This window comes from Parus major, chromosome 2, assembly GCF_001522545.3.
Source record: "Parus major isolate Abel chromosome 2, Parus_major1.1, whole genome shotgun sequence".
Taxonomy (NCBI): Eukaryota; Metazoa; Chordata; class Aves; order Passeriformes; family Paridae; genus Parus; species Parus major.
In genome coordinates, this window is record NC_031769.1 from 31,354,224 (window position 1) to 31,459,455 (window position 105,232).

A 105,232-nucleotide genomic window follows, 5' to 3' on the forward strand; every position below is an offset into this window, starting at 1 on the left:
CTGTTCCTTCACTGTGTGGAGAAGCAGTGCAAAGCCAAGTTGTATAACTTGGGTTTGTAGTAGCTAATTTGATATTTTTAGACATTCAGGTGTAAAGTTTGGTCCTTAAATTACAGGGCTTTAATTCTAGCTTAATCCAGATGAAATTATTTCATGAGGTCATAAATGAAAGGGTGACTGGATTAAGCAGTATCAAGAAAACATTTAAAGCATAGATACAATTTCAATGACTTTTAGGCATATATTTCACCTACTGTGTGTATTTAGTTGCTGTCTTGAACAAAGGCTAAGTGAAGCAGAAGTTTCCCTGACCTTAGGCCTTATGCTTCCAACCCAGGTAATTACATTGAAACGACTGGGCTTCCATTATAACACCTGTCAACCAGAAACCAAGGCAGCAAAATCTGACCAAGCAGCTGTAACACTCATTCAAACTTCTACATGTGGCAATGGCATGTTCAATTGGCCCCCTTTTACAAGGGGATTTTGGTGAAGAACTTCTTTGCTCTGTGCCACCTCAGACCTGGCAGTCCTGAAAAGGCCCTGTATAGCCAAGTTCCAAGATCTACACTCTCCCCTGCCTTCTTGTGCAGGGTGTCCTGCATCCCTCATGGATGACAGTGCTTCCCTTGGGAAGTGCTTCCCTTTCCAAGGAAAAAGAAAGGACCAATCTGCTGGTGTTTTTCCGACAATACTAAGACTTTAATTTCTCCAATGTAAGCATGAGGCAACACAACAGAAGCATGAGATGACACAATGGAGGATTCATCTGGCACTTGAGGTGATGTAACCATGCCTCTGCTGGACTGCTTAAGAAGGGCAGGTCCCAGCACTGTGTTTCAAACATAGGCTGTGTATTCCAGTGGTGTACCTGGGCTATGGGGTCCTGTCGTTCCTTCCAGCCGTTCCCAATCGGAACGACAGGGTCCTTGCTACACTGTGCCCTTGGAAAGCTGTGAGTACCGGCTGGATTTGGCACAACTGGTGAGAAAAACAAAGAAAGGCTGTGGCAGCGCATGGCAAAGGAGGTAAATGGAGACCTGGCTCTGGGTAATTACAAGGTAGGATCCAAAAAAGTCATCACTCAATGCAGTAGATTGGCTCAATAGAACTAGAGAATCACAGAACCAATTTGGTTGGAAAAGATGTTTGAGATCATAAAGTTCAGCTTATGACCAAACACCACCATGTCAATTAGACCATGATGCTAGGTACCACATCCAGACTTTCCTTAAACACCTTCTGGGATGGTGACTCCACCACCTTCCTGAGCAGCCCACTCCAATGCCGAATCACTCTTTTTGTGAAGAAATTCTTCCTGATTTCCAACCTAAACCTCCAATGGTGCAGTTTAAGACTGTATCCCCTCCTGTCACTGGTTGCCTGGAAGAAGAGGCCAGCCCTCATCTGGAGACTACAGCCTCCTTTCAGGCACTTGTAGAGAGCAATAAGTGGCAATTCCCCTGAGTTTCCTTTTCTCCAGGCTAAACAACCCCAGCTCCTTTAGCTTTTCCTCACAGGACTTGTGTGCAAGACCCTTCCCCAGCTTCATTGCCCTTTTCTGGACAAGCTCCAGCACCTCCATGTCCTTCCTGAGTTGAAGGGCTCAGAACTGAACACAGGACTCGAGGTGTGCCCTCGCCAGTGCTGAGTATAGGGGACAATCACTGCCCTGGTCCTGCTGGCCACACCATTGTTGATACAGGCCAGGATGCCACTGGCCTTCTTGGCCACCTGGGCACACCCTGGCTCTTGTTCAGCTTCTGTCAACCAGCACCCCAAGGTCCTTTTCTGCTGGGCCACTTTCCAACCACTCTGCCCCCAATTTATAAGAACTTCATGCCCAAGATTTCCTCTTTCTTAGACAGTTTGGCCAGGACTTTCTTGCCCTAATTTAGGTGCAAAAAACTTTATCAAATATCTAATGCTTCAACTTTGCTAGTGAATAGTGACTACAACCACTCTCAGGCACTGAAGCTCATATTCACATTATTAAAGTATCTCACTTTCCAAACTAGATTGTATGCTCACAAGCCACATCTTAGGAGTGGCTATGGATTGGTCTTGACCCCCAAAGCATGCCCAAAAGTTGTTTTGGAGAGTGATATTTGTATTAGCCTGAATAGGGACACATACATTCTGGTAACACAGAGATGTCTGCCAGCCTCCCTTCACCAGTAGATACAGCCTACCATTGATTCATTTCACTCATTTTCTTTCCCTCAGTATTTAAATCTCTCCTTCTCCCAAGCAATACTGGCCTCTCCCTTTAGTGAGTGAACAGGAATACAACTGCCATCTGTAGAAATTATCTCTTCTTGTCAGATGTACCTGTGGTCCCTGACACCCATCTACCATGACATCCACAAGAGGCTGGTGGTGCTGACAATGACTGATTCTTCATGTAGTTCTTGGACCAAACCTCTCCCTGTCCCTGAGGCCTCTCTTCCAAACAGCTCCACAGTCACTCCCTGTCCTTTGCTGCCTCCATCCACACGAAGTTCAAACCAAACACCTCCCTCTCTCTTCTCCATCGTGTACCAGCCATGACCCTTACCTCCTGAGGTGGCACTGGTCTTTGCACTGGTAGTCAGGTCCAGCACTGGAATCAAGCTCCTGCAGAGGTGTCATTGGCATCCTGGAGACAGTACAGCTTTCCTTTCACTGTTTTTTGGGTGTGCTGCAGTAGCACTGCCTTCAAGGGACACTGCATCATCCACTGAGACAGACAAGCCACAGCCGGATTGTCCACCAGAAAACGTGGATCCAATAAAGGAAGGTCTTTGGCATCCAAAACAGGGGATAGGCACAGAAACCACACTGCAGGAGATAGATCCAAAGAACTGAGTGACTGAGTGCTCCTAAAGCTGAAAGGAGATATTAGAAGGCATAGTAGCAAGGATGCATTCAAGAGGTGATTCTCACAGAACAGAGTTCAGAAGAGGGTGCAGAGCAAATTTTTAGCCACTCAAGAGTATCAATCCTACTCACTACAGCTGTGGTGAGAAAGACAGTGTGTCCTGACAGGAAACATGTGCAATATAAAGACATACAGACACATATCTGCAGCTGATTGAGGTTATTGCTTTTGAGACAGTTACTCCTTTTTGACTGTAGTGAAAAAGGGAAACTTGAGTGTAAGAGAAGTGAAAGAAAATATCTGAGAATCCCTCTTCCATACAAGTACAGACACATTCCAATTTTCACTTGGCCTCTCTTGCCAAGCTATCACATTTCTCTGTTGTCACATCCTCGGGTGCCAGACAATACATTCAAAGGTGGGTGATGTTTCACCAGAATGATGTGATGCTTTCCCCGGAGTGACACATCTTCCTTTGGCAAATGAGTGAACTCCAAATGCAAGGAATGCAGTCCTTGAGTCACTAGGAAGAAGACTGTCCATTCACTGTTGTCTGCCTCTGGGCAATGAATACAGGCCACTTCCAAACAATTAGAAATGTGGTTTTCTTTTCCCTGGGGAGGTTTCTGTTTCAATTCTCAGACCTGTGTCCCTGCCCACGGAGGTGCTGGGAGAGCAGCATCTGCCACCTCAGCAAGCAGCCCCTGTACATGAACTAAAAGCCAAACTGCCTGCATTTATTTCAGTGTAATGACACTGCTAGAAAACTGAGCTACAAACAAGAAGTGGATTTTTTCTGCTGGTCTCAGGGATGGATGGGTCTGAAGAAACAATTGCCTCTGTCTCATAGAGATGGTCCTACCAGCTTGCATAGCCTTACTGGGGAAGATGAGGAGGTAGGGAGAGAGGGCTGAATAAAAATGTTGTTGCTGACTTTAGGCTACAGCCCCATCTTTTGCAAGCTCTGTAATTCCACAATGCAAAAATAAAGGGCAGGTGAATTTTCTTTCCCACTTCATATCACTTCCTAAATGATTTAGGAGAGGCTGAATTATTTGACCTACCAAGAAAATTCAATTTTGTGGAACTCTTTAGCAAATCTGGGCATCTCCTGACCTTGTCTCTCTCCCTCTTCCCTTTAATTTTCTTTTGATTCTTTTCTTTTCCCTCCACTCTTTTTCTATATCCTAATTCTGCTTTTCCACCCACTCCTTTTCTATATCTGAATTCTGCCTCAGCTGTACTCTTTTTTATTGAAAAATTAGAAATTTTTTTCAGCTCTCATCACCTCATTTATTTTTTTTTTCATTATTTTGCCATTCTCTGCTGTCCAGTAAAATACTCTGAAACTTGTGGAACCAATACTGAGGCCTTTTGTTTCATACTCAGGTGCTGTGCAAGGTATCTGGGAACTTTTTGTTCTAATGGAGCATGGGATCAATTTTGAAGTAGGATCAAGATGCTAAATGTCTTATCCAATCAAGTTTCACACACCTGCAAGGATGGAGATTCAGCAACCTCTGGGCACTTGACCAGTCCCACTGTATAACACTTTTCTGGCTAGAAAATTTGTTTCATGGTTAGGAAGCACTTTCCTACTTGAACAATACATTTCTATTCAAGGCTAGATTAGTCCCATCAGTTTGTTGGCACCCTCTCTGGTAGTTACACTGCTAATAAGAAGCAGTCTTGGTCCCCTCTGAGGCTTTCTTTCACCAGACTAAACACAGTATCCACTTCCTACTTCCTTTCCAGCACAAAGCCCTCCATCCCTCTGACCACTATTGGCACCCTTCAGTTAAAGTTCATGTTTGAAAGTTCATTGCTCTATGTTTGACATAGAGCAATCAGAAGCATATGCAAAATTGAAGTGAAATCTCACAAATGTCTTTGAATTAGAGCAGTAAGATTCTCCCTTTTCTGCTGGATGTATCTCACCAGACTGCTCTAAGTTCACCCTAGCAGCACACCTGCCACAGACACCAGCATCCATCCCTTCCACAGTTGTTTCCTTACAGCATACTTGCTGCCATTACAGCACCAGCTCATGAGATCCTTCCTCACTATCTGCTTATTAACACTCAGCAGTGCTCTGTCTCTTTTTGCCAGCTCCCTGCACACCTAATCCGTGTTTCTCCCTGCTCCCTCCTCACTCCATCCCACAAGATTCCATGAAGAGGTTTAACTGAAATTCCCAGGATGGAAACATGTTTCCTTTGTGTAGAAAATAGTTTCTCAATGAGTGTATTGGGGTGACACTATCCAACATTGCAAAGTCATGTTTCATTTTATCCACCTCCCAACCTCAACTTGCCTTTCATTCAACATTTTCCTGAGAGCTTTGCGTACTATTGCAGCCAACCACTTAAGACTGCCTGGGTCACCTCCTCTCTCCACATTTTTAACTAAAGGGTCTGAGTTTGCTTTTCTTCCTATGTGTGTTATGGTCCTTACCTAAGAGGTCTGAAACTAGGAATACTTGCTACCAGACCTGTGCTTCCATGTACCAGTCCCTGTCAAATTCAGAGGCACACTTTGCCCCACAATAATCCAGGAGTTTTCTAGAAAAAAAAAATTATACATTCTCTGCATCTTGAACAACAGAAGTGTCAGAAGGATAATCACAGAACCACAGAATCAGCTGAGTTGGAAGGGACCCACAGGGCACACTGAGTTCAAATCCTGGCCCTGCACAGCACCATCCTCAAGAATCACACCATGTGCCCATGAGTATTGTTCAAACACTCCTTGAGCTCTGTCAGATTGATGTTGTGACCACTTCCCTGGGGAGCTGTTCCAATGCCCAACCACCCACCGGGAGAAGAACATTTTCCTGATAGCCAGTCTAAACCTCCCCTTACACAACTTCAGGCCATTCCTTGTTGCTGGTCACCACAGAGAAGAGACCAGCATCTGTCCCTCCTCTTCCCCTCAGGAGGAAGTAGTAACTGCAATGAGGTCTCCCCTCAGTCTCCTCTCCAGGCTGAGCAGACCAAGTGACCTCAGCTGCTCCTTGTACGGCTTCCCACTGAGGCCCTTCACCATCTTTGCTGCCCTTCTTTGGGTACCCCTCTGAGAGTTTTCTTACATTCTGGCACCCAAAACTGCCCCCAGCACTCGAGGTGAGGCTGTCCCAGCTCAGAGCAGAGCAGGACAATCCCCTCCCTTGCCTGGCTGGCCATGCTGGGCCTGATATCCTCCAGGACAGAGTTGGCCCTCCTGGCTGCCAGGGCACTGCTGAATCATGTTTATCTTGCCATCAACCAGGACCCTCAGGTCCCTTTATACAGCACTGCTCTCCATCTTCCCCTTTCCAACATCCAGGGTTGCCCCATCGCAGGTGCAGAATGCAGCACTTTCCCTTGTTGCACTTCATGTGGTTGGTGATTGCCCAGGCCTCTCATTTGTTGAGGTCTCTGCAGGGCCTCTCTGCCTTTGAAACTCCTCTCAGTTTTGTATCATCTGTGAACTTGCAATCCTGCATCCATGTCATAAATGCAGACATTGCACAAGGCCAAGGATGGGGCCCAGTGGAACTCCACTAGTGACAGGGCCCCAGTCTAATGTCACCCCATTCCCTACAACCCTTTGTGCCCAACCCATGAGCCAGCTCCTCACCCATTGCGACTTGTATTTATCCGGCTGGACATTTTGTCCAGAAGGATACTTTGAGAAACAGTATGGAAAGATTTACTGAATCCCAAAAGAATGACATCAACTGGCTTCCTTTGATCACCTAGGTGTGTTTCCTTATCATAAGGAAATCAGGCTTGATAAGAAGATCTTTCCTCTCATGAAGCTGCACTGGCTGTGACTGATAATGAAATGGTTAAAATCCAAATTTACTTATAATTATCCCAAAATTGCACAACAGTTGGCACTGTGTTCCATAGCTGTGAAGGCAGGAATTTCTTCAACTATATTTCTATTGTAAGAGCTTATCTGTTAGGTTATGGAGACCCAAAATGCTGTCATAACCCTGCAGTTTCATTTCTGGAGTTACTAGCTGGAAAAACAATGATGAGAAGACATGAAATCATGAATGAGGAGTTAACCACCAATAGGAAAGATTTCAATTTCCTTCTAAACCCTTTCTTTGCTGAGACATGTCTGATTATCCATGTTGTGTTATCCTTTTCAATTCCCAGCAACATAATTACCAGCACTGCTTTTACAATACCCATAACTAAAGTTTTGCAATATGGGAAATGTCAACAAGGTGCATTTTGTTGGCATCCCCTAGTTTTATTAAACACTCCTTGAAGGGGCAAAACTTTATCCTGTAATATTTAAAGAATCTCCATGTAGAAATAGATTCTTAAACAAGATCTAATGTGATATTCCACATTTAAACAGGTTTACTTTCCAAGTTCAAGTAGAGTTGTGAATGAAATCCCTGATCATCTGCTCAAAATATACTACAAGCATCCTAATTCTGAAATTCATCCTAGCAATTTAAATTAGATCCAACTCTTTCATCTGTTTAGTCCTTTACAAAACCTTTATTAAAAAACACTTAAACATCACATTAGAAAAACTGCTAACAACAATAACCTCAACTTCTGTTGCAGCTCAATAGTAACAACACTTAGCTTAAAAGCTAAATTTTGTGGGTACTGCTATTTGTTTCGGGAAAAAAAAAATCTATACTGCATGAATTGTCAAAAATTAGATCTATCAGTACTAAACTGACAGTAATAAATAGAATGCAAAAGACCGGAAAGTTGGACATCAGCAGAAAGAAATGACGCAAACCATGCATATGTGAATGGTTATTTGTAATGGGAATGAACTACATTATTTATGTAAAACAGATTATTTACTATGCCTAAACATGTTGTTACATGCCAGGATATTGCATGGTTTTTTCTCCTGGTGCTCTATTGCAGTCTGTATTAGTCTTGTGAAGTTCTCATTTATTTTCAGGAAACATTTAACATATTCCTGCCATGTTGCATAAAATTCTGCCTGAGAGGAAGGCAATTACATCTGCCAGCTCCTTGTGTGCTGAATTTAAAGGCTCCAAACAGCATTCCTTAAAAAAGCTCTGTTGAAGGACAAAGGCCCAGCAGCCATCCCCATCTGTCCCACTGCTGTGCGGCCCCACAGCCACCAGCAGTGTCACAGGCTGGCTTGGAAACATGGGCCCAAGTACCTGTTTGCCATTCTTCCACACCTGAGAGAACCCTGGGAAAGGAGCTGGGGAAATCAATAATGCAAACAGGGATGCTTCTAGAGTCAGGAACAATTCCAGACCATGTGAAGTGCCCGAGGCCCTCCTCTGTCTCCTTAGAGACAAACACTAAAACTTACCTTGGAGAGCATCCCTCTGCCAGAGCTTCCCCACCGCAGAGAGGAGCACGATCACTGTGCTCACCATCCCACAGCAGCGAGAAGAGTTCCTTCCCCTCAATTTGAGCCTGTAAAATACCATGTGGATTTTTCAGCAGCTTCTCTGATAATCAGCCTGAGGAAGCTTGAGCCCAAGGAGTGGGAATGCTCTCCTCTCCCAGAGGAACCACCTGTGGCACGGGGTCATTCCTGTTACTCATTATAGTTGACACACCGTACAGCTCACTATACCACAGTGCTGCACAATGTTGCCTGTAGCGGAGGTATCAGACATAGCTGAAGAAATCATGCTCCTTTTTTGCATCAGGAAGAGGGCAGCTGTGTCACTGAGGACAACATTACAGACGTCAGGAGCTGTGGTTCAGAAAGTCTGGCCCTGTGGCTTCTGAATCATTTGCTCCTGTGGCAGCACTTGGTGCCAGCCCTGTGGCAACGCCGGCAGCCCCTTGCCCTGAACATTTTTGGCTGAGGTGTAACATGATCACTGAGCTCCAGAGCAACAGACATCATGAGCCAATGGTGGTGATCACTTAGACATCACCAAATATCTATTCAATTTGTAAATAGCCACCTCATTAAATATGCCCCATTTCAGCACCAAAAAAAAACCATTCTAGATTCTCATTCCTAATTCACTTTGTGGTCAAGACAAAAAATCTGAGCAGCTATCATAGCTTTCCCATAATCTGGACATGCCAGGGGGCACTCCTAATTTTTAGAGCATTCACAGATAAAAAGACATATTTTATATTTCATGTAAATAACTTATGATTTACTAAAAGCATTCCAGATTACTGAAGGGAAGAAAATGAAGGTGATGAAAACTCTTGCTGATACTTCATCTGCAAGGCTGCAGAAGAGCCTTGGCTTGCAGTAGTGTAAGGATGCTTTTCATGTGACCTTGTTCTTCCAGATAAACTCTTGGTGAGAATGACAGGCTCCAAATGCTGAAGCAAGAAGCAAAAGTGAAAAATACAATAGGAAAGAGCAGAAAGTAGACTAAGTATGTGCACAAGCTGCTCTGAAGGACTTCACCGGTGCTTTATCAGGAAAAACGTATTCTCTGAGACTATCTGAGGAAATTATATTCCATGGTTTTTCTCAGTCTAAGTGAAAGCATAAACTGTCTATACTTTGCAATGTGATGCTGTTTTAACACTGAAAGGAAGTCTATCACATGCAATACTACAATAAGGAACATCCTAGGCAAAAGGAGATTTTGGGGAAAACACATTTGATGAAGCTGAACCTAGGTGCAGGTGAGGGGGGTTGAGGATACAAAAAATATACGTAACAGTAGGGAACTAAGAGCAAACTTCAGAGCTATCAAGGGACTGTGGGATTACAGGTTCCCTCACATGTCAGAGGGATCTATTCAGGGAAAGGCCTTTACTGAACAAATTAGAAGTGTTAAAACCTTTTTTTCAAATTAAAAGACATAATCTATTTCAAAATCTTTAACAATAAGTCTCACTTCTGGCAAGTGGCCACAGAAAATATATTTCAAAATAAAAAGCTTGTTACTACAGAAAACTTGTGACTTCACTTTGGAATTATGAAATATCATGATTCCATCATGTACTTTGAAACATTTAATCTTCACATTATAAGAAGAGTTACTTCAGGCTACATCAAAATTACTAGTGCTTAAGGGACCAACTTGAAGGGAGAAGTGGCAGAACAGGCAGAGTGACTTTGTCCCCTGGCAAAGAAGTGTCCTGCGTCAACGGCAAAGGATTTCAAATAGATGTCATCTAATATTTGCAACTAGTAATTCCTCCTTTTCTGATATCATCTGACTTACTTTCCTCCCTATGGTATCTTAAAAAAATAGTGTATTTCTTACTATGCTAGCCTTGGTTTTGATGGTACTACTTTTAAAAGAGTTTCCTCAAAGCCTGATGAGAAGGAGCTCAGGCTCAGAAGAGAGTGAACAAACTAAACAAATTCTAGGAGGGATGGTAGAAGCCATTTCCCACATTGTCTATCTTTCCTTTTACATGTAAGACAGTGCCAGTTTCATAATGAATTTAATTGAAATGCTGCCATTGAGTTCACTCTCTTACAGTAATTTTACATTGTCTTTGAGAAAGTTTTAAAACAACTTTTCCTTGATGTGACACTGATCTTGCTCTTCTGAGAAGCAGATATTTTTGTTATCCCTGTGACTGATTCCCTGAAATGATTTACAAAAATTTTCTCAGTAGGGACACAATAGGGAAGATATGAAACATGGAACAAAAAGTAATGGAATTCCAGAAATGTTAAAGAAGCATTCCAACCATTTTTTCATCATCATCATCATAAGCCAGGAAAGTCAGCTTTGTTTTCCTGACTGTTCTCAGGCTTTTTATTCTGCAGATGTTCTCTGTAGACCCAAGAGAACTGGGAGCTGTGGATAAACCAAAAGTCCAACACATCAATGCTCCTTTCAAACACTCTGTTTCCAGGGAAAAAAAATGAATCATGAAATTTCATGAGCTCATGAAATTTGCTGTCTAAACAGGTCTCGCGACCCCATCACATAGGAGAAAAAATTGACAGCTGTCAACTTACCCATCAGTTGGCAAAGCATGCACTGACAGTGGTCATGCTACTGCATGAATCTCTTCATTCTTTCATCAGGCAAGTGAAGTTCTACCAAAATCAATGGAGTTACAACAGTTTAAAACATGTGCAATGGCTTTCCGAGGGCAAGAGGGTAGAGCTGACCAAAAAGACGAGTCAGGGACTAATAATAGCAATAATAACAACAACAACAACAATAATAATAATAGTAATAACAATAACAATTTGTTCTAAAAATTGTCTGGAGTTGAAAGTAGGTGAGGAGACAAAATTCCTCATTAATTCAAATTGACTTTTGCTACTGACTTTGTTTGTCAATAAAACGTGGTGACCACATCAATGTCTTAAAACTTTCTCCTTTTTTAATCTGTTTTCAAGAGTGTACACTGCTCTGGAGGTGTGAGAGGTGAAATTTATTTTGAGAGGAGGTATAACATTTTCTATGCTCAACACAAAACCACAGTGATTTTTATTAATTTGTTATTGATACTCTCCCAGGGGTCAGGCATTGCAGCTTGTTCCAGCATACTGACACAAGTGTTCAGGCAGGCAGTGAGTCACTCAGATCACAGACAGGATCCTAGTGAAAACTATTCAATTCCTTTGATGTCTTATTTTCCAGCTAGATCCCTCCCCAGTCTGACATAACGGCTCAAACACCAGTGCTGACACACATGGGAAGTGGTGAGAAAAAGGGACTAGCGGCGGAAGTCAGCATACAGACTGGCAGTGATACTCTTTTTTGGTAGCATCCTTCTCACATTTGTACCCATTTGGTAGCATGTCCCCATTTCCCAGGACTTAGCAGGGTTCATTGAAAGAGCTTTAAACTAAATTTGTATAATAAATAAGCCCGGGGGCAGTGCACTAATGTTTGATTCTATGTTTCTCTATCAGCTTGTAACAGTTGTGGAACTACATGCTAAATGTTATGCAGAAAGCAGCAGATTTCACTAAATAGTTGTGTGGTACCCAGGCTAAATGGAAGATTTAATGTGCAGTTGGTAACAGCACCGAGTCTCCATGGAGCATCTTCTATATGACTTTTAAAAAAAAATAGTGGAATGCTGAATTTTAGAAAGCAGTAGTTTTGCAAAATGTATAAAGTATGTAGCATCCCGCAAGAAAAATTGCATAGACTATTGCAAGCAGATAATGAAAACAGTGTGAAATTAAACACAAAAGTTTAATTTATCCTTTCTTAAAATGCCTGTAATTCTGTCCAAGGCCTATGCTCTCTGCTCATGTTTGCCAATTGTTCCTGTATTCACAGGGAATAAAGACAATATCCCTTGTTGCTTTCACATAGGCACGTTTTGAAAGTCTAGGCACTTTCAAAATACTAACAAGTCCAGACAAAGAGTATCAGAAAAAAGTAGACCATAGAGATCTCAATATTTGAGTATTTGTGAGTAACAACGAAAATCTATGTAAGAGCAGCAGGGAGTGATGGTTGATGATGCCGAGCTAAAGTACAAAGGGAGATTCCCAAGAAGTTCCCTCTCCACACCAAAACTGCCATTGTCACACGTGGCTGCAGCCGTAGAGAAGGGCCGGGTGTGGCGTCAGCTGCAGGGAAGAGCTGGGGGAAGTTTTGGGGGAATGGTTTCATTTCAGAGCAGTTTAGCTTGACTGCTTCTGGTTTTTATTTTTAACTTCTGGTCTCACACGTAATTTTAACATCAGCAGGGGAATGAGTACAGTCTGAGTACTGAGTACAGTCTGCATTTTTGATGTGCAATACCAGGGGACTTCACAGTGAGGAGCACCTGACCAGAGCAGGCAGAGCTGCGGTGTTCCCCTGCCAGGCACACACAGACCCCCTGACAAGAAAAGGGTATGTGAGAGCTGGTGTGTTGCACAAGAAGCTCTTGCACCTGTACAAAGGAAACTCCAGGGAGAGGAGCTTTTTCCCCTCAGGAAGCAGGTACGACTCCCAGGTAGTCAGAACCCTTTGCCAGGGAGGACCTGCCACCCAATCCTCCTCCGTTTCATCACAGGAACCAGCTCTTCCTTCCAAGAAGCAGCCCATGGAGGAAGTGAGGCCTTCACCTCCGCCCAGGCTTACTCAACAGCTCTGGGGTCAGGGTGTCCCTGGAAATCACTTTCTATTTCTGCCCGATGTCTGAATATTTTGTACTACATACTTGAGCAAACTTCCCTTGGAATCCAGGTCAGCACACTGAGGTGGCACACAGGCTCCTGATACTCTCTTTCTGACAAAAAAAAATGGTTCACTTTAAGAGGAGGGATAAAAAAACCTTTTGGCCAATATTCTTCCTAGGAGCTGGGAGACTTTCCTGTAAAGGAGTAAATCTGGGTTCATAATCCGTTTAAATAAGGAAGGGATATGATTCAACATCTCCCACATCCTGGTTGAGCAATCTAAACAAAAAAGCATCAGACCATTAACTGGCCATCTGAAGGAAAAGCTTTGTTGGACCAAGACCACTCAGATCCTCTGGTGATGGACCAAAGTCTTCATAGCTAACCTGGCCCCCAGGACACTTTTGGTTCAAGAACAGCAGTGTGAGAAGAGTGAATATTACAGATCCAGCACAGCCTATTAATCCTATTATAGTGTGCTAGCATGCAATTCAAAAGGGCTCCTGCTATGGTAAGTATGTTCCCTTTCACATATTCAGTTTAGAATGATTAAGAAGTTTGCTAGAACTCACCCAGAAAGGAAGAAAGACTCAAATCCCACAGTGTGAAAGGCACTTTCTGAGTAGTGATACTCAGTTTTCTCAACAAAATGGTATGACCAAAGTGGCAAACTCCACAGCAGCTTCACTGTGTCACTACAGGATCCTTGAGTTAGAAAACCTTTATGAAAGCGCACAACACTTATTGAAGATGCATTCTGCATTTTGGTTTTCTAGTTTGCATCTGCTAAGAGCAACTTCCAGCACACATAAAGTGCCACTGAAAAGTTATTTCCCAAAATGAGCATACTGAAGCCCTGCATCTCATTCCAACAGTGGAGTTACTTATACTCCACACCAGTACTTTTACCACTGATACCACCCACCTTCTGTTCTCACTACAGAAAGAAACTGCTGCTTTCCAGGAAAAAGCATAAAAATTTTGTTACATGACTTGGCTTTTGTATAGGTAATTTACAAAGTTACAGAAAGGCAATCACCAGGAAAAGCAGAATGAGAATGCAAGAGAATGCATGGCTAAATGTCAAACCAAGCAAGACAACAGTCTGATAATGAGATTATGGACACAAAAACATTGGGCTTGGACAAGGGTAAACATAGTTAGATTTACAGATGTCTCATGGAATGACACATAAGCTTTTATTTAAGAGTGAAATAGATCCTCTTTACTGAGGTGAGCTAGACTTGGTATGCATTCATGAGTGGGATTATAAGCATTGACACCCTTCAGTTTCCTTTGGCATTGGGCAAGTTCCTTGGAGGGAAAACCCCACTTTTGAATGCTTTGTAAAACACAATCTACATCTAATGTTCCAGGTTAATGGTACATTAAATGTAAACACATGTCAAAATAGCAAACACTAAAGATAAATACTTACACTATTCAGTACCTCCCATACACTCAGGCTCCTCAATGTGTTCTCTTTTCAGCTCTGTCATCTTCTCTGGTGACTGAAATACCTTACTCTTCTTCATTATATAACTTCTTTGAATTTTCATCTTTCATGCTTAGAAAGCAAGCTCAATGGGAACTGAGAAGTTCCTTAAACACAAGTGGAACTTACAGTCAATTAATTTTTAAAAACAGACAGAGATTTCTCTTGAAGTACAGACCTACAATAATTCAAAACACAATGCTGACAAAATGGTGTCCCTGTCAAAACTGTGTGCCATCATTGTGAGTGATGCTCACAAAACAAGCCAGACTCCAGCATGCTGCTTGTGAAAGACCCAAAGCTGCTAGCATTTCTAACTTGTCCAGCTCTCTGCTCCAGTGTCTCATGCAGCCCTAAAAGGGGGCACCACCCACCCCATCAGGCACACTGAGTTGTGACAGAGACAGAGCAATAGCTACCTTCCTTCCATCAGAAAAGTTCATCAAATTGCTTCCTAATGTCATTTATCAGCACAGCCATGGCTGGAAATTGTTCCTAGTACAAATCTAGTTTCACTGCCAGGTGTCACAATATTCACATTCCAGCATTAAAATGCCTGCAGTCATTTTGACTTGAAGAACATTTAGCATTAGACTTGTTTTGTAGCATTCAGATACTCCCCAATAACCCTTATATTTAGGACCTCTTTCAACTAGGGACTGTATGGCTGGAAGCTGTCTGCTGTAAGTTGACTAGAAAAGACCATAGCAGTATTTATCTTCTTGAAATTAAGCAGATAAAGATGAAAACCGGGACATGATTTAAAGGTAAGTACAAATTTTTACTCTAAACATCTGATTTAGCTTAAGGCAAGGAAATCCATGGTATTTGCATATGATGCACTCAAGAAAAAAAAAATCAAATCTTACTACACATCTTAGTCTTGTTTAAAAATGATGCAAGTCTTCCTTTAGGAAAGAAAAATGCACAATCCCCAGAGCTTTTCACCAAAAAATCCCCAAACAACTTTGCAGTTACCTGGCAAACAACCAACAGAGAAGCAAAGAACTTGCCAAGACACAAAAGTGATGGGTCGCTAGTCAAGTGCACCAGGCTCTCTGGTGACATGCAGCTTGTCAAAGCAATGTTTGCTTATGAGAAACATGAACGCAGGGCATTACTGACCTGTTCAACCTGTTCGCTTCCAATACAGCACAGGGCAGCTTGGTTTAACGTTACAAAGAACTCTGACACTCTTTACAAGATCTGTAGGAATTCAAGTTCCCTCATTACAAGCTTTGAGGAATTCTACCAAAAATATGTCAGGGAACCAGACACCAGCTTTTCTCCTCATTCAAAATATTTGGAAGTTTTTTGCGTGATTTTTAAGTGATTGTCATGATCCTACTTCTGACAGTTGGCATTTTCTTCCACACACAATCTAACACTTACATAGAAGAACACCACATTTTCAGTTGTATTTCTTCTCTTACTAACAACAGTACTATTTTAAGTCATAATCCCCAAATTACTGGTTTTCTTACTACTGTAAAATAGTGGAGATTATTAGAAAGAAAAAGACAGTCAAACCAAACTCACAGATCGGAGCGAAACTTACTGCAACCCTGGTAATTCTACTTCATTGAATGACTTTATTTTTCCATCTAGGAACGACATTTATGTTGACTCACAACACTTGGCAAGCAAGGTCCCCTGCTGCTGCCAATGGCACTGGATTTTGCCCTGGCAAAATCCACATGGTAGGGCTCCTTGTAGACATGCCTGATATCTGACAGAAGAGGCAAGACAAGCTTTGACCATGACAGCTCTGCAGTTTGTTGAACTCTTCAGTGGCAAGAGCATTTCCAGGTTGGTGTCACCCACCTCTCCTGAAAACAGGCTCCTCCTTGCAAATCTCCCAGGCTACCAAGAGCAAAGGTGGCACAAGTTTGCCCCCAGGCAGAGCAGCTCTAGAAGAAGGAGAATCTTTTCTAGAATGGGTCAGTGAGTTGCACATTGATCCTAATAGAAACCACACATGGGGTCATCCTGGATTTGCTATAAATAGACAGGAATAATTTTCATGCATGACAGCCGGATAGATTTTTTACAATGTTCAGAAATGATCCCTCTGTTCCTACAGAAATGTGCTCATGTCACAGACAGAAGAAAAAGTTGGTTAAACACTAAGAATTTCTGAAATCCCACCTTAGAAAGGATGCAGCCATCTTGTTGACAGTATAAATGAAAAGAAAAAGAAAAAATTTGTACAGCGAAATGAAGTGCAATAGAAATAAAAGGATGCAGGAACAGTAATCTGCAGTATTACAAAGATGACATGCAGGAAAGAAATTCCTTGGCATCCAGAGACTATGAGTTGGAGTCTCAGTACTAATACTCCTACATTTTAAGTACCAGGCAGATCTCCTGATCTGTAGGTAACTCATGAGCGAGTGCTGTTTGTTTGGGGCTTACTGAATTTTGAACAACGTGACAACTGATGAGTCAGTGTAATTCAGTGTAGTACAGTACAGACTAATTAGTAATACAGTAATACAGCTCTTTAAGCCCTCCCAAAAATTTAACCGTTATTATTGATAGATCAGTGCAAAAGTATTTCTTCTGTGTACAGTACCAATTAAATAAGTGATCTTCCATAAGAAACTGTCCAAACTAATAGAAGTATTCTAATGCTATTGTGCAAATTCCAGTTCCTTTTTCCTTTGAATGCTACGCTTTGTCCTAGATTATCAAATGGAGTTTCTAAGCCATTAATTAGCACCTTTCACTGGAGCATGTAAGTATACTTTGTAATCCTGAAAAGTCACATGGACATTCATATAAAAAAGTAAACAAAACCCCAAAATGAGAAAACAGTAACTGAAGGCTTAGATACTTTTAGATTGAGGATCAGTTGAAACTTTCTTTTCTTTCGCTCTGCAGATGCAACTACAGACAGCAGCAGGACTATATAACAGTGATCAGCACAAAAATGTTCTCTGAAATTTTCTAAGGAACAGAGACTTTCATGACACAATGAGAATATGACAACTCAAAAAGTAAATTTACAAAATTAAGAATTACACATCTACAGACAAGACTAAATTACAGAATGCTTGCTGAAAAGATATTATTAAGGAAACACAGCCTTCTACCAAGTTTCCATCATTTTAAGAATAGTATTTTCACTGGGTTTAGGTAAAGGAAAAGTTTGACTGTCTGCAGGGACCAGCCTATGAGTCGCCTGGCAGCGGAAGGAAATCCCTGAGACATGTACATCCATGTGCTATCGCAAGTGGAAAAAGAAGTAGGCAGGAGTTCCCTCCCTCATGTATCTGCCTCTGATGGTTCTCCAAAAGCAAATACCAGGCTTTGAGCTCATCTGGCCTGGCTATTTTAATCCCTTAGCACATTTCAGTTGGATCTTTTCATTGATAAAAGCCAAACGTACTGTTAGTGGCCTGCTTTCTTCTATACCTAACACCGCAGACCCGACATTACAGCAGATACTGCTTTGGTGATGTCTCCCCTGCTGCACTCAGGGACTTAGGCAGAGACGGATTGCTGCTGTTGAAAACTGCTGTCACACTTGCATTCCAGCTCTAATATCTCTCACCTGGGCAAAATTACCACAGTTGCTTTTCTGTTACTGGCAGAGAGAGACATTAAATAAAAAACAGTAGTAACCCTGCTTCTTTCCTGAGGTTCTCTTTTCAGGCTGTTCTTAGAAAATGAAGTAGAAGTGTCTGGGGTATTTTTCAGTTTCTGTATTGTCTCTAACACTTCAACACTTCTCTTATTCCCCACATTTTGTTCTCTCCACTCTGTACCCTTCTGTTAGTAGTTTCCAATGCAGACTCTGGTCTTCCATTTGTGAGAAAACTAAACCAATTTCAAATTTAAAAAAAATTAAAATGCAGTTTGGCCAAAATCAGTTCAAGACATTCCACAAATTCAATGTCAGCATGCCTTACACAGTTTGACTCTGACAGCCTGCATTCTACAAGATTGATCTCAACAGGCACACTTGCCCTGGGTGAAGAGTCCCCCTGAAAGGTTAAAATTCCTGCAACAGCTACCAGGTAGGCAGAAAGAGATAAGGCAGCAGATAACAGGGAACTTTGTGGCATTTCTTGCAGCCACCCTCCCATAGGAGCTGGCTTTGGTCCATTTAAAGCATTTGATATATTTAATCCTATCCACACGTAGTTCACTCAGAAAGAGGCAACTTGTGACTTGTACTACCCAGCACCTAAACAGGGGAGTTTAGTTTCACATATACAAACAATAAAAATAGCTAAAATATAAAGATACATCATACAAAATCCATAAATCATTCAACCACATTAAAATATTAAGATACACGGAAGTATATAGCATATATGGAGTACGTGTGTATATACGTAGGTAGGCATGGATGACTTCCAGGAGTTTCCGTGGGGCTGGAGTTGGCAGGTTCGGAGGAAGCCGGACCGGGGGGGCTGCAGCCCCGGCCGGGACCCCGCGGGGCAGGTGAGCCGGCGGTGGCTGCGGGAGGAAGCTCGGCCCTCAAGGAGTTACGGAGCACGATTACTTCATGTTCCCACCGGCCGCTTTCGGCTGCCCCCCCCGGCCCGTTTCACAATCCCGGCTCTCGAGCAGCCCTGTCAAGCCGGGCGCGCTCCGTGAGCACACACCCCCCGTGTTCTCATGCCGGATTTTCCCAGGCCATGAATAATCTCGAAGCCCCCTCAATAAATACACGTTCAGGGATGCCCGGAGCTCATTCAACCCGCCAGCCACGCCGACGAGAAGGGGCCGGGGCCGGAGCAGAGAAGAAGCCGCACCATGAAGTTTTCCCGGGACTGTGGCTGCGACCGTGCCCGCCCCGGCCGCCGCCGGCCGCCCGCCCTCGGCGCCGCGCTGCTGCTGCCGCTGCTGCTGGTGCTGCTGGTGCCGCGGGCCGCCGCCGCCCCGCTGCCCAACGCAGACTCCTCGGGGGACGCCGAGCTGGAGGAGGTGGCGAAGCGGCGGGCGGCGCTGCCCGGCAGCCTGGAGCAGGCGCGGCTGCTGCACGCCCGGGCGGCAGAGCTGCGGGACGAGGTGGGTACGGCCGCACCGCGGGCTCGCACACGCTCACACGCCCGGCCCGGTGCGAACAAACCTCTCCGTGTCTCTCCCCAGATGTGCGAGAAGTTTACCGTCTGCCAGAACAGCATGGAAATGCTCCTCCACAACAACCTCAACCTCCCCAAGGTGACGGAGGAAGATGGGTGTCTGCTCGCCGGCTTTAATGAGGCAAGGAACCGCACTCCTTTGAGTTTAATCCTGTATACCTGGGGCAGGTTTTGCCTCCCCAAAAGAACTGTGGAAGTTGACCTAAAGATTTGTGTCGGCTCTAGCCGGACCTCCACACTCTATAAGCATCATCTGCTAACCTGCACACAGCACTGATATCAAGGCATTTTGAACTCTTAAGTGACTTTCTCACCTTTCTCTCATTTCAGGATAAATGCTTGAGAAAAATCTCCAGTGGGCTTTATACATTTCAGATATACCTCAAATACATACAAGAAACTTTTATTAGTGAAAACCAAAATGTTGAATCGCTATCCCATACTACAGGGCACCTGGCACGTACCCTAAGAGAGATGGTGAGTTGGTTTTAAATTCACTCTGATAATTTTTGTGTCTTAATACTGATGTGAAGTCAGTAATAGAAGATGCCATGTGAAATAGAGGATGCTATGTTTCAGTTCCTCGAAAAAACAGGTGACGGTTCCTTATGCTCAGATCTTACCCTTATGACTTAAGAGGTTTTACAAAGTTTTACTTTCCTTTCTTAAAGAAACAACTCTTCCTCCTACTTTATATTGTTACTTATAATTTCCAACCAACTAAATACATCATTGTTTTAAGAACAAATATATTAAACTGACTGATAGAAACAAGATTTTTCAGGGAGCTTCCTTCTAATTGAGGAACTATAATTCAGCCCATGCTAATGTTGGAACCCATTGAGAAGTAGAAGTCAGCAACTTTTCTTAAAAGCCCACATTAAAAAGAAAAAAAAAAAGCCAAGCATATTTTTACAATATTATTTATCTTTAAAACTCTCCAAACCAAACTTTTAAGCCATGGTTAGTATGGTAAATTAACATTGTATGGTATATTGAGATATTGCTGTCAATATACCTACTGAAAAACATATATTTTGCTTGTAAAAAATCATGTTTTGGAGAGCTTTGAAATATCACACTTCAAAAAACTCAATTCCTGTAGTTCTTGTTCATTTTAATAATCCTTAATACAAACACTTCCTTTTGTCTTTGGGGAAACCATTTGCCTGATTAAAAATCACCCAGGTAAGGACTGCAGAAGTCTTGGGGCATTATTTCCTTCCAGGCAATTTTCAGCATGTGAAAAGCCTATTGTGCATTGTGTGTTTGCCATACCTTTCCTAAGTTATTTACTTATGCCCATCATTCTTTATGTGAAAGGAAGCTGAACTGCTTTTTTTTCACACTGTGCTAGCTGAGAATAATAGTCCTGTCATAAGACAGCAACTGAGTACTGGCTTCCAGCTTGATACACAAGTTTGCAGAAAGTTTGCTTCACAACTGAGAGAGACTGGGTTCTTTGGGTTGGGTTTGGGGCTTTGCATTTTACTTTTTTTTTTTTTTTGACCAAGGTAATTAAAACAGGCAGTTTAAACACAGTGATCAAAAGCAAAATCTGCACTTGTAGAAACTATGGAGTTTTTGAGAAAAAGCCTTGATCTTCAGGTTGGAAGTTTTTCTTTGAGAGAGAAAAATCTGCTAAGGCAAAGCCAGAATCTATCACTTGTGGTTAAATAGATCCACCAGCATGATACCCGTCTAGATATCCAGATACAGACTTTACCACAGCACAACAAGGAACTGGGCATACCAGGAAAAGGGGCTGTGATCAGAACAGACTCCCAAGTAGCCTGGATAGGAAGAATATTTCTCTCTTATATTTCACAAAAAAAGATGTTCCACAAGGTTTGCATCTTTTGTCACTAGTTAAAGGGTAGGAGAGGTCCTAAACACAGGATTAAGCAGATGCCTGCTAGAACTTTGGACTCTAAGTGACCTAAAACAGCTCCATGATTTGAGTGTCTAACTCCCATTTTCAGAAGTCCCACTTCCTGGGACAAGTTCTTCAAAGGCCTTTAGGTACTGGGTGCATAGGGATGTGAGTCAGCATTAGATAAATAACTTTTACTCATCTTATAGTTATGCTCTCACATATCAGTGGAAGTTGGTGGCACTTAGTCTCACATGTGACTAAATGCCTGGAAAGTAAGAATTAAGCAGCTAAACAAGTTTGACATCTTTGGAACCTTGTTAATCTGCTACAAAATGTGAGAGAATGTCAGCCAATTAACTTATGACTCAGGATGGAGCAGGACAGGTTAGGACAAACCATGATCAGCTCCTCCCTACCTAACCAGCCACGTGATTGCTAGAGCAGGAGGGGTGTATTGATCTGCTCAGAGCCTGTCGGACCTCGATACCAGAGGCTGCATCCAAACCAGAACAAACAGTATAGCCCAGAAATTCCTACACAGCAATCATAGCAGGCATCAGCGTTCCTCACACCTCTCCACAGAAACAGGGCTGGAGGAAAGCACAGGTGCCAGGGAGGGCTGCTGTCTGCAGTGCAGAGAGTGAATATGCAGCAGGTTGGGAACATACAAACTGATGCTCTCCAACCAGCTCAGTGAGTGTTTTAACCAAGGCCCTCCCAAATACTGTCTTTTTCACAGCTGATCAATCCCAAAGAAGTGATCATCCCCGATGCAGCTACCCAGGAATCCCTCCACACAAAGCTCAAGTCCATTAAGGCCTGGACAGAGAAAATCACCATCCATCTCATCCTCCGAGATTTTACTTCATTTATGGAGAAGACAGTGAGGGCCGTGCGCTATTTGAAAAACACCAGGAGTTTCAGTGTTTGAATGTTTTAGTTCAGGCACAATCCTTTTGTTACAAATCTGTCAGGTGGCAGATAACAGTGTTGTTCTGTTTTAAGAACTAAAAATAGTAACAGTGGTTTGCATCTACATACATTCCCATTTCCTTCTAGGAACTTATTTATTGTATTTAAAATATTTATTAGTTTCTAATATTTCTTATTTATATTTTTAATATTTAGAAATAATTTAAATTATGTATTTTATTTCCTTTCTAATGGTACTATTCAGATACGCTTATTTAATATGTATTCATAAAAAATTCAGAACCCAGAAAAATTGTTGTTTAACTTATGTTTTTATACATTTAAGAGATGGTATTTATGACCTTTTTATATTTTTTAGGACAAATAAAAGCAAATTTCTATAAAAAGCTTGTATAATCTCTTTGAACTTTAAATAAGACTAAAGCACTCTAATATATCCAGGTTTTAATACCTGTAATTATCAGAATAACCACTGTCAAGAACTTCTCTGTATAATTAGGCCAGTTCTCTACATAGCACATATGTACACACATACAGACAATTTGGTTACCATATAAGTCTTAAAATGGGATATGAAGGAACCAGATTGCACTAAAAACGGCACTTAAGAATGAACAAGATAAACCATCAATGATCCTGAGAAACAAATGGACAAGTGCCTTATAGTTAATAAGGAGCACCCAATAAAATTGTTTGTAAGGATCTTTTTACAAGTTATATAGTCTCTCTTAAACAAATAAAGTGGTGAGACAACCACATTAACCACTTTGACATGAATACTCTCCTCTGATTAGTTTTATTGCTGTCATCCAGGGGAATTTTCCAAGTGTGGTAAAACATTTCTGGCCCCTACCCCAAGAAGTAGAAAAAAAAAATTAGGTTATTTCCTTAAGCAATATAAATCAACACATTGCTTCTGAGCAATGCAGCAACATGCATTTGTCTTTTATAATTTATATTTCACTAGTATGGACAAGCCACATACCATGAATGCATATTCTTGAATACTTGTGTGGAAAAAGAACAAGCAAACCAAACAGAACGGGACTTAAGCCTGAGTACCAAACAACTGAAACTTTCCTAGGCTGCATCATCTGCAGCACTGTAGCTGTGGAGGTACCTCATATACCCAAACTCAGAGGAATTCACTGACCATACAGGGGATGCAGGCAGTCTCTCAGGCTTTGTCCCTAAAAATGGTAGATTATTAACTACCCTCACTTTTCCTTCTGGCACAGCAGTGAAGATGTGCATGCCTTGGAATGTGGATAAGGATGTCAGCAAACTCTCCTCTTCCTCTGAGTGATCTGGTTGTCCACATATGCATTCCACCACTGGGGATGCCAAAACAGTGACCAGTCCACCCACTGCTCACATCTCAGATGCTCAAAACAAAACCACTCCTTTGCCCAATATGGTAAAACTGTCATCTCAAGTTGAGCAACATCTGGAGAAAGAATGAGGAGATCTCAAGGAGATCTTTAAAGATGTCTGTGGTAAATGGGTTTTCTAGCAGCACGTAAGATCCTACTTTAACTAACTGTCCTGGCACATGCTCCAGGAAACATAGGAAAGCCTGGCTTAACCTTTTCACTGCTTACATTCACAGGGATTTTCTTTTAGTGACCGTTTGTTTAGAGACCTTTCTGGCCTTTATTATGCCAATCACGGCTATAAGACCCAAAGTGGATCCCACGCTGGACCTAACTACTATGTGAGAATAGAGAGGGGAAAAAAAAAAACCTAACAAAAAAAACCAAACCTGACTAAAAGGAAAGGCACCTCCTGGTTTCACTTCTCTGAGCAGATTGGCTGCCTGAGGTCACCATTAGTTACTATGTACATTGCATCTAAGCAAACTCACACTGATCTCCTGAAACGCCAAAAATCATGTAAGAATTGGAGTGCTGAATTCCCTTGCAACTGATAGACAAGCACCAACACTTCCACCAGCACCCTTCAGCTGATGCTTACCCCAGGCTGTCTGCAATTCTAGTAAATATGTAAATGCTACCACATTTAGGGTGCAGAAGATGAGCAAAAATTAGCCTTGTTGGGTGGGGAGGTCAACTTTCAAGTCCTTCCTGGAGCAAAGTGTTATCCCTGATGGTGCCACTGAGCTGCCATAATTTCACCCTCCAGTTTTCAGGGTCCTTCAATGCAACAGCTGCCCTGCTGGCCATCAGTCTCCTATCACAGTGGCAACTTTAGGGACTGCTCTTAAGATCAGCACCACTTGCTGAAACCAACACTCACTGGTGTTTCTGGCACACAAATATTTGTAGTGGAGAATTCAGATGAAATCAGAGAAGACCTAAATACTGCTGAGCATGTTACATGGCCTCTTAAATGAACCAACCTATCATCCTTTTCCCAGTTTGCCGTGTAGAAACTATTTTACTTCAGTAAACACACAAAGGCATTTATTTTGTGTGGCAGGCCAGCACAAACATATAAAAAACTTGTAACAATAGTAAAAGTGAGCAGTCCTTACTACACTCAACAACACTGCCTCAACATTTCTATTGAAAAGAGCTCTTCCTAACTAAAAGCCAACTCACTGAGCAAAGAAAACTCAAAAAAAACCAACACAACAACAACAATAAAAACCCCACTAACACAACCCAAATAAAAGAAGACTTCCTAAAAATTACCTACAAAAATAGGAAATTACCCACCAAAGCAGCATTTTGGCTGGGATGTACTTGTCCTGCACATCCCAGCTAGCCCTTCCCCTCATTTCCATTTATCCTCAGTCATTAACCTCACACAGATTCCGGAATGCTTCACAGATTACCAGTTCCCTTCATCCTGATTCTGAATTTCCAAAGAAGGAAGAAGGTAAAGCTATGTTGAAAAGCATGCATACATTATACAGTATGCAAGGAAAGCCCACGGTATTCAGAAACAGTTTAGGATGAGAAACAAAATATCCCTAAAACCAGCTCCCCTAACACCAGAATGCTCAACATGAGAAAAAACAAAAAATCAAAACAACTCCCCAAACACCAAAAGACAACCCAACCTAATATTAAAGGCATCTGTAATAGAAGAGTGGGGACTGGGGGGTAAGAGATAGTCTCTGAAGTACTATTTCTCTATTTTGTTATACAGTAAAGAATTTCTAAGGAAAAAAAAAAAAAAGAAAAAGTGGTAAACATTTCAGCCTGACCGACTTCCTAGACTGCAGTGTCATTCCCTACCTGGTACTGGTGTAAACACTATATTTTGGCAGAGATAACTACTTAAATGAGGTTACATTCATCTCTACTGTCTCCACAGATTTTATTAACAGCTGATGGTGAGATAAGCAAAATCAAGCTGATGCTACAAGAGATGGAAGAGTTACACCACCAGTAAAGCATGGCAGCAGCACCACTTTCAGCAGTAACGAGCCATTAGGTTGGCTCTGCTTGATGGGAAACTTCCCCCTATGTTTGCCATTGTTATTTGTACCTTACAACATTTTCCAATTTCAGTTTAAAAGATGAAATGACGGAAAGTATGCAGTAGTATACATCAAAGTCCTCAGGGTCAAGGTACTGTCAAAAAAAAAGGATATATAAACTACAAACCTTGTGACTAAGTCACTGCTTTTCAAGTAAAATGATTAGATAACAATTTTTGATCTCTCTCAGTGAATTTCCTTCCTCTTCTTGATAAGGGGAAAACCAAGACCCACCTACCCCCTTGCCTCCAAGAAATGTAACTGCTGCAGTCTTCAGTCTTGAAGTACTACTTTTTCCATTAATTACTAGCAAAATCAACCAATTTCTGTAATCTAAACATATTTAACCAAATCCTCCTGTATTTTCAAGACTGACTCTTGCAGTCATCAGAAAACACTCAACAGAAATTTTGCAATCTGGATTTCTATTCAGTGACCAGAATCTAAGATTCAATCTTTCCTGAGGAAACATTTTAAAAAACTAAACATTCACCATCAAAATCAAAACACTGAGATTTGATTTGCCCTGCAATATTCTTTTCCACACAGCAGGTATACATTCAATCTAACCCATCCTCCAATCCTGAATTAACATAAGCACAACCAAGAAACAATGTATGTAACCCACAAGCTTAACCAAGAAATTGCTACTGCATCACACACCATTATGGAAAAGTATTTAGAAATTGCAATTAAGATGTTATTTGTGAAAAGTAAGTTAGTCATATGACATTTAACAGGATGTGGTCTCTCCTCCTGTGGTGAAATCAGATGTAATGAGCTTTAATTTCCAAATATCATCCGTATCATCATAGCTTAGATTCCAAGCCTGTAACAAAATATTTCCAAAAATATCCAGGGTATATACAGTTTGATTTAACAATTTTCCTGATAAAAACCATTATATTAGATGTCTTTTCATTTGCCACACAATGCAAGAAGATGATATAGTAAGTAGTTCTTTGTCACCTACAGCCTTTTTGGAAGACAGCCACACAAAGCAGCAAAATATATCTATTTTATACTTCACCAAAATGGGCCTATTGTAACAAAATTCTGAACCTGGATTTGGATTGCACAGTTTATGTGTTTAAATGTTATGGTTCAGCTAATAGGAGCTTTGCTGATTAAGTCATTCAAGGGAAAAAAAATAAAAATCATAGTGTCTCTGTTTTATAACTGTGATTCAACACAGTACAGTTACTTTGTACCAGTGGTGCCTACACTGGGAATTTGTTGCAGAAGTAGAAACCTGTTACAAATTCCTGATCACTTTGCTTCACAACTGGCCAGGCCTTGAAGAGTTTATGGAGCACACAGAGAGGTTTCTTTGTAGATTAAATTATTAAGAAAAAAATTATACTGAAAGCCAGATTTTTTTTTCCCTTTAGCAATGACACTAAACTGATCATTCCTTTCCTAGCCTGCTACCAGGAGATACACAGCCCATACACCAAGACCAAGAAAACCACCAAACTCACAAGACTCCCTCTCTATCCCTTGCACAGCTGCTTGTCACCAGGTACAACAGGCTCCAGTGACAGGTAGCATTTCCCTGACACTGAGGCAACCACAAGCACCACTCCACCTTCCTCTGCTTTGATGGCACAAAGTAAAAAGCCAAACAATCCCTATCTCAGTGCTGAGATCAGTGGGATACCTCAAAGTCAGTACAGTTGCCACCAAACACAGGAAGCATCAATGATTTTATTTCACACATCCACATTGCAGCCTTGAACTCAGCTGTGGTAGCCACAGCCCATTTTTCAGTAAACTGTGCTCACTGGCTTTATTCTGACACTAAGAGTTCACAAGACTCCATCACAAACCCCATCACAGAAAATAATCTGCACTTGGCTGTGGAAAGCACTCATTCAGTGACAGAGATCAATACAGTCAAGCAGGAAAACTCATTTTTGTTCTTTTTAAGTGTCTCCCATGTGACCGTGTGACAGTAAAACAAAATTTTCTCAAGTTCTACTGGGAGAAAAACAGAAAGTAAAAAATCATAGATTAAAGCACTTGAAATTAATAATACCTAATTCAAGTCCCCAGCCTTGACCAACATGAGAGCTCTTCCACCTCACTCCACAGACCTGCCCTCTTCTCCCTGGCACCACCAAAAATACCCCAGTCTTGCTAAAACTAGCATAATTCCTGACCTTATTTAAGAGAATTAAGATTCTTCACAAGAATTCTGTTTAATGTATAACTTCCCTAACCACTGATCCACTCTCAGAGGCACATCCAAATTTTGTGAAAACAACAGAAAAACTGCAAAGTAGCTTCAAAACATCCAAATGAAAGATTTCTTCATTTTTAAACCTGAAGAAAAATATCTCCCTTTATTTTTTTTGCTACCTTACAATTAATTACCAAGATTTAATGATTCATACCTATTCTTTTTTTTTTTTTTCCACCAGGGAAAAATATAAATGTTTATTTAAGAAGAATTTTCACTCACATTTTAATTACAGGAAGAGCACTATAAGGAATGAAAGTCGGGACATATAAACAAAAAACATTATACTACATACTAGCATTTAATTTAACCTGATTTGAAGGTACTATAAGAAACTTTTTTCTCCTCAATTTGAAAACCCAAGAGTTGTATGCTAATGACTTTCCTGAAACATACTACAGTAGCAGTGAATTACCAAAAATTTCCTATCCAACGTGCTTAAACTAAGAATTGCATAAGCAATATTTATCCATTGATTCCAAGTTGCAAAAAACCTGAAATGCAACTTTAATGATGAACTTTCAGCATAGAGACGTCACAGAATCTGGCCTGTGCTTGACATATGCATGCTTTTGTAAAACTTTTAATGAAAGAGGAAACACTTCCCTATTTCTCTACCTCTTGCAAAATATTATCTTTCTTGGAAAGCAGCCAGAGGAACCATGCGGTGGCTACGACCCACAAACCACATCCCCAAATGTTAGACATAAAACAGAGCACATGAAATACACTACTGCAGGTGTTTGGGTCCTTCCACCAACTGCTGCATTTTGGGTATTGTGCACCCGTGTGAAATGCAAAATCTGATTGAGAAAGATGAGTTACCTCACACCAAATACTGTATCTCTCAGTATTGAATATCTCAGGTTACTGCATGGAACTCAACAGAAGAAAAATGTTCCTATCATGATTAAAACCACCACCACGTACCAACAGATGATTTCATTACTATTATCATTAGGATCAGTCAAGAAAAATAATCAAAAAATTAATTTCTTTCATAATTTAAGACATATGAGCAGTTACATTAATCTCAAGTTACTGTAAGAGAAAAGGCACTAGAAAGGCTGCACTAGCAAAAGGATATACTGTCACAAGAAACTGTTCTGCATTCAGTCCTTGCTCTGTTCCACTGTCAGCAGTCTATTAGCATTAGCCATGCCAGTATTTCAAGGCATTTGACTGACTTATAGTGATTAATGGAATTTTAAAGAACATGCTGATTTGCATTAGCTCTCATAAAAGTTTTCATTTTTTTTTCTATCCAATTCTTGCCTTTCAGTTTAAGTTTTTTCCCTTGGCTCATTTGTATCTCTTTTTCCAATCACAGCCCTTAAACACAGGAACGTTTTACCATGAATTGTCATGGCAGATAAAAAACTGAGCAATCTCCTATTCTTAAACATTTAATGTAAAAACTGCTTGAAAATCTGTGGAATTAAAGAAAAAAAGCCATGCCAGAATCCAGAATACCTTTGTTGCAATGATGATTTGGGGCCAATAAACATTATTTTTTAAAAACCACCACAGAGATACAAACTACCCTGCACAGTTCTGGAAAGGAGAGAGCAATTTACCCAGAACAGCTTCTATTTAACACAAACCAGTCACCATTTTGGTACTTGAACTTCAGTGTTAAAAAGGAAAAAATCTATTGAGACCAAAACAACCATGGTCCAAAGAGCAAGACTCCAGCATAACAACAAAGCACATACCTTATTTAGTGTACTTATTTTCTTCCTTCAGTTATACATTAGTAACTTTCTCTTACACTATGAGCAATTTATACAGATATACACAGAGCACTCAACTGTTCTGTCTTCCCACCCCATCCTGAATCCCAGAAAACACAGATGGCATTTATAGGTAAGTTTAACAGAAAAAGATACTTTTTTAATATCTGACTGTGCTAGAAAACACAAATATACACATCCCTCAATCCTTACTGTATCCACAGATAAAATAATCCAGAAGGAGATAAAAACCCCAAAGTGGATCAGCACAGTAACCAGCCACACAGGCTTACCAATATTTGGGCAAGGAACATTTGAAGAATACTGGAGCTAATTTAAAACATTAGCTCAATTTTCTGGTTACTGTGAAGATAAAGAGGAATCTTTACCCAAAAGGCAATCATTATCAAGGTTAAGTATGGGCGTTAAATATCACTGTATTTTGGAAAAAAACACAACAAAAAAACCCCACCATGGGCTTCTGTAACAAATAAACTAGTACATTATATTATGTAAAGACTTAAAACCAAAGTGTATCCATTCAAACAGTATTTATTTAATTACACCGTAATGCAAATAAGTTAGGTCCATATAAATGTCATTTTGTTGTATGTACAACCTATGTCATTAGCAAGCTGTTTGATCCAGCTGGTCTAAGTGTCGGCCTCATCCTCTGGAATGTACGTATCTTCTGACACTGTCCATCGGCTGCGTCTACAACAGGACCACCACAGCCTTCAGCCCCAAAGTAAACTGAAAGGGGAGGGGGAGGAAATGAAAGTCAGATTTGCAGCACATACTTGTCTTTAAATCGGTATTTGTAAAACACAAATCTGGAGGAACAGCCCTACAAATGTACAGAATAAACACTAGCCCCAAAAATACTGAAATAATGCCACCTTTAAAGTAAAATTTAAGCCTACAGAGCATCAACACATGCTCTCAAAAATGAGCATCTGTAAGCTTCAGATTAGACCAAACATCTGTTTGTAGTATCCACATAGATACATTCTGGTACAAAAAACATCATGAACACCAAAAAAAAAGAAGTCTCAAACCACCAGCAAAGTTAAACATAGAAACACTGTCAGCAAGAAAACAGCTGCCGGAACTTGGTTATTAAGACAACAGAAGATTCCACTGAAATTGTAACATGATCTTACTACTTTTTTTCCCATATCTTCTACTCTTTCTACTGAATCACTCAGTCCTAAAAATGGGATTTCTAGACACTGTAACTATGTGAAGCCAGAAGAGTTAATATTTAACTTTGCAAACAATACAGTCCATCAATTATTTGTTTTAGGAATACCTACCTGGTCTGCCCAGTAATCAAAGACATTTCTTGAAAAACAGAACCATCCTTTCTCCAAAACTTTAATTAGTTAGACCCAAGGAAGCCCTTCAATAAAACTTAAATGTCACTAGAACTTAAGCATTATTAATGCCATAACACTGCAGCATAACAAAGAGTCACACAAGAAAGAGGCAATATGAGCCTCATGTACTTTGCCTCACGACAGTGACTAATACTAAAGGATACAGCCCATTATTTCATGCACCTTCTATGCCATGTTATTCCCTCATTTGCAAAGGCAGAAGGAGATTGGGTTTTGGTTTCAAGTTGTGCTAGAAATCTGAGAAGTTATTCTTCAGTGCAGAAACTTGCACAAACTAGCTCTACAAGAGATTAGAAGGGCAGCTGTAACACAAAAGACACAGGAAGTTCCATATCTTAAAAACTATGCAAAATTAAGGTCTTCCCAAGAACTAGAACTTTGCTGACTTGTCATTTGAATTTCCAAAGAAACAAGAACCATAACAACTAAAAACAAGGGATGGGAGCATCATTCACAACTGTTGCTGGCCAGAGATAACACCCAAATCAGTAACTATCTGCACTGAGTTTGTATGTACATTTGGAACCAATACATACCTCCAGATAGTTGGCTCAGGCATTCCAGGATCTGCGCCTCTTTTAAAACCTGAAGTGAAACACACATTAATACATACATAAAAACAAACAAGTATGTGCAGATTTGTACATAATTAAATCTTTATCAAATTAATACAGCCCATTAAATAACAATAAAAAAACCCCTACTGAACAGAGAATTGTGATTAATGAAGCTGTGCACTAACCTGAATAAAAAGTGTGTATTCTTACAAGGGATAGAAAGCAAAGAAAATAAATACTAGTGTAGACTTTTCCTTTTTTCACGAGGCTTATCTGCATCTTTACCTGACTTAAAATTCAGGGTCAACTAACTGTATGAGATGAAGGAAGTCATCTATCCCAGAGATCAAGACATACATACTTTTACACACACAAACCCACAGGTTTTAAATGCTGTTCAGAAAGCAACCTAGCAGGCCTCTACCAACAAAGGCACCTAAAACTGGTGTAGAGTGAGCACCTTGAGGCCTAACAGCCAATTTTTCCAATGACATCTAACACACAACTGAAAAGTAGCTTTTTCAGTAACAGTTCACTCTGTTTAGCATGACAGAATGCTAAATGTTTAATCAATTAAACCTCAAATCTTCTATTCTGATTGGCACTCTTAGGAAAAAGCTACATAATACTAAAGCTTGCAAAGAAACAAGTTATTTTCTAATACCCAGGAAAATGAAATGAAAGTTAACTACAAAGAGTTCATCAGCAGTCCCCAGTGACTCAAGTATACCAATTGAGTAAAGTATATGTATGCTAGGGAAGCAACTGAAGGTTTACCATATGAAGTATCTTTGCTCTCTGGACTGTAAAATGAAAGTCTTGAAACAGAACTGTGCAATTCAGGGACTGTTCAACACTACACTGCCTATCTAGAAGTGAATGTTTCATGAAAAATATATTATTTCCCTCGTTTACAGAAAATAAATAACTAATGTCATGTTGCCTGAAACACAGGCCACAAAGGTTAATGGAAAAAGTTCCATTAATTTCACAGGCACTGGAAAAGCTCTTTGAAGACAACCTTGAATGATTTGAGACTATTAGACATCCTGACCTGAGTTCTTTGGAAGCCATACTGTCCAGCAACACAGCTTAAAAACTCATGAACTGCGGTCACACTGTGTGTGAATGTTTCTGGCTCCTCCCCTCACCCCCAGTATTTTAAATAAGAAAAACAGATAAATTTATAAGGCTATACAGAAGTGGTGCAGCCCACTTATTTTGTGGAAATATGACCCTAAACTACTACAAGTTAAATTTCTCACTGCTACATAACAAAAATATACTAGGGTATAAAAAAATATACCCTGGTGTTAGTGCAACTGTAAATACAGTAAGGTGGCTTTATACAAATTGAAGTAACTTACTGAATGTCACTAATGTAACTTATTAGTGCCAGTAACATGACACTCGGATATCACTAAGAAAGAAGAGCATTTTTCCCACATCCACAGATACTGTCATGGAATTCAATCAAAACAAAACTTCAACAAATTACGTCACAAAACTCTGCTGAAATTCCCACCCAAAACTTATTAATTTAAAATCATTGCTAAACTAAAAATGGAAATGCAATTAAAGTTCAGACCTAAAAATGATAATTAGTTTTTCCATAGCTTTTGAAGTGACTTCTTTTGCTTGTAGTTGATGTTAAAGCACTTCTGTTAACAGCTGAAGAGACCAACATTTCCCTGGTTGTTATCTATAAACAGTTAAAGCCCTTCAAACCAGGCACTGCATTCCCTTCAATTAATCAAAACAACCTCTCAGATTTGACTGAAAACACATTAAGCTCCCAGCCCTCTTTCATGTTTGCATTCAATGCAAAGAGGCCTGCCTGATTTAGGTGATTTTCCCAAAAAGCCCAACAGTTTGGGCAGAAAGTAAGCCAAATGAATTGCAGAGATCAGCCTTCCTGGACCTCAAAAGAAATGAAGAAACATGTCAGGCCTGTGGCACATGTGCCTGTCCTAAGTGGGTCAAGCTCTTTAACAAGGACAGCTGATGGCATAGAACTCTAACTCAGCAGGAGAACTACCATGTGGCAGTAATGCCTGGCCAGCCCGATGACAGGAGCAAAACATATCCTGGGCACCAAACACAACATCAAGGCATCTTCTTAACATTCCACTGCAGCTTGGAAATAGGAGCCACACCATTTTTGGTGGGAGAGAGACTGTAACCTGTATTCCTGTTGCAGGAAATTCAACCTCAGCCAGAGGGTGGCATTGCCCTCAGTGCCATGAAGAAGTGCTCCCAGCGTTCACCTCACCACAGACTCCCTAGAGCACAAAGCACAGCCTTGACTACTACAGCAGGCAGTCACTGACACAGGGTTAAATCACAGCCCCATGTGCTCTTCGGCTGCTTCGGTGCTCTGCCTATTCCCCAGAGGGGCCTTCACACAGGACTGGCCTCCAGGGAAGGGGCAAAAAAAAAAATATTCTTACAGAATTGTTAGGTTGGAAGGGACCTCTGGAGATCCCCATGTCCAACCCCCAGCCAAGGCAGGGTCACCTTGAGCAGGTGACACAGGAACAAGTCCAGCTGGGTTTTGAATGTCTCCAGAGGGGGAGACCCCATGACCTCCCTGGGCAGCCTGTTGCAGTGCTCTGCCATCCTCAACACGAAGAATTTCTTCCTCATGTTGAGGTGGAACTTCTTGTGTTTTAGTTCATGCCTTTGCTTGCCGTCCTGTAGGTGGGCACCGCTAAAGAGTCTGATTCTAATCTCTTGGAATTTGTCTTTAAGATAACTTTACGCTCTCTCTTTTAACTCTACACTTTAATGAGATCTCCTTCCAGTATTCTCTTCTCTGGACTAAACCGGTCCAGCACCTGCAATCTCTCCTCATAAGAGAGATGCTCCAATCCCTTAATCACCTTCGTGGCCCAGTGCTGGATCATCTCCAGCAGCTCCTCGTCTTTCCCGCACTGAGGAGCCCAGAACTCGACACAACACTCCAGATGTGGCCTCACTAAGGCCGAGTGGAGTGGGAGGTTCACATACTTCTTCTTTACAAAGAAGGGGGGGGCGAGGGGGGAACAAAACAAAACCCGTACAAACAATCAAAAACCCCAAATATAACAAAAATCCCCGTCCCACAGTTCGGCCAAGGGCAACCCCGCCCTCCCCTGCGCACATGCGCGGCGATGGCCGCGGGCGGCGGGGGGAGCGCGGCGGGGCGGCCCCGGGCCCCCGGGCCCTTCCCTCGGCCCCGCCGCCCCCCGGCAGCGCCCGGACGGGCCCGGGGGCGGACAGCGGCCATCGGAGCCGCCGCCCCAGACCCGGCCGCGGCAATGGCCGCCGAGGGCCCCCGCGCGTCCCCCGCCCGGCACTGACCGAGATAGAGCACTACGGGGATGAAGCCCCAGCGGATGGCGAACTGGCCGCCCTTGAACAGCTGCTGTAGCCGCTGCTTGGCCTCCTTGCTAAGCTTCGGCATCCCGGCGGCGGGGCAGAGAGGAGGAGGAGGAGGAGGAAGAGGAGGAGAAGGAGGAGGAGCGCGGCCGCTCTCGTAACAGTGCCGTGCGCTGGGCGGGACCCATCGCTGGGCTGCGGGGCGGGGACCGGGGCCGGCCGTGCCCTCGGGCGGGTGAGGAAATGGCGGCTGCGGGCGGCGCTCTGGGCACCGGGTGTTCTCTGCCCGTCGCGACCCCGGCGGGCTCATCCCGCCCGCTTTCCAGTGCCGCAAGCTGTGGGATCGGCAGCGGGATCGGCACAGCGGGGCCGCCCGGCTGTGAGGGGCGCGGGGGATACAAGCGCTGTGGGTCTTGCTGCGCGCCTTGGGTCCTGCCGCACTCTGGTGCTTGCTCTTTCCGGAGCTCTCGAGGTGTTGCGCACACGCCGCCTCTGGAGGGTAGGAAGTACCTTTGGTAAGTGAAGGGTAGAGATGGAATGCTAAGAAAAAGTGTTCCCGGAGAAAACTAGAAATGCCTCTCCGTGAAGCTCTCCATAAGGCTGTGTCAAGGAAGGTTTAGTCTTGATGTTAGAAAAACGTTCTTCCCCCGGGGGGTGGTTGGGCACTGGAACAGTTTTCATTTCATTTCATCCCCAGGGACGTGGTCACAGCACCAAGCCTGACAGAGTTCAAGAAGTATTTGGACAACGCTCTTAGGCACATGGTGTGACTCTTGGCGTGTCCTGTGCAGGGCCAGGAGCTGGACTTCGATAATCCTCGTGGGTCCCTTCCAACTTGGGATATTCCGTGATTTTTGATACCAGGCTGTGTGATGTATCCAGTCCATGGAAACAAGGAATTCAGGGAGTGAAAGCTTGACTACAAATATGGGGAGAGGGAAACCTGATACCTAAAAACTGCCAGCACAGCACTTGGAGTTTGTTGTCCTTAACCTCAGAGCCCAGGCATTTTCTTTTTTAAACTATAAGAATGGTCTCTGTCCTTGCAGTGCCCTGACCACCAACTCAACCAGTTATATCATGTCTTTACCATGTTTTCATTATTTCTCAGGTAGCCTCCTGCCTTTTGCTGTAATGCCAGATCCACGCCAGATGCAAGTCTTCAGGTTCCTGTTATCACTAATGCAGCTGCAGCAGTTAACACCATCAGGCTGTATCATGTCTGCTACCTATAGCAATGTTCTGCATGTTATCTGTTGGTTTGCCTACAGCAGTTACTTGAAGTTCTGTAGCCATCTTGTCACATTAAGAATAGCAGCAAGTCAGTGCTTTTTAGAGACAAGAAAGAATCCAGGGATATAATAAATATTACTTGTTCAGATATACCATTTACTCTTCCAGTGTGTGGATGCCCATTCTGCCATTTCAAGATAGAAATAGGAGCTTTTAGTTCACTACTTGCTCTCAAGGTAGAGGCAGGTAGAAAACTGCAGGCAACATGAAGGGTTCTGGCAGCCCATGGCATGCTTTTGCCATGGTCTATGAATAATCAAAGTGTGGGGTATGAAAGAAGATGTTGGTGAGGTCATGGCACAGACATGCAATCTGTTACAGAATGCACAGCTTTTCATATTGTACACCAGTCCCACTGCCCTGTGCTTCCATACACATTAAACATGGGATACACCAGTATTTCTAGTCATATGATTGACACACATTGATATCTGACAAGTAGAGGCATACAGTTTGTGAGTGTCTCCTTTATAAACTGGATAGCTTATCCCTATGGATAGGTTAGGCATCAGTGCTGTATTCATCATGAACATCAGTATGAAGCTCATAGGACTAGGAGCCTACACCTTTCCTAAAAGAATATGCCTTTGGGGGGGAAATTCTGGGATTCTGACTGCAAATTAAGAGAACAAGTCTTTATATCTACAAGTTTGTGTTGAATTTGAATTTTTTTGGTATATCGCTGTTGTCAAACTTTTCAAATTAGTATGTGTAAGTAGAATTGTACAAACATTCAAGATAAAAAATTTACTCTTCTTCTGAACCAGTGTAGTGCAAGAGACACATCCATTAATTGGTAATGGCTTGTCATACTCAAAAGAGAACTCAAACCATTGAACCTGGTTTTTTTTTTGCTTGCAGGAACATATTTTTCACCAGTTTGTATTAAATTGGTTTTTCTTTGTAGATGGGGCCGAGTGAGATCTGTTTTCACACTGTGGTTACTGTTACAGCTTGTTCTTTCTAAACATACAAAACCAACTGTTCATTACAGTGCACAGCTTGTTAATAATCTCTTACAAAATATTGCAATAAAATATGACCCACTGTAGTGGAATAAAGTTCAAAAGGTATTTTTCCTTCCTGTAGTTTTAGTGCAAGTGGGATTCAGAAGGTCGAATGTACAAATCACCGGATACGAAGTGTTGAACAGTTGCTCTGTCTCCTTTGAGAATTGGTGTAACACTGTCACATGTGACACAGTGCATATAGTGTTATTGTGGGTGTTCTTGACAAAGAATACTCACCAAAGTGTGCCACATATACTAGATCTTTTCTTCTTTCCTTCACACATTGAGTCAAGGAATAATTTTCAGAGCACAGAAACTTGGTAGCCTTCATTTGTCACGTCTGCCGATTTGGATGTTTGACTAAAAGCTTGTAGGTTATTTCATTGATTTAACTACAAAAGCCAGGAAATTAGTAGCAAGAAAGTTATATTACTTTGCCAGTTTTCTCACAAACAAAATCAGTGCTAGAAGAGCACAAGGGTGCATGTTTGTGCAAATAAACCAGTGTTGATTCTGTATAGTTACTGGTCAAGATTTACATAGTCTTACATACTGAAGCTGTGAAAGGATGTGTGTAAACTAAGAATTTTGACAGAGAAGAGCACTTATTTCATCGTAACATGTATCCATAGTCTCAAGCTGTCCAACATATCATATTTGCACTGAAAGACCTCAACTAGCCAACCAACAAACCCACAAAACCTTGACAATGAAAAAAGAAACCAGTAAATGGTTGTGCTGACCCCAGAAGTTTTCCATGCCTTTATTTGGCTCCTGTGTCACCTAGAATGTTAGAAGGTCCAAGAGCTCAGCAGTTCTTTGGTGATCTACTGGCTCACACAAAGGGGGAAGGAGAGCAGCAGTCATACTTCCTGAAAGTTCTGGGACAGCACTAATCACATAATTTAAATATTGACAATTAGCCCATAAAGCAAATGTACCTGTGATTGGGCATGAAACATTGATCTGTTTTGAAGGGAGAAAACATAATACCCAAAGAAATGGGGACCATAAGATGGAGGAGACACTGGAGAAGACAGAAGTTTTGTGCTATGAGTACTCATGTTTGTAATTTATTGTGATAACACTTCTATGAAGGATTTTGATTTTATTTAATTTTTTTCTTGTGGCTGATAATGAAGACAAACTCACTTGGAATGGTGTATCCATTAACTAAGAAGAACAGGAGCTCCAGGTGCTGGAATGACAAAAGAAAATTAGTGATACCATAGATGTTGAAAGTCTTACGTGGCAAAAGCTTCTGAATTTCTTTTGCCTTGGAGCTTCATGTGATCAGCAATAACAAAAAATCAGAAACAAAATTGCAGAGGTTTCAACCAGAACAAGAACATGAATCCCTACTGTTTTATTAACTTGATTAGCAGTAATTCCACAAGTGCTTTCACAGCAAATAAATATCACTAATACTCATGGTAAAATGGCCAAATTCTTCCATTTTTATGGGCAAACAAGGGAATTGAGATTGTTTAAAGACATGACTGAAACAGTGAATTGTCAGGTTCAAAGAAATAATATTACTTGGTCAGATGGCTTTAACTTGTTTTTTTGAGTACCAAGAGTGCCTTTCAGGTCAAAGAATTCCAGACCTCTAAAGCTTTATCTCAGCAAACCACAAAATAAAACCATGCAACAGTACATGCAATTCAGAGGCTGATGAAGGAGACAAAGTGCAGTGACACATTGAAGTCTGTGAAAAATCACTGTAAACTTGATAGGAAATCCCTGCAGGCTTCCATTATGCACTTAAAAACCTCACTTTTGAGATTTCCCTGATTTACTGACAAGAAGCTGCATTAAATTCATTTCCTTGGGAGCAAAGTTTGAGTTTGACCCTATTTAGGAGGAACTTAGATTTCAAAGACGCTATGGTGGATGTTTCATACTTTGGGATTATACCATAGATCAGTATAAATAGCACAAGAACATAAGGAAGAGCTCTTCAACAGATTTCCACTGCAGGATGAATCTTTACAATGTCAGTAAAAACAGTAGTCTATTATGACTAGACATTCTATTTCACTTCATTGTTACGACTAAAGTTCCTATTTTTATTGTGCCCTAGTAATGATGTTCCTTCTGTTACATTTTAGTATTCCTATTTACTTTGTCTAATAAATCCCTGCTTCTCTGCAGTACCACTGATCTGGGAAATGTTCCTTCTCATTTCACAAAGACCAGAAAAGACAGAGATAAAGAAATGGAAAGTGCTACAGTCAAAATAGCAAAGACAAAGGCTGTCCAATTAGGTCGTGTGCAAAACAACCAGAATTCCAAAATGTCTCCTGAATGTTATTGAGACATAGATTACTTTGGGGTGAGTATATCTGAGTTTTTGCATTTAGCATAGTTTCAAAATATGCTTGGAATGCAGAGCTGTAATGCATATAAAAATTTTCTGTCCAAATTAGAATCTTCTTCATAGGAATTTCTGTATGTTACTTGTTGGATGTACTCTGGTCACTGTCTGATACAGGATATTTCCAAGAAAAGTGGTATAGCCAGATGCTGTGCTGGGTTCACCTGAGGTAATTTTCTTCACAGTGACTGTGTTTTGTACTTGTGCTGAACACATGGTTAATAATACAGGGATGTTTTTGTTATTGTTGAGCAGGGTTTACATAGAGCCAAGGTCTCTTCTGGTTTTCATACTGTAGTGCTGGTGAGGCTGGGGGTGCATGAGAGGCTGTGAGGAGACACAGCCAGGACAGGTGACCCCAACTGACCAAAGGGATGTTCCAGACCACGGGACATCATGCTCTGCATATTAAGTGGGGGGAAGAAGCAGGAAGAGGGGGACATTTGGGGTGATGGTGTTTGTCTTCCTAAGTAACTGTTAGATGTGATGGGGCCCTGCTGTCCTGGGGATGGCTGAACACCTGCCTGCCCATGGGGAGCAGCAGCAAATTAATTCCTTTGCTTTGCTTGTGTGCACAGCTTTTGCCTTCCCTATTAAACTGTCTTTATCTCAGCCTGTGTATTTTCTGGGGGTTTAAAAGAATTTTACTCTTCTGATTCTCTCCCTGATCCCAGTGTTTATGCAGCGTAGTGAGTGCGTGGCTGCGTGGGGCTTGGGTCCTGGCTGAAAATTATTGAAAATTAGTAGGATGATCAGAGTGGGAGGAACAAACAGCAAAGTATAGGGTTTTTTTTATCTTTAATACAGTAACTGTACAATTTATTTATTTAAACCAAAACTGACATGGTGACATGGAGTTATAATCTCTTTATTCTTCATTACAGCTTCAGAGGCTAGGGAAGGAGAATCAGCAGCCTGAGGTAAGACAACATTGAAAGAACTTCATCAAATGCTTTTAGAGACCTCTGAGAAGAACTGTTGATGTTCTTAAAAATTGAATATTACCTGCTTCACAACTGTTTTTCTGTTTGAAGCGTGACTTTCCCATTCTGCCCATTTTTACTTAATAATGAAAATTAAATGTTACACGTAGAGATTCTGCTGCCTTTTACCATAGATTGTTTTTCTAAAAATACAACAGTTCTTCAGTGCATGCTTTTATGATTTCAATACTTGGCCAAGGATGAAAACAGTAATCTGATTCCTTACATACTTTCAGTGATACGCAAAGTTCTGATGGATAAAAGGATTTTCTGAGGCCAAAGCTAATACCCATATTTACTCATTCATTGTTTTTAAATTAAGCTCTCTTTTTAGCAGCTGAGCATCAATGGTTTAACTCTAGGATGATTTTCCTCTAAAGGTATTTTATTAATGTAAACCATTTCTTCGTCAGCAGATCTCAAATAGATTTTTGTTGCTGAAGAATGTTGTTTTAACAGCACGTATCTATAAAGATTTTTAAAGGACTTAAAAGATGCTTATTTTAGGCAAATTTTTACTATGATTTAAACAAGGTGAAGAAAATAAATAATGTAGTCTGATTTTCTAAAGTCTTTGCTTGTATACTTGCTTTTATATCAATTCCAACCGTAGTAAATTGTATTGTGGTGAAACAACCATGAAATTGATAATGTAAGTCTTTGCAGAGAAAAATGAATTTTTTCTCTCTGATACAGGACATAGAATTGCAGCATTTGAAAAATAAATTCTAACTATAAGTCATATTCTGCTTTCTCTCTTCAATGAGTATTGTAGTAGCCCTTCTTAGCATCCAACTACTAAAAAAAAGCTGCTGAAACAACCTTTTCTGACAATTAAATATTTGAAAATGCAACTGATTGATGCACAGCACTCGCTTCACTGATTTACAATAGAGCTTTTGGATGCACTCTCAGATTTTGCAAGATAAAGGTGTACAACAAGCTACTAATTAACTCGGGTTACAAGCTAGGAGAAAACATGTAGTAAAGCAAAAAGAAAAACCTCTGAGTTGAAATAAGCCAGGCAGAGCTGAAAAAGGTCTGTGTGGGTTTTTTGCCAGTTTGTTCTGGGTTTTGTCTTAAGTCCCAGTAAAACAAATTATATGTAATTTCAGTTACTGTATATATCCTTAAGTATCCTTTTTTCTTGTAATGTCCAAAACAAGAAGGGTGTTTGGTGAAACTAAGATTTTTTTTAAGTGCAAATTAAAGTTTCATTCAGTACGGCTTTAATTCCAATAGAATTTAAAGCATAGCACAGGCTATGTTTTACTGATGTCATTAGAATAGTTTATAACAACTTGTAATACAAATTAGAGAGTCCAGAGCATAAAAGGAAAGGTAAAAATATGTGTATTTTCAGGTCTTGAATAAGATTGCCCAATCAACAAAGGAAATGTGTCATGTATATATACAAACTGAATAATTCATAGTAAATCTAAATGTTGAACTAATTATTTAGTTAAACTGAACATAGGTATTAATTTAATCTTCGTTGTTCACTTAGGGTGAATTGACTTCAGAAACTTAAGGACAAACCTATTGTCTTATTCCTAATTCAGCAGGGCCTAACCATGACCAAGAAGATGAGGAGCAGTTCACACCTCCTCTGGCCAAGCCCAGTCAGGGTGTTCTGCCTGAGCTTCCTGCTGAGGGTGATACTCCTGCAAGAGCTGCCTTTCAAAATTTGGAAATTCAACCAGTGTGGACAAAAGTATCAACGTTAATGTTTGTCTTTAGTTTTTGCATTTCAGTAGTTCAGATTTCACTGAAAATTCATTGAGATCTTCAGCACATGGAAGATTAGAATCAGTAATACAGTATCGTAATGAAGAGTAATTAAGGTGTTTCCTGGATACCAGAAGGCGATCAAGGAAAGCTCTTGTCATTTTTTAACCAAGTCTCATCTGGTGCTATCAAGATTAAATGAAGCGCAACTCATGGTTAATGAAGTTTTTATTATTCTACTACAAAAAAAAATTGTCTCTTAAAATGCTTCCCTTTTGCCTTTCATACACAGTTTCTGTCCATATTTTGTCTATTTTAGTGGAGTCATATGCCATATTTAACCCAGACAAACGATTTTAGATTTTACTAATTTCAAAACGTTGTCAAGTAGACACACTAGTGTGTCTTGTCTATATATTGTCAGCCTGATTCACATGGCTGTAAGATCATCTAAGACTCTTTCCACTACTGCACAGAAAACAAATGACCTTTCAGGGAAATACCTGAAATATCAGTGTTTCAATCACTGCTGCTGCTTTTCAGTAAGGATTATTAAAAATCTCAAACTTTATTCTCCTAGAAGTACAGAACAACTGCACTTTAGTCATTTTAGATGCTGGAATCTGGTTTAAGAGGGTGATTTGTAGCAGTAGGTACTACAGTGATTAATGAGATTCCAGTAGCTTTTCCCTAGCTTCCTGCCTAGAGAAAAAAAATAACAAACAAACAAAAAAAACCCACCCCAAACCCATAATGGCAGATTAGTTGTGTGCCTTTTGCTGCTTTTTGTGAAATGTTAATAGACTCTAAAGGTTTCATTTTTGAATGAGAACCATTTAAGGAAGAATTTTAGCAGATGCAGAGGACATTCAAGGAACTTGTGAGAATTCCTTATGTTCTGCTTTATAAAGTCTGTTACACACATTTGGCACAAGCTGTGAATCTAACCTGATTTCCAAGCATTTAAACGCTCCAAAAAAAATAGTCATTTCTGTAATACAGTTATATTTTCCTTTTTTTTTTTTTCAAGTGCATATTAACTACACGTCTGAAGAAACAATATTGTACTCCTTTATTTTAGATGTAGGTAGCAGTCACAAGAGATTAAATGCAGTTATGTGTAACAAAGCATGAAGATGACAAGATGCATGAACCAGAGGCTTTTTTAGCTCAATCACATCATCCAGTACATAATGATTCAGATTTTGTATTTCAGACACCAATGTCACCTTGGGGTTGAAATCACTCTGGTTGAATCTGTGTAAGTATAAATAAGATAGTTCCCCACACCCCAATTACCTTCCTACTTTAAAAATAGAAAGGAAAATGAGTCGTCCTGAGTTTAGAGATGAGTTATTTGTGTGTGGTATTTGTGATGGAAAATTCTTTCTAAAATAAACACAGTAATAAATGGTTGTCTTTTTTCCTCTCATACTTAAGGGGACAGGCTGCTTCTAGTGACAGAGTACTAGACTAGACTGATCCTGGTCTCTTTTAGGGTGTCAGTACATGACTAATACATACAGTACTATATCTTAGAGTCATTAATTGTATAAAGAAGAATATTTTTCTGTAGTTTTTCTATTAAATTTCTTTAAAGCCACATGCAGAACGTTACTCCCCATGTTGTATTTTAGTTCCAGCAACTCTAATATGGATGATATGCTGATGATCTTTTGAAATCCTGAAAAACATGAATTTGACAGGGAGCCTAGATAGGACTTTAAAAAATATTACAAATAATTTAACTACTATTACAAAATTTTTATAAATGCTGAATAAAGGATAATGCATTTAATAAATGCATTAGCTTCCATTAATTTAGTTTCTTCACTTTATTACAGAAGGACACTATTGATCCAAAATTTATTAGCAGTGTTCTGCTAAGGCCAGCGGAGGGCAGGCTTGAATTGGAAACACTTTTTATTACTGCAGTTACTCAAAGTTAAAATACCAGATAGTGCCTCATCACTTCTCTACTATTCTAGTTACCCATGTGCTGGATAAAAGCTTCTTTGCAGTTGATGTTTGACAAAATGAGTGTTTTGCAAATGTTTAAATGAAGATGCTAATATGAAAGTGAATAAGTCAGTGCTGTGTCTTACTCATGAGGGATAATTCACATTGCTTAATCCTTAACCACATATATCTTGAAATGTTTTTTAAAATCTAGTGAATATAATTATCTCCATTTTACAGATTAAGAAACTGAGAAATAGAGTGGTAACCTTGTAGATTACCTATCTGGGTGGCCTACAGAAACAAGAACAAAATCCACATTTCTGAGATGTAATCTGGTGCTTTGCACACATAAACTATTTTAACTCTTGAAAACATTATGGAAATTATTTCTAGCAGCCCAAATTGTGGAGTCTGAAGAGCTTATACTGATGAAATAGCAAGCAACCTGACAGTCAGGTTGCAGATCTTAAGAAGAATATACTTCCCAAGAAGATGGGTGGCAGTCAGATCAAATGCCTAAAGATCCACTTTAAAGTAGTATTTTATTATTAAAACAAGTACTTTGCATTTTTAGGCATATTTATTATTCATTAAGTTCGGCTGTAGTCTTTCCAAAATCCTTTATGACAGCCTGTGTCTGACTCTTGTTATGTGTAATGTGTTATGGCTTCACACATTTTTAAGTGCTGTGTGAAGGTTTGTAAGAATGTATTATAAAAGAGGCCACTTGAAGCTTCTTGGTCATTTCTCCTTGTACCTTGTGGAACTGTACACCTCACAAAGAATTGTTACCTCCAAATTGTCATCACTTTCCACGATTCACAGAGGCCTGAATATGCAATTATCTCAAGAGGGAAAAGATTAATTTGCTCTTCTGCAGAACATAAACTCTCCTTGAAATAACCACTAATTGAAGGCATTTGTATACAGGCTCATAGTAAACCACTGGATGCCTTAGCTCAAGAAGCAGGGAGAAAGATAACGATTCAATTAACAAAAACTACTGCTTTGAGAAATGTGGTTTCCAGTGTCAGAGTTATTTTATTAATCCCTAATTATACATTGCTGGAAACTGTTAACCATTATTAGGGGCAAATAAGTCTGAGGTTTGGGGGTATGGCTGGTTTTGCCTGCTGTAAGCTTCACAGGTTTACACCTCTACCTTCATAATGATCTTTTCTTTCACTAGTCCTAGATGGTGTATATTTTACTTGTACCCAACTTTCCCTTTTAATTGTAAAATATGTGTGAAATGTTCACAACATTAGTGATTCAAGAGCAGTTAGGATATTACTGCCTCAGAAACACATCGTTACTTACAGTGGTGTTTGTTGTGCTGAGCCTGCCCAGCTGAGTTACAGAGGGCAGGGTTAACATTACAGATAATAACTGTATTAGAGCAGTAGCTGTTGCTATAGACAGATTGGCCAAAACCTGTCCTTGTGCTTCTTTACAAGGAAAATAAGGGGTGGATGGGTGTCCTGTCTGAATAGAGAACATGATGTTGTGTGCCTGTGCCAAAAAAAAAAAGAAGTATCTTATTGGGAAAGTAAACTTAGGGGTTTTTTTCTTAAAAAAATATTATACCACATATAAAATACGTGTTTGATCAAGATCAGTTCATCTGGTAATGTTCCTTCAGAAGTGAGAGTTTTAATGACAGGGAAAAGATACTTTTACATCTATGGAACTTAAAGCCTGCTGCTGTCAAGTGGCCAGGACCCTTAAATGAGTGTTGAAGTGTCCTTCTCTTAGTAAATCAAAAATGTTTATACTTACTGTCCCAAGTAGTAGAAGAACACCAGCAATTGCTTCCATGTTTAGAATTCTGTGGAGTCTGCTACCTGTGAGCAGACTCCACTTTATTAAATAAAGTTTCTGGAATTACTGATTGCTAACCTCATTTTTGACATACTTCAGCCTCCAACAGCCTGCTGCAACTTCTGTTACACCTTCTGGGATTCTATCTATAGCACTACTTTCTCTCTCCAGTTGGCTCCAAGCCAGAAATATATCCATTTGCACAAATGCTACTTAACCTTGTTCACACTGAGGGGAGGCAGGGAGAGTCATATTTTTCTATTTCTCCGGTTGGTGGATAATTTTAAATAAATTCACCATTTGCTGTATTTGCTGTGTAAAGAACCTGTGGCTACAATGCCTTTTCTAAACTACGGTTTGTTTCGCTTTAAATGCACTGACGAAAACTATTTCTCCATGGTCATTTCATGGGCATCTTACTGTAACATGGGAGTCCTTAGCAAACACATTTAACCAATTTTCTGATAAGGTTATATTCCTCCTCAGAAGGGCATTCTCAGTTGACAGAGAAAGTCTTTAAGACTTGCAGAGTAACCAGCACTTCTGCAGGCTGAAGAAAACATTGAGGCACAAACATTTCTCACCAGCTACATGGCGAGTTCTGATGTGCCTATCATGAAGCAATTGCTTTATAATTGACAGGGAAGGTTGTGCTTATCACAGGAATGCTACTGGTACCCAAACTACCTTGTCTTCATTCTAAAAAACCTGTAGCTCACACACATACATGTACAGAATCCAGCTCTGGGGTCCTCAGTGCAGGAAGGACATGAGCAAGTCCAGAGGAGGCCACCGAGATAATTAGAGGGATAGAACACATCTCCTACAAGGAAAGGTTGAGAGAATTGGGATTGTTCAGCCTAGAGAGAAGGCTTCAGGGTGACCTGATTGTGGCCTTTCAGCCCTTGAAGGGAGCCTACAGGAAAGATGGAGAGGGACTTATTACAAGAGCATGTAGTGACAGAACAAGAGGGAATGGATTCAAACAGAGTAGGGTTACATTAGATAACAGGAAAAAAATTATTTGCGGTGAGGGGTGGTGAGGCAGTGGAACAGGTTGCCCAGAGAAGTTGTGGATGCCCCATCCCTGGAAGTGTTTAAGGCCAGGTTGGATGTGGCTCTGAGTAACCTGGTCTAGCAAAAGGTGTCTCTGCCCAAGAGACGGGGTTGGAATGAGATGTTCTTTAAGATCCCTTCCTACCCAGGCAATTCTATGATTCTATGTACATGTGTATAGACACTTACGCATTATATGTATATAAATGTACACAGAACTGCAGGTTTATCAGAATTAACTGAAAACAGCTTGGATATCAATACCAGCACCATTTCAGAGGATGTATGTGTAGACACATATATCAAACTTCAGCTGCAGCTTGGAAGCGCTCAGTGTTTCAGCTACCTACGACCACCTATGCAAATATTTGACATTAAAAAATTAGGAGCACTTTGATTGGAGTAATTAGGTTGATACATAGGAGTTCTATAGTAGAGGCAGGAACAGATAGTTCTGATTTTTTTTTACTCCAATTTCCACAACAAATTTTTTTTAAAAAATGTTTTCATGCACTTCTGTACAATTGTGTTGAGCTGTACAGAATGATTGTTTTGTACAATTAATTAATTGTATCAATTTTTTCTGTACAATCGTGTTGGACTGGACCAGAGTCCAGTCCAAGCTTTGAAAAAGACAGAAAGTGTGTGGTTACAAAAATAGTCACAGACCATGGCCCAATGTTTGCATGCTAGATCATGAATGAGTATTCTGCATTAAGATTGTACATAGGACAATGTGTGGCATCTCTTACTGCATTCTTCTGTGGCATCTTAACCACATTGAACTTCCATTTTTATTAGATCACAATGTTAGGGAAAAAAATGCAAGTTCTAGCTTGTGCAAAGTTTGATTTATCTCCAACTCTAATAAATCCAGCCTTGTACCTTAAAGTCCTTTCAGGTCTTCAAGTACCTGTCCCTAGAAAACATTCCTCTGCGTAAGAACTCATAGGGTAAACTGCTGGATCAGTAATGTTCTGTTCTCTCTAAGGTACTGTATCATCCATTTGCAATTTTATTCTCTTCTTAATGCAGCTGAAGTTTTCAGGCTATCCCATTTAGCTGCATCTGTGTCATAAGTCACTGACATCAGGAACACATTTTAGCCTCGCTATCACAAATTAATTGAGTTACAGAATGAAGAACAAGATTACTAAAATAATAGGTTTTAAGATTCTACTTTCAAATAATAGTGAGTATCTGAAAAAACGCTAAAAACCAGGAGCATGCAAGCTCCTGCTGGTGAGTTTTCAGTTGATTACCACTGGCTTTTAATAACTATCTGCAAAAGACTAATTAGTAACTTCACTGTGCTATCCTGCATTTCAAAATGTCTAATGCTGTCATGTAGCTGCGCACTGATTGCTAACTCAACTTCATAGCCAGCACTGGTCAGCACCAGCAAACCTCAGCTTCAAGGTTTAAGGTAGAGTCAGCATTTTGCCTCCTGTCAGCAATAATCTATAAATTCCATTGCTGGGAACAAGCGAAAAGATATTAAACCAGGAATGGTTTGGTTGCCACCTACTAGCAGTAAATTTAGAGCAGTAACTTCATGACATCAGTGGGAGCAGTATGTTCAAATCTTCCAGCACGTCATGGGAAATACAGACTATCAGTTTTCCATTACTATTTTGGCAGGTGTAATTTTGTTATTTTTAAAGCTGTTTATATTGGCCACCTCAGTGTTTTCATTATTTCACACATATTTCAGCATTTCAAGAAGCCTGTGCTTCAGCAGATATAGGGGATATAGTGTGTGTGTCCCCAAATTTTAGAGTTTCTTTCACCAAGTATGATACATTACATTTACAAGCTTCATTTACACTTCAACAGAGCATTCATCTGTGTGCTGTCAAAGGCTGGGGGCAGGGCAGGGGCATTACATTAGATATTTTAGAGAGGTTATGAATTCTATTAAAAAGGGCATCAGGAGTGTCTACAGCAGTTGTAGTGGTCTGTAACAGCAAAGTAAAGGATGATGGGAATTAAGAATGAATGAAAACGTTTGAAAGCACCAGCAGGCACAGCAGAACAGAGCGTTAAATGGATGGATACTTGTTAACACAGAAAACCATTCCCAGCAGGAAAGTTAAGGGATTGCTCTGTTTATGTCAAGACAGAGACCTGCACTTTGAAAACAGCCACAACAGAGATGACCTGACAGCAAAAGACCCAGGATCCTGATGCCAGGAGAATTGTACCAAGGCTGCAGCGTCAGATACGCCCTGCCTTTCCTGTTGTGCTGTCTGGAAAAGACACATGTTGAAAACATGGAAAAACAGGCAATGGGGCAGCACCCTGGCCTATCAGTTGTGGAGACCAAAGTAAACAGGGTTCTGAGGTAAAAGATACCAGCTGATGCCTCCTAAGGGAAATGACAGATCTGGCCAGAGACCACGTTGTTGGCCCTAGTGAAGGACTTACAGTGAGGACATGGCAGCAGCATCCCCATTCCTTTGTGTCAAGCTCAAGGGATCCTGGAATCCTCTGAGTTGATCAAGAGAGTCCCAGTTGATCAAGAGAGTCCCATCAAGAGTTGATCTCTCTTGAGGTGATCAAGAATATACAAGTGTCAGAGTGTCAGAGAATTAACTCTACAGCAGAATGAGTGTGAGTGCATAAAATCAACTTGCTTAAAGATTCTGTAAATAAATACCTTCTCCCCTTTCATAAGACCTCACACTGAACTTTCTCACACTGATTCCTGTGTTACAACAATTTCCCACTGCTACACAAATGAACAGTCGTGCTTTTTGAGGACCATATCATAATTCCCCAACAGAGAGAGGAAGAGAGATGCTCATGACTTGTTCTAAATCTTGCATTCCCCTTCCTAGACGTGGCATAGTAACAAACTCTGTGGCAATTTATCTGCAAGTACATAGATGATCACTTCCTCCTGCAGCTTTTCCAGAAGGCTGGTTTGCCCAACACAGATGGATTTTGTACAGCATTCCATGACATGGAATTTAAATTTCTTTGAGGAAATCCATGTACTACTGGAGTAAAATAACCATCAGATCATAGCTGAGTAGTTATTGATAAAAAACAAATTACTCCATGGAAAGCCACATGAAAAACAAAGGATTGGAAAGAACATGAAGGAAGAAGGCTGAAAAAGTGTATTCTAAGTTCTGGAACAATAAAAATGAGGAAACAATGTGATGGCCTGATACAAGGACAATAAGGACTTAGCCAGAGTCACAGTATTCCTCAAAGTTGGTCAGGCACATGAATAATGCCTTCCAACACCCCACACTATTCTGAATCTGTAGTGCCAGAGGAGACTGCTAGAAGGGCTCAGTTACAACAAGGCTGGGCTGTAGCAGGCAGAAAGGGAGACTTGGATGTGTTTTCTTTCACGAGCTTTGCTAGGGTTCACATATCAACTTCTGTAAATTACGAGATTAGGGCAGCAGGCTGTACAGCCCTTTGTACCTCCCAGTAAAAAACTCATGGAGAAATAAATATCTTTGTCCTTCTCCCTCACCATAGTAACACCAAAATAAGCTATTATATGTATGTCCATTTACCTTGTCAGCCAGATGTCAGTGAAGCTCAAAGTCCTTGTGTTAAGTACTGCAAAAGCCTTTTCCCAGAGGACTAATCAGATGTTACCTGGGAGCTGGCTGTATTCGATCTTAGACACGTTTTGTGTTTGTTCTGACACAATTATATATTTATTTTTTCAAATTTAGGTTGGACTTTTGCAGCAAGGAGAAAGTCCACTGGTAGCTTACCAGCCAGTTGGCCTCTGCTGTAACCTTGAGCAGGGTCTTTCTAAATGTATTGAGAATGTGACACCTGCTAATTTTGCAAGGACTGGTGACATGCTCAGTGCTGCATAAAAGAGCTGCTCCCTCACAGCAACTGAAAGGAAAGAGGACAGGTGCAATAAGGAATTGTTGCTACTGGCAGTAGACAGCAAGATATGTGTGAAATCTTTGAGATGCTAAGCTTGTGTCCAAACATTCAAATGTTTTATCATTATTGACATCACAAACTGGATTTTCTACCCAAGTAAAATCTCTTAAATCCAGCACAGTCTCATAATTGTCCTCTCTGGAGTGCCTCTAGATCTATAGAGCTCCAGAGCAGAAATTCACTCTGTATTTCTTCTCTTACAGTTGATCACAGAAGGCTTGCCAAGATTCTGCCTACATATATATTTGGCACTCAAATCAAAAAATTAACTCGGGGAAGGGGAAAGCCTGGTTTGCTAAGAACTGTGTCTGCCACACAATAAACTATGAATTGGAGGGGTGAAAAAAGTGATGTGCAAATATAGGTTTAAACCAAATTTTCTCCCTCACACAGCTAGACCAGGGTAGGTGACCTGAGGGATACTCTAAGTTAACTACCAAGATTTGCTGGAGGAAAGAGATGACCTGACTGGAAGATGTCCAGCCTAGCCTGTGGTGACAACAAAATCTGCTCCCCTGGGGGTTCTCAGGTCTTCCACACTCATAGCTGACGACATCAACTTCTGACTTGTCAGGCAAAACAGGTCACCAGAGCCCAGAACAATGAATAATCCACTTGCTAGATCATCTTCAAGGATAAAGAGTCTTAATTCAGGCATTACTAAATTACAGAGTTTCAAAATTACACTGCTGAAGCTTCATTAAGCTGTGAAAGCAGCCAGGCACTGTGTGCTGACAGTAATTCAGCCATGCCACAAGCACTCAGGAGCTCAAAAAAGGAGGTGCATGAACCACTGCCAAAATGTAATGAGCTCTCATTCAGCTGTGTAACAGCTGTTTTGAAGCCATCACATAAGCATTTTCATTAAAATATAAAGAAGCTCATTGGAAAACTCTAAAAAAAAGCCTCATGAACCTGCCTGCATAGAGGCACAATGCAAAGAGGCCAGCCCAGGCATCACTTGCAAATGAAGCTCAGACTATCAAATCTCCAAGAAGATGGGACACATGCTGAGGAAAAGGTTTGGTGTGTTACTCTGGCTACAGAAGGAAAGGGTGCTCTATCATCTGCTGATAGGTACATGGTAAATACTGTTTTGGTTAACTAATTGCAAGAGAGAAGTCTGAGGGGAGCTGGCTGAAAGACTGGCACCTCTAACAGTTGCCTTGTAAAGTTTATGTGACAGTAACACAAAAACAGGCATGGGCAGATCTTTGACAGTGAGGGCAGAATTTAGCTGCATGCACAGTCTTTGGAAGCTGTCAGGAGTAGACAGAAGATGGAATAGGATCATAGAATCATAGAACTGTTTGGGCTGAAAGTAACCTTATAGATTTCCTAGTTCCAGGCCCTCTGCCATAGGCAGGGATACCTTCCACTAGACCAGGCTCCTCTAAGTCCCATTCAGCCTCACTGAGATAATTTCCTTCTATTTATTTCATATACAACACATAGACCAGCAATGAAAAAGACACAAACTAGTGTTTCTGACATGCTTTCCTTGTAAAAGTCCCATTTAGGAACAGAGCATTTTAAAATGCTGGCATTTCTGTGTAAGAAAATCTCATGCTCCCTCCCAGCCCTGTACAGATGGCAAGTGTTTCTCTGATTGCAAGGTCATGATTAGGTCTAGCAAGTGAAATACAAAACATTAGAAAAATCACAGTGTCAACAAGGAATACTGTCTGCCCTGACCAGCCCAAAGAAGAAACTGAAATTATGGAGTAAATGCATTGAAACCTAAACTATAGAACACCTTTAAATGGTGGGATAGTCTTCCTTCCTCCAGAGCCAGGTTTGCACCTCTCTGGTTTGCTCTCACTCACCTCAGGGCAGCTGAGTTCCTGTTAACACAGAGGAAAGGCAAAAAGTCTAATAAACACTGTTAGAAGACCATTTTATCTGAAAACATGCGTTCCATCATGCAAGGAGGACAAACAAATTCCATTTACCTCAAGCTGTAACACTTTGATGTCTGTGTCAGCTGCCAGTGGTGTCAGTGCTGTCATGTCTTGTTTAACTCTTTGACAGAGATATTCCATTTTCCTCCTTCACAGGAATCATAAATGGTAGCTGCTGTTCCTTATGCAGAAGGACTCCGTATTTCTTACACTGCAAAACACCATCTGAGTAAAAGGGAAAAGGTGGAATGGTATTTTTGTTTCTGCCTGAAAAAGAAGATCCATACCATAACTACACAGACAAATGCAGGAAGTGGGACGTATAAACACATTTTCAACTCAAATGCCAACATTTCTGGGCATGCTGCCCCAGTCTGGTGTTTGAGTAGATACCAGCTCCTGGATAGATTTCTGCACTTTGAGAAGTAAAAGTGCCTCTCAGAGGCACTTGGCCTTTTGGAGCAGAGAGACCTGAAATGACACCCACTTGCTTTTCTGCTCATGTATTCCTACGAGGGCCAAGGTGAGAGGGAGCAACCCAAGATCAGAGATTAGATTAGAGAGGGCACTTATGCCATAGAGGCACACATGACTGATACACCTTTTGAGCAGAGACCACCACATGTATGACTGAAAGGTGGCCTCCAGAGATGCTCCAAAACCAGGGCCAGAGCACTAAAGACCTAGGACTGAACAGAGAAAGCCACTACAGAAGCTCAGAGCTTGTGTGTTGAAAGCTCTGGTTCCATGAGGTATCTCAGTGTTGGCCTGGGAAAAAAACAAATTTGAAAGCCATTGATTTTCAAGTAATAATCTGCATGTATGTGATGTTCTTCTAGGAAACTGTGGACCTAAAAAAGGAAGTTTAAGGTAGATGCAATAAAAATACAGTCCGGGATGGAGGACATTCTTCTCTCACAGGCAACAACACTGCCAGGCTCACTGAATTTAGAAATCAAGATGTTTGCTGATAGAAAACAGAGCATCCACTGTCATTCCAGGCAATTGGAAATATTTTGAAAGGATGCTGGAGCCACCCGTGAAGTGCTGTGAATAGTGACAGAAGAAAGCAGTACTGCAGCTGATCTATTGAAATCTGATCAATGCTGTGCCCTCCTTTTGGAGCAAGCCTTTCTGGCTGCAGCTGTCACGAGGAGCAAGTGACATCAAAGGCTCTAATCTAAATCGGCAAAGCATTAATTACCCTTTAATCTTCCTTTAATTTTTTATCCATGCTTTGGACTCCTCCATGTAGGTAAGTGCAGATATTCAGGCAGATACACAATTCCCTCTTTTCCAGACACAGGTGAATAAATAAAGGTTTAAGTAGCGTGCTTTCTCCTTTAGGTTAGGATACTGGATACTTTCTTACCTTCAAACAACTACACGTTGTAAAGACTAAATTCCCCTTTTCAACACATTTCTCACATTTTTTTAAAGTTATTAGGCAAGAAAAATGATTAAACACATTGGCTAATGCACAGTCTAATAAACTGAACTAATAATGGTATTTCTGCCATCAGAAAACATGATATTTTTGTATCCCATGTCCAACACTGAGCTACCTGAAGCAGAATGGAAGACATAATCAATCTGTGTTGGAAAGTGCCTCCCTTTCACTGTTAAGCCACCTTCTCTACCATGCTGAATTGCTTTTCTTACCTCATACACATTGTTAGATTCTGTTTGATCCTCACAGATGAAAAGTGCTTACTTCAGGTAAAACTTAGAGGAATACCTGGCAATGTATTCCAGGGCATTGCTTATCTAATTGCTCATTATCTTTTTAAAACTGTGATAATTATGCCATCATCTCCAGTTCCAGGGGCTGCAGGTTACAGGTTTGGGCTCTACTGTACCCAACACTCAGACTCTGAGGTTTAAGGCTTAGTCTTCATTCCTACAGTCATTTGTAGGATCTGCACCACAAAGGCCATTCCTCGAGCCTGAAAATCCATCAGGACAGGAGAGATAGAGGATCAGTTTCTATGGGACACTCATTTGAAGACCACGCTTGGTTTCTAAGAAGTGTTTTAGAGCAGGCACAAGTAAATCGTCAAACAGGCAACAGACTTTTGAGAAAAGCAGTCCTTTAGACAACCAAAGCTGTTATAGATTAAAAGTAGCCAATTTCCAGATAACCAGGAACATTAAATCAGTTTTGGGCTGCTCTGCTTAGTTTCAAGAAGTCTACAGAAGAATTGCACTTGGCATTAGCTCTCTTCTCAGTAATTCTGTGCCTGCTCCTAGGAGATCTTTCTGCCACATCATCTATTTTATTTTGGTTTTCAGCCCAAAGAAGGGCAGTGAAGCTGGTAAGAGGCCCAGAACACAGATCTTACAAGGAGCAGCTGAGGGAGATGGGGGTGTTTAGCCTGGAGAAAATGATGCTCAGAGGGGACCTTATTGCTGTCCGGAGTTAACGTGGGGACCAGTCTCTTCTCTCAGGTGACAAGTAACAGGGCAAGAGGAAAAGGCCTCAAATTGTGTCAGGTGAGGTTTGGATTGGATATTAGAAAAAGCTTCTTCCCTGAAATGGTTATCAAGCGTTGGAGCAGGCTGCCCAGGGAAATGGTGGAGTCACCATCCCTGGAGGTACTTAAAAGACGTGTAGATGTTGCACCTGGGAACAAGGTTTGGTGGTGGGCTTGGCAGTGTTAGGTTAGTGGTTGGACTCTATGATCTGAAAGATTCTTTCCAACCTCAATGATTCTTTGATTTTTTACATCTATTTACTATTCAAAAATCAGACTAATACAACGTACTATACATATGCTAGATTTTGGTAGGATATATGGCCTAATTTTAATTCCTACACTTTGAATGAAGATTAATTTTATGCAACACTGAAAGCAGTCACCTCTCTGTAAGGCATTTAGCATGGGGGTATAGCAGCTCTCAGCTCCTCCAGTGCAGTGATCAATAACAGCGACATGTTACTCTTATGCCACAGCAAGTGACATATGGCCATGTAGCTGCACATTATAATTAACCACTGATTAACAACAGAAAGAGGATTGACTGTTACATTCAATTAACTTGCCTTCCTTTCAGCTGACAAGCAGCTGAATGCTGAACATTTAATATACTTTTTGCAAATTTCCTTCTCTGCAAGTATTATAATTGCTGTAATTAGCACAGATCAACTATGACAGCAAAACTCTCATTTCATCTATACAATGCAGTACCTTAGAAAAAGTTAGGTTTTATCTGTTTTATTAACTAATCAGTATTTCACTTCTACCACAAGTTCTCACAGAATTTTCTATGTCATGTAGTTATTCAGATATATTCAGATAATTCAGTCAACTTCTAGATAACTCTACAGAAAATTTTCACAGGAAATATGATTGGGGTGAGTTCTGTTGATGACAGTCATATGCACATTTACAAAGAGGTATATCTGTGTACCTGTGTGAAAAATGATCCAGGTGTCTTACATTTGCTGTTGAATGAGTCAGTATTTTCTCTCATGCTGTTTCCTTTCCTTTGGACTGTACATTAGTCCATAGGGAAAAGGCTGCCAAGGCACCCTGATCCTCCCCTTTTACTTTCTTCTGTTTTCCATATGGTGGCCTGCTCATATTCCCTAACAGGGACCTGGTGTTTTATTTGACTTAACATTTTGATTTGCCTGTCAGAATAGTGTAGAGGTTAGAAGGCAAGATGAGAGAGGAGTTTATGCTAGCTAATAGCCTGCCCACTGAGCAGATACTGAGAAATTCAAGCAAAACTGGCCTAGTCAGACCACACATCTGACAAAAGGACCCACAAAGTGCCTTCAGGACTGTAACCCTGCTGAGCTTCATGTCATCCATTCAGGCAATGATAGCCACAAAGAAGAAGGTTAATGCAAGTACTTTGTATAGCACAGTCCCACAAACCACATGAAGATTTCTGTTACGTTTGCTCAAGCCTCAAGGAAATGTTATCTGCTGTGATAACTGAGAGCAGATCAGGCACTGATCTTGTGAGTCAGGGGGTTGTTCTCCCTGGCATAATGAGTCCCCTCTATTCCGAGCTGGTGCCACGTAAGGGGTGCTGTGGGGTCACCGTGGTGCCTGTGGAGGGAATGAAGCACAGCTCGGGCTGTGCACTGCCCAGGGTGCCCCACCTTCCACCAGCGCTTCCGAGAGTGACACCGAGCACAGGAACCTGTGGCCTTTGGATGTGCATCACTGTCCTTGTACTGACTGGCCATGGGGTGGCAATGTCAATCTTCTGGAAAATACTTTCTTACACTTGCTTCCTGTTCCTCCCCCTTTGTGTTTTCTCCCTTGTTCTCTTTTTATAGTGAAGGAATCTGTACTTACATTTTAATTTCTGTTACAGAAGTTGAAGTCAGCTTCTTCTTCTAGCAATAGTTCACCACAAAGATTTTCTGACCCCACTGACTGGACATTCTATACTCTATGCTCCCTCTTCATTTAGTTCCTTACAGGTGCTCAAGTATATTTCTTAAATTCATTTTATGTTCAATGCCAACTTTCCATACAAGTTTGCTCTCCTTCTTAACGTGGTAAATGCCAGAGACTCTACTTTGGCTAAAACTTAATTGAGCATTTAATTTTGTGCTTTCCAAAAGGTACCAGCCACACATTTCTTGACAGCAAAGCATGACAAGAAAATCATCAGCACTTACACTTATGTAGAAGAGCGCAGCCACCAGCACTGCCCACAAATGTTCTCCCAGCCTGTGCTAGGTTGTTTCAGGACTGAATTCCCTATATTTGTTACTGTGGTAATTCCAGCACTTTGCTTCCTCTGCCAGAAGGAAGCAGAGGCAGGGAAGGGGAGAATGCCACAGCACAAGTTCTGCCTGATGCAAAGATGCCTGCCCTGGCAGTCAGGTGGGAGCCAGGGAAGAAGAGATTTCTTCCAAAAGCTCTCAGCTTTATATGTGTCTCATTGTGTGCAGTTTCTTCATTCATTCAAAAGTGCCCAGGGACAGGCAGAGAGGAAGTGACATTTTGAACTGCTCTTAAAGCTTCTGCTTTTGCCTCCCATTCACCTCTTTTCCCACAGCTCAGTACAAAGTGTGCTTTGTACGACACGCTCCTCCTTTCAAGCATGAAACAGAACTATCCCTCAGCTCTTGTGCTGTACACTGCCTACTCTTACTGGAGTAGGAAGGAATAATTACAGGGATTATGAACGTGGTACTGAATGTCAAGGTGTATTAAAACTGTTCAGTATCTCAAGAGCAAATCAAGATTCTTCCAAGAGGCTGCTTTTCTGCCTGAAACTGAATTAAGGCATTGAGCACCTTATAAGTACATCTACCTTGTAACTAATTTTGTTGGTGTATTTAAGAAGTTACTCATCTCACCATTACCAGAATGCGTCAAAACTCTCTCTGCTCCCAAACATCCCCATTTTTATCCAGTTTGGCTCCTAAGGCACAGTAACACCCTGCCATTCATGGAGAATGGGGCACACATACCGTGCTGCAGTATGTATCACACGTGACAGGTTTTATCAAGAAGGTTGGGTCATACAGTGTGGATCTTGGAGAAATCCATTGCTCAGGAATTTCTTATTTGTCCATAAACAGACTTTATTTTGTGCAATGATGCCAAAGCAGGGATTGTTCAGTGTCTTTGTAGCATGGCTTCCTGGGCTGGCAGCAGGAAAAAGAGTTCTCATGGATAACCAAGGAAGCTTAAAGATATGAATTTGATACAGGTTGCAAGGGAGTCAATGGGCTCTTTCTCAACCCAAATAGTTAAGAACCAAGATTTGTCAGAAGACTCAGCTAGAGCTGAACACATATCATCCCCTTGTAAGGAAGCTTTAGAAGCCTTGCTGCTATCCTACCTTAAAATCTGAAGGCCGGTAAAGGTATTACATACTTTTAATTGGCATCATAAAGCAAGAATAGCAGAAACAAGAATGATATAGAGAGATTTGTGCTCTATTTCTTTCCTCCTTTCATACTTTAGACATTTGAAAGTGGTTGAAAAAGCAACTACTTCGTGGTTAATCATATAATCTGAACAGATGCAGTTTGAATCTTAAATCCCAGCACCTGTCCACATTATTTCAAGCTGATCTTCACAGCCTGGCCAGAGAACTGCTAAACCAGATCTATTCTTCCTAGACATCTGTCTGCTTGTAAGGCCTTTAGCAAGAGGGACAGCTGCTGACATTCAGAGCTCTGCTGAAGCCACTGATGCTATGCTAAAGCTTCTTTTGGCTTAATTCAGCAAGAAAGGGAATGTAGGGATTCAGTTCAGTCAGAATCAGTAGGAAGGCAGCAATGCTAAGCCAGTTGTTCAGGGTGAGAAGAGAGGGAGACATGGGATAAACACCTCGTGGGTGTCAGAAAGGATCTCCCTGGCTCAGGATGTCCTAAATCAGTTTGACAGTGCCTGTATCTTTCTCCAGTCAATACAGGGAGAGACAAAATCAGTAGGTTTGCTAAAGACCAGTTGGAATTGGCATTTTCTAATGGCTGAAATGAGGAATATAAATCCCAGTGAACTAACAAGTAAACTATTTCCTAGGAAATATCAATGATGTTACCTTGTGAAATTAGTTTTACTGACTTATTATAGCAGATTTCTTAAACACCAACATTTTAGGGGCAAGACAGTCTGCTGAAAGATGACATTTGGTATGACAGTTGGTTCACAAAATGTTATCATATATAACATTATACCAATTGCCTCCCAATTATTAATAAATGAACTGCAGGTTATTAACAATAATAAAAACGCATTTTACCAACTAAAAAAAGCAAAAGGAAAAAATAGGAGCATTGTGATTTAAAAAAAAACCCAAAAACATCTTTAAGGAATAACTTCAAGAGCCTTTAGAATTTATACTCAAATGCATTTACTGCTGGCAGATAAAACCATGTGACAATACAAGCTTGCAGTGCCTTCTTTCACATCTACTTTAGGTGGTATCTTAAGTCACTGACACCAGTGCTGGTCCAAGCTTTTGCCAGCTCCAGGAGTCTCCAAGGCAGTTCTACAATCTCCATACCCTGATAGCTGAAGAGGAAAACAATATGTGTAAAATACACACATATATAACATTAGATGTGCAGTTTTTGAATTAGTGAGATTCAGTGATTCAGTGAAATCAAAGATGATGTACAAGAGCACGTAGTGACATGACAAGGGGTAATGGATTCAAACTGAGGGTAACTTTACATTAGATATTAGGAAGAAATTCTTTACTATGAGGGTGGTGAGGAAGTGGAGCAGGTTTCCCAGAGAAGCTGTGGATGCCCCATCCCTGAAAGTGTTCAAGGCCAGGTTAGATGGGGCTCTGAGCAACCTGGTCTAGTGAGTGGCATCCCTGCCCATGGCAAGTGAACTGAAACCAGATGATCTTTAAGGTCCTTTCCAACCCAAACCATTCTGTGACTTCATGCATGAAGAAAGTATCTTTCCAGAGAAAGCATCAAACATTCATTATTCTGGTTGAGTATTTGTACTGCAAAAATGATATCCACACCAAGGACTTCTTCTGCCAATACATGACATGCCTTCATTTACTGTGTGTTGTGGAGGCAGAAGCTGACATTTCTCATCACCTCTGAAATGTGCCCTCTCACAGCACAAAAACCTACCATCGTACTCCAGACCAAGCAAGTCTGTGTGGAGGACTGCCAGTATTAGTCAGCACTGCTGATGAGAACAACAACCAGGCAGCTTGTCAGAAGTGCTGTGTGACTCAGACTGACTTCCACAAGTCCTTCCGCACCATTAAATTGCTGTATTGTCCCTGCACAAGTAGAGTAGCAGATGATTAAACACCACCTTATTTTAGGAATCGAGTTAACGAACAAGCACCGTGAGAAGTGAAGGCTTGTTTCACAAAGGCTTCTGGAGTTTCACAGTGACATTCTTCCCACTACCCTGAATTAGCAGGTGTATTTATTACCTGGCAGCTGTGGGCTGGGAGAAAACCCCCATACTGAAGTCATCTTTAATACAGAGCCAGATTAACATAAAACATGAAAAACAACTATTACAAGCTCACTGCAGGCAGCCAGCTGTGAAGTCTGTAGGAACAAATGTAATTTTTGTAACTCATTACTAATTGCCTGTAATACCTTCATACACCCCTTTCCCTGTGAATTGTCCAGCAGGCTCTCACCTATACTCTCATCTTTCAAATATAGGCAGTATTTTGAAGTACCACATTTTGGGAAGAGAAAAGACCTTGAAATTTATGATTTTTCACTAATCAATAGCTATTCAACCTTAAAACGACGTAAGAGCCCATTTAAAGCACTGCCTTTTACTCATTGTAACTGAAATTGGAAATCCCACACACTTACAGGACAATCACAACATCAAGTCAAATTTGTACCTTTTGCAAAGCAAAACTTTTACCTACTCTGATGCTTGGAATCCATTTCCTTTCTCACCCATTTAAATGAAGGGAAATTGAGTTTTGTCTATTCAAAGGACACAGTTAAAGACTGACATTTGAAGAACAGGAAACTGTGCAGTGAGATTTCCCACTGCAGCCCTCTACTACAGCTCTTTCATTCATCCAGGTTTCTTTACAGCATTGCACCAGAGACTACATTTGTAAGGGCAAAGGAAAAAACCCTGAACTAAATGCAGGATGACAACCCTGGACCTACAGAACAGAGCTTCCTTTCCAAGGAATTTCTCTGCAGATGCCCATGGGAGAGCATCCTAGAGAGAAAGGCCCAGGAGAGCTGGAGGATGTTCAAGAACCATCTCTTCCACATTAAAGAATGGTCTATGGCTACAAACAGAAAAGCAAGCAGAGATGGCAGAGGGCATGGAAGCACGAACCAGGAGCTCCTGACTAGACATACAAAAGCAGCACACAAGAGGTGGAAGCAAGAGCAGGCAACCTGGGGAGATCCACCATCCAAGCATGCACAGGTGGGGCTAGGAAAGACAAAGCCCAAATGAATTTGGATATGGCAAGGAAAGTGAAGTGCAACAGAAAAAAATATTTAGCAGAGAGATTAGCAGCAGCAGGAAGACTAGGGAAAAAGAAGGCACCACAGCTGAGTGGGGCAGAGGAACAGAAAAGGCCAAGGTACTCACTGCCACCTTTGCTTCTATCGTTGTTGTCAGCAGGAACAGCCCCCAGAGCTACCCTGGACACAATGCAGATAATGGCTGTGGACAAACCACTGTTAGTATTCACACCACCAAAACCACCAAGCTGCACAAGTAGTGCTGCTTTACTGACAGAATTCACCATCTGCTTCTGCCAATTTACAACTCACCCCTCACCCATCAGCGTTTCTCAGCCATGGTGTCCTTCCTGACATGGTTGCATTTGCAGAGGCTACGCTGTATAAAATGGGTATTCAGCATATTTTAAATAATGCAGTCAACCTTACTATGACTTCTGGATGTGTAGAATGAAAACTGAATATGTTGCCATGTAATGTGTATTTCAACAAAGTCTGCAAAGAGGCAAAATTTTCTGCTGTACAAAGTATTTACAAAAGCATACAAACTTCAAAAAAACCAAATTTATTTTACTGCCAAAATTATTAAACACTAAAAAGACAATCTTGTAGCCTATACATTAGGAATGTAAGTTTTCATGTACAATCAACAGAACACTTCACTGCAAAAAAGGTGAAAAACTGTGTTTCCAAAACAGTGTCACATAATGGACTGAACAATGAAAGCGTGGCAGTTGCTTAAATTCAGGTTCTCATGTGAAGACAGACATCTATAGACTGATGCAGATATTCCACAGACTTCAGGGAATATCAAATGTACACATCTAGTCTTAGAAGTAGAATTATACAAATACAAAAGGCAATATATTATACATCTATATACAGCACTGTAAGCCTCAAACACCAACAACAGGTATTGGACAATTCCATTAGAAATTTCTAGAATTTCTCATAGGAAACCTCCTTAGTGAGAAGTGTGGCAAAAATAGCTCTATTTCTGTACCTTTCAATTCTGTAAGATAATCAAGGCAATTCATGACATTTAAATCCATTCAGAAAAGTCACTGCAGCTCTACAGCTAGTGGTTAGAGGCCATACTCTTTCAGCACAAATGTTACACATTCTCACAACAAAAATAATTCTTCTCAGCTTCAATGAGTTTTGCAAGTGTTGCTGTTCAAAGCCACCCTTGGAAACACTGCCCTCTGATTTGGAACAGTAAGGTCAGTTATAAACGTCAGCATTGAAACAACTTCTCTTATTACAATGTGAGATGATTCACTCCTACATAACATTTTCCCTGCAGAATGGTGCAGCTGTGTATGTTTGGAAGGTATTCATCAGAACTACCCACTCCCAGGCAGACTAATATGTGGTGTCTTAATAGGTTTCCTTTACAGTGTTAGAAGACATCTTTTAACAAAGATTTTCCATTTGACAGTCTGAAGTGATTGGATAATGCTCAAACCCCCAGAGTTTGACAATTTTAGAAATATCTGCTTCCTGCCCTACTTCCCCCATCACTCTTCCCCTCTCCTAATCCTGCACCCTGGATATTTGGACAACAAATAATTCTGCCCTCACTCTCCCTTGTTGTGCCTTTTATTTTTTTTTTCTTTTTTTTTTTAACTTTTCAATTTTTAAGAAAAGAAAGAAGCAAAACTCAAAGTTTTGGTACTCAGGAAAAATGCTTTAGACTCGATCAGTATGAAGGTGTGATGTCAACTCACAAAACACATTCACTGGGTAAATTACTCCAGAGACCAATACAAAAGTGTTTATATGAAGCCACATATGTATAGACAGAACAGTCTTTAGTACCAAGAACCTTTTCTTTTATCATTTCCTCAAAAAATAATGAAGATTTATGTTATTTCAGTTGTACCAATATGAGCCTATGTTTTGGGTTCAAGCCAGACCAGCTGGATAAAATAAAAGGATAAACTAACTTCATTTCAACAGCATTTGGCTTGTAGCCAAGAGTACTGGAAACATTATGTTACATATCTACACTTCATGGCATTTTAGATTCTAATTTGAAATCCTAATTATTTAGAGCTAAATCTTCCCAGTATAATAAATATATTTTATACCAACACCCAGCTTGAAAGAGTGTCTACCATGGAGGTAACAAACAATCATGAATTAAATGAAACATAGCAAAACCAGCAGAATTCTCAAAAATTCTAGCCCTTCAACACTACCTTGGAACTAATACCATAACAACAAATATTTGTCTACTGCAATTTTATTTATCTGTTCTAGTTTTATGTCAATTTAAATTACTGCCAATTTTTTTCTAACGTGTTCTTTAAGATCCTACATTGCAAAAGCAGATTAGGAAACTGCTGTAAATTCTGCAGGTTATTTCTTTACAACATCTAGATCAAATTTCAAGGGAAGGAAGAGCTCTACATCCAGCCTGTGTAGAGACAGCCAATGCCTGCTAACAGCTGCCTAACACCCTGCTGCTGCTTGTGGTTATGCATGTCCAGCAGCCAGATGCATTAGCCAACGTGAAACAAATGCTCTGTCTAATGCATATTGCAGAAAAACCTATAAAAAAAGAGGCTAAATTTTCTGCTGTAGAAAATACTTACAAAAACCACCTCAAACAACCAGTTTTTCTCACTGGCTAAAGTATTAAAAACTAAACAGGGAAATTTGTGGTTTATCCATCAGGAATACAAGTTTTCATGTAAAATTAAGAAAATACTTCACTGTAAAAAGGTGAAGTACTGCAGTACTAGAATAGTGTCACACAACAAAATGAAGAATGAGAAACTGTGGCATGTTCCTTTAAGCTCAAGCTCTCGGGTAAATATGAACACCTACAGGCTGAGGGGGTTATTCTGCATACTCTGGTGAATTCTCAGGAATTAACACATCCAGTCTGTGGTCTTACCAGTACAGTTATACAACTTATGCTTTTCATTAATTGCTATAAACCTGAATAACGTTAGCTGTTTAAAAGTTACTTGTGCTTCAGTTTAAGTCAAAAGTATCTAAACTTATCTCTAAGCAAATGGGAATGTCTACCAGAATTTTAGTGTTTGCTTTTTTACAAAGTTCTTAAAAATAATGGATTAACAGCTGCAGAAATCTGGACAGCTGGGAACAACTATGCCTTAGATCTTCATCCTACTTCCCAACTCATAATAATATGTTGTCTGTTCATCAGCTAATAACTGCTAATGGAGTGGTTTTGTCAGCAACTGCTTCTTCAGATTTCTGCATAAGAAGTTTTAATGTCCATTTTAAATTAAAATCTTAGCATTATAAAAGTTGTTGTCAAACTCACCAAAGGTTTAAGGTAACGTGAAACCTTGAACAGGCTGCTGGTTTAGAATTTCAAACTAGAAAAATAATAGCTATAAAAACCCCTAGGAATTACAGTGCTAGTTATATTTACATTATAGTTTCCCTTTGTGCTTGCAAGTTACTCAAAGTAGACATCCTTTGGTAGTATTCTCTTAGTCTCAACCACAAAATTCATGTTCAGCACATTCACACTCCTGATTTGCTTGAGTCAGTGCAAAGGGCTCATATTCCTACATAACATTGCTACACAAGCACATCTCTTCCCCACAGACAATAAAAATACTGATGGACTGACTTTTCAGTGAGTAGTTTTGGAACTGATATTTAAGAATCCTAAAGAAAGAGTCTGTCACACAATTCTTAAGTCTAAAGAGTGACTACTACAGCAATTGATAATAACTCCCAGCCACAAGCACTGCTCCTTTATTACTTCAGGCCCAGTTTTGAAGACATACAGGTAAATCAAAATGCATCTAAATAAAATTGGTCTTATACAGGCATAAAGAAGTATGAACATTGTTACATGTACTAACTACAATACAAAAGCCACCAGAACATCAAACACTGATGCTTCTAGTTTAACCTTACATGTAAACACAGCTTACATGTAAGAGAATGTTTGTTCTTACAATGCTCTTCCAAAACTGCATGACAATACTGCAAGACTCCTCCTAAAAAAACCCTAATTACTTGCAGTTTTGCCTATGCCAAGTGGAAGAGACAAAGTAAAATCTGGGAGAGACACTCTACTTGTTCCCACATTGTACATCTGTAAGAAGCCACATACCTTGGTCAGTGACAACCAACCAATTAATGCTTGTTCAGCTGGTGAAGGTATAAACTTTCCATGAAGCTGTAAAGCTATCAGAAGTTGACTCAAAATAATTATAACTGTTGTCCATTCACCATTACTGTCAAACATGAACCAAGTAAGGATTTACGGGTTTGAGACTTAAAGAAGTAATGTATGGCATATTAAGAACTTAATGTACCACTATCAGAATAAAGCCTCAGTAATTTATTTTTTATACTGGCCAATTTAATATCAATCTGTTGACAAAGTTATGCTGATACTAGGAGGTCGCTGCTGATTAGGTTGTTTGCTTAAAAGAGGAAGATCTGCTCTTTCTGTTCCATATATCAATTTTTCCTCCTGAAGACTGCAAGCTGAAAACCTGTTCACCTCTGTACCAGAGACACCACCACGGTTATTTGGAACTGGGACACCACTGACCTGTTCAAAGGATTTACTAAACACAGTAGTGGTCGTTCTGGCCAGGCTGTGGCTGCCAGGCTTAGGCAGGGACTGGCTGGTTGTCAGTGTCAGTCTCTTCAGAGAGACAAGCTCTAGATTCTCACTCAAGGCTCTCTGAGTTTGTTTCCGTGATAAATGCTCTCTGCAGGTTTCCCCTTCTTTTTCTTTTCCTCCAGGTTTGCTTCCTCCAGACCTTCGTTGGCTCTTCCCTAAGAGGTTCTTGGTGCTCATGGTGCTGCTGTTGGATAGGGCAGACTGACTTGCACCAGAAGTAGCCCTAGAGTAAAACCCTTCATCGGTTTCAGATACTTCTATCAGTTCTTCTTCAATTGCTAAATCAGAATTATCTGCATGGTAGAAACAGAAATAAAAAATTAGCAATTGACTGTCTCACATTCATTGATTTTATGTATTTTTCAATTTTGATATTTCTAAGCATGAAGCCATAAAGCAGTAGAACGGAGAACAGAAGACAACGCTTACCTATTCCATGACATTCTGGAATTAAGGTTCATTAGGATATTACAGCAAGTAATGCCGCATTAACTACATCAAAAGCATGCCCCCAATCTCATTTTGATGTGATTTTGAAGGAAACAAAAAAAAAATGCAGTCTTGTTAATTCATGCAGGAAATTAGAAACTTAAAGATTAGAAAGTACCATACAGAACAAAAATAGTGTAAATCTTATTTTGAGCAAGTGATCCACTACAGGATTTGGCAAAGCTTGTTAATTACAGAGGTACATGATCAATGCCCCAGGACACCCAATATGGCACCTGCACATTTAGCAACCCAAGGATGCTTTAGGACTGAAAGGTCACTTTCTGCATCACAGGTCTGGTGGTAAGAGTTGGAAACTCAAGCACAACATGAGATCTCCAGTACACTGTGAAAGGTAGAATTTGTGAAATCTGAGTTACATAGCAAGATACTTTTAACATCCACTTTGATGGATTTTTCATACCACTGATCACTGGATCTTGTAAACTCACAAAAATATGCTTAATAAACTCAAAGGTATGTTGAGTCTTGGTGTATTTTCTCCAGATTAAATATATCTACTTGTAAGTATGTCATCATTGTCTGTGGCACAGACAAAAAGCTGTGTGCAATACATGCAGCTGTGTTATTACACATGCAAATAGTAACTGCATACTTTAATTCTTGAAACATGCAGCAGTGACCCTTTCAATCAACAGCGGTACCTTCGAGTGCAGCTACAAGTGCTCTGCTAAAACTGCACTCTGCCAGATGAGTTTATTCCATCCTCCATCATTTTTCTTACAGATTTTTGCCTCCTGATTTCTGGCATGCTTTTGCTGTCAGTTCTAGGATCTGTAGCTGTTTCCTGTACTCCCTGTAAATGCTGAACATCATTCTCTGCTAGAGCTCTGCTCTTTTCCCCATTCCCGGTCCTCTCTCCAGCCACACTTGTGACACTAATCTCAGGTATGATAAAGTTGCCCAATTCAGTAGCATCATTACCATTCTCTGGTTGTTCTAGAATTAAAGATGGATAAGAAAAGAAAAAACAAACAAAAACAAAACAACAAAAGATGTCTGAAACAAAATATGAAACAAAAGCCAATAGATACAGATGATTTAAGCATTATAAATTAAAGCAGATGTACACATATTAACCTCTTGTTAATTAGCAACATTAGCAAGTATGGAATTTTGCTTTATTTCTAAAATGGCTGTCTTCAATCTTCCAGTTACTGGCCTACACCACATACTGGAAAGGCCATCTTTCAAAACTGAAATTTCTAAGGATCATGAAACAGGTTATCAGAAACCAAGTAACAGTTCATAATTCTCTTTTTTTACTATATTCTCTGTATCACCATGCTAGAGTGAAACTTACTTTTACAAAAAAATGGCATATCAACTTCATATATCATCATTCAAGACTAGAAATTCTACATATACAATGTCATGATGTTGTACCTTGGTCAGCTTGAAAAGTAACAGTGAGACAACAAAGCCAGCTCAAGCACACTTTGATTTCCATTCTCTTCCTTCATTTCAAGCAACTGTTTCCAACCAGAAAGATATTTCTGGATACCCCAGAAAAACTAGTGGAGAAGAGTGCTGTGGCACAGAAACTCGACAAGATTAAAAATGCACTAAAAGCACAGCTCAGAATAAAGCTCAAGTCCTGTTTTATTTGTAACACAGCTCTTTCAGACCAGAGGATTAAGTAAGGGCCACCCAGACTATACTGCACAGGTCTGCTCCTGCACATGACAGAAGCACACTGAACTGACAGTATGAAGTCCAAAACCAGAGGAATTCACAATGAGATGATTTTTCACAGTGGCAGCTCTAATGCTCTTTAATTCAAGGGGATCCCCTCTTCCTCCTGTCCCCTCACTGAAGAGTCTTGTGCAAGCACAGGGTACTTCTACGTCAAGTAGCTCCAGCACTGAGCTCTTCACCACTATTTGTGCTGTCTGATCACAACTCAGCTGGAAGGTTATTCTGGCAGGGATGGACATCAGTGTCCCCTGGGCTAAGAGTTATCCCTTATTCCACCTGAAAATTCTAATCATCCTAAGTCTTTCTAACTAATCCATGACCAGTCAAAATACTTATTTAACAAACTGCACCATCCAAATGAAATGGCATTAATAACTGATGCTATTCCACACTAAACTCCTGGTATTTGGAAGGAAGCTCAAAATAGAACCATTGACTTTTAACAGCACTTTCTTCAAAAGCCTTCTATTTTCAGAAGCAAAGAGCACCATGAACCGCAATAGTAATAAATAAGCAATTGTTATAATGATACCACCATCAAAACTAGCCTTTTTTTTTTTTTTTTTTTTTTTTTTTTTTGAAAAACACAGGAGCAGAAAGGTTAGTGAGAAGACCAATGCTCTGATTTGTCTTAGTGGTCTAACTTCACTGGAGTGAGGAACTTGTGCCTCTCCAATTGCAATCTTTGAAACTCCTTCCTGCTGCCCCAGAGAGATAAAAGGACAGAAGAGAGCTTAACTGTCAGAAAAGCACTAATTATCCAACTCCAAAGAAAGAAGACTCAAAGTACACAGCCAAAATCACAAAGACAGAGGAAGATTTATTTTTTTTTGTAAAAGATTCTGTATAAAAGCAATGCCCAGTTATTGTTATTTGGTGGTAGGCACTTCTAAATGCAACATCCAGCTGTGATATCAGCACTTTACCCAGTATTGCTGCATTCCCACAGCTGAGTAACCATTACTACAATGAACTGAGGAAACAAAACCTGAAAAGTTAAGAGTCATCATAATTACATCTAAAGGAAATATACCTTTCTCTGAATTTAACTGACTACAGAAGGAAACTTAATGGAAAACACGAGATACTGAGTATCTCAACTCCCATCAATACTGTCTACCATAGCATCTACAGTCTTGGGACAGGGATAAGACTGTATCCCCACAATCCACACCCTTCATAGCAGCATACCCTCCTTATTATACAACTTTTAAGGACACCCAAACTGAACCTTCAGCTTTATAGTGCTTGGTGGTGAAGATAATACTGCTTTCAAGCTGGACAGCTCTGGGGGTCTAGTCTTTGAGAGACAACCATTAATACCTAGTCCACAAGGTAATGTAGCAGAAGAAAAAACCAAGGACACTGCTGAACAGTGTAGAGACAAAAATGAATAATTATGTCAGTTTGATTGTAAACATAGATATACTCACAGCAGTTGAATGAAAAAGTATTTGGTGTCACATTTCTGAATGCTTTGAGCAGTACAACCAACCTTGAAAAATGCATTTTGTGTTTACTAACTGCTAAAACTTAATTCAAGATTATAGTCTACCTTATTATGGTTGCCCAGATCATTTACCTCAGACGGCACAAGCAAACTGCCCATTCAGATTGTAATTCAATTTTAACCCCCACAAACTGAAGTTGCATGTCCTGCAGAACTGTGTTAGCATATTTAATTAGTCATAAAAGCACCAGACTTATGCTTCAAGATTAGCATTAACTTCAGACTCTTGTATGATACAATTATTTCAGGAATTAATATTGCTAAAAAAAAGTAAGAAAATTCTCTCCATGGAGAGAATTCAAAGACTAGCATTTCTAAACTTTGTGTACTACAATAAAGACAATTTCTGCAGTGAAGAAAAAAGAAATTTCTTGTCCTTCTTTGCTACTTGATGGCTTTGTTTTTGTGTTATGTATCTTACCAACATCTGGTCAGCTCCTCTCAGTCTGTTAAATCAGAGTATTTCTCCTACACACAAGAGCTAATGCTCCCCTTCAGGTGTGATAATTTATAGGCAATCCAATCCAACAGCACTAAATAATTTGTTGCTAAGTATCAGCTCACTCCATATACATTACCCATTTTCGATTAGATGGATTCATTTTGCAAATCACCCCCACCTTTAGTACCTCTGAAGTACCTGTCTGTGAAGTCCAAATTCACATTAGTAATTGAATTGAAAATGTCCTTTAAGTAAGTGCTCCTAAATGAGCAAATTACAGGGTTAAGGAACACAATATTCAATGTTAACTCAACCTTTATTCAAAACTGACTTCAATCCAGAGTTCTAGCAAAGGCTAGCAAGATCTAGTATCTGAAAACTTTTGAAGTAAAAGAAATTTTTTAAAATATAAAGAAAATAAGGCCCATGCTTATGAGCTGTAAATGTGATTCACTGAGGTTCTTCTATTTTATTTTACACACATAATTAGTGATTGAAAACTGCTGCCTTTGCTTCCCCAAGAGATAATTTGCTTCATCAGTTCTCCTAGTTCACATAATGTGTAACAGCAAATACCTCTCAGCTGTCTCCTCTGACTTCCAAATCCATTTATACTAATTTTTATTATAATGAAAATAAAAATAACCCCCCAAATACATTTTTCCTCTTACACTGTGTGAGAGAGAGTGAATAATGGTCAAGAGGTACAAAGTTTGTCATCTAATTTCTACCAGTTCCAGTATTAATTTTCATTCGAACAAGAATGTTTAAGCACAAGCCTTGTTACTCTTTCTGCATGCCAATCCTGACGATGTATTTTGTATCTTTCTTTCCTCAGGAATTGTGTGGCACTGAATTAGGTTATTGAATTAGGTTATGAATTAGAATTCTGAACTACAGGAGACCATCTACTTTGACTTCAGAAAGGCTGTCTGAGTCACAAACAAAAGATTTGTCAGGATTTTATAATGAGAATTTTGAGGAAATTAGCCAAAGTGATTTATGCACGGAATATTTACCACTTAACACAATTGACAGTCACTTAGCTAGATACCACATATTCAGCTCTGGACTCTAAATTAGCCTAATGTTTGCATAGCCTTCAAATTTACAATTACTCCCACAACCTGCCACATATTCCGTTCCAACCCACCTTACACCAAGTGATTTTCTTCCTCTTCATTAAATCCTGTACTGTTGAGACAAGTCCAACAGAAAGCCAAACAAAATGTTGACATGAGCTGTTTTGAAAAAGTTCTTAGTCTTTCAATCTTCATCCCTGAACACTGCCGACTCACTCCTTGCTCGAGTTGCACTAACTAGATTATTGCTGTTTCTCTCAACTTGTCCTACTTTATAAGGCTCTCATAAAACAGCATTCCACTCCACTTCTGAGTTCAACTGGTATTCTTATTTCCCTTTCACCTTACTGTTATCTGCTGCAGGGCAACTTGTCTCACACTTTCTTCCTTGAACTTCACCCAGTCACACTGCCTGCACGGAGGCAATAACTGTAAAAAATTCTCTATTTCTGTATTTGCTGAAAATTTTGCATTCTTATAAGGATGTATCCATACTCATTTTGTACCATTTCCGTCCCCTGTAAACACAAAGGGAATGTTTATTACAATACACTTTCCATTTCTCTGGATGACCTAGCACTCAGTATCCTTGATCTGTGTTACTCTCCATCATCTCATTTGAACAAGCATCAAAACCACTCAAAAAATAATAGCTAACAAAATACCAAGCTTTAGAGGGCATTTGTCCATTTAAAAGCTAAGATATCATACTGTTTTCTTGCATCTGGTCAGTAATTCATGCTTAATAACTTTAAGGCTGAAGAAAGAAAAATAAAATGGTCCATAGCAGCCTTGAGACAACAGTAATCACCCATCTCACTAAAGACACTAATGCTTTGCTCCTCAGGTTTGTCTGACAGTTTTAAGTAGCTTTTAATCAACTGAAATGGAATTTGGTTATTTTACCTTTCTTCTCTGTCCTTCACCCCCTCTGGCGCCTTATCATTGTAAGCTTACCACAAATGTGTTCTACCACCAAGTGTTTCTCAACACCTACCTGAATTATCTCTTGGCCAATTTATGACAAGTAACTTAGCAAAATTTTTTGAACTGAGCTGTCCGTATCCTACAAAAGCTCACTTAGGACATATCATACAAAATCTTCAGTGAACCTTTTGAAAAAAAAAACACTCTTATCTACCCTCCTCATGCTCTTAGCCTGTTACTAGGATTACAATCCCAAAAGAACAATTGCCAATTCTGATTGCTGGTCCAGTGGCTCTTCCCTCATCTGAAGATGGCAAAGATGGTGAAACACAACATTAAGATTCACACAATCTCTTGTTGGTACTTCTACTTCTGCAGTATATTCAGCACCATTTTTTCCCCACTTTTCAGCCCAGACTTGTGCTCTGCTTTGTGGAAGCCCTTATATTAGTTTGCTTTGGCTGGAACAGAGACAATTTTCTCCACAGTAGCTGGTATGGGGCTGTGTTTTGGATTTGGGGTGGAAATGGTGTTGATATTTTATTGATGGAGGGGAATTTTTGTTATTGCTGAGCAGTGCTTGCACAGATGCAAGGCCTTTTCTGCTCCTCACCCCACCAAGTGAGCAGGATGGGGGTGCACAAAAAGCTGGGAGGGGACACACCTGGGACAGCTGCCCCCACCTGACCCACAGGGTATCTCAGACCATGTAACATCATACTCAGTATATAAAGTTGGGGGAAGAAGAAGGACGAGGGGGGATATTTGGTGTTTGTCCTCCCAAGTAACTGTCAGGCGAGATGGAGCTCTGCTTTCCTGGGCATGGCTGAACTCCTGCCTGCCCAGGGGGAGTGGTGCATGAATTCCCTGTATTGCTTTGCTCGCAGGCACAAGCAAAAATTTGATTTATCTCATTAACTGGATTTATTTCAACAAGATTTCTCAGTTTTACTCTTCCAGTTCTCTCCCCCATCCCATTGTGGGGAATGCATAAGCAGCTGTACAGGGCTTACTTTTTGTGTGGGCTTAAACCACAACACCAAAACAAAGTAGTTTATCCCTCTATCCTTATATCCAACTCTTATTTAAGTACTTTAAGACAGATGAGGTTCTGTGGTAAAGTTGTTAAATATGTATTTTGCTTCAGAAAAAAACTAGAAACTAGTTTTCAAGAGGAAGCAGGAACATCGTTTTCTAAGGGAGCAGTAATTGTGTACATGTCCCTTTAACAAAAACGATTTGAGTGTGCTGTGGGTTTTTTTAAGACATGGTTAAGGAAATAAAGAATATACTTCATCTGAATTGTGTTGAAAATCCTATCCATCAGTCAAGAAAATAAAAACCTCCAAATTGCTGCTTGCCTATAAGCAATAAATATGTGAAATAATAAAATTCTCAATATTATTTTAAAAACGTGGAAAAAGTTAAGAATTCATTGCAAAATGTGTTTCTTACCATGCCTTTTCCATCTATGCCCTCTTATAGACATGCTAGTCACAGCATTTCTTGATACTCTGGATGAAGTAGGTGTAATTTCAAATTGAATGCATCTTGCACCTTCTCTACTAGATATCATGGCACCCTGAGGCAGTGAAGCTTTTATTGCATTAGCAACCTAGAACAGAAGAGATGCACTTGAGCTCTTATGACAAAGGTCCATATTTTAGAAGAATTCTGTTGGGGGTTCTCACTATTTCAAGAAGAATACAGTTCCAATTTCTGGTCACCCTTTTGCATGGTATATAAAGAATGCTGGTTACAATTAGCTCTCAGAATTTACACTTGTCCCTTTCTTAATAGAAAGTTTCCAGTTTCAAGACGTGACTACTGCTTGAGGGTTCTGCTGCATTATTATCTTAGTTCTGAAGACTTGGAAGTGCTCTACTGAGAACAGCTCGGTCACAAGGAAACATGCCACCACGACTAAGCGCAGTGAAAAGCCCTGTATAGTGTGCATTTACAGACCAAGCTGTTTGCACAAGCTCACAACACAGATTGGGGTTCCTGGTATCATCTGGTATCATGCATGCTCACAGCAAGGACTTCCCAGGCTAAAAATTCTACTCAACAAACTGCTGAAATAAAATACCTACCAGCAGAGGTTCTGGATACAGTTCAAGCTGTGCTCTATACAAAACGTCTTCCATAGCTTTACGAGCCAGATCCCACTCTCCATTATAACTGCAAAGGTAAAATCATGTGTAATAATAAGCACCTATGTCGACAGATGAACCTTCTTGGTCACACAACCTTCACAGCTCTGGTGTTCCTTGAGAGTTCAGCTTAGAGGATTGGAACTACTTGGGTTTGTTAGCAGTAAGCCTGCTAATTAGAGAACTTTGAAGTAGCATCTATGGAGACAAAGTTTTATTTTCATTGGCCACCCCAAGCAGTCTAAAAATTGTATTATTAGCTGTTGATCAGCTAGTCACAAAATACTCTGAAATACAAATGGGATGTTTTAATATTACTCCACCTTTTGAGTATTCGTGTATTACTAGTCTCCAATTATTTCAGCTACTAAGTAAGCCTCACACATTAACATGACTATCAAAGGGTAGATAACACCAGCACTCAGAGAAAAAACATAGCCTCTTTTCCTTAACTAGACTGATGTTAAAACTAACCATACAAAAATGTGGAGAGCAGACAATGGCTGGAAAAGGCTTTTTACAGTATTTTCTTCCCACCAGCAGTTACACCTATCAAGTGCTGCTCCAGCCGTCTTTCTCCAGTATGACACAGGTAACTTCATCCAACTATTTGGAAAACGTCTCTTCCCATGGACCTTATTGCTAGACACAACATCTGCCCATAGGAAAACAATGACTCCAAGGTAGCATGTCTGAACAAGTACACAAATTAGGCTGGCATTTCTCTATTTGTTTCCATATTAGAAAAAACCCAACTTACAAGGAATAATAGATCCCTGTTAGCATTTGCACCATGAACTCAGATGAAACTGGAATCCTACTGTTGACTCCCTTGTACTTTCTCACTTGTTGGCGAGGATATCCACAGACACAAATTCTAAAGAAATCATACACTTGTCATTAGTAAATAATGTGGAATCACCTTTGTGGTTTATATACCTTCAATACTTCAACAGTACTGATCCATTTTTAGAACCCCTAAGTTACTTCTAAAAATTCAAGAATGACATACAAGACAACCTTCTTATGAAAGAGAGACTTAGTAACTGCCCAAATGCAAAATATCTGTATTTTTTTAATTTTTTAATCTGCATTTTTTTAATCTGTAAAGTATTTTGTGCTGTAATTTTCACATTTACAATCCATGTTTTTAATTTAAGGAAGTGATAAAAAATGAATTAGCCTTACTAGTAGAAAACCCCCTAAATTCCACACTGCTCAAACCAATTAAAAGAGTGATTCTATATCTCCAAATAGCAGACTACAGATTCCACCACATATTGAAAGATATCGATTCCACCACTTATATGAAAGATATTCTGGGCTTCTGACACATATTCCCCATATTCTAACATGCTGTCTATTCCAAAATGCTGTCAGGGTAAGATTTTCAATAAGCAGAGAAACATGAATGACAAAGCCAGTCAGGAACAAAAAATAATGAAAGAAGTTAAACTGTATAGCATTAAATCAGTATCCAAACATTCAACATCTTGAAGCAGAAAGACTTGTTTGCATCTGCTGGTAACTTGCTTGGGTTTTTTTGGGATGCTTTAAAAATTCCAAACACAATCAAAACCTAATCAAGCAGAATAAGCAACATCAGTCTCCTTTCCACAATCCTTAGCTTCTAAGTATTTTTTACCTCATATTTCAGAGCATTTTATCTAACAAAGATCTTGTAATTAACTCTTGTAAATATCGCCAAGTACTCCAAACTCCTAAGTCTCTTGCCTCCTTTGAAGAGAAGGACATCTCACAGGCATCCATTATAATGCTTTAGTTGTGAGAGAAGCCTAGGAGCTATCCTAGGAAAAAGTTGCTACAGTTGGCTTCTCAGTCTCTTGGGCTTCACAAGTTAAGGAGAGCATTCTAATTTTTCCCTTAACATTCCACTTTTGAAAATCCAGAGACAAACATGTTTACTACCCATTTCTCCTCTTTGAGAGAAGATATTGATCAAAAAATAGACACTAATTAAAGCTGAGGTAGGCTTGTTTTGTTTTGAGGTCAGGAGGGGTGTGTTGGCATTATTGTTTTGGCTTTTGGAGCAACAGCTGATTTTGGAAATACTCAACGTATCCATAAAAATGAATATATTTCTAGTTCCAACACCTACTATAATTGCAAGAAAGTTTCAGCCTGCACAGCATCTGTATTTAGCAAACCTACAATGCAAAATATACCACACATCTGAAAAACACTTCTGGTTCTCTTTAGTTAACACAAATACAACTACTACAACTATTAAAAACAAACAGTTCCCTTTGACTTCTCCTCTTAAAGGAGAAGCTTAACCTGCATATAAGCCAGGTTATTGTTCCCCATTTTGAGATCTCAATCCAAAGTTTGGAAGATATATTTAAAAAGCAAATAATGCAGCTGTAAACACCTATGAGAAAAAGTCAAGTTTAAAAGCAGCCTTTGGGAACTCAAAGCTTGTTTTTATTAAAAAAAAAACCAAACCTGACTGCATTTCAAGCTGGAAATGCCTTTTTAAGAGTAAACAACCTACAGAAATTACCTTGAACAAATTTGACACAATGACTGAAGAGACATTGCAGGCATGTAGCTTAAGGCAGCATTGTAACGGCGCAGAAGGAAAGTCAGCACTTCAAACCTGGGATTTGAAAGAAACATTGGAATTCCATTACCAACTTTATTTTTTGAAAGAAAACAAATTTACAGGGAAATTTAAGAGTCATTTGAACAGTTCTGGTATTGTATATCAATACAATCAACAACTGAGTAAGCTTTTCCTCTACATGTAGTAACGTGCCCTGCTGATCTTTCCTCATCTACATTTACACGTGTTTAGAAACAAAAAGGCACATGACAAAACACAACATACACCCATCCTCCTTCAGTCTGCAACTATACAAAAACTTAGAAGCTCAGATCCATTATGGACTCTCAAGCAAAATCCCATGATACAATTTCACCTGTTCTGGGCTGTCAGCATCTCCCTCTGAGGATGAGGTCCACTGTACACAACCCTGGACAAACCGTGCTGTGACAAAGCTCCTTCAGTGAGAGCCATGGAGCCAATGCTGGAAGGCTAAAGGAAAAAGGGGTCATTCAGAGCATGTCCACCCCAAATTTCACTCTAATGCAAGTGAAAATAGACAACAATAAGCATCACCATATTTATATATAAATTTTCAACAGGCTTAATTTTATCTGCCTGTTTAGATGTTATCTATTTGTTTTGCACCAGATAAGGTACATGGTTTCAGAAAATAAAAAAGACGTAATTGCTGCAAGGGTATTATGCCATTATGACTATTCTACCTTGAAAAGGTCTCAGAGACCAGTTAGCAGCACTCAGAAATCTCAGAAGTACGCTCCTATGTCATCATACAATATATTAACACTACTTTTCACTTATGTTCTTAACAAACAGGCCCCCATAGCCCCCATACTGCCCTTCTCAATCAGGAATTTCACTCTGTAGGCGTGAAACTTACTTCATGATAGATTGAAGGTTTGGACAAAGATGGAATTGTGAAACTCAGCACTTTGCTTTGTCCCTCTTTGTCAACTATCTCCTGAAAAATACAGAAGATATCAATGGTTACACTGTACTACAGAAAACAAACATCCTAAAATTTTAGATACTATTTATTATAGGAAGAGATAGGGATACTATAACAATCCAAACTACAAGCTAGAAATTATCTCTCTATTTGCTTTCTATCACAGCATGTTTTGTTTGTTTATGAAAACTCTTCAAATAACTTAGCCAAGGGCACATCCATTTGCATGCATAATCCACCTTAAAAACATTAACAGGACACATCATGTTTAAAACATTATCTTTTTTCAATTATACAATGTCTGCTAATTGTGAGGCTACTTTCCTGAAAGATACCACCACAATAGTGGCTGACAGACTTCTTGTCCCTGTAAGTTAACAGAAGACTAATGGGTAAGACAAAACAAGATGTGGTTTTGTACCACAGAAGAGCACTGGAGTATTTAAAATAAAAATTTTTTAAAGATCCAAAGCAGACCTGACTGAAACAAGCACCACACACTAGATTTTACTTTCCTCTTCTCTAAATTTCAGTAGCTGATTTCATGTATCCAGCAGCAGTAATTAGAGAGAAGTTTCAGTGTCTCCTAACACCCATGTGTTGGAAGGCTGAAGGTCTAACTTCACATAGTAATTATTAAAACTCCTGTCTTAAAATAAAATATAAAGCAGTAAAGGAAGACTGAAAAAGATCAAAAGGGCACACAGAGCTGCTCCTTCTGAAAAGCTGCACAGTTCTTCTACTCTCCAAATAAACCCTGACACTTGAATTTTTAATATAGCCCCTGCATCAGTGTGGAAAACACGTTCCTCAATATATCAGGAGAAAGAAAATGGCTACATCCAAACTTCTAAATTCTAAAAATATTAATATTTGAATTCTTCATTATAATCAGATTTCTTATTAAGTTTAAGGAGTACATTTCAAGATCTGAAGTGTATTAAAAAAAAATCCTGATAACTACAGCTAGGAAAGCAAAAACTTTCAACCACATGCACTACCACCGTATGTCCCTAAGCTGAAGGTAGAACAAACCATTTCATGATCTCAGGGCTCAGCCACAATAATTCCACACCCCTCACAATGTAGCAATTTTTAAATTATTCTGAATAATATTTTTCATTTTCCTTCAGTAAAAAACTGCAGGACTCTACTGAACATGTTCAGCTTTCAGAGTCCATTGTACATATTTACACAGGAATTACTATTTATATTAGGCTTTGCACATCCTCTTGGTTTTGAAAACATAAAATAGTTGGTTGAAGAGAAAATAAGTACCTAAGCAGGTCACCTACTATCTTTTCAACCTGTATACTAAAGAACAATATCATCTTGATTGTTTCAGTTATAAATTTTATATAACACCAGCAGCAGGGAAGTCAGCTTGAGTACCCTGGCACTGTTTAACCATAAGCAGTCCTTATGCCTTAAAGCAAAATAGGGAAAAAAGTTCCCAAAAGTCATGCTGATCTACAGCTTCCTAGAGAAGCTGGCTGTGAAAATCTTATGACCCCAGGCAGCTGAAGACAGAAAGCCAAGTTACTAATTGAGAAAGAAACTGTTCACAGCTAAGAGAGTATGTTACCAGACTGGTTTCAAGCTTAACTGTAAATGTAATCTCTTCTGGGAGAAGAACAAGTGATTACAGCCACATCCACGAACCACTTGAAATTACTTCATCATGGATATAAAGGAGTGAATTGCCTTAAGGCTTAAGATAAGACTAAAGGCTTTTCAGGAATGTTCTTGTCAGATACAACTAAGCACACAGAAAAGGCAGGAAGCCTGTAGTCTGCCTCAAGAGGAGTGGAATGTAAGAGCTCAGGTCTTTTAAATTAGACTCCTGGGTGAAAAAGACATTTTCACTTCCTTGGTGAAGACACCTGTGATTATCTCTAGGAGATGGATAGCAGCTACCTTCTCCAGATTTTCAGAATGAAGAGACTGGAATTTTCACGCCACAAAAAGCCTTCCTAAAACAACCAGAACAAACTATACAGACAAGAATCCCAACAGCCATAATAAAACACTAAGTATTTTTAAATAGCCATAAAAAGACTAAAATATGGTGCTTTTAAGGGTTCCTTATTAATTCTGTTCTTCAAAGCATATATGTAGCAACAAACAGGATATTTTCATTAAAAGAATTTTTAAAATGTCATGGTTACTTCAAAATGGATACCTTTCATTTCTTAAAGCTAAGCAAGGTGTTCAGCAGTCAAGTATTAGTTGAAAGCAATTTTTTTGTGATTTTAGTCCAGATAGTCAAAATAGCCCAGAAAATACAGGCAACAATTTCAAAAGCAGTGCCTTGAAAAATTCTCAAGCAGAATGTGAGTTTAATCACCATACCAAGAAATAAGTAACAAAAAATTCAAGAACCACAGAAAGAGCAGAGAAAATATTGACCAAAGAATGAAAGTTCATGTTGCAGACTTCTGACATATATCAATTTGAAGAGTTGAGACTAAAATAATCATTTCAATTCTAAGGCAAAATGTTGAAATACAAACCAAGTTATAAACTCCTAGGAGAAGAGCCTCTATGCATCCACTGCTCTGCAAATCTCTGCTGACTGAGACAGCAAGGTAGCACCACATCAATTCTGGCAGAAACTGCAGCGTAAACCGAAGCAATTCTTCATCACCACTGCGATAGAACTCAAAGAGCTGATGGCAAACTGGCTCCAGAAGCTGAAATACAATTAACAATCAAGAATGAATAAAACATTACAAAAATCTGCAACTTTGTCCAGATCAATCCTTTAGCCAAAACTGTAAACTGATAAAAATGACATTTTAGTTATTAGGGCGTAACTGATACAATAACTGCCCAAGTCACACACTTTCATGCCTATAATATACTTTCAGATTATAAAAGTAGAGCCATTCATCCTACATGAATAAAAAAATTCCAGTGGCTGCTTTGCCTCATTTTTGGCTTGAGGTAGTTATCACATAACTCATATCTCTGAATATATCTGTAATACACAAAGTACCTGAAGAAAAGGTCTTGTTATTTTACAATTCCAACAGCATACAAAAAATGAAGCTAGAAGCTTTACCCACCTAGTGAGAATGAGCTTTACACCACTTAAATTCCAAGCATTACAAAATCTCAGCACACAATAGAATTAGTTTATTTTCCCACTCTCATTAAAATCTTCTAGAAGCTTCAATGTATTTACACATTTGAAACAGAAATGGGAAGCCTCAATAGTAATTTTAGAATCAAATTTGTTAAGCTGATACAAATGGATGTAAAACACTGAACTGGAAGTAATACACTGAGCTAGATCAAGTTAAAAAAAGATTTAATAACAATTAAGCTATCAGCCTGCACTGTGCTCCTGGATTTAATGTGCCTTCTTGTGCTACCACCTATCTTTGATATAAGGATGAAACACTGTGTTAACCACCACGTGTCAGTGTAGGGAAATAAGGAGATTTCCTAATTTTCTCCAATTAGAAAATATTGTCAAAAACAGCAGGCACTTTCAAAGCCAGCTGAACTACTAAATTCAGGTCTGTAATTTGCCTAGATCACAACTTTAGTTTTAGTAGAGTAAGTTTTCAGAAAAATAAGAAAGCCAGCTCTATATTCATCCCTTTACTGAAGCAAAGGCAAAATCACCAGGGAGACCATGCTAGAAAAATAGCTGCTTGCTTTCCTAAGCTTTTCCTCCATGAAAAAAAGTCAAGTCAACATTTCTTACCTCCCAAAGTTACTTCTGAAACTGAATGATCTTAGCAGATTTGAGTTCTTTTTTAAGAAGTAATCTGGGACAATCTGATCCATTCTAAAAAAGAGGAGCTCTCAGCTTCTGAGATATATAGCTTCACTTTGGAAAAATCATCTCTGAAAAATCTACAGTAAAGGCAAAAAGGCCACACCAAGCTAAACTAGTCATCAGTTTTAAGAGGAGTACAACAGAGATCCTTCTTTTAGAAAACTTTACCAGCAGAATTGTGTTCCATTTTCAGCTTACATTTTGCACACAATTTACATCCTTCCCATTAAGAAGTTTCAGTTCTGAACGATGCGCTTGAACTTTAAAAGGCATGTAAGTAGCTGTGACAGGTATCCATGTTTACATCGTTATCTCACTTGAGACAGCTTTGTATCAGCACATTTAAATGTATAATCAGTACAAAACCAGATTTTCTTCTTCAAAATGCCACCACATGCTACAACCTAATATCAAAACGCACTAATGACGGTTGCTGTTTCAAGATATCATTTTGAACTAAACAGTTCTAAAAGAACTAGACTGAGACATCTTTTAATGCTGGAACAGAAGAATGTCCAAGAAATTTCATCTCTCTTCCTTTTAAGCTGCACCCAAGTGTGTTAGACACTCCAAACACTTGCTATTTACTAATGCAAAAGCCTGATTGGCTCCTATCTAAAAAGAGAGCAAGAGGTGTTTTAAGTAAAAAGCAAAAAGTCTTCAATCTTTGAAAAAAACCCTGTCACATACTTATTTAATTATTTTTTACCACTGGAAGTCTCTAGTGAATTGTAAGTCCCTTAAATCTTTACATCTTCTGGACTCTCCTTTCAATGAATTACATTTTTCACCTAGAAGTGGCCCTCAAAAGTAAATAACCAAGTCTTTACTAATACAGCTATGAAGCAGATTTTAAACAAGTAGTTCATTTTTCTTAACAAATGGCTAATTAATTTTTTGGAAAAGCAAACCAAAACAACCAATATGAAAAGCAAACATGAACCAGCAGGAAAACACAGTTACAGCCGAAAATACCCATTATTACGTTTCAAATGCTTAAAAAACTCCTCATCAATCCCGCAAAACAAGATTAATCACAATTTTACAGTACTGATAATTATTATAAGTACATATATTCAAAGCTGTACAGATAAGGTTGTTTGTCCATTTTTTAACTCGGTGGTTTTATAGTGTTCATCATTAATCCTTCCCCCTTTGCATTACACCCACGAGATAAGAGAGAACAGCATAGACCCTCCACAGTGCAGCAAGATGGCATTAAACAATGCAACTAACAGATCTCAAATAGCAGTTAAAAGACATTAATTTTCTTTTTAACTGCTGGTTTGTAATTATTTTCACAATGTGTAAAGCTACAAGTAGCATCTTCCACAAACTGACAGCTACTTGGAGAACAGTCCAAAAAAGATTTTAGGACTTTTTCTCAAGACAGCACAACACTCAGTGTCAACACTAGCTTTTCATTTCAATTCAAAGTCTCACTAATACGGAAATCTTCAATACCTTGGCCCTGCAATTATCCCAACAACCTTTTCAAACAGAAGCTGCAGCAGCAACCTGATACTAAGGCCCCTGAAAAATCTAATGATAGTCAGAAGTAGTAAGAAATCAAAGAACATATGAAAGTATTAATTAGACTATCAACAGGGAGACTCATCAGATTAATTTACATTTTGACATGAATTCTGAGGACCAGACAGGCTTGACTCAGTAGTTGGAATGACTCACAATGCCTTTCTGAGCAGCAAATTAAAATTACATTTGTTCTTTGCTGGACAACCTGGGAGTTTCACTACCAGCATTCTCTCTAAAAGCATATATACTGAAAGCATTTTATCCTCTGACCTTTAGTACTGGCATAATCTCAAACTTTGGGAAGATGCCTTATTTCTGGGTCTTTTCAGAAGAATTAAGTATTTGGTGCAATTTTAAAATAATGTACAGAAGGATTTCTGGATGGTAGAAAGCAGTTAACAACACATTATTAAACCCAGATCAGGATGTTCTGAACATACCTGGACATTTTAAAGCACGGGCAGCCATGGGATATGGAACCTTCTTAGTACAGGTACTGACAAAACCTAGCCCCTTTCCCAATGATTTTTTTCCTATTTTGCCCTCATTTCAGTAAGGGTATATCCACTGCATATATCCATGTCTTTGTATCATATACATTTCAAACAACAAAAAACCTAAAATCTAAGCAACAATTTAAAAAGGATGGCTAACCTATGTGACTATGTTCTCTTGCATTGCAATGGACAAGCTTCCAACACCAAGAGATCCAGATTCAAGTGATAATTACAGGAAGAGTCCTGTCAGACACAAACATCTTTTCAATCCCCTAGTGCATTTCTCAATTCTTCATCCAAGTCCTGAAACCCGTGAACGTGACCTAAGGCTTAGCTATGACCAATAGGTTACAAAGCCTAAAATTTTTTTTCCCATGTCATTGCTAACAAACTTTTTGAAGGAGACTCTTCATGAATTAACTAACATGCAAGGTCTTGGTTTCGTTCTGATAATGTTATGCCAGACGTTTTGGGTGAGAGATCCAAAATACTCACTTCACTCTGTGGCTCCTGAATTACTCTGTAAAGAGATGAAATCAAAGCAGTCTTGCCTTTCAAGCTGGTAGCATAGCTGGATATGGATGTTTCTGGCAGTGTCTGAAATAAAGATATTATAAGCAATTTCTGTCATTAAAATATAACAGCTATTTCAACAACAATTTTCCATCACAAGTCACTATTTATCAGAGTTTACTATAAACTAAAGCTTGTTTCACAAAGAAATCCTCACATTTTCTGTTGCCAGAAGACACACTGCACTCTATCAGTCTGCAATTCCATACAGAACGTAACAACAGTGGATGGCAAATTGATAAAAAAATAGTTACAAAAATGCTACCACCACTGAAATTTCACTGTGAGATGTGAAAACTTTTACACTTTTCAGATCCATACTTCAAGGAGTTCTCAAGACCAACTGTACACAAGTAGCGAACATTATTAGCAGATACAGTATTCTGGAAAAACACAAATTTCAGCTGATACAAGTTCTAGCTCTTCTCTAACACTAAATATTTTCTATTGGTACTAAAGAAGGTAAAAATCTAACCTTTTTAACAACCCTTTAGAAGATGTACATTTAAATGTACGTAAGTCTTAGAGAAATTGTTATCTCCAGTCCTTCAAAGGACTCCACTGTACAGACAGGAAAACATATCTCCAGTGTATCTCTGCAGATCAGGAGCAAAACCTAGTCACATCTGGTACTCAAACCAATAAAATCATTCACCTATGATACACATTTTCACTGCTCGCTGTCACGAAGTATGTCACCCCAAAGAGGCAAGGAAAAAAAAATCCTTTCAAGCAGACATTTGCATTTATCTCATGATCTCAGCAAAACCCAAGGTTACTATCTTTCATTTTCAACAGGATGCAAGCACTCCTGAATACTTCACCAGCAGTGATTCAAATATTCTGGCTAAAAATCAGAGTGTATTACCTTGAACTCCGATAACCACTCCTCCACAGCCCCAGTATCCACAGCTAACATCTTCCAACATCTGCTTCAAAACCTTCAGCCTGAAAGAATAAGTAAACACAGTTCATGAATACTCCAGTCACCACATTAAGCAGATGATGTAAATTAGGTCTCTGTGAATATTGAAAGAATCTTATCATGATTTTACTTGTTAACATTTTGCATGCTGACATTACTTTGAACTTTTATTGTACCTCACTTATGAACGCTGCTGGAAGCATTAAACACAGGAGTCTTCACATACAGCAGTTTAATAAATTCCAACTATGTACTGCGTGGGAAGTAAGCCAAAGATTTGCAGAAATGGCATTCTGAAAACAGAAAATATTACCTCCTAAATTTCAATTTCTTTTTCAGCTTACAAAACTCAAGAGGAAACTGCATGGACTCACTGAAGAGAAACAACTGTTTAGGTTTTTCCTAGTAAGTGCTATTCCCAGCTTGGAAAAGGTCACTGAAATAAAGGCAGATGGAAAACCTTTCGGTCCTCCCCCTCCATGGCAACTGCAAGACAATGAGCCTGCTGCCTCAGCATGGAGCCTAAGACAGACTCCCCAGCCCAACATTCTGCCCAGTCTCGGACAGAGAGAGGTCGTCAGCAGTAGGACTTGTACATGGGAGATGCAGAGTGGCTACTGAAATTAATTTCCAATTTCTCTTCCGTCTTGAAAAACTACTTAAAAACAACTGTCCCTTGGAGCAGCTCATTCTGACACAAAAGACCAATATATCAAACAAAAGACCGATGTATCATTAAGATCTAAAACTACTAAAAGTTAAAAAAGCACGCTGTTAGCTTATCCAAATTGTGCCCGTGGATTTCAACCAGTGACAAAATTAAACACTCATCTGAGGAAAAAATTAACACTGTCTTTGTGAAATGCTGAGTCATGGGAGATACCCCATCAAGTTTTACTTTGCCAGTTAAAAATTTGTTTTGAAGTATTGATATCCAAGTATGGGGTTGGTCCATGAATGACAAGCAAGGAAAAGATGGGAGGTAAGACTTTGTATAACACAGACACAAATATTTTGAAATTCAGACTGTAGTAGAGCAGTATATAATATATATACAATATATAGCATGTATATATATAGTATATATAGTATATAGTGTGTATATATATATAGTGTGTGTGTATATATATATATATATACTGTATATAGTATATATACTATATACAACATATTTTAAGACTCCTAAAGGGAGAAGAACCAGATATGGTAATAGCAAAAGCTCACTATAACCAAAGCAAGGGGAGTGAGGAAAGCCCAGACTTAAATAAGGCTTTAAGTAGTGACCAAGATATTTCAACACAGCACAGACAAGGTTGTGAGGAAATTACTATTCAGACGTGAATGGCAAAAGGAATAAAATTCAACAGGCTGTCCAGCAATTTCATTTTCAGAATCATTTTAAACACACAATAATAACATAAGGTAACTAGAGACTTCTGTCTCCCAGCCTCACTTGCATGACCATTAAATAATAGACCAGGATTGGCGAAACCATGGGGAACCAGATGTGGTAAAGCCCTCTCACAACCCTAGAAAGACACCCAAGTCAGCACAAAGCTTACAAAACACTGTCTTTGGAGGATGAAAGGACAGCAGGGAAGGGCCAAGGAAGCATAAACATTTAATTTTTGGAGACCAGACCACTGCCATGGCTGGAATATGGGCTCTTCAAGGACTGTGAGAGACGAAAGCTGCCCGTTATTTGGGAGAGCTTTATTTGGGACACCTGGAGCTCAGCCCTGCTGTGGACAGTGAGACAGCTGGGAGCTCATGGGTCACAGGTGAGAGAGCAGAACAACATGTGTGACACTATAGCAGGTGTTTGCTGCTCACCACCTGAGCCAGACAAAACAGGAAGCCCTCTTTACATACAGCAGGGGAAGTCTTGCATGAACAGACACCTGGTCCTCACACAGAACATGAGCTACCCTCCTATCTCTTGGAGGGGAAACAGAAGAGGGAACAAGCAGCTCAGGTCGTTTTAGGAGTGCTCTGATTATCACTTCCTGAAACAGGGCACTGAGGAGCCAAAGGCAGGCCCTACGCTAAACATCCTCATTACAAACATGGAAAAACTGGCCCGTGGGTCAGGGTCAGGGCAGACACAGCTGCAATGACCATGACAAAGCAGATCACAGGATCCCAGTAAAGAAGGATCAAAGCAAGGAGGAGGATCAAGAATATTCTAGAGTGGTTCATGGGCTTTTGCAAAAATAGCAGCAACAGGAAACCTAAGGCTCCATGACTGAATTAGCAGAGGATCTGCTGAGAAAAGATACAGAAAAGGACAAGGTACTCACTGTCACCTTTGCTTCTGTTGTAATGAGCAAGAGCAGCCCCCAGGAACCGTGGATCTCAGAACACATAAAAAAATTGCCTCAAGTGCCAGACTGGCTGAGGAGTCTCCATCCATGGAGACACTGAAAACCCAGTTTGTTAAGATCTTGAGCAGCAAGACACCTCTTCTAATTTTCACTATTTTGAGCAAAAGAGGTTGGACTTAACGATCACCAAAGATCCATTTAAACCTCATCCATTCTGTCATCCAGTATCAACAAAGAAATGGGAAGGATTAGCATGAAGAATATTAATTTAGCTAAAAACCAAGTCTTTCTGCTCAGCACTGACAGTCACTGAAGGTGTAACAATGAAAATACAGAGCAATAGGCTGTGTGTGAGACCCTGCTCTGAAGTGAGGCTTTTAAGGGTAATATCATGTGCTAACAAACACAAAGACTAGTCCTACTACCATTGAAGCAACCACTTTCCCAATTCCTATAGAACCCCACAACCTACTAGCCCTACCTTCATTCCTGGACAGTGGACAAAGGCTTTTGCAGCATCTCATGCTTCAGCACATCTGACAATCGTAACCATTCCCTACTAAGACCCATTAATAGCACAAATACCTGTCCTAATACTGATTGCTTAAAGCAAAAATCACATTATTTAAAAGAGGCAAGAGGAGTCCTGCATATACCAAGTCCATAGTTGATACCACATTTATCCAAGATATTTTTTTTTCACCTTTCTCTAATGATCCATCAAGCATTATTTTCAGATTAAAGGTTCCCAGAGAACAGAGCTTTCATTTGACCAGTAAAAACAGTTAGAGAATCCTTGGATAGCATTATCCATTGGAATAATACTTAAAGTTTTTATGATTCATTTTATAACTAAGTATTTAAAGATGACTGATTTATTTTTTTTTTACAGAAGCATGAACTTTTGAAATTACATCTATAAAAAAAGAAATAGGACAAAGTTTTTGCTAATCACATCTTTTATATTTCTTTTTAAAGTAGCAGAGGCATTCCATTGAGAGTTAAGGCAGTAGAAACTTAGACGAGATAAACTGTCCTTATTTTACCTTCATGCTTTAAAAAGTTAATATATTAAAACACAGCAATAGACATTTGAGTATCACAAATAAGAACTCTAAACTTTGCAATTATTTTCCATGAAGACATGGATTTTGAGTTTAATTGATGTCCCCCAGAAGGAAAAAAGAGCTTTAATTCCATGTATCAGCTGTGTGGGATCTATTTAGACAGGCAGACAACCTACTGCTTTATTGAGGATTGCCTCATTTTGTCCTAGTTAAATAACAGATCAAGTACGACTGGCACAATATTTGGACAGAGTTGGAAAACCCAAGACTGTTCCAAAAGAAGGATTAACAAGTTTCAGTTAACAACACTACTTTTTGCTGAAGCCCACAAGTTTAAAGAGAGTAACTGTAGAATGGGATTTTTAACACCCATTAAGTGCACCAAAATAAGGCTTAATTTATAGCATCTGTTAACCTCTTACAGAAAAAAAAAGACCCAGAGGATTAAAAAAGCATGCCTTAATTACAGCTTTGTTTCAGAGGATATTACTGCAAGATATAGGCCACTGTAAGTATGAGATGTCCCAGTCACTACAGAATTAAAGCAACATAAAGCAGATAAAATAAATACCTGCTATGCTGAAGATTAAAAAAAAAAGAGAAAAAAAAATTAAAATTGCATTAAGAATGTATTTTATAAATACCAAAATTGCAGTGGAAATTCAAATAAAACAGCAAACACCACACAGCATTTTTCCAAAAAAAGTACAGGTTTAAGGTACATCAGCATGTAATTCTCTTTAAATTAATATTTTTTTTTCTTGGTCTATTCCTACTATGTCCCTGCAAAGATTCCAAATGAGTGGAATTTGAGAATTGCTTTAAAAACAACTTTTGTCACCACAAATCAAACAATACTTTGATTAAACGTGAAGAGCAGCTTCAAATGTCCCCTTGCTCCTTGTTCATTTGCATATCCTGATGAAGATTGTCAGAGGAAAGAGAAGTCTCAATTATTTAAATACCACAAAACTACTTGTGATGCAGCTCAGTAACAGCCAGGTAGTTCAGCACTGTTGAATTTTTATTAGACACATACATGTATTCTTAGTTCATCTCACACATGAAGTATCACTTAAGGTGATACTCTTGTATTGCAGGTCTTATCTTCATATTTGCCACATGAAAGCATGCAGAGCTAATGCAGTCTAGCTAACACATAGATAATTGTCTATATTTAGATGGCTAATATAAGCTGTACTCTTGTGCCTTGTGAGTTAAAAGCACTTCGGAATAGTTTCCACAAGACTCTCAACTTGGATTAGCAGCCAAAGATAGGATTTATAATAAATAATAATTAACAAGTTCCCAAGTCCTAAGCAGCCTCTGACAGCTGTTAATTGGTCTTGTTCTATTCTAATACTGTAAGTCTCCTTCCTTTGGAGATACCAATTTTTGTTTTGTTTCAAGATGAGTAGTACAACTTGAATAAAATACCAAGGAAATTTATCTAACAAAAGCAAGTCTCATTTAGAAGAGAGCTCTACAAAGGCCCTAAAAAGGTAATTTTTGCCCCCTTCACCCTTTACAGCACAACTGCATCAGGAACTTACTGAATTTCCTGTTTTTAATAGAGGAGGGAGAAAAAGTTACTAGGAACTGAGTTGGTGGAAGGCCAGCCAAGACAAATTAAGACATATTCTCTGGCAAACTTACTAATGCATCCACCTACTCAAATGGCTTTGGATTTTCGTACCTGTCACACAAGACTTTAATATAATAGTATCAAATTATGTCTTTGAATGAAAACACAGACAACACATCCACAGGTTTTTCTTTAAAAATAAATTCTCACAATAGGTGGCTTTCTTGCTCTTTACAACTATCCAGCATTTGCAGAATTCACCCATGGAACGCATGTGTGTCAATGAAATCTGGATTAAGTACAAGGAGGCTGGACTTGGATAAAGAATGAACACTTGAGTTCTGCAGAACTGACCTTCTGAGATCACAGTATTAGATATTTGCTAGGGAAAGTCACAGAGCTGGAAAAAACCAAACCAGGAGCCAGAAACTGCTCAAGTCTCATCCTCTGGGAATTGCTGGAAGAGGAGAGTAAGCATATACTGCGTCTCTACCTAATCTGTAAAGTATCTGCTTGGAAGTCTGTATTACTTGCTAAAAAAAAAAAAAAAAAGAAAGTTAGCTTAAGGGAAACATGGAGCAGAAAGTGAAGCTATTTATGAACCATCAGCCAAATCTGTCAACTCACCCCAAAATAGGAACAAAGTAAACTGGTGAGCATTCCATTAGGATACATCAGACCTATAAGAGACCAAGCCCCTAGTTAAATGTTCATCCTCTGTTCTATAGTCATTTGCACACAGCAGAAGGGATGGGCCAATTATGACTCAACTTTTCTTCCCTTCTGAAGTGGTAGAAGAAATACTAAAAACCAGTCAGCTCTACTTGATTCATCAAGTTCATTTAAAGGACTACAGTCTACACTTAAAATCACTCAAAATCACATTGCTGAACCCTTTTTTCTCTCTCGTTTCAGAGACAAAGACACAATCCTTGGTAAACCACAGAACAGGAAGGAGCACTCTGGCAGGTGTTTTTCTGATTCAATTGCCAAAGAAGAGAATGTATTTTCCTGATGTTAAAGCACAACTCATTTTAGTGATACAGTGATCTGTTCATTTTCTATACTATTTTGAATATGATCAAGATGTTCTGTTCAGATACTTGTAGACGCAATAACAGGCAGCAAAACACTTGAAGTCTCTTGAGAAAAGAAACAGATGCTACTGTGGACTCCAAAAGCCACTCTGACAGGTTTCAGAAACCACAAAGGTCAGGTCTGACTCCTTGATATTTTTCAAACTTCCTCAAAGAAACAAACACCCCATTGTGCTGAAACGGTCACATGCTCTATTCAAATATACAACTGCAAACAGTGCTCAAAGACTCGGTATCAAATATTGTCTGACAATTGCCATCTTCAGCTTAAAACAAGACAGTTATGGTGCACCAAGCATCACTGACATAGGCTCAAGCAAAGTCCTGAAATGAGAGATGGTTATTCAGCATCTTCTAGCAGGAGAAATAAGTTTTAGGTGAAAGGCTCAAAACAGACAGGAATTACCAAACACAATGTAGGAAGGAAGTATGCACTGAGGTCTGGATATTGAACTTTACATAAATAAAGAAGAAAACCCCACCTGGACATATGCATGGAAAAATCTACCCAGAACCACTAAACAGATAAGCATTTCTAGTTCAGAAAGCTGGAGTCAAAGGTTCCTCCCCCAGCACACCTCCCAGTTTTCTCTCAGTTCCTTTCTTGGCCTCAATTAACAGCCACTGCTAGACAATAAGGTTTCAGAAACTCGTCTGGTTCACTATAGTCACTCTGCAGTCTTCTGCCCAATATCACATTGAACACACAAAGGTAACTGCTCTGGACATTTGTTTCCAGTGGTTTGTAAAGATTACTGAGCCTTAGGAAGTGAAACTGCAGTCAATTTTAATTTCATCTTGCCTAGGGCATTATTCAGTTTTGTTTCCCGTTTTCCCCTACCCTCTGTCAGAGACAGAAGCAACCTTAGACAGAAGCTCTGATCTAGAGTTTTCACTTTATATCACAAGGTAGAACATCAGCCTTAAAGAGTCAGGAGTCAATGGACTCTCCCAGGATAAAGATTTCAAAAAGATTTCCCATCCTGTGCACATATGCTTCTTGAACAATTTACACTTGGAATATGACAAAGTGATAGATATTTGCCCACCAAATGGAGAAGTCCTCCTGAATGATATCCATTACAATTTTTAAAAAAACAACAGCTCTATTAATATTCAGTCACAGATGACAGATCTCAATTCAGTTTTTACGACAACAATTAAGGAAAAAAACTGTCTGTAGAAAGCAACCAAATATCAACTAGACCATACAGGAACTATAAATAACTGTCTTAAATGCAGTTGTTTCTTGGGCGAAGTATTCAGTACCACAGAATACTGTGTGGAGGTTTCTGGGCTGTAAAGTATCAAATGTTTGATGTATCCAACTATAACTCATTCCTCTACAACCTTTCAATTCCGTTAAGAGGGGAAAAAAATACAAAACAACAAACCACCTGTGGCTGAGTTCATGAAACCACAAGGCCATTTACGTTGCTGGTAAACAGTCACATGGGCACACATGACTCAAAACATTCATGATGAAAGCTTTCTAAGAAGTCTCATGAAGGTAAGATTCCTAACAGCACAGGCTTTTGAAGATTTTTAATTCTGATTTTTGACTCCTGCCAAATCTATTTGCTCAATTTCAGATTAGTAATTAATTACAAACCACATTTGTACTCAACTACCCTTGTATTCACCTTTTACTACCAAGGGGAAATGGCTCCCAAGACAACCAAATGACTTATGCCAGTCAAACAAGTCAGCAGGACAAAGATATGAGACTACAATCACTGCCATATTCACTTCAATTTATACAAGCCACAGTAAATCAGATCTATATTGTTTAAGAAGGACAAAAGTAGCCCTAACAGTACAGCACCAAAATGAAGTAAGAGGAAATAACTTCCACAGCTTGAATTTTATTTTTTCATCGTCCTCTTCCTCCTTGCTACCTTTTTTAATCCTGCTTTATTATTTCTTCCCTGTTGCCAACTGCACAAGTGCACACTTTAAGTACACCTGCCATACTGATAACCATAGTCAGTCAAAACTGACTGCCTGTAAATCAACTTACTCCAGAGTTACACCCCACTCTGTGGCAGGCAGAATCCCTACTCTTTTAAGTTATTTAATCTGGAGTACATCCACAAATAGCTTTTCTATCATCTGTAATTCATCAATAGTTTCATTATATGAAAATAAAGTAAGATTTATTACTTTCAAAGCGAAGTTTTTTAAGCAGCTAAAATATACTCACTTCTTCTTTTATTTCATGCAAACATTACTGTTTACATCTTATTGACTAAGAAAGAACAGATATATAAAAAGCATAATCTTAGAATAAAACACACATAATTGAAAAATTTTGTCTTCATTTAAGTCCTTATGTTTTCTGGATTCATAGAGTTAACTGTTCAACACATACAAATTAAAATCAAGATAATAACTATATGTATCATACAGAAAAAGAAATTAGATTAAGTAACATTAAAATGAGTACAACCACAAGCTTAACCAAATGAATGAACTAGAAAGCTTCAAATATCTTGTCTTGTTTTCTGTGTATCAAGACTTCTGCAACTTGTGTTGAGAACATCAGTGAACTGGCAATTCCACCGTACATGGCACAGTGCTCTTATCACTACTCTAAGGGAAAGCAGTGCTGCACAAGTTCACCACGTACAGGAAATATTCTGTACAGAACCCCAAATAAACTTACTGTCCTTTTACACCTTAGTTCCCTAAGCCCAAAGTACACTACATCCCTACAAAGTCAGGAAGCTTTCTCAAAACCCAAAGGCAAATTTAAAAGAGTGAAATATAATAAACTATAGAGAGAATAATTGTGTTACAGCTCTCATTTTAGTATTACATTACAAGCAATGGTCTTTCCAAAAGCACGGAGCGTTATTTTGGTAGCAATGCTGTGACACATAGTTCCTTGCCTCCTCAACCTTCAATTTTACCACAATATTACCTTTACAGGCAGTTATTCACTTAATCTATTTGTGAAGTCTATTTGCTGCGAGCTAATTTTAAAAACTAAGTTTTGTTTTCTAAGTGAAAATTTCAAGTCATCTCATGTTAGAGTTCGTTCAGAACATTCAGTCATACGAAAAGAAAGGTGTTGGATAATTCAGCTGCTGAAAGATTCTCAGTGTAAAGCATGCACAGGCAGATGCTGCACAATAGCTTGAGTATGACTAAAAAGCATGTGGAGAACTGAGCAGGGGCTGAACTTCATCTCTGAGCATTGACTGTAAAAGACAATTTTAACACCTTCTACCATTACAGCACATAGTTTCAGCTAGTACAAGTTTGGAAGCATTCATCTGGCAACTAGTTTAGCAGTGACCTATCAAAAGGAAAGTGATGCTGTTCACAAAGCAGAACAGGAGTTTGAGAGACTCTTCACTTACTTTTTAGCAGCAACATTAAGAATACAAGACTTGACCAAAACTTCCCAACTCTTCTGGCTGAGAATGAGATTTTAGGAGACTGCCTGTTTCCAACCCTGCTCTAAATATCTGCACCTCATTCAATCTGGAAAGCAGCAATGTCTACCTGCAAGCCAGACACTAACTTTAGAAGATGCCATACAAGCCACAAGAAGATGCCACACAAGGAAGGAATTTTGTAGCAGCTCTTGGGACTTCATTTCAACTGAATCTTCCTTCTGCCTTCATGAAGTGTGAGGAGCTCCACAAACTGAGAACTGGGCTGGAAAAGTCACAGGCGCTTCAAAAGTGACTTATGTCAGGTTCAGGCCCAGACAGGGTAAATTTTTGCAGCAGGTAGGAAGAGCATAGCCAAGATCTCAGAAGCCATTCTATACCACCTCAACATTTCCAGGGGGAGCACTCGGGGTAGCCAGTTCTGCATGGTGAACTATCCTGTGTGCATTGTTTTGCCTATTTTGTACACTTTGTTATTGATAGTGCAGCTGTTACTGTTTCCTTTCTTATTCCATTCCTGTTTCCAGTAAATTGTTCTTATCTCAGCCTGTAATCTTTTGTTTTTGTGCCCCTAATTCTCCTCTATCCCTGTGGGCTGGGGAAAGGGAGACTGAGCAAGTAGTTGAGGTTTGGAAGGTTTCATTGGGAACATTACATTGGGTAATACCAATCCTATGCCAGGAGAGCCTTATCTGGTAAAGCACAGACCCCTCTTTCAGGCCAAACCCATTCCAGGACACCCGGCCCTTCACAAAGAAAAGAGAACTCTCCCCAGGGCTTCCACTGGCTTCCCTGGATCAGCTGTGTCACCACACTGGCCTACCCAGGGAAGATCTACGGTAGAGCATAATATCAGACATGATCAAACACTACTGCAATGGAAAGGTTTGATTTGGACTCAAGAGCCTTTATTTTAAGTAAGTGCTCTGATCCATCCCATCACCCCAACCCTACTAATGCAGCAACATTAGCATTCTTGATAGCTTTCTAACTGCAAAGTATTATCTCCACTATACCATTCCACCATTTCCTCAAAGATCATGAAAGAAAAGCAGGAACCTTGCTATCAGGAATACACACCAGATTTTATAGTAAAAAGAGGTTTATGATAGTCTACTGACAGGTGTTTCAGTAGCTCATTTTCATAGGGAAAAAAAACAACAAACCCTATACAATGGTATGTTTTCCAGAAGAGGGGTGCATCAATACTGCAAACAACCTTAGGCCTTGGTTTTAGTGGTCAATAACTGCTCCCTGTTAAATTACAGAATTAAAATTATCCATCAGTATAAGCATGCAATGCATGTATTTAGCTGTGTTACACAGCTACAGGAGAAACATGCTTTATCTATTCATGACAGTTCTCTTATTCTTCCTCATCCCTTCACATTCCCCCACCCCCACAACAGCCCATCTACATACACTCACAAGACTAGACACATCCATTTGAAAAACATTTCAGAGCAACTAAGAACAATTTTGTGGGTTTTTACATACTTTACAAGCTGCAGAAAAGCATGACTTCTCAACTAAAATTTTTAAGGGCAGGACCCACGCTTCTGTCTCATTCAGAAGATACATCCAATACATTAAATGCTCTACTGTCACACATAAATGCTTTAGTACAGACAAAATATATGCAACTCAAAGTCTCAAGAGAATTTACTACACCCTGTATGTCTTGCTCTGCATTATAATTTTAAAAAAAAGTCAAATCCCAAAAGCATAATACTGTCAAAGCAGAAAAGGATTATAATTGTCTTACGTTAAGAGATGTATTAATTAAGATTGAATTCATGTTAGATGAAAAAGCTTTTAAAATAAAAAGCTCCCATTTCATGAAAGCATTTAAAGGTCAGAATATTAATTACTCCAAGACATAGAAAGCTCATAAAATTCAAATTATACAGGTTCTGGAAGGACTGTTTATTTGAGTTCAGATTTCCAGGGTAATTGATATTACCAAACAATCTGCCATTATTCCAAAGTCACAACAACAGAAAGTTTCTATTGAATTTATAGAAATAGCAGAAAACAGTTTAAGATGAAAAATTGATTTGTTAATCTTAATTAAAAAGAGCATACATTCATTTTTCTTTTCCTGTTTCTTTTATTTGCATTCTCATGAAATCACACAATGTGTTCTTCTCAAGACAGGCCTGATTTTTAAGAGCATTCTCACATATCCTACATACCTAGTAGTTCTAGAAGAAGTGAGCAGTGCTTCTATAATCAGTCATCAATTCAGAGTACTGGCTTAGACTACAGATTTGATGATTTAGAGCCAGGCAAATATTTCTGTAGCCTAACTACAAAGTGGTCAAAATTTATTTCTACAATAATCTCAAGTCTGTGAACTTGGGAACTTGATTTAATGTACTGTGCTTACAAGCAGCAACTGAGAAGGCACTTGAATGGCAGACAGAGTAGTGACAATACATGAAAATTGGTCATTGATTGCACATGTATTTGGGGTGCAGTGGACTGGATGAACCAGAGCTGAAGGACATCAATACAGCCTAACAACCCTTGGACACAACATTTTGGGCTTGTAAAAAACTGTCATAAGCATATGCAAGAAGTGTCACAGTGAACAGAGAGCAAAGCAACCTCCAGCACATTGGATGAAAAGAATATAATCATGTGAATGGCCACTCTTGAAACAATATGACATTTGAGGCATGGGGGTTAATTGAACAAAACAAAAAGACCATACACCTATCATTTAACATCAACAGACACATTTAAGGAACTTCTTGAAGGGTAAGTGTGGCATCACTTGGTTCCTGTTTCATCACTCAGTTAACTTCCTATTCTCAGTTTTGTCAGTTCCTCTATTTACTGTAAAAGCAGGACCTTCATCTAGGTGCTCCTTCTTCCCTCAACATTGAATGTACCCACATCCTACTCCACCTACTGAGTTTATTCTTGTATTCTACCACACCAAGAAGCAGCTGTAAATGGTTAAGGCAGTCCCTGCCACTGTGTCACAGTGACTTTGTGAGCACAGATGAGCTAGCATCCACTTCTTTACCAAAACAGGACAAAACCTCCAAGCCACTTATGAATAAAATAGGAGTGATCCAAAGATTTCCATTCCTTCCTTAAGGAATGAATAAATATGTGCATTATGTATGGAAGGGAATGGCACAGTTTAGAGATCTCCTCTGATTATGTTGTTTTAGCTGGAAAATCATTATCATTTTCCCCTGTGCAGTTACAGCCAGTAACAGTCTGGGAGAAAATATCACTGCACGAATAACCACTCCATTCTAGTAAAAACCCTTGGTAACCAATCCAAAGGCATATGCTTCAGATATTCTTAAATTTTAGCCTACCAACAAAGAGAATAATACTGAAAATACATATACCAAACTAAAGTAAAGCAGCAAAAGAATTAAAAGTAGCAGAGATTGCAAATTTACTCAGCCAATCCCCAGCATGATGCAGAAGTGCTGGAAGAGTAGTTCTGCTATATTTGTACACGTTACTGAAAATTCAACAAAACTTCAACCAATTCCAGCTGAGACAACAGAATCCTGTTACTTCAAGTTGTATCATTACAGACTAAGCAAAACAGATGTTTCCTTTATTGTGTTTCACTGAGTAACAGAACAAATTTGATTGCGTGAAGTGTCTCATCACAACAAGACTGTTGCGAAAATACTCCTCATTTACAGTACTGACACATAATGCTGCTGAAAAAACAGGTGGGGGGGAGGTAAACAAACTCAAAAGCTTTTTCCTCAGCTTTACAATTAAATATAAATCACATTCTCTTAAGACAGGCAGAAATTCGTAAATATTATACCAGCACTCACAAAGCTACAGATGCACATGTAAGCAGATGTGCAGAATTACTGTCAAACGCCTCTCAGCTGCTCCTCTGGCTGCTGCACTGGGAATTTAGTTCAAAGCAGGGAAAAAAATGCAGGAGCCTATTAAGTCTTTCTACACCTGACATACGGAGTCAGTATAATTAGGAACGTAAGAGATGTGAGTGGAAAGACTGCAGCTTATTGAGCCTAAAAGCTGTAACTGAGTCAAGACAGTAACACATCTGCAACATGTGACATCAAACAGGCAGGTATTTTGGCACAGCCTAAAGGAATTCAGTAAAAAATATTCTTTTAACTGAGTATACAGTAATTGGTTTAACTAGATGTGCTATTAAACACAAACCATAGGATTATACTCAGCATTTCACTGGAAAATCGAGTCTAAACTGACTGTAAGGAACATAAAATTGTAGCTTTAGCACAAAGCACCAAGAGCTAAAGTATCCCAACACTGCTCCTTCCCTCACTTTGATCACACTTTTCTCCCCTTCTTCAGCCTAATGCCAAATACATGATGCTGCAGTCTACCTATTTCAAATCTGGAAGAAACAGAATTTCCTTCAGCCAGCAAATACTTCAAAGGAGTATTTACTGGGGGGGGAATTAATTTTTGTACCTGAAGATCCTTTAGTCTACTTCCTCAGGTAGAGCTGTGCCTGTAGCATACTTGATGTGCTTTACACAGTACACTGAAAATATTCACAGTATTCTAAATGATAGAGAAGGTGGTTAGTGTTAAAAACCTGTCAAATGCAATTTTTCAAAATTTACTAGGTCAACTTAACACTTTTACACAGATTCCAGTCATCTCCTTTAATACAGTATTAAAAGATTGAAAAGAATTAAGAACAGAAAACAATTGCTTTTACTTATGAGAACAGGATTCAATTGCTTGAAAACAAATCATAATGATTTAGTACAGTCTTGTCCATTAACCAGACACTCACAGAGACCTTACATTATCCAGCACTAGCTCCTGTACAATACTCAGACTACTAGACAGCTTAATTGTTGAGTATTAGATATAATTCCCTACCACATATTTCAAGTGTAATGGGATTTTTTCCCCCCTTCCTAAAAAAAAGAACTGCAATAAAACATAGCAAAAGTAGTGAATCATGGTGTTTAGTATTAGCAAAATATTAAAGTTGTACGCACCATTCATCAGGTTGAAATTAATGCCTTGCTGAAGCATAAATATTTATCCAGTGCAAACAGCAGGAAACCTTAGGAGACAGCATGGCTTTAAGCATCGAAGTGTGTTAATTAGTACCCAGTGCAGCTTCAGAGCATGCTATGCTATTTTTAAATAAAGGTTAGCTTCCAAATAGAGGAAAGTAGCAAAATGTAAAAGTAAGAGATAGGATAGCCTAAGAAAGCTGTCTTCAATAGCTATCAAAAGTGCCCCAAATATACATTTTTTTTTGTCACAAAGTTTTGAATGAGAGCTCTTGTGCCAATCAAGATGGAATACAGATACTTAGCAACTTTTGCATCAGCAAAAGGCATGTTTTACTAGTACTACTTTCACCTAAATTTCTCCGCTATGCTTCAGTTGCTACACAGCATTTCATATCATCAGAGGTAAGAGATGGAAAAACAAAAACATACATCTGTTTTGAAGAGATAACCCATTCCCAAGTCTTTGTCGCAACAACCAGATGATTCTTCAGTACTGCTGGTCATTTATAAATTACAAAACGTTTCATGCACACCCACACTTTCCATAGCATTCTCCATATACAAGGGTGACGATAATTAAATATCTGTCCAAAGTCTATGTCCTTTATTGATTCCAGTTCTATTAAATAATCCTACTAATAACAACTGTTTATTGAACCCATCTGTTTTTACATTTGTACACCATTTAGAAGTTACATTGAAGCACTGAAGCCTTATAAACAGAACCTTTAATTCATCACACTAACACGTACCCCAACATCCTCCCCTTTCTGGCATCACAAGATAAAACGGGGTCACATTCAGACAATTTCAGGACTCACTTGGCTGTAAGTTATACTGCTTTCATTCAGTGTCTTTCCAGTTGTTAGAAAAGCATGTAAGTTCATGTGGGGCTGTGACTAAAGAAATTGCCATAAATAACAGTTGCCCTCACAGACTCAGCCAAGATTCTATTTTTATTCTGCTCCTCTTGAACATGGTCCTGATTAGGGCAAAGGCTTCAAAACAGTTTCACCACATGTACAAGAAAATACTTCATATCCAGAACTAATTTAGAAATGCTATAAACTGAAAACTATTACAGTTGTTAGATTTTTCAGATGTTGGTTTTGGTGTTCTGGGCTGTTGGGGTTTTTTTCGTATCTAATCCAAGAGTATTTGAGTTTACGTGCTAGCAAAGTTCCAATACAAATTCTGATAGAAGCCTGATTTACAGAAAGAACAAATGCAGAAGCATTTCACCTGTCAGCCTTGTGCAAAACTTTTTACATTGTAAATGTTTTAAAGTAACTTTAAATAATTCAAGTGTCTGTTGTTTATAGAGAAAGTCTCAAATTCATGCGAAAGTACTTAATCTAAAAAGTGTGTGCATACACTTACACATTACAGAGTAGAGGAAAGAGTCTGGCCATTGTAGGAATAAACATTTTAATGGCATGAATGCAGAGCTGTAAACACAGCCTAGCAGCAATATAGAGTTGCTACACATTAAAAACATTTTCATACTTTAGTACTCCTTGTCTTCAACAACACTGACACAGATTTCTGTCCTTAACCTGGCACCTTGTTGCTGCCTTCCAAGATTATCTCATGAAGCATTTCAAATAAACTAATCCAATTTAAGTTTCTAAATTACTGATGCTAACAAAAAAACGCTTTAATTCCAACACATTCTCCACTTCCATATGTGCGCCTCATACATCACCATTTCAATTCTAGCAACTGAGGACAGCAAATGCCAAAAAGGCTATTTTCCCTAGAACAGAAAGAAAACACACATGTAAAGAAAAGACCTCATGCCCAATATTCTAATTTAAGTTGTCTTTTTTATATATATACTTGCATAATTAAACAGAATAGCATTAATAAAACAAAAGATGTAATTCTCCTAAGCAGGGAAACAACAAGATTCCAGTAAATCAACTAACTCTTTCAAGCACATCCTACCAAGTACAAACCAACACACCGAAAGACACTGCATATAAACTGCAGGTTTTAAGCATGCTGTATCTCCATAATCCCATGGAAATCTCAGAGATTAGACAGAGTCACTCCAATCAAACTATTTAACCTCAGAAGATAATTACAGATGGGCAGTCTTCAGTTTTTATGAAGTGTACGAGATTTGGACTCTGGTTCTCTTCAAAGAAAATAATGCAGGCAGGGAAGGTCACACTGTCAGGCTTCTCATTTCCTATATAGCAAACTCAGATCTCCGGTTTAAATTTCATGCACCTTGCTCTTGGTAGACTGAGGGCTTGTTAACACTGGATGTAACACACACGAATGCAGTGATTCACAGGTGTAACTTCCACTTCTGCTAAGGAAAACTACCCCCACAGTCCTATGGGAGACCTGAGGATAAGCTTTGTACCTAATCTTCCAGTTGTGAGAGAGGAAGCGTGCCAGGTTATGCAGACAGCGCATTTGCCAAAGGGAAGGGCTGGGAATGAAACCTGACCTGGCAATTCACCTAACGGATTTAAATCTAAGCTCTTCCCTATGGAGGCTTTCTATGTTTGCTGAGTGCACAGGTGATCTTTATTAAGAGCCCAAGAGCTACTACATTTTAATATTCTCATCAACAGAAACATTTATGCCTCATTAAAGTTTCATCTGAAAGCCTCAAATATTCCACAAACTCTTAGTCCCAAAGGGAAGCCTAGGAACTGTGACTTTTCTCTAAGAAATCATTTTGCAAACTATGCATTCTCCATACAACCTGAAAAACACTATGTCACATCAGACCATTTGTTTTCTAATTAAAATAACCAGACATTAGCCAACATTTTATAACTAATAATTTAAACCTCCAGAATTAATAAGGCAATCTTCACATTGCATGCATTCAAGCCAGTGACAGGTTAAGAAGACGACCTAATATGTACCCTAAGGTAGGCTTTAATGAAAATCAGTTTGCTGACATGAACATGAGGAAGGTTCAAGATATTGGGGTTTTAGTATGAATGAGACCTTAACTCAGTGATTTACTAACAGGTTTGACCCAGTCACATGCATCAGCAAATGCAAATTCGAGCAAATGCTCATCTCCCAGCTTAGAGCCAGCCCCACTGTGCTAAGTAAAACACCGATGACATACACCACTTGTAGTGCCCAGCCTTACAATATCTCACACACATAAAATCAGAATCCAAGTGACTTAACTACTCAGCTATTCCTGCGAACATGTCTCCCATGGACTCTCTCAAGTGAAAGCAAACCCGCCCATTCAGGAGACTACAGCACAATTTCAATGTGATTCTGCCCAAACAGCCTTTTTCCTTGCAAGAAGCTTTCTGATTAAATTTAAAATGTCTCTTTAAAACAGCTCACTGTTGCAAGGAAGTGAATTGTTACAGTCAGTAAATCATCCCAAGTAGTACGAACTTCCTCCAAATTATCATCTTTCTGATAAAAGGCCTATTAGAAGTGCCTTGCCTCACAAAGAGATTATCACAGAAGAGAAGCAGACGGGTTTTGTATTTCAAAGTTAAAGGTTTTATATTTTTTTCCTACTCTCAAGGAAAAAATACATCCAAAAATACTGCCAGAGGGATCTAAAATTCAACTTCAAAGTATATTACTTTTACCAAAACTATTTCACTGATGAAACTACAACAGACTGCAAATTAAATTTGACCACATTATACAACATTACTTTACTTACTTTTTGTAACATAAAAGAACTTGTTGAAAGATGGAGAGAACAAAAGCAAGATGCCATTGGGGGTGTGAAACTATATGATCTTTAAGGTCCCTTCTAACCCCAACTTTTCTATGATATTGTGGAAAGCACAAACTTCTGAAAAACTACTCTATCATGTAAGTCCATTACCGGAGGGAAAAACTGCAGAAAAGCCTTTTAGATGCCATGAAGTGCAGTCATCAATGTCACTCTATGCTTTACTCCAGAACACTGCTTTTTGCCTCTGCAGCACGATTTGCTCAGTTTGCCTCAAAAAAAGAACTCACTAAATCTGAATTTGCAGCTAACGACCCTAACATCAATCATGTAACAGAAACTTTCATATTTTGCTCTTCTACAGGGGTTAAAACTTCTGAAAGGTGGATACTAGTAGGACTTCATCATCTTCAAATACACAAATCTTCCCCCTGTGAACCTAAGGCTGGGGAGCTTTTTCGGCAGCGAGCTAGAATTCAATTGGACGGGAAACAAATGTGATGGCTGTCGGGATTACACGGGACAAGACAAGTCCAGGGGCACTATCTCCGCTTTCATCGTCACATACATAAAGCACACGGAAGGTCACTGCAATTTAAGTGCGCCGAGTTAACCCGCGGAGGCAGCAGCCCCGCAGCCCGCTCCGAGCCAACTCCACGGTTCTAACTGTTGCTGCCACCTCCCGCATCCCCGCGGCGGGCACGCAACTCTCCGCGCCAGCGACACCGCCGAGCATACCCGCAGCACGGCTTGCGATGAAGGCGTTTCACAGCCCGCCGCCCAGCTCTGCCCCGCATCTCCCACCAAGGTCTGCAGCGGAGCCGAGAAGCCCGGGGAGAGGCACGGCGCTGCCTGCCCTGCTCCGGGGACACCGCGGGAGCGGCTCCTTTGTCTCTCCCGCAGCCCCGGTCGCCTTCTCCCGGCGGCACAAGGCGCCGCTGCCCCGCCGGCCCCCAGACGCCCCGGCGATGCCGCCCCTTGCCCACCGTGCCCTGCCGCAGCCGGACCGGGCGCGGGCGGTGCACGGCGAGCGGGTGGCCAGACGCGGCCGGGATGCCGGCGGGGCCCCGGGAGGACCCGCGGGAAGTGGGGGAAGCTGCAGCCGGTGCTCGGTGCCGCCCCACAGCCCCGCACCGGGGGCAGGGAGCCGCCCTGCCCCTCCATCGCGCCCGGGCACCGGCCCTGACCCCGGCAACTCCTCCGCCCCCGTCCCGGCCTCCCTCCCCGCGCCCTTCACCCACC

At 39.6% G+C, this 105,232-nt stretch overlaps 3 protein-coding genes and 1 non-coding gene across 6 annotated transcripts; 2 read left to right on the plus strand and 2 right to left on the minus strand.

Annotated features, from left to right (window-relative positions):
• Positions 1-19,114: 19,114 nt before the first annotated feature.
• IL6 (interleukin 6) lies at positions 19,115-23,031 on the plus strand. Its single transcript, XM_033511876.1, has 4 exons — positions 19,115-19,403; positions 19,485-19,598; positions 19,808-19,954; positions 22,093-23,031. Exons 1-4 carry the CDS (start codon positions 19,149-19,151, stop codon positions 22,282-22,284), a joined length of 708 nt encoding a protein of 235 aa, XP_033367767.1. The 5' UTR covers positions 19,115-19,148; the 3' UTR covers positions 22,285-23,031.
• A 7,214-nt stretch (positions 23,032-30,245) lies between these two features.
• TOMM7 (translocase of outer mitochondrial membrane 7) lies at positions 30,246-35,191 on the minus strand. Its single transcript, XM_015618944.2, has 3 exons — positions 35,009-35,191; positions 31,646-31,694; positions 30,246-30,462 (listed from the first exon to the last, which is right to left on the minus strand). Exons 1-3 carry the CDS (start codon positions 35,109-35,111, stop codon positions 30,447-30,449), a joined length of 168 nt encoding a protein of 55 aa, XP_015474430.1. The 5' UTR covers positions 35,112-35,191; the 3' UTR covers positions 30,246-30,446.
• Positions 35,192-40,880: 5,689 nt separating this feature from the next.
• LOC117243997 lies at positions 40,881-40,968 on the plus strand. The gene has a single exon (XR_004496278.1). It is a non-coding gene; the product is annotated as a small nucleolar RNA SNORD93 (small nucleolar RNA).
• A 21,585-nt stretch (positions 40,969-62,553) lies between these two features.
• On the minus strand, positions 62,554-86,080 carry FAM126A (family with sequence similarity 126 member A). 3 transcript variants are annotated; one of them, XM_015619279.3, is made up of 12 exons: positions 85,990-86,080; positions 85,757-85,836; positions 84,811-84,912; positions 81,006-81,185; positions 78,424-78,504; positions 77,899-78,014; positions 77,481-77,576; positions 75,717-75,833; positions 74,897-74,984; positions 74,259-74,418; positions 67,789-68,083; positions 66,513-66,927 (listed from the first exon to the last, which is right to left on the minus strand). In XM_015619279.3, the coding sequence occupies exons 2-11, from the start codon at positions 85,805-85,807 to the stop codon at positions 67,815-67,817; spliced, it is 1,260 nt and encodes a 419-aa protein (XP_015474765.1). In that variant the 5' UTR covers positions 85,808-85,836; positions 85,990-86,080; the 3' UTR covers positions 66,513-66,927; positions 67,789-67,814. The 3 variants fall into 3 exon arrangements, with proteins under 3 accessions (XP_015474764.1, XP_015474765.1, XP_015474766.1); XM_015619280.3 differs by having other exon boundaries at positions 66,771-66,927; positions 67,869-68,083; positions 85,990-86,079; XM_015619278.3 differs by lacking the exon at positions 67,789-68,083 and having other exon boundaries at positions 62,554-66,927; positions 85,990-86,064.
• Positions 86,081-105,232: the final 19,152 nt, after the last annotated feature.

Excerpts from the sequence above, each read along its gene's own strand:
- TOMM7 (XM_015618944.2), bottom strand. The coding sequence starts at position 35,111 with ATGCCGAAGCTTAGCAAGGAGGCCAAGCAGCGGCTACAGCAGCTGTTC. Across the intron at positions 31,695-35,008 it reads CCCCGTAGTGCTCTATCTCG|GTTTTAAAAGAGGCGCAGAT; the intron begins GTCAGTGCCGGG and ends GTTTCACTTCAG.
- FAM126A (XM_015619278.3), bottom strand. The coding sequence starts at position 85,807 with ATGTTAGCTGTGGATACTGGGGCTGTGGAGGAGTGGTTATCGGAGTTC. Across the intron at positions 78,505-81,005 it reads TCCTAGGAGTTTATAACTTG|GAGATAGTTGACAAAGAGGG; the intron begins GTTTGTATTTCA and ends TGTATTTTTCAG. Across the intron at positions 74,985-75,716 it reads ACAGGGATCTATTATTCCTT|TTATAATGGAGAGTGGGATC; the intron begins GTAAGTTGGGTT and ends TTACCTTTGCAG.
- IL6 (XM_033511876.1), top strand. The coding sequence starts at position 19,149 with ATGAAGTTTTCCCGGGACTGTGGCTGCGACCGTGCCCGCCCCGGCCGC. Across the intron at positions 19,404-19,484 it reads CGGCAGAGCTGCGGGACGAG|ATGTGCGAGAAGTTTACCGT; the intron begins GTGGGTACGGCC and ends GTCTCTCCCCAG. Across the intron at positions 19,955-22,092 it reads CACGTACCCTAAGAGAGATG|CTGATCAATCCCAAAGAAGT; the intron begins GTGAGTTGGTTT and ends TCTTTTTCACAG.